This window comes from Dama dama, chromosome 6 (genome assembly GCF_033118175.1).
Source record: "Dama dama isolate Ldn47 chromosome 6, ASM3311817v1, whole genome shotgun sequence".
Classification (NCBI taxonomy): Eukaryota; Metazoa; Chordata; class Mammalia; order Artiodactyla; family Cervidae; genus Dama; species Dama dama.
Genome location: NC_083686.1, coordinates 379684 through 517914, shown reverse-complemented (window position 1 = coordinate 517914; position 138231 = coordinate 379684). Strand labels below are relative to the sequence as shown.

At 59.5% G+C, this 138231-nt stretch overlaps 6 protein-coding genes across 13 annotated transcripts in view; 3 read left to right on the top strand and 3 right to left on the bottom strand.

Moving 5' to 3' along the window:
- The window catches only part of FGFRL1 (fibroblast growth factor receptor like 1), a 12541-nt gene extending 8019 nt beyond the window's left edge, over nt 1-4522 (bottom strand). Inside the window, exons 1-2 of the mRNA XM_061145128.1 lie at nt 4507-4522; nt 3815-3906 (exon numbers count right to left, since the gene is read on the bottom strand). Of these exons, the coding sequence (XP_061001111.1) occupies nt 3815-3890 (76 nt within the window). The 5' untranslated portion in view covers nt 3891-3906; nt 4507-4522. The remainder of the gene's footprint in view (nt 1-3814; nt 3907-4506) is intronic.
- A 13165-nt stretch (nt 4523-17687) lies between these two features.
- Nucleotides 17688-32430, bottom strand: IDUA (alpha-L-iduronidase). Of its 2 annotated transcripts, XM_061145327.1 has the most exons (14): nt 32197-32430; nt 31359-31499; nt 21561-21646; nt 21299-21406; nt 20908-21003; nt 20618-20820; nt 20357-20536; nt 20061-20277; nt 19586-19798; nt 19374-19495; nt 19104-19229; nt 18858-18934; nt 18397-18497; nt 17688-18271 (listed from the first exon to the last, which is right to left on the bottom strand). In XM_061145327.1, exons 1-14 carry the CDS (start codon nt 32349-32351, stop codon nt 18165-18167), a joined length of 1932 nt encoding a protein of 643 aa, XP_061001310.1. In that variant the 5' UTR covers nt 32352-32430; the 3' UTR covers nt 17688-18164. The 2 variants fall into 2 exon arrangements, with proteins under 2 accessions (XP_061001310.1, XP_061001309.1); XM_061145326.1 differs by lacking the exon at nt 19104-19229 and having other exon boundaries at nt 32197-32418.
- On the top strand, nt 28087-31351 carry SLC26A1 (solute carrier family 26 member 1). Its single transcript, XM_061145325.1, has 2 exons — nt 28087-28677; nt 29121-31351. Exons 1-2 carry the CDS (start codon nt 28087-28089, stop codon nt 30648-30650), a joined length of 2121 nt encoding a protein of 706 aa, XP_061001308.1. The 3' UTR covers nt 30651-31351.
- An 11283-nt stretch (nt 32431-43713) lies between the features above and the next one.
- Nucleotides 43714-56923, top strand: DGKQ (diacylglycerol kinase theta). Its single transcript, XM_061145318.1, has 23 exons — nt 43714-44021; nt 45635-45714; nt 46352-46451; nt 46809-46894; nt 46966-47091; nt 47333-47486; nt 47562-47633; nt 47732-47832; nt 47916-48136; nt 48227-48317; nt 48417-48471; nt 48590-48651; nt 48910-49060; nt 49457-49495; nt 50320-50435; nt 51765-51916; nt 52037-52185; nt 52267-52445; nt 52644-52744; nt 52846-52992; nt 53290-53401; nt 55335-55487; nt 55716-56923. The coding sequence occupies exons 1-23, from the start codon at nt 43748-43750 to the stop codon at nt 55815-55817; spliced, it is 2823 nt and encodes a 940-aa protein (XP_061001301.1). The 5' UTR covers nt 43714-43747; the 3' UTR covers nt 55818-56923.
- On the bottom strand, nt 56304-75086 carry TMEM175 (transmembrane protein 175). Of its 5 annotated transcripts, XM_061145321.1 has the most exons (12): nt 74754-75081; nt 69852-70039; nt 64644-64804; nt 64477-64515; nt 62950-63047; nt 61932-61983; nt 61775-61810; nt 61219-61302; nt 60765-60941; nt 59184-59262; nt 58942-59077; nt 56304-57908 (listed from the first exon to the last, which is right to left on the bottom strand). In XM_061145321.1, the coding sequence occupies exons 3-12, from the start codon at nt 64794-64796 to the stop codon at nt 57236-57238; spliced, it is 1527 nt and encodes a 508-aa protein (XP_061001304.1). In that variant the 5' UTR covers nt 64797-64804; nt 69852-70039; nt 74754-75081; the 3' UTR covers nt 56304-57235. The 5 variants fall into 5 exon arrangements, with proteins under 5 accessions (XP_061001304.1, XP_061001305.1, XP_061001302.1 ...); XM_061145322.1 differs by lacking the exon at nt 69852-70039 and having other exon boundaries at nt 74958-75086; XM_061145319.1 differs by lacking the exon at nt 69852-70039 and having other exon boundaries at nt 74754-75083.
- Nucleotides 75087-75302: 216 nt separating this feature from the next.
- Nucleotides 75303-123624, top strand: GAK (cyclin G associated kinase). 3 transcript variants are annotated; one of them, XM_061145316.1, is made up of 28 exons: nt 75303-75467; nt 86211-86272; nt 86949-87008; nt 87909-88023; nt 89972-90114; nt 92647-92772; nt 93570-93659; nt 94777-94912; nt 95131-95243; nt 96719-96776; nt 98181-98304; nt 105220-105269; nt 105971-106119; nt 106423-106545; nt 107311-107444; nt 110191-110385; nt 110751-110868; nt 111188-111267; nt 114383-114576; nt 115001-115144; nt 115232-115624; nt 115812-115985; nt 116530-116640; nt 117671-117787; nt 121157-121381; nt 121830-121978; nt 122604-122780; nt 123125-123624. In XM_061145316.1, exons 1-28 carry the CDS (start codon nt 75323-75325, stop codon nt 123224-123226), a joined length of 3807 nt encoding a protein of 1268 aa, XP_061001299.1. In that variant the 5' UTR covers nt 75303-75322; the 3' UTR covers nt 123227-123624. The 3 variants fall into 3 exon arrangements, with proteins under 3 accessions (XP_061001299.1, XP_061001300.1, XP_061001298.1); XM_061145317.1 differs by lacking the exon at nt 75303-75467 and adding an exon at nt 83364-83517; XM_061145315.1 differs by lacking the exons at nt 75303-75467; nt 86211-86272; nt 86949-87008 and adding an exon at nt 87417-87667 and having other exon boundaries at nt 87875-88023.
- The last annotated feature ends 14607 nt before the right edge of the window (nt 123625-138231 follow it).

Below are 138231 nucleotides of genomic sequence, written 5' to 3'. Positions count from 1 at the left end.
GCCTGGAGCCCCCAGGCGTTCAGGGCGAATGTGGGGTCTCCAGGCAATGGCTGCAGACAACCAACCCCCAGCGGCCGGCTGGGTCCCACGTCCGCTCCACTGAGGCCCAAGTGGCTTCTCCAGGATGGGCCCAAGGCCCTGAGGCCAGAGTGACCCAGACTGGGCGCCCCCAGGCCCCCAGAGGCTGTGCAGTGGGCCACCGGACCCTCAGGGTGAGCTCCAGGACCAGCCCCACCTTCCTGCCAGGACCCAGACGGGCTGCCGCGCAGGCTGGGGGCGGGGGGTGGGGGGGGGGGCGGGCAGCCCTGGATCAAGGGCGCCCAGGGGCAGCGTCACAGGAGCCTCCTCCCTGCCGGCTCCCCAGGCCCCGTTATCCAGCACACAGCTTGTGAAAATCTCTCACAAAATAAACTCCCCAGCAGGAAGAAGAGGAGTTGTGTTTCCTGCCAAGATGGGAAACCCTGGGGTTCAGCAGTTCCGAGGCTGGGGCAGCTCCCTGCCCTGCCTCCGGCTTGGGGACGGCTCGGGGACGGCTCGGGGACAGCTCAGGGACAGCTGGGGACAGCTCCAGAAACCCCCCAGGCCAGTCGCCCTCCTCCCGGGCCAGTCTGGGCTCGGTGCGGGCACGCGCCCCCCACCCCAGCACACCACCTCCAGACCCTGCCCCAGCCACTCGGCGGGGCACAGGGTGGGAATGGGGGCCCCAGCTCACAAAACCCTGGTGGGCCACCCTCAACCGACCAGCCCGTCGGCCTGGCCCAGGCCCTTCCCCACCCGAAGGCTCTACCCAGCTAGGCCAAGGCGCCATGCCCACCTCGGCCGTGGTGAGCTGCCCACCTCTGCCCACGGCACTCCCATCACTGGAGGCCTTCCTCGCCCCATCTGACCAGGCCCACGCCGCCTGGCCCTGTGACACCCAAGCCTCTCCAGGGGACCCTGGGCTGCAAAAGCCACTGGAGGTAGCCCAGAATGGCGGCCCCTGCTCCCCCGGGCCCTGAGAGAAGGCAGGCTATGCTTATGGAGCACCCATGACCACCGCTAGGAAGAGTGGGGGGCCGCCCTGGACAGGGCGTCCATGGGGTGGGCACCCCTTCCTTCTGCGTGCTGACCTGCTCACTGAGGCTGTCCCCTGGACACACCAGGCTGCGGTCACCCATGGAAGCACAGAATGGGGCAAAGCAGGCTAAGATGGGCAGCCTCCGCCCGCCTCCCCTGCACGTCCATGGGGCCTGGGCTGCCCAGGCGTCCAGAGGCCAGGACTGCTGCTGGAGAAAACCATCAACTCCCTCATTAGGGCCGCCACGGAGCCAGGAGGACCCGGGGGCCGTTGATCCCGGTGCAATGGAGATGAAGCCTGGTAGGCAGCGCTTCCAGGCCAGCCAAGGGCGACTTTCTTCGCTCCCTCCTCCCCGCAGAGGGGGCAGTGGTTTATTTTCCCTTCCAGGAGTGGGGCCCAAGACAAGACATAAGTGGGCCACTGGCCCACGTCCACCTCGCAGAGCCTGGGCCGGGCTCCCATGAGTCCACCTCGGCCTGGGCCGCACACTGGCCAGTGCTGCCTGCAGGGGCCTGCAGGGCGAGGAGGAGGCCCCTTGTAGCCTGGTCAGAGGCTGAGGTCAACCAGCACACACATCACAGCCTTTCTGACAGCCGCACGCCTCCCCGTGGACTCACACGCCCTGGCAGAGCCTTCCACCATAGCCCCCAGGCAAGTCGGCCTGAAGTCTGCACCATGCCACAGGCGGAAGGCGGCCGGGCATGCTGGCCAGGTCCAGGGGAGGGAGAGGGGCCTCCAGGGCCAGCTGCTCAGAGACGGTCCACTGCACCATCCTCAGAAAAGTTCACACGTGGCACTTCTCAGAAAACCCTGAAATGACTTCTTTCAAAGTAAATTGTAAAAGGCACTTCATTCGGAACCTCTCGAATTCCCACTGTGAGAAGTAAAGTGGAAATGAAGAAAGCCAAATTCTTTTTTCAAATTTGAAAAAAAAAAAGTTTAAGACTAACCCACCAAGATTGTGAAACTTTGGGAAAAGGGGAACCTTAAAAATATTGAGTCTAGAAATGTACTGACTCCAGAAATTGTGACACCGCAGGGAAAGCGGCTTCAAGAAACCACCCAAACTCTCTCTGCGCTGGTTTGCCTGCCTGAAGAAGGTCCACACTCAGCCTGTTCACGCGCCAAGTGGGAAGGGCCTGAGACGACTCTGCCCTCCAGTCCAGGCCTGGAGGAGAAGCCAACACGATTCAGGAAGAGCACCCCCCCCCCCACCAGAAACCGCAGAGGCCCTTGCCCTTGGAAAGCGGCTCCCACCTCCCTACGGCCTCCAGGGCCCCCATCATGCAGCCCAAGGCCTCAGCCAAAGGGCACCGAGCGGGGTGTAGCCCCTGGGGGACCGCTCGGTGCCAAGGCAGGCCCTGCTGCCCACGGCCATCCGCGGCCCACTGCTGCCCGCCCCTCCACTCCAGGCTCCAGCCGGTGGCCAGGTCAGGCCAGTGGCCTCCCGAGCCTCCCTGGCCAAGTGGCCAGAGGACAGGCAGGTTAGGGGATGGGAGAGTCCAAGCAAATGAAAGAGCAATCGGAGGTCGAGCTGCCGGCCCTGGGGGTGGGAGCCTCGCTGGGCATGACCCGAGTGTCCGCACCACCCTGGACACTGCCATCCCGGCCACGCCTGGGCAGCCCCCACCCTCAAGCGAGCCAGCCAGTCCCCGGCAGGGCAGGCGGGGGGGTACTGTGGCATGAGGCCCACCTGGGCCGCCGCCCGCCACCCCACACCCGAATGTGGCCATATAAGGCCAGCTTGGGCTCGGTGCGCCTGCGGGGCAGCGGCGGGGGAGGGGTGCGACGCCTCAGAGGACTGGTGGACAGGGCAAGGACGATCCTGAGTGGTCAACACACCCACAGGGCTGGCCTGGCCGCAGGTCCCGCCTCGCTGAAGGAGGCCAGCACCGAACACGGCGGTGGGAGTCCACGGGCACGCATCACCCATCGCCTGTCAGCCAAGGACGCCCCTTGCTGGGGCAGGGGTCCCTCCAGGGGTATCTGAACCTGCCCTCTTGCCCAGGAGGTGTGTGAACCCGCGTCTAGGCCCCACTGTGGCACATGCCATACTGAGACATGCACTGTGTGGCCTGAAGTATGTGGTCTCAGCGTCTGCCTTAAGACAGGCCTCTACTCCCCACCATGCGGTGACCCCGTGTGCTGGGTCCTCAGTCCCCTGGCCCCAACCCTGCACCTTCTTAGAGACGGGCAGGTCTGGTTCTGGTCAGTGCACTGGTCTGGGTCATTAGTCCCACATGCCAAGAAGGTCCCCACTGTCCCCACACCTGACCTTGGCCACCAGGGGGTTTCTGTGGGTTTTCAGGGGCCTAACTGGGTCCACTGTGGCCAAACTGCCCAATGCCCAGGAATCCTCCACCAGTGGCTGCCCTCAGCTGCAGCGGTGGGTGGATGTGTGTATCCTGAAGGGAACTGGGGCCAGAGCCCACCCTGCCAGCTAGTGTGGGACCCCGTGCCAGAGCTGGAGGAGCCCACAGAGTGAGATCACCCTGTGGGTGATCTGGGGGACCTTATGGTGAGAGGGGAGGCCCCGCAGATAGCCAAGGAGCCCCTTGGGTGTGGGGCCCACGCGTGAGCTGCACTGGCCCGTGGGTGAGCTGGGGGCCCAGTGGGTGAGGGGCCGGGCTGCGCGCGGCCAGTAGGGGCGGGGCGCAGGCACGCACGCCAGGCGGGCACTATGGCAGAGTTCAGGGCCTGAGGGAAAGGGGCGGCGCTGGCGGAGGCCGGGGCGCCGGGCTGGGCGCCAGCACTCACCTCGGGCGGCGGCGGCCGGCGGGAGGGCCCCCAGCAGCAGCAGCAGTGGCAGCACCAGCGCGGGGCTCGGCGTCATCTCGGCCAGTGCGGACCTGGGGGGTATTCAGGGGCTGGTCACTGACGGGCGGGTGGGGGACGGGTGGGGGGGCGGGTTCCCCGCCCCCGCTCCCCCTCCCCCGGGCCGAGGGCCCCGGAGCCGCCAGCACCCCGGCCCTGGACCAAGGGGGACCGAGGTGCGGGCCGCCCCGCCTTCCCTGGCGCGCTCCGGGCGGAGGAAGCGGCGGCGGGGGAACCGTGGGTATCAAAGGCAGACAAAGGGTTTACACTAATTACCGACCTCCCCCGCCCCCCCTCCAAACACCGTCTGGATTCCTGGCGCTTGTAACTCGGGCCCTGCCCGCGGGACACACAACACCGGCGGCCCCGCAGATAATCGCCTGCGCCATTAGCGGACAAATTTGCGTTGGGGGGGGGGGGGGCCCACGTGGGGTGCAGGGGCGGGGGCGGGGCGCGGGCAGGACCTCGGGTCGGGCGGGAGCCGCGGCGGCGCGTGCCGGTGCCGGCGGCCCCTAGCCGCGGAGCGGGGACCCGGACGCTCGGCCCCCGCCCCCGCCCGCGGCCCCGGCCCCCGGCCCTCCGGAATCGGCCCTCCCAGTCCGCCCCGGGAATCGGAGGCGCGCGGAGGGGCTCACCTCGGCGGGGCTCGCGGGCGGCGGGGCTCAGGGCCGGGCCCGCGGGGTGCGCTGCGCGGTCATCGCCGCCCCGGGCGCCGCACCCCGCCGCCCCGCGCCCCCGGGCCCGGCCTCGGGACGGGGCGGCGCTACCTGCGCGCGGGCGGCTCGGGCTGGGGCCGGGGCGGGGGTCGGGGGCCGGGGCCGGGGCGCGGGGCGAGGAGGGCGGCGAGGGCGGGCCGCGGGCCGGGGCCGCGATCCCGGGGCGGCGGGGCGAGGGGCCCGGGGCGCCGCGCCGCGAGGCGTCCTTCCCTGCGGGGCTTTGTCAACTCTCCCTGAGCGAGCGCCGAGCCCGCCGCGCGCCCCGCCCCGGCACAACTTCCCGCCAATCGGCGCGCCGCGGCCCCCGCGCCCCGCCCCCTCGACCCGCCCTCGCGCCCCGCCCCGGCCCCGCCCCACGCCCCGCCCTACGCCCGAACTTCCCGCCAATCGGCGCGTCCTGGCCGCCGCGCCCCGCCCCGCGCCCCGCCCCCGCTCCCCGCCCCGCGCCCGAACTTTCCGCCAATCGGCGAGCGCGCCAGCCCCGCCACCGCCTGGCTCGCGGCCTTAACCCTAGCAGTACGGGACGCCCGCGGGCGGGGCGGCTCCCAGGGACGCGGCCACGCCTCCGCCACGCCCCCGCAGCCCCTGGCCCCGCCCCCAGCTTGTTCCCACCCGCTCGCGGCTGGGGCAGCACACGGCGACCCCACCCAGCCCCGTCCCAGCCCCGGCCCAGCCCCTCCTCGCGCACCTCCAGGTCCCGCGCCGTCCACCTCGCACCTGCACCCGTTGGCGCCTGCATCCGAGCCCCCAACCTCAGGCCAACAGCCCCCCCACGCGCCTCTAGAGTTGTCCCTGATCGAGCTCCAGCTGGGCAGTCAGAGTCCACGATATCTGAGCCCCCCGGTGGTCGTCGGGAACGGAGGGGAGATCCAAGACCCCGCTCTGACCCCAGGCGGCTCCAGGGAGGGCCAAGTCGGGCATGACGTGGGGTACAGAGGTCCCGCCCTGGCGCCTCGCCCCATAGATCCGCTTGACCGAGAGCAGATGTGTTCCCACCGCCCACTTGGCGGTTTGCGGCCTTCTATCCGCTAGCGATGGTGTGCGTGTGCGCTCAGTCCTGTCGGATTCTTTGCATCCGCATGGACTGTAGCCCTCCAGACTCCTCTGTCCATGGGATTTCCCAGGCAAGAGGACTGGAGTGGGTTGCCCTTCCTACTCCAGGGGATCTTCCCCACCCAGGGATCAAACCTGCCTCTCTTTGGGTCTCCTGCATTGGCAGGTGGATTCTTATACCACTAGCACCAGGTGGGAAACCCAGTGATGGTTACACAAGGATATTAATAGCTCAGCACCACCTTTAATCCTCACAATCAGTCAGGCGTCTTGCTGTCACCTGTGCAGATGAAGAAATGCAGGCACGGAGAAAGCAGGTAATTTACCCAAGATTTCCCAGGCACGTGAGATGCCCAGGCCTGGATCCATGCACTGCAGATTGCCCCTGTCCTGTGGCTCTTTCTCCCCCTTACCCCACTGCCCTTCCCTTTCCTATTCAGCAACCAACATACACTGGCCCCCATGACTGCCCTCCTTCTGTCCATCACCTGACCACACCCTGAGCTCACTGGCCTGAATCAGTGGGCCAGGCTCCCCTGGCTCCCCTTTCACTGTCCCTTCACTGGAATTGAGAATCATCATTTTTAAAAATATATTTTAAATTTATTAATTTCCTTTTTGGCTGTGCTGGGTCTTTGTTGCTGTGCGAGGGCTCTCTCTAGCTATGGCTAGGGGGGGGCTACTCTTCTGGTGGTGTGCAGACTTACTGTGGCGGCTTCTCTTGTTGGGAGCATAGGTTCTAGGTGTGCAGGCTTCAGTAATCAAGGCACATGGGCTCGGTACTTGGGGCACATGGGCTTAGTTGCGCCACAGCATGTGGGATCTTCCCAGGTCGGTGATCGAACCCATGCACCCTGCATTGGCAGGCAGATTCTCAACCACTGGACTCCAGGGAAGTCCCAGACTCATCACTTAAAAACACAACCCTGACGCTTCTCTGGCTCCCCAGTGCCCTCAACACAAACCCCACCGCCCCTGAGGCCCTGGATGCCTGGGTCCTGCCCAGTTCCCACCCCCGCTCCCCTGCAGCACCCCCTCCAGCCCCCCTGGACCTCTGCTCCTGCTATTCCTCTGAGAACCCTTTCTGGAACAAGCTCTCTCCTTGTAGGGTTTCCTCTTCCAGGAAGTCTTCCAGGGAAAGCTGGAACTGGAGAGGCCTTGCAGGTTAGTATCCCCAGGGCAGAGGAGAGCTGGATGAAGAGGTGTGAGCTATCAGGGTTTCAGCCCATGGAGACCCAGGCTGCCCACTCCTTCCAAGCCAGCGATAAGGTGCTTCCCCAATCCTGTTTCTGGGCTGGTAGGGCACCCACCTCAGGGGTGGGTGGTGGTGAGCTGGGTGCTCACCATCCTGCCTGCCCATTGAGTGGAGGCCCAGATGCAGACCCGAGTAGCCCTCCTGCAAAGGCCCACTAGTCAAACCCACTATGACTTTTCCAGTAGTCAGGTAAGGATGTGAGAGTTGGGCCATAAAGAAAGCTGGGCGCCGAAGAATTGATGCTTTTGAACTGTGGTGTTGGAGAAGACTCTTGAGAGTCCTTTGGACTGCAAGGAGATCCAATCAGTCCATTCTAAAGAAAATCAGTCCTGAGTATTCATTGGAAGGACTGATGCTCAAGTTGAAACTCCAATACTTTGGCCTGAGGTGAAGAACTGACTCTTTGGAAAAGACCCTGATGCTGGGAAAGATTGAAGGTGGGAGGAGACGGGGACGACAGAGGATGAGATGGTTAGATGGCATCACCAACTCAATGGACATGAGTTTGGGTAACTTCCGGGAGTTGGTGATGGACAGGGAGGCCTGGCGTGCTGCAGTCCATGGAGTCCATGGGGTCACAGAGCGTCGGACACGACTGAGCTGAACTTGGAGTCAGGCTTTGCAGCAGCGGGCAGAAAGCCAGGAGCGGGCCTTCAGACCTAACCGAGGGTGGTGTGGGCAGCGCGGTGGGTCGCAGGCAGGAGCCCTGGGACAAAGGGGGCAGGTGGGCTCTGGAGAGGAGGCGCGCAGGGCAGCGCGGGCAGTTTTGTGGGGAGACGTCACCGGGCGTGCAGAGCTGACACAGGTGGGAGGCTGCCTGCAGCAGGTGTGGGGAGGTGGGTGTCGGAAGCAGGAAGTGGCCGAGGGGGCCCTGCGCGGGAAGGGTGAGGTGGGCGGAGGGAGCGGCTGCAGGTGCGGGCGAGGGGCTCTGCCCGGCGGGCAGGGCTCTGCGCGGGGAGGCGCTGCCCCCTGGCGGAGGCTCGGGGCACGGCGGGCCGCGAGGTCGCCCGAGTCCCCTCCCTACCCTGGACCTGGGCCTCCCTCTCCGCCCGGGACGCGGCTCTCCCCGCGCCGCTGCCCGGGCTGCCGCCTCCACGGAGCCCTCCCCCCAGCGGCCCCCGTTCCCCCTCCATGAGACTGGCCCCAGAATATGAACACTTTAAAATGAGATCTGGGCAATTAGCTAAGCTCCTGGTCTCAGTCGTCTCATCTGCAATCTGACCTTGTCGAATGATCTTGGGGACTGCAAGTTTCCATCTCCCACTTGCTGGACACAGTGAGCCCCAGGAGGTATTGATCTGCTTCTCTTCTTACCATCCTCTTTCCACCAGGACAAGCTGAGCCCTGGCTCTGTGCCAGAGGCTGGGACAAGTGAGGGTGGCCAGGCAGGGCAGGTCCACAGCCTGGAGAAACGGCATCTCAGGAGCAGGTGTAGGGGCCGAGAATCACCTCTGACGATGGGAAGTGCTCACCAGGGAGCTGAGGGCCCCGACATATGAGCTTCTGCTCCCCATGAAGCAACAGGGACCAGAGTTACATGCTCTCTGCATGTTAAAAAATATTTAAATTAAAAAAATTCAGAATACTTCGCTGGTGGCGTGGTGGATGAGAACCCGCCTGCCAATGCAGGGGACACGGGTTCAATCCCTGGTCCCGGAAGCTTCCACGCGCCAGAGCAGCTAAGCCCGTGTGCGGCAACCTCTGAGCCCTCTAGAGCCTGCAGGCTGCAGCTAGTGACCCCCCCCACGCCGCAACTGCTGGAGCCCGGAGATGCGCACCACAGCAGGAGAGACCTCCACAGTGAGAAGCCCGCTTGCCACAGCTAGAGAAGGCCCGTGGGACTCAACAAAGACCCAGTGCAGTCAAAAATAAACTTTTTTAAAAATTCATATATATATATGTGTGTGTGTGAGAGAGAGCAAGCCTGGATCTCTCTCGGCTGGGGACGGCAGCCAAGATGGGATCAGACAACAGGAGACGGCCATCCTTGTGAGCTGGGTCACAGGTCACCGCTCCCTCCTTCCCTGAGGTTTCCAGTGCAGGCAGGGGGGCCCAGGCAGAGCCCAGAGGGAGGGCGGTCCCGGAGAACATGCTGGCTGGTGTTCACGGGGCAGAGTCCTGGGAGAGGAGAGATCTGTGCAGACAGTGCCCCAGGGGCCCACAGAGGGTCTCCTGGATGATGCAACCGAGGACCCATTAGCCCAGGAGTGGACAGGAAGCATCGGAGGCTGAGGCAGAGCCACCCTGAAGGCTGGGAGCCCACAGGCAGGAGCAGCGCCTGCGTCCAGCAGCCAGAGCGGAAACCCCGCTCACTCTAGGAGAAGTAGAAACTCTGAATGTGTTTATTAAATAATTTGAATTTCTAGTTGGAAACCTTCCCACAAGGAAAGCACCAGGCCCACATAGCTTCACCAAGAAATTCTACAAAACATTTAAGAAGGAAATAACACCCATTCTATGCAAATACTCCCAAAAAGGTAGAGGAGGGGCTACCTCCCAACTCATTCCATGACACTGAATCCAGAAATGCACAAACACTATCGGGCATGAAAACAGATGCAAGACATCTTAAATGCTGGTTAATCAAATCCAACAACATATGTAAAAAAAGGATACTACCTGATGATCAGGTGGGATATATCCAAGGATGCAAAGTTGGTTTAACATTTGAAAATCAGTCACTGTAACATACCATATCAACAGAAAGAAAAAAGATTATCTGTTATCAATAGATGCAGATAAAAGCTCTGGGCAGAATCCAGCACCTGGTCCTGATGTTATTAAAAATAGAAACCCAAAAACCTCTCAGAAAACTGTCAAAGACAAGGCCTTCCTCCACCTGACAAAAGGCATCTGCAGAAACATTCCAGCTAACATCACACTTGACTGTTAAAGAGTGATGCTCCCTGCTTACATCGGAGCCAGAACAGGGCTTTGCTCTCTCCCTGGTACTCAGTATCGCGCTAGAGGGTCAAGCCAGTTCAAACTGGAAAGAAAGAAGTAAAGTCTTGATCTGTAAATGACACAATCATCTATGTGAACAAGTCTATGGAATCGACAAGAAAAAGGTCACTGAAATGAACAGTATCGGCGAACTTAGGCAAGGTGGTGAGACACCCCAGTACTCAACGCCATCGGCCCTGAAACAGTGAGCCGCACACACACAGCTGGATCGGCAAGGTTTTAAAGAGCCAAGGACACATCTAGTAAGTCACATGGCCCGCTTCCCAGTTCAGTTCAGTACAGTTGCTCAGTCGTGTCCTACTCTCTGTGACCCCACGGACTGAAGCACGCCAGGCCTCCCTGCCCATTACCAACTCCCGGAGTTTACCCATAATCATGCCCATTGAGTTGGTGATGCCATCCAACCATTTCATCCTCTGCCATCCCCTTTTCCTCCTGCCCTCAATCTTTCCCAGCATCAGGATCTTTTCAAATGAGTCAGTTCTTCGCATCAGGTGGCCAAAGTATTGGAGTTTCAGCTTCAGCATCAGTCCTTCCAATGAACACCCAGGACTGATCTCCTTTAGAATGGACTGGTTGGATCTCCTTGCAGTCCAAGGGACCCTCAAGAGTCTTCTCCAACACGACAGTTCAAAACCACCAATTCTTTGGCTTTCTTTACAGTCCAATTCTCACATCCATTCATGACCACTGGAAAAACCATAGCCTTGACTAGACAGACCTTTGTCGGCAAAGTAATGCCTCTGCTTTTTAATATGCTGTCTAGGTTGGTTATAACTTTCCTTCCCAGGAGTAAGTGTCTTTAAATTTCATGGCTGCAGTCACCATCTGCAGTGATTTTGGAGCCCAAAAAAATAAAGTCAGCCACTGTTTCCACTGTTTCCCCATCTATTTGTCATGAAGTGATGGGACCAGATGCCATGATCTTAGTTTTCTGAATATTGAGCTTTAAGCCAACTTTTTCACTCTCCTCTTTCTCTTTCATCAAGAGGCCCTCTTTAGTTCTTCTTCACTTTCTGCCATAAGGGTGGTGTTATCTGCATATCTGAGGTTATTGATATTTCTCCCAGCCATCTTGATTCCAGCTTGTGCTTCATCCAGCCCAGCATTTTGCATGATGTACTCTGCATATAAGTTAAATAAGCAGGGTGACAATATACAGCCTTGACATACTCCATTTCCTATTTGGAACCAGTCTGTTGTTCCATGTCCAGTTCTAACTGTTGCTTCCTGACCTGCATACAGATTTCTCAAGAGGCAGGTCAGGTGGTCTGGTATTCCCACCTCTTTCAGAATTTTCCACAGTTTATTGTGATTCACACAGTCAAAGGCTTTGGCATAGTCAATAAAGCAGAAATAGATGTTCTTCTGGAACTCTCTTGCTTTTTCGATGATTCAGCGGATGTTGGCAATTTGATCTCTGGTTCCTCTGCCTTTTCTAAAACCAGCTTGAACATCTGGAAGTTCACTGTTCACATATTGCTGAAGCCTGGCTTGAAGAATTTTGAGCATTACTTTACTAGCGTGTGAGATGAGTGCAATTGTGCGGTAGTTTGAGCAATCTCTGGCATTGCCTGTCTTTGGGACTGGGATGAAAACTGACCTTTTCCAGTCCTGTGGCCACTGCTGAGTTTTCCAAATTTGCTAGCATATTGAGTGCAGCACTTTCACAGCATCATCTTTCAGGATTTGAAATAGCTCAATTGGAATTCCATCACCTCCACTAGCTTTGTTCATAGTGTTACTTGACTTCACATTCTAGGATGTCTAGCTCTAGATGAGTGATCACACAGTCGTGATTTTCTTGGTTGTGAAGATCTTTTTGGTACAGTTCTTCTGTGTATTTTTGCCACCTCTTCTTAATATCTTCTGCTTCTGTTAGGTCCATACCATTTCTGTCCTTTATTGAGCCCATCTTTGCATGAAATGTTCCCTTGGTGTATCTAATTTTCTTGAAGAGATCTCTAGTCTTTCCCACTCTATTATTTTCCTCTATTTCTTTGCATGGATCATTTAGGAAGGCTTTCTTATCTCTCCTTGCTATTCTTTGGAACTCTGCATTCAGATGGGTATATCTTTCCTTTTCTCCTTTGCTTTTCGCTTCTCTTCTTTTCACAGCTGTTTGTAGGGCCTCCTCAGACAGCCATTTTGCTTTTTTTTGCATTTCTTTTTCTTTTTTTAATTTCTTTTTACCCCATGTCCAAGGTAAGAGAAACCCCACTAAGATGGTAGGCATTGAGAGAGGGCATCAGAGGGCAGACAGACTGAAACCACAATCACAGAAAACTAACCCATCTAATCACATGGACCATAGCCCTGCCTAACTCAGTGAAACTAAGCCATGCTGTGTTGGGCCACCCAAGACAGACGGGTCATGGTGGAGAGTTCTGACAAAACATGGTCCACTGGAGAAGGGAATGGCAAACCACTTAAGTATTCTTGCCTTGAGAACCCCATGAACAGTAAGAAAAGTAAAAAAGATAGGATACTGAAAGAGGAACTCCCCAGGTCAGTAGGTGCCCAATATGCTACTGGAGATCAGTGGAGAAATAACTCCAGAAAGAATGAAGGAATGGAGCCAAACAAAAACAACACCCAGTTGTGGATGTTGACTGGTGATACAAGCAAGGTCCCATGCTGTAAAGAGCAATATTGCATAGGAACCTGGAATGTTAGGTCCATGAATCAAGGCAAATTGGAAGTGGTCAATCAGGAGATGGCAAGAGTGACTGTGGACATTCTAGGAATCAGTGAATTAAAATGGACTGGAATGGGTAAATTTAACTCAGATGACCATTATATCTACTACTGTGGGCCGGAATCCCTTAGAAGAAATGGATAGCCATCATGGTCAATAAAAGAGTCTGAAATGCAGTACTTGGATGCAATCTCAAAAATGACAGAATGATCTCTGTTCCGTTCCAAGGCAAACCATTCAATATCAGGGTAATCCAAGTCTATACCCCGACCAGTAACACTGAAGAAGCTGAAGTTGAATGGTTCTATGAAGACCTACAAGACCTTTTAAAACTAACACCCCAAAAAGATATCTTTTTCATTATAGGGGACTGGAGTGCAAAAGTAGGAAGTCAAGAAACACCTGGAGTAACAGGCAAATTTGGCCTTGGAGTACAGAATGAAGCAGGGCAAAGGCTAATAGAGTTTTGACAAGAGAATGCATTGGTCATAGCAAACACCCTCTTCCAACAACACAAGAGAAGACTCTACACATGGACATCACCAGATGGCCAACACCGAAATCAGACTGATTATATCCTTTGCAGCCAAAGATGGAGAAGCTCTATACAGTCAGCAAAAACAAGACTGGGAGCTGACTGAGGCTCAGATCATAAACTTCTTATTGCCAAATTCAGACTTAAATTGAAGAAAGTGGGGAAAACCACTAGACCATTCAGGTATGACCTAAATCAAATCCCTTATGATAATACAGTGGAAGTGAGAAATAGATTTAAAGGACTAGTTCTGCTAGACAGAATGCCTGATGAACTATGGATGGGCCCACTTCCCACTCATAGCTATTTACCCAACAGGAAAGGATGTGTTAATACGTGTCCACACAAAGACTTGCATGCAAGTGTTCACAGCAGCTTTATCGGTAATACCCCCAAACTGGGAACCACCCAAATGTCCATCAGTAGGCCACAGGGCCAACCATTCTAGGTCCATAGGAGGAGAGACTTTGTCAGCAATAAAAACATGAACCATCTGTCGACTCAACAATGCAGGTGAGTCTCAAGGAAGTCAGGCTGGTGGGAAAGGTGTGGGTACTGTGCAGTGGCGTCTGCATCACCTTCTAGAAAGAGGCAGGGGTCCACAGTGATCAAGGCAGATGTTGGGGCTGCCTATGTGGGTGCCAAGAGGGGGAGTGAGATGACCCCTGGGGGTGAGGGGAATGTCCAGTGTCCAGATTGTGGTCATGGTGTCAAGGACATAGGTCAAAAGTTATCAAATCATATGCTTTAGATAGTGTCAACTTTACCATAATAAAGGTATTATTTTTTAAAAAGAAAAAAAAACAGGCTGACCTGCTAGACAGACTAGAGGAGGGCCCTGGCGGGCGGCCAAGGCCACAGGGGTCAACACGCATGGCCCCTCTGACCGCAGCTGCGGAATGAGCGCCACGCCTGAACAGGGTAACATCACCTAGACTCCAAAGTGTAAGGCTCCAAAGACCTCTTTTTGGCTTCTCCCTCTCTCCTGAGACCCTCACTGGAGCCCCCATGCATGGGGCTAGCCGCTCCTGCCCCTGCACTGGGACCCCCGTGGAGGACCCTCTGCCCCGGGGAACGCTGGTGTGCTGCTGGTGACTCGGGCGGACACCGTAGGGGTGGGCGAGCTTGGAAGGGTGGCTCCTGGTGGAAGCTTTGACCCAAAGCACCCCCCAGAGGGTGAGCTGCCCCACAGGGGCTCACGGGGTGTGGACGTTACCCGGGGCCCGCTTCACGGCGGGCGGTTACAGGCTGGGACTGGAGCTGCTGGGTGTGGCCGCGGGGCGGGACTGCAGGCCAGGTGAGCCCTGGCAGCCAGGCTGACCAGTGCCCCTGTCAAGATGGGGCACCACTCCTGCAGATGGGCATCCCTGAACCCCCAAAGCCAGAGCAGGACACTGGTCATGCCAACCCCTCCTGCCAGCTCTGCTGGGTGGAGCAGCCTCCCTGGCGGGCAGGCCTGGCTGGTCGCCGTGACTGGCCTGCCACGTGGTGGTCTGGGGGCGAGGGCTGGGTCAGTGCTGGCATCCATGGCCCCTGCTTGCAGCAGGGGTGCCCACCATTCGCTTTGCCTTGGGGGGCAGGGGCTGCTTCCAGTGTCCTGTGCTGACCCAGGTGGGGTCCCTTGACCAGGAGGCTGCAGGGGGATTCTGCCCTGGTGCCCAGGAGACAGCTGGTCTCCCGCATGGTAATGTGTAGGCGGGGGTGGGCACGTGAACCCCAGCCGCTGCGCTCAGGACTCTCAGCCTGAGGAGGTCCCATCACAGCAAGGGGCTGGACCCCATCCATGTGCCCCACCACCCACGTGGCCCGGGGCCCCCTCAGGGTCATGGGCGAGGGCACCAGGCTGCCTTCCCTGCAGCCCCTCATCCCCCTGAGGCCCCAAGAAGGGCCCCCACCCCTGCTCCGAGGGGGCCCACTGCCCCCCTTCCTGGGCTGGGCCCAGGTCACCCCTGGGTGTCTGGTGGCATTTGGCTGCCTTTGCAAACCTGGAAGGCGCCCAAGGCTGAGGTCTGAGGCCACAGGTTCGTGGGCAGCCAGCCCATTTTTCCTCCTTCCTGTCTGGGGGTGGGGGATAGTGCCCACCTCAGCGGGGGACCCTCTTGGGACTCCTGCCCTCCAGGACCAACAGCACCCAGGGTGGTCGGAAACGTGGTCTCAGGCCCCGTCCCAGACAGACCAGAGTCAGACCACGTATACCAAGCCCCCCAGTGACTCACACACTTGAGCGTGTGAAGCTGTGGGCTCCTGGGGTCCTTGGCAAAGGTGAGAAGACAGATTACACGCAGAGCCCTGAGCAGAGACACATGGGCACCTTCTGGAATGCTGCTGGAGGCACAGGCAGGCAGCAGATTGTAGGTCTGTGGGCAGGGCTCTGAAACCGCCTGTCACATGAGGCTGGGCCCATGTCTGGGACCCAGAGCCTCGATGGAGGGAAGGCGGGGTGCCCGTGCAGTCAGGAGCCTGCACCCCAGCTGTGGGAAGGGCCCCTGAGGTACCCCCGTGACTGCCCAACGGAGGAGGACCCTCGGACACCCTGGGGGCTCCCGGATGATGGCTCTGGCCTGAGGCAAAGTCACATTCCTGAAAACCACCAGCGCAGGTCAGACGGGGCTCTGGCCTGAATCTCTGAGCCCATGGGGTGCAGCCCCTCCCTTGGGTGTCCCCGTCTCCCCAGAACGTAGGCTGGGCTGTCCACACTCAGCCAGCAGCAGTGCCCCCATGACCCCCTGGCTGGAGGAGGGGGTGTACTGTGGAAGTCCCCAGGCCTGCCCGCCACGTTGGGATACAGCGATTGGGTCCCACATTAGAAACTGGGGAAATGTGATTGAGGGACTCCTCTGGTCTCCATGTCACTTGCCAGACAGGTGTGGGTGACCGATGATCCCAGTGTGACCTGGGACAAGACGAGTCAGCTGACACCTGGACACAGCACCCTCACTCGACTAAATCACAGCCCGTGGCACCAAGATGCAGCCAACTGGCAAGTGCTGGCTTCTCTACCCTTGTGGACGAGAACAGCAAAGCCCTCAGGTGGCCAGCATGGCAGCTCACCTTCAGAGCTTATCGGCTGCACCACCTCTCCCACTGTCTTAGTTCATTCAGTCCAGGGATCTCAGTTTCCTTGATGACATTATGCCAATCAGGGCGGCGGAGCGATGATACGCACCCTGGAGGCCTGGGTAAGGACTGTCCTCCAGCGGGGGGTAGGTAGGCCCTATGAAAGTCCAGGCGATTCCAGGGGAGTTTGCAGTCTGAGGGCGGGCAGTGTCAGGGTGTCCTCGAAGGTGAGGTACTGTGTTGGGGTATCCTGTGAAGTGGGGTACTGGCAGTGTCAGGGTGTCCTGTTAAGTGGGGGTGTTCTCTTGCTCTAGGACCACTTCTGGGAGCCCAGCATTTGGTGGGGCTCGGGGTGGGGTGCAGCAGATGCCGCACCTACACACGCCATTCTGACCCGTCTCCTGGGCCACAGGCACGCTGGCCAGGCACGACCCAGGCCACTGCCCCGTGGGTGGATGGCCCACAAGGGCCCCGCTGGCGGGAGCATCTGAGGCTGACCCCCGACAAGTGCTCTGGTCCAGGACCCAGCATCCTGGACCACGTCCGCCTCCTCCTCAGTCAGGGCCGACTCTGCTCTCGAGAAGCCGCTCCGGGGTGGATCCAGCCCCATTGACCGAGGGACACGACCCTGGGGCCAGTGAGAAGCCAATGCCCGCAGCATGTGTCCCAGAGCCTGGGCCCCATGCGTCTGGAAGCAGGACGTGTGACCTGGAGGCTCCCCCCCACCCCCCGCATGTGGGCCCGCTCTGGGAGCCTTCAGTGACCCTGGAGGGTGGTCCAAGGGCACACGCCCACCAGCGCCTCCGCACATGCAGGACCGAGGCACACATCCAACAGGGCAGCCAGCGGGCCAGACTCAGGATGACGAAGACAGGATACGTGGGGACAAACACCTGGGGAGAGGGGCAGAGAGGGTGCTGCGTCCTGCAGGAAGGCTGTACGGGTCCAGGAAGGGACCCCTACCGCCAGACAGGGCAGCCTCTTGTTGCCGTCCCAGGGCCGTTCCACGGCACATACGCGCAGTGGCCGCGGCAGCAGGGACAATGCAGGCTGTGCAGGGGCCAAGGACGTGGCCTTCCAGAACTCTCAGCCCGGCTCCCAGCCCAACCCCGAACCAGCAAGGACCAAAACATGGTCGGAGGGTGAGGACATGCCAGCAGCTTGGGGGCGGTCTGACAGCACGCTAGCCACGATCTCAGTGGAGATGGTGACTTGCCCCTGGAGACAGCCGGGGCTTGATCGTGCTGGTGAGACCCAGGGATCAGGGCCGAATCCCCGCTGACGGCCGAGAAGCCACAACTGTCTCCGAAGGAGGGGCCCTCTTCCCAGCAGCGAGGCGGCAGCGGGCTCCTGCTGGGAGACTGAGGAGCCTGGGCCACTGCTCTGTGCCCGGAAGGAGGGGCGGGGGGTGATCTCTGCTCCCTGGAGGGTAGGTGGGGTGCATGGTGTCTGAGGAAGGAACCCGGGAGCCCGGTACCCCTCCCAGGATGCTGAGAGGGACCCTGACCATTGGGGTCCTAGGCCACCGAGCCAGCAAGTGGAGAAGAGGCTGCTTTAATGCTGGGGTGTGGTGTTCCCACCACAGAGAACAGGCTCAGGGCTTGCTGCAGGCAAACTACCTCCCCAAGTTCAAACACTGACGTCCTTACCCCCAGGACCTCAGAATGTGAGTGCTGTCTGGAGTAGGGGCCTTTAAAGAGGCGACTGGTAACAGTGGGGCCCTGGGGTCCGCATCCCACCCAAGCGGAATCCCGGCTCCCACGGGTGGGCAGAGGCCTCTGGTGGGCCGGCGGGGATGGCCGTGCCTCAGCTAGGCCGCGTGTCCCAGTGCCCACCATGAAGGCTGTCCCCAAGACCGTGAGCGGTAAGGCCCTTTAAGGGGGCGAGTGAGGGGTGGGAGGGGACCAGCAGAGGGGAGGACTGGCTGGCAGGCTGCTGGCAGTTGGGCTCAGCCTGGCTCCTGGCCGCCCAGGCTCACGGTCAGCACAGGCCCAGTCGCTGGGCAGCAGAGGCCCTCAAGAGGCAGGGGCCTCCAGGTACCGCACGGGGCTGGAGAAGGGGCCTGGTCGGGCCCAGTAGTCCACAGCACAAACCCGATAGGAGCCGGAGACCACAGCTGTGTCTGCGGACACAGAGGTACATGCTCGTCTGCAGCCTGAACCCCTCTCATCCCCCCAGACTCCAGGTGTTGAAAGGCCATGGACCACCCCACTCCCCCTAGGAACTGTGCCGAGGTGGCAGGCACACCTGGGCTGAACACGAACAGGTTAAATGTTGAAGGCTTCCTGCTGATGGGAGCGAACACCCCACCCTCTGGGCAGAACTGGATCTCATAGGTCCACAGGCACCTGGGGAGGTCAGACCAGGGCTGGGGTCCAGGGGGGCTGCAGAAAGGTCAGGCGCAGAGCCCGAACACTCTCCCTGCAGTGGCGATGTCCACTCTGGCTGGGAGGAGAGGGCTGGACCACAAGCGTCATGGGCAGAGGTCCCCTGAAGGTGCCCCCACCCTACATCAGACAGGTGCAGAGTCATGGGCATTGGTGCCAATGTGTGGAGGCAGGTGAGTGTGGGGGACGCGGACATCTCCTGCGGGGGGGGGGGGGGGGGGGGGGCGGTCCGAGGGGCGCTGGGGCCCTGCAGCGGGGAGGACTTGGGGGCTGAGGCGGGGTCTGGGGGCAGGAGTAGGGGCGGTGACCGCACTCACGCACTTGGAGCCCATACGCTCATCCGACCAGACCAAAAGCAACTGCCCGCGGGTCAGGGGCAGAGCACGCAGCCGAGTCACCTGGGGGAGCGAAGCTGAGGGTTGGCGGGGCGGGGCGGGGCGCCCCGGGCGGGCGGCGAGGTCGGGCAGGGGAGCGGCCACCCGCCTGGCCCGGTGGCTCCTCGGGGCGCCCCGGGCGGGCGGCGGGGTCGGGGCCGGGGGTGGGGGGGGCGGGGGAGTGGCCACTCGCCTGGCCCGGCGGCTCCTCGGGGCGCGCGCACACGTGCACCAGCAGCAGCGAGGGGAGAGCCAGCGGAGGGCTCAGCGTCAGGCGGCCGCTGCTGGGGAAGGGGCGCGGCTTCACGGCCACAGGGTCCTGGGGACAGAGTCGGGCCCTCGGGACCCTCGGACCTCGGGAGGCGCCCCTCCCCCTCCCCTCCCCTCCCTCTCCTCTCCCCTCCCCTCCCCTCCCCTCCCTCTCCCCTCCCCTCCCTCTCCCCTCCCCTCCCCTCCCGCGGACCTCGGCCGCGCGCATGCTCCGGAACTGCTCCGCCGAGGGGAAGACCGGCCTGCCCAGGCGCCGCCATTCGCTGTAGGGGCTGCAGAGCCAGTTGTCCACGTACAGCTGGACAAAGACGACCTCTGCGGAGCCAGATGCTGGGGCCGCGCCTCGTCTCCTCCAGGCCCCGCCCGCCCCAGGGCCGGGGTTCCCTCCCCGCGACCCCTACTCACCGGGGCCTGGGGGCACCCCGTGCAGGCTCAGAATCAAGGGGACCGTGCGGTTGGCGTGGGCGCGGGTGTCATCGCTCCCGTAGACCAGCACCGTGGCGCGCCAGGCGTCGGCCGGGCCAGTGGAGCGGTGGGCGCTGGCCAGGACGCCCACCGTGTGGTTGCTGTCCAGCACCGTGCCGCCCCGCGACACCTCGGCCCAGAGCTGCTCGCCGTCTGCAGGCACGCAGGGGCGGTCAACACGGGGGTCGTGGCCGCTCTGCCCTCCCGGGCCGGGCTTCCCACCATTCGCCCTCCGGGGTAGGTCACGCACAACCTCCGCGGCCCGTGAGCTAGGAATGGGGCGGGGAGGGGCTAGAGAAGAGCTCCCCGCTCCGCGGCAGGGTCCGCTGGCCCGCGGGCCTTTGCACAGGCTACTCCTAGCCTAGAGAGACATCCCCCTCTCGCAGCAGGTGTTGCGGGGCGGCCCGCCGCTCACCCAGCAGGGCCAGCAGCGCCATGGCGGTGAGCACCGGCTTGCGCAGCAGCTGCACGTGCGGCGGGCGCGTGTTGTTGACCTGGAAGCGCGCGGTGAGCGTGCGCTGGGAGAACGGGTGCGGGTGGTAGCTCAGGAAGGCGTTGTCGTTGCTCAGGAGCGCGTAGCGGACGGCCGAGCTGGCGTTCGCCAGCAGCAGGTTCTGGTGCTGCGCGATGACCTGCGGATGTCTGGGCGGCTGGGACCGTGTCGGTGCGGCGTCTGCCCCTCCCACCCGGGACTCCGGGGGGCGGGCCCACCTTCACGACCATGGCCGCGTAGGTCACGTCGGCCCTCCAGGGCTGCGGCAGGGACCAGCCCACCAGCGGGTCGGCCTCGTCGTTGTAAATGGGGGTGTCCGTGAACTTGGGGAAGAGCCGCTGTATCTGCTGCACGACCGCCGCCTCTTGCTCTAGGATGGAGATGGAGCTGCCCGCGCCCTGCGAGCGGCTGCCTGAGCACCTCGGGAGGGCCGCTGAGGGGCCGCGGGCGGGGCCGGAAGGGCGGGGTCCCCGGCCTACCTTCTTGTGCAGGGCGATGTAGTCCAGCCGCACACCCACCTCCCCGGTGAAGAAGTTGCTGCCGTTGTTACAGTGCCCCAGGAGGGCCCAGCAGAGCGGCGAGCGCGGCGGCGTGTGAAAGGCGTCTCCAGGGCCGCCCAGGCGCAGAGCCGGGCTGGCTGCTCGCAGACCCTCGGAACAGGCGTCGTAGTAGTTCAAGAAGCCTGGGCGGGAAGGACACAGAGTCCACACCTCCTGGCCAGAGGGGCCCGCTGCCAAGCCCTCGCGGATCCACAGGACCCGCCACCCACCTTGCAAGGTCATGGACACGTTGTCAAAGTCGTGGTGGTCTGGTTCGTTCCATGTCTCAAAATTCCACTTGGAAACATGCTCCAGGCCATACCTACCTGCAGAGGGTCCTCGCTGTGGCAAGAGGGCCCCTCCTCTGGGGCGGTGTCACCAGCTCATGGAGCCCTCCAGGGCAAGGAGGGGCAACCACGGCTGGGAGGTTCAGATGTGATGGGAGGGTCTGGGTCCCTGGAGCTCGAGGGCCTCGCCCCCCTCCCACCGCCCGGACCCTCCCCCATCAGGAGGCCCTGGCTTGGTGACTTCATGAGAAAACCAGGTGGGGTGGGGGTGGGATGGAGGGCAACCTGCCCGGGAGTGCCCGCCCGGTCCCCACAGGGCATGTGCCCCGCCCACCGATGTATCTCCTGGCGAGGAGAGAGACCAGATTCCTCCACTCGAACACCTGCTGCTTGTCCTCGAAGTCAGTGAAGCGTCCAGAGGGGCTGCCCATCAGCTCAAAGCCTGCAGCAACGAGGGTGGCGTCCCACCGCTCACCTGCCTGGCGTGGCCAGGTGGGCACAGAGGCAGCCCTGAGTGGGCAGCCAGGAGGACCCAGAAGAACCAGGCCAAGGAGAGACAGGGAGGCCAGCGGCACCAGGGCGACGTGGCAGCTTACCTGGGACAAGCTGGTTCTCCCTGAGAAGGTCCAGGTACCGATCCAGGTGGGTGAAGTTGTAGCGCAGGCCCTGCCCGGCCAGCCCCCTGTGGAACAACACTCAGTGTCAGGCGGGGGAGCTGGTCCAGGGGCTGAAACGGCAGCCACACTCAAGCAGCTCGGGAACCGGCAGGGCGCCTTGCAGGACTAGGCTCCAGGCGCAACTGGCCTTTCTCCTTTGAGAAAATAAGTATGTGAGCCTAGTAGTCACTCAGTCTAGTATGCATGAGTGCATCTGTACTGGAAGCCCACCCTCAAGCCTTCAGGGGCTCAGAACAGCAGGGGGCTCAGAGTGGGAGGGGGCAGGCAGGTCTTTGGGAAAAGGTACCACAAGTGGAGGCAGGGAGAGCAAGACAGCTCACAGGAATGGGGAGGCTGTGCGGTGGGCCTGGCAGGATGCTGCACTGCCAGATCCTGCACCTCCTGGGGCCGGGGGCCTGGGTCTGGCCACACAGGACCCCTGTGCCCTCCCACTGTGAGAGGTACTGTGGACACAGCACCACTGCCCTTCCCACTTGGAGAGGTACTGTGGACACAGCACCCCACCTCCTCCCACAGTGAGAAGTACTGTGGACACAGTACCCCTGCCCATCCCACTGTGAGAGGTACTATGGACACAGTACCCCCATCCCCTCCCACTCTGAGAGGTACCATGGACAGGTCCCCTGCCCCTTCCCACTGTGAGAGGTAACCTGGACACAGTACCCCCATCCCCTCCCACTGTGAGAGGTACCATGGACAGTACCACTGCCCCCTCCCACTCAGAGGTACTGTGGACCCAGCACCCCTGTCCCTTCCCACTCAGAGAGGTACCATGAACACAGTACCCCAGCCCTTCCCACTCTGAGAGGTACCATGAATACAGTACCATGACCCTTCCCACTCAGAGAGGTACTGGGGACACAGCACTCCTGCCCCTTCCCACTCAGAGAGGTACCATGAACACAGTACCCCTGCAATCCCCACTCTTCCAGGCACCGTGGACAGAGCCCCTGCCCCCTCCCCCTCCAAAAGTCACCGTGGACAGCGCCCCTGCCCCCTCCCCCTTTGAGCGGCACCATGGACAGCTCCCCTGCCCCCTCCCCCTCTGCGGGGTACAGTGGACAGTACCCCTGCCCCCTCCCCCTCTGAGAGGCACCACGGACAGCGCCCCTGCCTCTTCCCACTCTGAGAAGCAATGTGAGCCCCTTTTTTTCCCTTCATATGTTTTTGAGATTTAATTTTTTTTAGCATACTTTGGATTCAAAATGAGAGGGAAGTAGAGACTTTCCCATTTACCCCTGCCGCCCTACAGACACAGCCCCCGCCCCCAATAATCAACTCCCAGAGTGGGACATTTGTTACCATTTTTGAGCCCACACTGACATAATGACCCCAAGACCACAGTTCTGGGTGGTGGTGTGGAGGTAACACGAGGGAGCTGGAGCGGATGGATTTAGGAGGTGGAGGGCGCGCGCTGACTAGGGTGAGCTAGGAGGGCAGTCCAGCCAAGGGGTTTCGCTTGAGGCCCTGGGTGGGGGTGGCTGCAGCGGGCAGGGGCAGGCAGCGGGAAACTGAGTAAGATGGGCCTTGGCGTGCTGGTGTGGCGCAGAGGTGAGCATCGGAGGGGAACCCGGCTCAGGGGCTGGCCGAGGGAGCCTGTGCCCGGTGGTCACGCCGAGGCGTGCGGGGCGGGCAGACCAGAGAGGGTCTGAGGCCCGCCGGGTCCAGATCGCAGCGGGAGGTGCAGCTGCGCCCCCAGCGGCGGCGGCAGCGGAGGGGCGAGGGGGAAGTCCGGGGGAATCCGGCCCTGACCTGCTCTGGTCTGTTTCACACCGGTCTGGACTGACCAGCGCTGAGCCCCGGACGGAGAGCGAGCGCTTGGGCAAGTCAGCACCTCCCTCCGGGGCCTCCAGCCTCCCAGTCTTCTCTACACAAAGTCAAGGCCGAGCCACCACGCACCCAGGTGCCTCCGGCTCCCGTCCGGCCCAGTCTTCCCGCCTCTGGGGGGCCAGCCCCACGGCACGTGCGCAGCGGTGATCCGCCCCTTCCCCCCTCCAAAGGTCACAATCAGCGGCAAACGGAAAAAGCCTTAAGCGATAGGGTAAAAATTAAATGCGCGGCAAGGTACAGGTTCCAAAGTCCCGCAGGTGGGGGTGGGTGACGCTGAGGCGCGGGTGCCAGGCTCTCTCTCTGGATCCCGCGAGCGAGGCAGGCTTCGGGTAAATGCTGTTCCCGCGTTCTGGTCCCGGGCAAGCAGGGTGCCGCTAGGGAAGCCCCAGCCGCAGGGCCGATGCCAGCCCGTTACTCCGAGAGGACCTGAGAGTCCGCTGACCCGTCCGGTGTCGGCTCCCGGAAATGCCCTGGGGGTTGGGACACTTGCTCCTCAAGGACCAAAAGACCCAACACTGGGGGGATCCCGGGCCCAGAATCCCGGAGGGGCGGCCCTCGGGCTCTACTGGTGGTGCCCAGGTCTCCATCCGTCTCAGCCGCCCCAGGGAAGGAATGGGAGCGATCACAGCCAGCGAGAGGGCTGAGCCAGCGCTGCAGCGCGCAGCCCAGCCCAGCGCCCCCCTGCAGGGGCCGGGGTCACCGACGCAGTCGCCCCAGCGCCTCTGCACCCTGCCGCCCCACAGGGGCCAGTCCTGGGTGGGAGGCACAGGCGGGGTCGCCTTCCGCTCCTGCAAGGGGGCAGGGCCGCGGCTGGCGCACAGCGGCGGCTGCAGAACGGCTTCATTCACCGCGCAGGAGGCCAGCCGGGCGGCGCCGAGCCCACCCCCGGCCCCTCTGCCCGAGCGCATGCGCCGCGAGGACCCGGCGGGCGGTGCCCATGCCCGGTGAGTGCTCGCGTCCGCGGGGCGGGGCCCAGGCCTCGCTCGTGGAAGAGTGGGGACGCCGGGTGGGGGTGCTCCTCTGCTGGTGCGGGAAGGGATGCGCGGGCAGGCGGGGGCGCAGGGTGGGGCCGGGGCTGCTCGGCTTGGGGGGCGGTGCGGGGTGCGGTCGCACTCGTGGCGGGGGCAAGGGGCAGAGCATGTGTGGAAATGCACGCGGCGGGAGCGCAGGCCGCCCCTGCTCGGTGCGGGTGGGACGCGCAGGGCCGGCGTGGGCGAGTGCGCGGGGCGGGGCAGAGAGCGCCCAGCGCTGAGGCCGGGAAGTGCGGTCCGGGTTGGGGTTGCGAGGGGGCCGCCAGGCCGACTGGGCGGGCGGGAGAGGAACCGCGAGCTGCGCCCTGGAGGTGAGGATGGGCTGGCTCTTCTCACGTGCCGTGGGATACAAAGCTCCTTTCCAAATACGTGAACTCAGCTATGGAGACGGTAATTTAAGGACCACCAATAAAGAAACAACTGTGTGCACAGGATTGGAGGAGGCAAACGGAGAGCGGTTCCCGCAGGCCGAGGCGCGGGAGATCCCGTGCCCTCTGCGGGCCAGCCACGCGCGAGGGCCCTGCTGTCTCCTGCCCGCTCAGAAAAGTCTGCAGTGGGGTTCAGCCAGCAAGGCCCCGGGCCCCAAGGCGGTGCCTGTGTTCCCTCTCTGACGACAGCAAAGAACATAGGCCTCAAAGCACAGGGGGCAGATGGGGGCACGGCTCAGGCCCCCCCGGGTCCTGCCGGTCTCTCCAAGAACAGGAATGAAGCCTCAGCTGTATCTCCTCACTTGCTTAGACGCAGGGGCTGGGGGAGTAGAAGGCCCGACCCCACCACCAAGACAGCCAGGCCAGCCCGAAGGACAGCCCTCCCAGAGCGTCTCCACCTGCCCAGCCCCCAGCACGGTGCTCCACATGTGGTCGGTCCCCAGAACGCCCTCCTGCCTCCAGGCTCCCCTCCCTTCCCCTCCCTGCACCAGCTCCCTGGCCCATCACATCCCACCACCGCCCCTCCCCGCACTCAGGAACTCCCCTTGTGCACAGCCTGGGCCTTACCCCCACCCAAGGAGACTCCCAGGGTGGGCGGAGCTCCTCTTCCCCAGGCTGAGGCCCCCAGCTCCACCTCTGCCCACGTGGCAGTTCCCACACTACTGGTAGCCAGTTGGAAGATAAGATAAGCACTGTGACCCGGTGGCTACACTCTCTCCAGCCCAGAGAGGACTCTTATCTGCCCCTGGGCAGCTGTGAATCATCCTGCCTGCTCACTGGCCAGTGGCTCCTGTAAATAAACCACATCCTTGGGCAAACAGCTCCCCGCTAGGGCCGAGTGGGCCCTGGTTAGGACTCTGGGGGGTGGGGGGCACGCTGGGGTTGGGGGGGCGCGCTGAGGGGTGGGTGGGGGGCACTGGGGTGGTCCAGGCTCTGGCAGAGTCCTCAAGGACAAGGATTGTGTCTGGAGCTGAGCAGTGGGGCCTGGGCACTGACCACACTGCCCGCTTCTGCGGGGGTGGGGAGACCTCTCACTCTCAGGCGCTCCCCCGCCCATCCTGGGGTTCCGCCCCCATCTTTGCCCCCAAATGGGGCCCCAGTCTTCCCCAGCCAGGCTGTGGATATGAGAACAGGATACACCTTTCAGGGGGCTCTGGAGGAAGGTCCCAGAGTAAGGCCGAGTGTGTTAGGAACCTTCAGAGATCTCTGCCCGCCCCCCACCTGGGGCCTCGGGGGACAGCGGGCCCAGGCCAGCTCTGCCTTGCAGCCCCATCACAGCGACCCCGGCCCGCGCCCCGGGGTGGAGGACACTCACGGCCCAGGAGACGGTCTCCTCTCCCCACGTTGCCCCTCAGACACCCACATGTTCCTTTTCAAGGTGGGAGAACTGAGGTTGAGTAACCTTTAAAGCAGCAGCACACTCAGTTTACTGTGCGTGGGACATGAGGGTAGTTCTCTAAGCCGACCATTTACCTTCCCACTGGCCCCGAGATGCAGGTACCACCACCCTGGAGGAGCGGACTGAGGTGTGGTGAGGCCAGGCACCCGCCCTCAACACAGGGTCAGCACCTGGCTGAGAGCCAGCGGGTTGGGCTCCAGAGGGCAGACCCAAGGCCCCCCCTCCCCCCACTAACCCCGGGCAGGAAGGACACGCTCGGCTGGTTATTGGATCCCCATACAGGCAACCCTGGAGTCTGCGACCCAGAGCAGAAGCTGGGCCGCATCTGCCTGGGGCCCAGCCAGCTCCGGCACAGACCAGACCCAACTCCTGGAAAACAGGACATCCAGGGACGATGCTGGGGGACACATCCTTCCCGCAGACCCCCACCCTTGCCCACGTTCCAGGTCCTGGAAGCCGTGGACTTGGCCCCGAGCCAAGAGCTCACCCGCTGGCTACCCCCGCCCCCACCCTAGCCGCTCTGTCCGCACCTGCAGCCCCACTCCCGGGGAAGACTGGAAGCTTATGAAAGGCCCACACAATTGTCATTCTCTGAGCCTCTGATTATAGAACAACTCCCGGGATTAGCCACTCAGGTAACACTCATCTTGGGGAAACCTGTGACTCAGCAGTCTCTGGAGTAAATGATTTAACTGCAAGCCCAGCAAGCTGGGCAGTCAGATGCTGAGCACAGACCACTGACCGCTGGTCAGCGTGGGCCAGCTCAGCCTGAGCCCACCGCCGCACGCCCCACCCGCGGACTGAGCCAGAGGGTCCCGGGACAGACGCGCCAGGCCTGAACTACCCGCGGAGCCTGGGAGGGGGTCCCTCAGGTAAGAGTCCCCTGGGGCCCACTGCAGGACAGCAGGGCTCTGGCCCACCTGGCCACAGCAGAGGTCAGCACCCCATCTGGAGAGTGGCAAGGCCCGACCCCGAGGTCTCTTTTGTGCGCTCCCAGGCATTCAAACAGTTCTCAACCGACGCCCCTGGACCCGAGAATTCTGGCTGAGCTCAGGGTGTCCAGGGATCCCCGTGTGGTGCCCCGAAGGGCAGGCCTGGGCCTGCACCTGTCCTCCTCACGCAAGGCCGCCCCCAGGCCCCGGGTCCCAGGCCCGTGTGCACTGTGCTCGGGTGACCAGGCTCTGAGTGGGCAGAGACCGTCATGAGGGGGACGTCAAGAGCGGAAGGCCGGAGGGCCCTCAGTGCAGCTGTGAACAGTGCCCTGGTGCTCACTGAGCAGGTGGCAGGTCGGGCTGGGCCCAGGCGGCAGGCTGCCCTCTGGACTGCGAGGATGGTTGGCACGCGCTTCCCACGGTGCCCGTGGGGCCTGAGCCAGAACTCAGCAGCATTAACTCACGCTGGGAAAGGGGGCTGCCGCCCAGGACTCACTGGTGGGCGCAACGCCCCACTTGCCCCCCAGATGCACTGCACGTTCAGGTCTGCCTGAGGACCGGGCCGCAGCAGGAGCTGCTGCAGCGCGGACTTGGGGCTCTGGCCTCTGTGGGGCTGCAGCTGCTGGCGCAGGCCAGGTGTCTAGACAGCGGGCGGAGTGGCCTCTGGTGTGGGCGCAGGCCACTGGCGCTGCGTGGGCACAGGGGGTCCGGTCCGGCTGCGCGTCTGGCTCCGAGGCCCCCTGACCCTGACAGCCTGGCCTCCCCGACGGTGACACCCAACTCCACCCACTTTGCAGGTTCTCCCAGGGGGCCCGGGGCCCCACGATGGAAGCATCCTCCGAGAACACGGAGCAGGGTGGGCAGCTGGTGCTGGTCCGTCGGCGCCTCCCGCCGCCCTCGGGCCTGCGCGAGGCCCTGAAGGCTGGGCTGCGGCGGAGCTGCGCCTGCAGCCTGCAGGGCGCCTGGGCGCAGCTGCAGGCCCTGTTCCCTGCCATCTGCTGGCTTCGCGGGTACCGGCCCCGGGAAGCACTGGCGGGCGATGTCATGTCCGGGCTGGTCATCGGCATCATCCTGGTGCCGCAAGCCATCGCCTACTCGCTGCTGGCCGGGCTGCAGCCCATCTACAGCCTCTACACGTCCTTCTTTGCAAACCTCATCTACTTCCTCATGGGCACCTCGCGCCACGTCTCCGTGGGCATCTTCAGCCTGCTCTGCCTCATGGTGGGCCAGGTGGTGGACCGTGAGCTCCTGCTGGCTGGCTTCGACCCCTCCCAGGACGGCCCGGGGCCCGGGGCCAACCGCAGCAGTCTCAACGACTCAGCCACCGTGCCAGTGCTTGAGCTGCAGGACTGCGGGCGGGACTGCTATGCCATCCGCGTGGCCACGGCCCTCACGCTGGTGGCTGGGGTTTACCAGGTGAGGTGCTGCACCCGCGCCCACACAGGGAGCCTGTCCGGACGGCCACGGGCTGTGGCTCTGGGCCCAGGCATGCCCCACTGCCCCACCTGGCCCCAAGGCCCCCTGGCTTCCTGTCCCAATTGGGACCCTGGGGCCTGCCTGCCTTCCCAAGGCCTCCTCGGACCAGGACACCTACTCCACATCACCTCTTCCCAAAGGCCACCCCAGTCCCTGCCCTCAGCTCTCCTGGGAGGTGGGTGGCGCTGCCTTCTGACGCCCAGAGTCCACGTGTGTGAGACCATGCTGAGCCCTGCAGCCACGCAGGCGCTCCAGTGTCTGCTGGGCCTGTGTGCGCACATGCGTGTGCAGGCCGCCTCACGTGGGGGCCCCAAGGGAGACACGCGGTGCGAGGGCGGGAGTGGGGCTATCCACCTGCAGCCCCGGCCATGCTCCATCCACAGGTTCTCATGGGCATCCTCGGGCTGGGCTTCGTGTCCACCTTCCTCTCACAGCCGCTGCTGGACGGCTTCGCCATGGGGGCCTCGGTGACCATCCTGACCTCCCAGCTCCGGCACCTGCTGGGTGTGCAGGTCCCGCGGCACCGGGGGCCGGGCCTGGTGGTCAGCACATGGCTGAGTCTGCTGCGTGGCGCTGGGCAGGCCAACCTGTGCGATGTGCTCACCAGTGCCGTGTGCCTGGCCGTGCTGCTGGCCGCCAAGGAGCTCTCGGACCGCTTCCAGCACCGCCTGAGGGTGCCGCTGCCTGCCGAGCTGCTGGTCATCGTGGTGGCCACGCTTGTGTCCCACCTCGGGCAGTTCCACGAGCGCTTCGGCTCTAGCGTGGCGGGTGACATCCCCACTGGCTTCGTGGCGCCTCGGGTGCCAGACCTGGGGCTGATGTGGCGGGTGGCACTGGACGCTGCCTCCCTGGCCCTCGTGGGCTCCGCTTTCTCCATCTCGCTGGCGGAGATGTTTGCCCGCAGCCATGGCTATGCTGTGCGCGCCAACCAGGAGCTGCTGGCCGTGGGCTGCTGCAACGTGCTGCCTGCCTTCTTCCACTGCTTCGCCACGAGCGCCGCCCTGGCCAAGAGCCTGGTGAAGACGGCCACGGGCTGCCGCACGCAGCTGTCCAGCGTGGTTAGCGCCGCCGTGGTGCTGCTGGTGCTCCTGGTGCTGGCGCCGCTGTTCCGGGACTTGCAGCGGAGCGTGCTGGCCTGCGTCATCGTGGTCAGCCTGCGTGGGGCCCTGCGCAAGGTGCGGGACATCCCGCGCCTGTGGCGGCTCAGCCCCGCCGACGCGCTGGTCTGGGTGGCCACGGCGGCCACCTGCGTGCTGGTCAGCACCGAGGCTGGGCTCCTGGCCGGCGTCCTGCTCTCGCTGCTCAGCCTGGCCGGCCGCACCCGCCGCCCGCGCACCGCCCTGCTCGCCCGCGCTGGGGGCTCCAGCTTCTACGGAGACCCGGCAGAGTTCGAGGGCTTGGCCCCTGAGCCCGGCGTGCAGGTGTTCCGCTTCATGGGGCCGCTCTACTACGCCAACAAGGACTTCTTCCTGCAGTCACTGTACAGCCTCACGGGGCTGGACGTGGGCTACGTGGTCGCCAGGAGGAAGGAGAGGGGCCCCGGGGTGGGGGCCAGCGAGGGAGACCCCGTGGGGGGCAGGGACCCGAGCTCTGGGAGTGGCACGGCCTCGCTGGTGCCCGCAGTGACCCGCTTCCATGCGGTGGTCATCGACTGTGCCCCGCTGCTGTTCCTGGACGTGGCTGGCCTGGCCACGCTGCAGGAGCTGCATCGAGACTACGGGGCCTTGGGCATCAGCCTGCTCCTGGCCTGCTGCAACCCCTCGGTAACAGACATGCTGAGAAGAGGCGGCTTCCTCGGGGAGGACCCGGGGGACGCGGCCGAGGACGGGCAGCTGTTCCCCAGCGTGCACTGTGCCGTGCAGGCGGCCCGCGCTCGCCACCAGGAGCTGGCGGCCGCCAACTCCATCCTCTAGCGGAGCCAGCGCCTGCGGCCAGCCCCCACACCCACTGCCCACCACGGCCACCCTCCGTTGCCTGGTTCCTCTAACCTAGAGAAGCCGGGGATCCCAAACGGGACTGAGGGCCACACTGGACACACACGAGGACCCACACTGCACCCCGAGCCAGACGCGGCCCCAGTGTCACGCTGGGCACAGTGCTGCGTGCCCACAGTACATGGAGCCAGTCTGACACTTGGCGTCCTGTCTTACTCGGAGGACCCTGAGGCAGTCACCTGGCATCCAAGGTGCCAAAAGGACATAGGTCCTTTGACCTGCCAGCCCCCACCCCCCTGGTGAGAGCTGGCAGCTCTGGCCAGGGACGTGAGAGTCTCTGTCTAGGAAACCCCAGACTGCACACACCCAAGTGTCTCTCACACCGTGTACCTCAGCCCCTCTGGGCCTGGCAGGGCCAAAGGCAGATGGGACCAACATGACTGCAGCCTGGGCCTGACGGGGCGACCCCGCACAGCCCGAGCAGAGCAAGAGTGCCCACTTGCCGCTGCGGGGTCCAGCTGTGCCTCCAGGCTGGCTTCCAGCAAGGCAGGGGGTCTTTGCCGAGAAGCAGAAGGGCATTGGCTCCCTGTGCCCCCGTCAGGGCCCGTGCTGCGCTGTCCTCCTCTCAGTCTTGTCCGCACCTCCCCCACGGGCTCTGCCCAGCGGCCCAGCCCCTTTGTCACCCACCTGGCCGTGATGAGGTCCAGCAGCCAGTGGGTCCGAACCTGCTCGATGCCGCTGTGAGGAACGGCACCCACGTAGGCCAGGTTGAGCTGCTGATCCCAGCTGAGGTCATACCGGTCGGCCTGGCCATGCGGCAGTGGGGGACTGGACACAAAACGGGGGGAGTGGAGCCATCAGTCCCCAGGAGAGGGGCTCATGGAACAGCCTTCACATACGCCGCACCTACAAACCCAGGGAAGGGATGGGGTGTACCTTTCTGCCCGTGAATTTTACTGCCCCTGACATAATAAACCGGTCCCTACTGCCAGGACTGGGTTAAGCCTCAGGTTTATGGGGGTCAAGAGTTCCCAGGGAGACCACATACCCACGCTAAGCCCTGCTCCACCGGCAGGGAGATGTCAGCTCCAAGCCTGGCAGAGGCCACTAGGGACACCCCGCATGGGTACAGGTGACACGCTGGGGTTGCCCCCTTGAGACGGTCTTAGGCCACAGACCCTCCTGCAGCCTGGGGTGTCCTGGGCAGCCCCCAGGCTCTTCAGACTCCTGGGGGAGACCAGGCACACTGGGGACCACCCCGGGGCCCTGACTGCAGGGGCAGCTACTCAGCTGGCAAAGCTCTGCGGGGCCAGCGGACAGAGAGGAGAGCCCCACCTTGAGGGTGGGCCTGAAAGGAAGGAGGGAGCCGCGGCCCCCCTCACTCCGGGGCACCTGCTCCAGCTGCGACAAGGGGCCCCGCAGGTCCGGGGCGGGGCGCGAGGCTGCGGGCCATTTGGAAGGAGCGCGCGGGCGGGCAGGCGCTAGCTGGGCCGCCGCGACCTCGGTGTCCCCGCGCGGAGCTCACCAGAAGCCGGTGCTCCTCCAGAAGGGCCGCAGGGGCCGCAGCGCGCGGGCCGCGTCCACGCGCACCAGGTGTGGGGCCTCGGCGGCCGCGAGCGCCGCCGCCCAAAGCGTGCCCAGGATGGCGAGCAGCGCGCCGGAGGGGCGCGGGGGACGCATGGCGGGGGCGCGGGGCTGGCGCACCCCAATCCCTGCAGACGCCCCGGGCGCTCTGCGCTCCGCGCTCTGCGAGCCGAGGTCCACGCCCCGCCGTCCGGTTCCGCCTCCGGGTCGCGCGCCACGTGACCGCCGGCGCGGGGAGGGACCTCGGCTGGACCCGGGCAGGCGGGGTCAGCTGGGGGGCGGCCGTGGTGGCCGGGGCGGGGCCGGAGCGCGGCCAGGAGGGGCGGGTGGGGACGGTCCCGGGCGGTGGGCTTGGGACTGCGGGCCGGGCCTGGAAGCTGGAGCGCGCCTCCAGATCGAGGGCAGTGCCTTGCTCCCCCGTCTGGAGCCCCTCCCGGCCGTGTGCGCCCCTCCGTCCCCTCCGGCAGCGGGCACCGGACCCCTCCATCCCCTCCCGCTCAGCGGGCACCGGGCCGCTCTTGGAAAGCTCTTGGCGGTCGTGTCAGGGCTTCGGAAGGGCGCCCCGCGGGCCGGGAAGTAGCCTAACGCTCTGGCGGGGTGGTTGCTCCATGGCTGAAACAGCGAAGACTGGACAGTGCGGGGAGGTGACCAGATGTGGACCCATTTGGAAGGTGGGTTGGTGGCCCTTAGAAATTTGGCCGGAGCAGCGTGGGGACTTGTGGTTTTCTGAAAGAGGAGCTGTTGTAAAGCAACTGGGGTGGTCCGGGGTCTACGCTGCTTTTGAGAAGTGCAGTGGACATCTCTGTGGACAGCTGGGCAGCCTGGTCCATGTGTGGGGGGAGGTGGGGTCAGTGGTGAAGCATTTAAGCTTTGAACACACATACACTGCGTGTTTCTGTGCCACTTCACTTCCTCCGCCAGACGTCCCGGGGCTCAGGGAGGGGCCTCTGGCCCCCACATTGACCTCCCTCAACAGCAAAACCCGCCCGGAGTCCACCCTTTTCCACTGTCCCCTGGGGTGAAGACAGAGAGGAGCTGATCGCTTTCCAAGAGTTGACCAACACCATCCAGCCACTGCACGGAGCTGAGCTGCATAGCCGGAGGAGAAGGGCAAAGGTAGCAGAACCCAGGAGCGTCCAGGTGAAGCGCGGACGGCACAGCCAGAGGGGGGCCTCCAATGCGGCCAGAGGGGGAAGGACCCATTACCTCAAAGAGCCAAACAGCAAGAAGGAGCACTGGCCTTCCAGCAGAAGCTACCAGAGCCAACAGAAAGGAAAGGAAAACAAAGTCAGTCACTGTCAGCCAGGTCGTTTAAATCCAGCAAAAAGTATGCTTTGAGATGAGGTCAAAAGAGACGATTCTGAGGGTCCAGCTCTGAGGACGGTCGTCACCACTGACCCTCGTTGGTGATAACTGGTGTCCTTCCAGGAGGTCAGGCATCCTCATAGAAGGAAGGCAGAAAGGTCTGTTGTCCACAAACCCGATGGAGAGCGATGCCCACACACAAGAGTGCTTGTGAGACTTGAGACAGATCCTGAGACGGAAGCCCCTGACCACAGTTGCCAGGAGTTGCGAGGGGCATGGCAGTGCGCGAGCGGCTGGCCACCCCGTTCCCTGAGTGGGGCTGCTGCCCTGAAGGGACTTTGCAGCTGCGATTGAGTTAAGGGTCTTACAGTGAGGAGATGATCCTGGATTATCTGACTGGGCCCTAATGTCCTTGTCGGGGGGAGACGGGGTTGTGGGGGGGAGATTTGACACAACAGAGGCCCTGTGGGGACTTCAGAAGAGAAAGCCTCTTGAAGACTGTCCTAAACTCCGTCCTGGGGACTTGTTTTAATCAGGCGCGGTTAGACCAAAGGACACAGATCCTGGAAAAAAGAGGCAGGCCCACGTGGGGAGGCCACAAGGGGAGGAGCATTATTAAAGGATCCCACGCTCAGGGCGTCGCGAGTGCCCAGCAGCAGGATGTGTCCCCTTTAACAGAGGAAAGGGCAGTGGAAAGCTTTAGAAGCTGGCGTGGGGTGAGTTGGCCAAGGCACTTGAATGACGGGAGATTAAGGCCTGGAACGAGACAGAGACCCGTCTGGAGGCCCACTTGCTGGACTGGAGTTTGGAGGAGGCTGCCCGAGGAGGCCCGTCTGCGTCTCAGTTCAGCCCTCTGGGCGCCCTTGGGGCCAGGCTGTGAGAGTGACCCGGGTGTGTGTGTGTGTCAGCCTGAAAGAACCAGCTCTCCCTGACCCCATGCGTGGCCTTTGTGCACCTGGAGACAGGTGGGATTTCAGTGTATTCATGTGAGACCAGAGATTCCTAAAGTCCCTTACTCCTATCACGTGGGAATGGGCCACTTGGAGGCCCTGCCGCTGGTGGGCTGAGCTCGGGGTCTTTCCATCACCAGGGCTGAGGGCCAGGGGCAGCGGGGTCACAGGGCGGGAGGCGGGGTGTGGCCGCTAGCACCCTTTGCACAGTCCAGGGACGCCCTCACTGAGACTCCGGTCGTGGGCTCGGGGCCAGGCCTGCCCTGGGCAGCCTGGGGGTGGCGCCAGGCCTGCCCTGGGCAGCCCTGGGGGTGGCGCCAGCAGTGGGAGAGGAAATCGTTCTAGTTGCTGGCAGCTGAGGCCTTGCTGCAGAGGCTGTAGAGTTCTGGGTGGGCCCAGCAGCGGGACCACTGCGGCATGGCGTGGTTTTCGTCCACCTGAAATTTTCCTGGGAAAAGAACAGGCTGAATTAGGCTTCATTCTTCCCTTGATGCCCTTAGGTTGGTTTTTGCCTTTCGGTCTTTTCTCCTTCTTCGTTTGTTCATTCATTCACTTTTCTGTTAGGGTTCTCGTCACAGTCTCTGGCTGATCAGTGGGCCAGGGTTTCTGCCAGTAGCACCAGCAGTCTTTCCCCCTCTTCTTTCTCTTAAACAAAAGTCTGTTTTCTCTCTTAAATGAGTCCTGGCCTGTATCTCTAAGCAACTAAGAACGGTTTGCTTTTATCTGCCCCCATCCATCTCTGACTGCATTGACGATTTTTGCTTATTTCCTGTGTTCTTCTTTCCTGGAGGAGGGAACGGCGCCCCACTCCAGTATTCTGGCCTGGGGAGTCCCCATGGGTCGCAAAGAGTCCTGCACAATGGAGCAACTTTCACTTTCACTGTGTTCTCGGTGCTCCAGCCTTTGGGGCCTTGGTCCTGGAGCCGCCGCCCCCCCCCCCCCCCCCCAGGACTGCGCCCCTCCCCAGACGGGTGGGTCCAGAGCCCTCACCCCAGTCGGCCCCTTCACCTGTGCGCACGCGGTGCCTCAATATGCCCCCCCCATCACCCCCAGGCTGGCACTGGACAACCAGGGGCTGCCCCGGTGCTCAGGCCTGCCCGGATCACTCAAGCCACCCAGTCCTGAATTTCCTCCATGGTCCTGTGCTGCACACCACTCCTTCCTGCCAACCCCCGCGAAGGTTCTGGGCCACGCTTTCTTCACTTCTGCCTCCTGACCCAAACCTCTACTCTGGACGTGCCGCCCCTTCTCTCAAGCAACGTGAATAATAAATTCTTCATCCACAGGCAGTGTCCCCATCACTTTACCACATGTGATTAAAACAAACCCTGGGCACAAAGCTTTGAACAGAGATGTCGTGCTGAGGCTCTTGACGACGAAGGAAGGGGCCACGGGCTCCAGAGTGCCGAGAACAGGGCTCAGTCACTGGGCGGGAACGCAGACCTGCCCACAGCCTTAACACACACAGGGGCTCCTGCTGGCCGGGACTGGACCGTGACACCGGCGCAGTGGGACTGCGTGGCAGTGGGCAAAGAGGGACAGAGACACCCAGGGAGGGTCCACGCGGCGGCCTGGTTCACCCAGGGCCTTGGCCACATGCCCACGAGGCTTTGCAAAACGTGCTAAACGCCATATGTAAAGTAGACAGCCAACGGGACTTTGCTGTGTGGCTCAGGAAACTCAAACAGCGGCTCTGTATCAACCCGAGGGGTGGGATGGGAGGGAGACGGGAGGGAGGCTCAAAAGGGAGGGACAGATGTATCCCTACGGCTCATTCACGTTGGGCTTGACAGAAAGCAACAAAATTCTGTAGAGCAATTATCCTTCAATAAAAAAATATTTTTTTAAAAACTTGCTAAATGAAGGCAACGTGACCACAGTAGTTCCCACACTCTCTCGGGTGCCCCGTCACGCTTCCCTCTGGCTGGAGTGATCCTGGGGGGCACTCTGGGGGTCTGGCCAAGGGGAAGTTGGTTGTGGGAACATCAGTTGGGGGTCAGTGGGGAAGCCACTTGCTTGGGAAGTCACGGCCAGACATCCTGGAGCAGAAAACAGCTTCCAGGAACTCCTATCACAGCTGCCCAGCAGGAAGGCGTGAATCACACCAGCTTTGGGAGAGGATTAAACATCCCCTGACTTAACAGGAAATACTGACATCCACAAGATACTGTGGTCCCTGATGGCCAGTGACAAGGACATAACGTAAGGAGCTCTGTCAGATCGGCCGGGTCATTTAGATTAGTCACGACCCAAGGAAAGGACGCAGCCCTGAGGCTTCCCAGCTTACAGATGAGAGAAGCTAACCAAGTTCTCTCCAGGTGTTTCAGCAGTCCTAACTGTTCATATGATACAACCAGCAATGACTCGTCAAGCAGAAACTCTTGTGAAATAGCAGCCACAGGACTCCCCTGGTGGTACAGTGGATAAGGATCCACCTGCCAACGCAGGGATCTGGGTTTGAGCCCTTGTCTGGAAGATAATGCATGCCTCGGAGTGACTGAAGCCTGTGGGCCGCGACTCCTGACCCAGAGCTCCGGAGCTGCTAGAGCCCTACTCCACAACTGATCCCCCACCATGAGAAGCCACGAGCTGCAGCTAGAGAGTGTCCCCTGCTCCTCAAAACCAGGAAAGGCAGAGCACAGGGCAAACACCAGCACAACCAAAAATAAATATGCAAATAAACCCAAAAAGCCACCATCACTGTTTTCTGATCAGTTATGCCACAGGAACTAAATTATCTCTCTCTTTTCTCCCTGGACTATGATACTGTTATAAAGAAAGACAATAAGAAAATGCAGCTGACATAATTCCCTGGTGGTCCAGTGGTTAAGACCCGTAGCTTTCACTGTCCAGGGCCAGGGCTCAATCCCTGGTTGGACAACCAAGATCCTGTAAGCTGCCCAGTGCAGCCAAAAACACTTTTAAACTGTAGATGAGAGAAGAATCACAGTGGGGTAGCAGGCAGTTATGAGTAAAAGTTGTCTTTTTCTAGATTTTGTGATGTTGTGTGCCATTTCTTGGTTTTTTACGTGTTGATTTGTTATGATTTTTTCCCTCTCATTCTGAATAAGTATGTTCCTAATTTTATCAAAACGATTTTGCCTTTTTTGAGTTAGGGTCCCATTGACTTCAGGCTACCCGGAACCTGGGCAGGCCCAGCCCCACACTGACCCGGTCACGTGTTGGCCGTGTGGTGACGCGCCTCGCACCGCACTGCCCTCTTCCTGGGACTTGGGCACGTGGCAGCCTCGGTGTGGGCAGTGCTCAAGCAGGACGCAGAGGCCCTCCCCAGAAGGCAAAGGCTGACCGACTGGCTGAGAGGGAAACACAGGCCGCTCACCACTGAGCGGGTAGAAGGCCAGCCAGGTGAGGGGAGGGTGCAGACGTGGCCCCTCCCCATATTCCCAGGTCCTGTCTCTGCGAGCCCACCTGCTTGCGAGGCCACGCTTGTCCACGCCATTGGCACTGGGGGGCCTGCGAGGGCACCGCTGATGCACGTGCCCCCCCGCCCCCTCCCCGGAAGAGCCAGCTTCCTGCCCCCGCGGTGCACGTTTCTACTCTCGTGCTTCTAGGGGTGACTCTGTGGCTTTCCTGGCCCTGCCGAGAGCTTGTCACACCCAGTGACCTGCTCACAGGAGGCCAGACGGGCCCCACGGGGGAGCCCATGTACCGGGTGGGCTCCATCCAGGCCGCGCGATGGTGCTGCCCGCGGGGTCCGTGCAGCCGAGCCACCGACAGCACGCTCGCATCGGGGAGAACGCTATGACCCAGGAAAGGTGAGTCAGAGTTCCTGGAGACCACATAGAGAACAGCTTTGAGAATGTTGAGAACTGACTGTAACCAATAGAAGAGCTATCTCCAGAATATATAAAGAACTCCTACACATCAATAAGAAAAGGACTGAATAGAAGGTGAGTGAGGCATCTAAGCGCGCCCCACAGGAGGTGCTGCAGATGGGACGGAGGTCCTGCGAGGTGCAGGCCTCCCTTGCCATGCCACACGGCGAGAGCCAGAGCCACGTGGACGCTCTGCACCTTACCAGAAAGGCTGCCGGTGCCCGGACTTGGCAAGGCTCCTGCACCGCAGCTAGAAGCATGAACCTTTATTTTTGTGTGAATTTTTGGAAGGCTGTTTGGGACTATCTTCTAGAAGTGAATACAGCATGTTCTACTTCAGCAGACACATGGGCATGTGTACGTGTGTGTCCAAACACGTGGATGAGAATGTTCGCAGAAGTATTTTCTCTAACAGCCAAAGTCTGGGGCCAACACTCAAGCTTGCTGGCGTGGGACTGAGTGGTAAGCACGACAGCAGACGACCCCCCACACGCCCCCGAGCCTGAGCAGCAACAGAAGGACCTGCAGTGGGACTTAAGACAAGGCGTTGGGAGAGGACTTCCTGGCGGAGCAGTGGATGGGAATCTGCCTGCCAATGCAGGGGACATGGGCTCCATCCCTGGTCTGGGAACCACATGCCCTGGGGCGACTAAGCCGGTGTGCTGCAACAACTACTGCAGCCCACGCACCTGGAGACCGTGCTCCGCAGCCAGAGAAGCCACCGCAATGAGGGGCCTGTGCACTGCAACTAGAGAAAGCCTGTACAGAGCAGTCAAAAATAAAACAACATAAATAAAATTATAAAAAGAATTGTTGAGACACCTGGCAGCTCTCTGTATTCCGCCGCTCGCCTAGGTTCCCACACAAAGTGCAGAAGCCAGGTAGCTTCAACAACACTGATTTTCCCACTGATTAAGCTCTAGCCTCCATAGAATGGTATTTGGGGCTGGGCCCTTGGGGATAGTCAGGTTTGGGGGTAATTAGGGTGGGGCCCCACAACAGGTTGTCTGAGGAGGCCCTACAAATACCTGAGAAAAGAAAAGATGCGAAAGGCAAAGGAGAAAAGGAAAGATATACCCATTTGAATGCAGAGTTCCAAAGAATATGAAAGAGAGATAAGAATGCCTTCCTCAGTGATCATTGCACAGAAATAGAGGAAAACAATAGAATGGGAAAGACTAGAGATCTCTTCAAGAAAGTTAGAGATACCAACGGAACATTTCATACAAAGATAGGCTTAATAAAGGACAGAAATGGTATGGATCTAACAGAAGCAGAAGATATTAAGCAGAGGTAGCAAGAATACACAGAACTGTACAAAAAAAATCTTCATGACCCAGATAACCACGAAGGTGTGATCACTCACCTAGAGCCAGACATCTTGGAATGTGAAGTCAAGTGGGCCTTAGGAAGTATCACTACGAACAAAGCTAGTGGAGGTGATGGAATTCTAGTTAAGCTATTTCAAATCCTGAAAGATGATGCTGTGAGAGTGCTGCACTCAATATGCCAGCAAATTTGGAAAACTCAGCTGTGGCCACAGGACTGGAAAAGGTCAGTTTTCATTCCAATCCCAAAGAAAGGCAATGCCAAAGAATGCTCAAACTACCACACAATTGCACTCATCTCACACGCTAGCAAAGTAATGCTCAAAATTCTCCAAGCCAGGTTTCAACAGTACATGAACCGTGAACTTCCACATGTTCAAGCTGGATTCTGAAAAGGCAGAGGAATCAGAGATCAAATTGCCAACATCCCTTGGATCATCAAAAAAGCACAAGAGTTCCAGAAAAACATCTGCTTTATTGACTATGCTAAAGCCTTTGACTGTGTGGATCACAACAAACTGTGGAAAATTCTTGAAGACAGAAGGGAATACCAGACTTCCCTCCTGAGAAATGTGCATGCAGGTCAAGAAGCAACAGTTAGAACTGGACATGGGACAACAGACTGGTTCCAAATTGGGAAAGGAGTACATCAAGGTTGTATAGTGTCACCCAGCTTATTTAACTTAAATGCAGAGTACATCATGTGAAGTGCCAGGCTGGATGAAGCACAAACTGGAATCAAGATTGTCAGGAGAAATATCAATAGCCTCAGACATGCAGATGACACCGCCCTTATGGCAGAAAGTAAAGAAGAACAAGAGAGCCTCTGGATGAAGGTGAAAGAGGAGAGTGAAAAAGTTGGCTTAAAACTCAACATTCAGAAAACTAAGATCATGGCATCCAGTCCCATCACTTCTTGGCAAATAGATGGGGAAACAATGGAAACAGTGGCAGACTTTATTTTTGGGGGCTCCAAAATCACTGCAGATGGTGACTGCAGCGATGAAATTAAAAGACACTTACTCCTTGGAAGAAAAACTATGACCAACCTAGACAGCATATTGAAAAGCAGAGACATTACTTTGCTGACAAAGGTCCATCTAGCCAAAGCTATGGCTTTTCCAGTAGTTATGTATGGATGTGAGAGTTGGACTATAAAGAAAGCTGAGAGCAGAAGAATTGATGCTTTTGAACTGTGGCGTTGGAAAAGACTCTTGAGAGTCCCTTGGACTGCAAGGAGATCCAACCAGTCCATCCTAAAGGAAATCAGTCCTGAGTGATCATTGGAAGGACTGATGCTAAAGCTGAAACTCCAACACTTTGGCCACCTGATGTGAAGAACCACCTCATTGGAAAAGACCCTGATGCTGGGAAAGATTGAAGGCAGGAGGAGAAGGGAATGACAGAGGATGAGATGGTTGGATCGCATCACTGACTCGATGGACATGCATTTGAGCAAACTCTGGGAGCTGGTGATGGACAGGGAAGCCTGGCATGCTGCAGTCCATGGGGTTGCAAAGAGTTGGACACGACTGAGCGACTGAACTGACTGAACCACAACAGGATTAGTGTCCCCTCTGCATCCCAACTCAGCCAGAAGATGATGTCTGCAGGCCAGACACCCACTCGCAAGAACCCACCACACCAGCTCCCTGACCTCCAGAGTTCTAGCCTCCAGAACCAAGATAATAAGTGTCAGGTGCTGAAGCTGCCTGTCCAGAATTTTAGAAGTACCAAGCAAAGGTTTAGATTTAAGTTTTGTCTAAGTAGTAAATTATTTGTTGCTCAGTTGTGTCTGACTCTTTGCGGCCCCATGGACTGTAGCTCTCCAGGCTCCTCTGTTCATGGGATTCTCCAGGCAAGAATACTGGAGTGGGTTGCCATTCCCTTCTCCAGAGGAAGCTTTAACTGCTGCTGCTAAGTTACTTGAGTCGTGTCCGACTCTGTGCGACCCCATAGACGGCAGCCCACCAGGCTCCTCTGTTCATGGGATTCTCCAGGCAAGAACACTGGAGTGGGTTGCCATTCCCTTCTCCAGGGGAAGCTTCAACTAGAAGCTGCTAATTATTTTGGAAGGTATTCTAAGAAGGTCGTGGGATGGTGTGACAGAAGTGTGTTTGCCATTTTATTTAATATGCTGCATCAGAAAGCAGTTAAAATCTGCGGAAATGGTTGGATGTGAATTTTTCAAGGTGTTTTCCCTGCTTTCTCCATTTTCTCACAAATAGAAAAGCTACGTACTGAAATTCTGTGTCCTTGGGAGTCAGCTGGTTTGGATTATGGGGAGTGGGCTTCAATAGAAACCTCTGCTTCTCACAGGTTGGGGGGTGCTGACGACAGGAAAAGGGGGCAGGCAAGGCTTCAGGTTGTGGGGAGGAGGGGGAGGCCTGCGTGAGCTACATGCTTCAGGATGTCCGGGGAGCCCCGGGGAGGGGTGTCCTTGCCTTTGCAACGTCACCACGCAGGGGGTCACCACCCAGGGCTTTGCCCCTGTTTGCCCTGTTTGGATGTTTGTCCAGGTAGCTCAGTCCTGGTTTCTTCCATTCACGGCCAGGCACCAAAAGTGGCATTTCCCGGCCTGTTTTTCAGTTTGTTGTCTGTCTGCCCCAGAACTCAGCCCCGGGAAGGCAGGGATGCCAGCCTGGCGCCCAGTGCTCTAACAGGTTAGGAGTGCCCCAGCAACCCAGGGGTTTGCTCCTCTTTGGGCGGGTCCCCGCCCCGCCCCTGCCCCGCCCCTCCCCCCTCTCCTGCCCCGCCCCCTCTCCTGCCCCTGTATCCCCTCCCAGCTGGCCCAGGCATTTCCTCCCCACTGCGCCCTCTCCCGGGACATTCCTCCCCTGGCTGCTTCCGTGCCCCGTTTTCCTCCTCCTCTGGGGCCTGCAACCCTTGCTCACCCTGCCAGGCAGGGGTCTGGCTTGAGGGAGGGCAGCCAGGCGGGTCCCAGGGAAGCCCCTCGGCCCATGACGCCCATCTTGGCAACTTGGATGACAATCCCCCGTCAGGCCCACAGGGGTAGGAACTCTGGAGCGCGGGCGGCCTCTGTGGACACCACCCCCACTCTTCCCAGAGACAACGCTGGGGGCAGGGTGAGGGCTGGGATTCACTGCCCTAATTGGGAGTGCGGTGGGGGGCTGGTCTCCAGGAGGCCTGGGGTAGGGTCACCTGTTGGGTCGGCCGGAAGGAAGGAGGCAAAACCCTTGGGCTCCCCAAGGGGAAGATGAGGGGAGGGCTCCTCCTGCAAGGAGAACACGCGAACGGGCGGGGCAGCAGAGTCCCAGTGGGTTGAAGGCCCTGGCCAGCGCTGGCTGGGAGACCTGTGGTGATAAGGACGGGGGCCGGCGTCCGCGTCTCCGAAGATCCTGCAGACAGAGCCGCCCAAGCACAGCTTGTGGGAGCACGCGGGAGGCCGGCTCTCCCAGACCCACGGCCATCTCCTCCGTCATGCACGCCCAGACTGGGGCCCAGTACCTCACCCTGGGAACATCCCCCATCCCGAGACACCAACACCTTCCCCGCCCGTTGGACTCCACACGGGGTCCCCTCCAGGCCGTACTCTGGGTACTTGGGGCTGTGCCGCACGCTTGCCGGGTCGCACGGAACAACGCGCAGGATCCCTGGGCCGGGTGGGAGGCGCCCGTCTGCACAGAAGCGCGCCTGAGCGCCGCAGGTGCAGACACCTTGCATCGGTGTGTGGAGGTCTTGTGCTTCCTTCGTCGGACCACCCGACCCATCCACCCGCCGGCTGGACCCAGGACGTGGACCGGTTCCCTGGCTCCGCAGGTCGGCCCCGCCCATGCCCTGCCCACCCACAGGCCCCACCCCCGTCCGGCCCCTTCACAAGGCCGGCCCTTTCTCGGGCCCCGCCCGCTCCTCAGGCCCCACCCCGCCCGGCCCCTTCCCCGGGCCGGCCCCGCCCCAGGCCCCGCCCCACGGGCGCGCGCCTGCGCAGTGAGCACGGGCGCAGTCGGAAGCCCGGCGCGGACCGCGGGGACAGCGAGGACGGCAGCCCCGCTTGCCCGCAGCGCGCAGCCCACAGTCGTCCGCCGCCGGGGCTCGGGCCGCCCTGGCCGGGGATGGCGGCGGCGGCCGAGCCCGGGGCCCGAGGCTGGCTTGGCGGCGTCTCCCCGCGCTCGGGCAGCCCGACCTCCAGCCCCGAGCTGGGCGCCGGAAGCCGCTCGCGATCGGGGCCAGGGTCCGGGCCGGGGTCGGGGCCGGAGCGGTCGGGCTCCAGGCCCCCAGGGCCCGCCGCGCCGAGTCACAGCTTCAGGAAGGTGACGCTTACCAAGCCCACCTTCTGCCACCTCTGCTCCGATTTCATCTGGGGGCTGGCCGGCATCCTGTGTGACGGTGAGCGCCCGCGACCCCACCGCGGACCCCAGCCCCTGCTCTCTGCACTTCCAGCAGGGGCCTCCCCGGGACAGAGCCTCCTGCCCTCGGGACAGGAGCGTGCCAGGCCCAGACCTCCCGGCGGAGGCGATGAGGACCTTGCGGGGTCTGGGGGCGTCAGGCGGCCGCGGCTCCTCCCCCGGGAGTCCTCACCTGGGTTGGAACCCTGTGAGGGAAGAGCGCGGCGGCCGCGCAGGGCCGGTGCAGTGCCTGGGGACGAGGCCAGCCAACCCTGGGCAGGTGCAAGGGCCAGCAGCGTGGCCAGGCAGGGCTGGCCGGGGCCACTAGCTCCCCAGGGCTGGTGCTGTCTGTTCTCTCCTGGGCGTGTGTGCTGCCCACAGGGCTGCCGGGCTCAGACTCCAAGGAGCTGGGCCGGGCCTGCCACCCCGAGTGTGACGTGCCCCGGCAGGGCCCCGGCCCAGCTGCCAAACGGGCCTGGTTGGGCGGGGAGGCCCTCCACCGTGCGTCTCCACGGGGGACGGGACGGGGCGGGGCGCCTCTGCCCTGCCCAGGGAGACAGGCCCGTGGCTCTGGGGACTGAGGAGCCTGGGGCCTGGTGTGCTGAGGAGGCTGGGCCAGGTATGGGTGGAGGAGCTGCCAGGAAGTGGCTGGTCCCCCTCACAGGTAGGACCTCCTGCCGGTGGGTGCTAGGTCTGAGGGGCAAAGGAGCTCACAGAAGGGAAATGGGGGTGATGTGCAGATGCTGTCCTCAGCTCTGGAGGGTGAGCTGGTGACCTCGGCACACAGAGAGGCTTGGCAAGGGTGTAGGAGGAAGAGCGCCTTCCCCTGCCAGGGAGCACCCAGGATGTGTGGGGAGCAGGGGTTCTTTCTGTGGGCCAGAGGAGGAAGCTGAGCGCCACCTGTCAAGAGCTGCCGCCTTCCGAGGCTGTGCAAGGCGGGCGCCTCACCCTGCTGCATGCCTCCCCAGGATGGAGGGTACCCTCCCTAGGATGGAGGGTGCCCCCTTGCTGCCTCCGTGGGCCTTGTGAGCACAGCTCATGCCTTGGAGCCTCTGGGACACCTACCTCTCCGGGCAGGGCCAGCTGCCCTCAGAGGCAGGGCATCCTGGTCTGTCAGACTGGCTCTGGTCCAGGCAAGCACCTCATGTGTGGGAGGGGTAATTAGGGGTGTATGCACGTGTGGGGAGCAAGGGAAGGGTGTCCCTGGAGAAGTTGGTCTAGGGGCAGGCAGAGATGTAGGAGGTGGCCAAGTGCCCGCCTACCTACCCACCGTCAGTAGAGACTGGAAGGAGCTGGGCCTGTGTATGTGTGTGTGTGGGGGGGAGCGGGTGGACAGGGCCGGCTCAGGACACCAGAGTACATGGTCATCCCGGATGGCCAGAGCCACCAAGCTGCTCTTCACTCAGCTCTCAGGGGTGGGGCTGAGGACGAGGCTCTCTCCACGCTCTCTCTCTACCCTGACGGCCAGGGTTAGGCTCAGGAAGGTCTGGGAGGGTGGGCCCACTGTGATAAGCTGTCTGCCCTGGCGCGGCCTCCCTCCCGCATGCCAAGCCCTGGGGTCTGTTGATCCCTGGGCAGGACAGGGGCCAACTCACAGGGCTCTTGTCCCCACAGTTTGCAACTTCATGTCCCACGAGAAGTGCCTGAAGCACGTGAAGACCCCCTGTACCAGCGTGGCTCCCAGTCTGGTCCGCGTGCGTATGGAGCTTGGCCGCTGCATCTGCACCTTTGGGGGGAGGGCACAGAGGGTCTGGGGGCCCGGCTCCTGTTGGGGGGGCTGGGCTGGGAGTCGGGCCGGCAGGTCAGATGGTGTGGGCTGGGAGTGCCCCCTTGCAGTGCATCCCTATCCGCGAGCCCCTCCCAGGGCAGCAGGGGGCCTCCCTTCCCCAGGGCTCTGACCCTGTCTTCTCTGGGGTCCTTGGTACCTAGCAGCCTGTGGCTGGGCTTCCCTCCACCTGTACTCGATCCGGCTGGCCCCAAATGTATCAGCAAGAGGAACAGGCCTGGGGGTGGCCAGCCCCTGTGCAGCTGGGTCAGGCCTGGGCCAGGCCAGCTGGGCCTGAGCTGCAGAAGGGGCTGTTTGAGGTCACGCCCTGGGGCTGCCCCGAGTCAGTCCCGAACAAGGAACAGAGGAGTCGGCATGCCGGGCGGTCCCCAGCAGGATCCCCTGGGAGCATGGAGGGGCCCAGAGGCACACACAGCACTCCGTCAGCAGGGCTCGGGAGGACTGAGGGGTCAGGCAGGAGACCAGGGCTGGTCATGGCAGCTCCTTGGGCAGAGAGGAATGGGGGCCTGGGGACCCAGGCTGAGGCCAAGCTCTGCCCCTCCCAGGTCCCGGTGGCCCACTGCTTCGGCCCCCGGGGGCTCTACAAGCGCAGGTTCTGCTCCGTGTGCCGGAAGGGTCTGGAGGCGCTCGGCCTCCGCTGCGAAGGTACAGCCAGCATCCCGCGTGACCCCGCCCCAGGAGCCTGGTCTCTGCAGCCCGGGCGGCCCCGCCCCTCCTTGCGGTCAGGCCGCAGGTCTGGGGTGGGAGGCGGGGAGGTGGGTGCGGGGCATCGCAGGGCCGCTCCCTGCGTGCAGAGGTGGGCTGGGCGCAGAGACGCAGAGAAGCTGGTTCCCATCGTGCGGGGGGCGGGGGTGGGGGTCGGGGGCGTTCCTGTCTCTCACCACGGGCCCCCAAACGTTCAGGAAAGTGAGGTCCGGGGAGGGGCAGACCCAGGCCCGATCAGGGGGCGGGCAGGGTCGGTGGGCAGCGACTAGAGGCCCCCTAACCCTGCCCGCCCCCCAGTGTGTGAGCTGCACGTTCACCCCGACTGTGTGCCCTTCGCCTGCAGCGACTGCCGCCAGTGCCACCAGGACGGGCACCGCGAACACGTGAGTGCGCGGGGCCTGGGGGAGGCCGGGGAGCGGGCGGCCGGACGAGCCGCTGATGGCGCTCTCCGCAGGACGCACACCTCCACCACTGGCGGGAGGGGACCTTGCCGTCGGGTGCTCGCTGCGAGCTCTGTCGGAAGACCTGCGGCTCCTCGGACGTGCCGGCCGGCGTGCGCTGCGAGTGGTGTGGCGTCCAGGTGGGCGCACCGGGCGGGGCCTCTGCGCACGGGGCGGGGCCTCGGCGGCTGGCGCGGGGGGCCTCAGCGGTGCAGCCGGACAGAGTCCTGGGTCTTGGGCACAGCTCGTCTGGATCGCGCCGCCTTCCGGCCTTTGGCGGTAGAGGGGAGACTCGGGTCTCTGGTTGGGGGCGCTCGGTGTGGGTCCTCCTGGCCTTCTGCGCCGGAGCCCCGCGCTCGAGCCGCACCCGCTCCCCTGCAGGCCCACTCAGTCTGCTCCGCGGCGCTCGCCCCCGAGTGCACTTTCGGGCGCCTGCGCACCCTGGTCCTGCCCCCCGCGTGCGTGCGCCTCCTGTCCCGAAACTTCAGCAAGATGCACTGCTTTCGAATCCCCGAGATCGCGGTGCCGGAGCCGGGTGAGCCGGGTGACGGGGAGGGGCGGCCGGCGCGGGGCCGGGCCCTGACTAAGGCCGGCTGTGACCCTCCCACAGGGGACGGGGAGGACAGCGCCGATGGCAGCGTCCCCGCCGGCCCGGGCCGAGAGGTGGGGGCGCCTGAGTCCGGTAAGTGCCCCTTCGCTGTGCCCGCTCCCACACCCCGGACCCTGCTCCCCCGACCGTCCCTCACTCCACGGACTTGCACGCGCTCCCCTGCGGCCCAGGCAAGCAGACTCTGAAGATCTTTGATGGCAGCGATGCGATGCAGCGAAACCACTTTCGTACAGTCACGGTCCCGCACCTGGCCCGGAGCCAGGAGGTGCTGGTAAGAGGGGGCCCGGCCATGGGGGACCGCGGGGACCCACGGACCTGGCCCTGGCAGGCCCCACCTTTGCCCCCCTCTCACAGGAGGCGGCTCTGCGGGCTTACTACATCCCCGAGGACCCTCAGGGCTTCCAGCTGCAGGCGCTCCCCACTCCTGCGCAGCTTGGAGACACCGTGGCAGCGGGAAAGGTCTGGAGCGCTGGGCCCGCCGAGGAGGAGGGCGGCAGAGCGGCTCCCCAGGCCTGGGTCCTCCGCGCTCTGCCCCGCACCCAGGAGATCCTGAAGATCTACCCGGCCTGGCTCAAGTGAGACCAGGTCCCAGCAGGGCCGTGGGGGGTTGGGGGGGGAAGGAGCTCAGACTGTGCCTCCCCAGCTCCTGAGCGTGTCCCCTGCAGGGTGGGTGTGGCCTATGTCTCCATCCGTGTGACCCCGCAGAGCACTGCCCGCAGCGTGGTGCTGGAGGTCCTCCCGCTGCTCGGACGCCAGGTGTGTGCCCACCTCGCCCTGCCCGTGTGCCCGCCCCGCCAAAGTCTTGGGGTAGTGGGGTCCCGTCCAGACTTGATACCCTGAACTGTACCCCCACAGGCCGAGGGGGTCGAGGGTTTCCAGCTTGTGGAGGTGCTCATGGGCAGCAGACAAGGTGAGGGGGCAGCCTGTAGCCCGTGCTCTGACCGCGTCTGCCCAGGGGCTCCGGGACACCTGGTCGTGGAGGTGGTCGTGGTGTCTGGGGCTCACGGCGGTGTCTCTCAACCCCGCAGTCCAGCGCACGGTGCTGGCAGACGAGGAACCCTTGCTTGACCGGCTTCGTGAGATCCGGCAGGTCAGTGGGTGTGGCCACTGGCCTCCGGGGAGCCGCTGGCCTTTGGGCACAGCCTGTCCCTTGTAGACAGGGAGTCTGCCCTGAGGACACCTAGGCCACCCTGGCCCGCAGTGCCTCCCCCCGAGGTCCCCGTGGGTCCCTCCTCTCCTGTCCTTTCCTGTTCTGGGGGCGCTTGGCCTGGGATGTCTCCCCTCTGGCCCCTTGCGGGCAGAGCAGGTTGGGGGTCCCTGGGCTCTGCTCAGTGTCGCCTCCTTGCAGATGTCCTTGCGGCAGATGAGCCAGACACGGTTCTACGTGGCTGAGAGCAGGGCACTGGCCCCGCGCGTCTCTCTGTTTGTGGGCGGTCTGCCGCCGGGCCTTTCCCCCCAGGAGTACCGCAGTTTGCTGGATGAGGCTGTCGCCAGCAAAGGTGCACCTGCCTGGACTGTCACTCCCTGGGCTGGCGGGTCGCCTGGCCCGGTGGGGGGCGCAGACCAGGAGTCCTGAGGGGGGGCCTGGGGGCTGCAGTGCCAAGGTGGGGGCCCTCCTGCTCCCCCCTCCCCCCAGTCACATGCCAGACTGGCTCCTGACAAGAGGATCTCTGTCCTCACGTCTGAGGCCCAGGGCCTGTTACCTCCTCTGGAGAGTTTCTGAGCCTCCTGATCTGGGCCCTGGGGCTGCCCAGTGCCTGCAGTAGGGCGCACCTCTGGGAGAGTGAGCTTCCCTTTGCGGGGGTGTGAGCTGCTTTCTGGTCTGGGAGGCTGGGTGGCCACAGGCCCTGGGGGCGGGTCTCTGGCATCCGATCACAGTCCCCCCATCTTTGCAGCTGCCCTGGTGACTGTGAGCCACGTCTACTCCACCCAAGGTGAGCCACCCGCAGACCCTGGTCAGGTTTGGTCAAAGGTCATCTCCAGAGCAGGTGGGGCAGCCCCACCCTCTGGCTTCACCTCCTTGGGGGCCTGGGGGTAGGGGAAACCTTGGTGTTTGTTTCCCGGCTCCCAGCTGTGATGCTTTTGCTAAAATGTGACTGAGGTGCAGAGAACATTCTCCACAGCCTGTCCTGCTCGCGGGTTCCAGAGTTTATCCCGGGCAGCTTTAGATCTCCCCAGCAGGAGGACCGGAGAAGGCAGTGGCACCCCACTCCAGTACTCTTGCCTGGAAAATCCCATGGATGGAGGAGCCTGGTAGGCTGCAGTCCATGGGGTCGCGAAGAGTCAGACATGACTGAGTGACTTCACTTTCACTTTTCAGTTTTATGCATTGGAGAAGGAAATGGCAACCCACTCCAGTGTTCTTGCCTGGAGAATCCCAGGGATGGGGTTGCACAGAATCAGACACGACTGAAGTGACTTAGCAGCAGCAGGAAGACAGTGTCATGGGGCCCATGTTCCCCTCTGGGGGCCGACAGCAGCTCCCAGCACCCCCTGTGGCTCTCGTGGGCCCTGGGGCATGTCTGTCCCACCACCTCCAGTAGCCTTGCTCTGCCCACCTGGCATCTCCCATCTCTGGGCCTCACTGTCCTTGAAGGCCTCCCCCAGGCAAGGAGTCATGCACACCTTGGGACAGGCTGGCCCAAAGCGGGCGTGGCCAGAACTGGGGTCATTCCCCCGCAGCTGGGGCCCTGGTCCAAGACACTGTGGGGGTCGGGACCTTCGCACAGGCACCTGAGCTACCGCCCACCTGCCTCAGGTGCCGTGGTGCTGGACGTGGCCTGCTTCGCGGAGGCCGAGCGGCTGTACATGCTGGTCAGGGACACGGCTGTGCGCGGCCGGCCGCTGACTGCCCTGGTGCTCCCGGAGGTGCTGGTGAGTGGCGCTAAGGCGGGCCTGGGGCTGTGGCTCCCACCGGTTTGTCTTTATCTTGGGCCGTTGGAGCAAAGTCCAAATGTCTGCTGCAAGGCCAGCTCACTCCTCGGGATGGGCCGAGGTCTGACCCCAACAGGCCCTGCAGGGCACACATCCTCAGCCTGTCACGTGTGTGTGACTGTGCGGGCAGCCCTCGTGGGGTCCTGGGCCCTGGCCCCACTCGCCCTGCTTGGGAGGCCCTGGACCCTGCTTGCACCGTGGGCCTCCTCAATCCATGATGCTCCCCGACTCCCCAAGCTGTCTCGAAGTCCCCGTAGGGCCCCAGACCCTGCCCTGTGCTCTGTGCCCTGGTCCACCTCTGGTCCTCAGCCCTGCTGGCTGCCAGGGACGCCCCCCCCCATCACCAAGGGTGTCTGTGGCCCCTGACCTAGCTCAGGTCAGGCAGAATTACAGCAGAAAGTTCAGGCTGTGGCTGGGGGGCCACACCTTGCGGTCTCTGCTGCTCTGGCCAACCATCCAGACAAGGGTGCGGTGATCGTGGGCCCGGGCCCTCCGCCCGCCCTCTGGCCAGAGACAGGTGGGTCTTGCCAGCCCTCTCCCCTGGCAGCTGCCAGCCCCAGCAAGCAGGTGAGTGCTGCCCGCAGGCCGCCCTGCCTGAGGGCCCACATGTGCCCTCTGCGTGCCCACAGCCTCGAGCCACAGCCGAGCCATGTGCCACCACTGCCCATGGTGTCTGCCTGTCTGTCCCTCGTCACCCAGCGGCCCCCGTGGCGGGGACTCCAGCCCCCCACCCCCACCGTGTAGAGACCCCAGCCCCCCACCCCCACTAGGGGGGCTGCAGCCCCCCAACCCCACCGTGTAAGACCCCAGTCCCCCACCCCCACCAGCCTGGGACCCCTGCTCTCTCAAGTGCCGTTTCTGCTATGTGTGGGGAGGGCCTTCACCCATTGCTGGGGTGAGGCGTGGGGCAGCCCTTTGCGCCTGGGTGCCCCTCCTGACTGCTGGGCGGGTCCCAGTGGGCTTCTGGCCTGGACTCATGGGCCCATGCGCCAGGCGGGGGTGGGGCCTAAAAACACGTCGTGGCAGGGGTGCCGTGGCCATCGGTTCAGGGCTCCGGGGAGGGGGTTCCCTTTGGCCCGTGGTCTGTGGATGCCCTCTCTACCACAGGGGGTGGCCCAAGAGGCCAGTGGTGAGGTGGGGTGGCCGCGTGGCCTCCCTCCCAAGGAAGGCCAGCCCCAGATCGGCGTAGGGGGCAGGCTGTGGGTCGGGAGAGGCCCGGCTTCCCCTGGGGGCCGTCCCGCACCCCCTGACGCAGCCTGCATCTGTCAGCACACGAAGCTGGCCCCAGACTGCCGCCCCCTGCTCGTGTTTGTGAACCCCAGGAGTGGAGGGCTCAAGGGCCGCGACCTGCTCTGCAGTTTCCGGAAGCTGCTCAACCCCCACCAGGTCTTCGAGCTGACCAACGGGGGGCCACTGCCCGGGTGAGTGCGCCTGGAGGGGTGGGGCAGGGTGGGACCTGCGTGGGCGCCCTCCTGCCCCTGGGCGGCCTGGTCTGGCTCTTCTGGCCGCAGTGGCGGGACACGCCCTGTCTCCCTGCCCAGGTTCCACGTGTTCTCCCAGGTACCCTGCTTCCGAGTGCTGGTGTGCGGCGGGGACGGCACGGTGGGCTGGGTGCTTGCCGCCCTGGAGGACATGCGGCACCGCCTGGCCTGCCCAGAGCCTGCTGTAGCCATCCTGCCCCTGGGCACAGGTGGGGTAGGCTGGCCCGGCAGGGGTGGGGGCCCAGCATGGCGGGCCGGGTGTGGAGGCAGTCTGTCTTGCTGGTTCCCAGGGAACGACCTGGGCCGGGTCCTCCGCTGGGGGGCGGGCTACAGCGGGGAGGACCTGTTCTCCGTGCTGCTGTCAGTGGACGAGGCAGACGCCGTGCTTGTGGACCGCTGGACCATCCTGCTGGACGCTCATGAGGCTGCTGGCGGGGAGGACAGCGAGGCAGAGGCAGAGCCCCCCAAGGTACCGGCGTGCCCGGGCAAGGGCATGGTGCTCAGTGGGCGGCTGTGTGTCTTCATCCGGGCCACGCCCCGGCATCGCCGCGAGTACTGTTCCCAGGCGGATGGGCAGCTAAGAGCAGGGCCATGTGTGCTGGCCTTACGGGAGGCGGGGAGCCTCTGGAGGTTGACAGGGGCCAAGGGAGACACGTCTTGTCCTCAGATCGTACAGATGAGTAACTACTGTGGGATTGGCATCGACGCAGAGCTGAGCCTGGACTTCCACCAGGCGCGGGAGGAGGAGCCCGGCAAGTTCACGAGCAGGTCAGGGCGCATGGGCGGGGCGGGGCTGCCTGGAACTTCCTGGGGGCTCACCAGCCGTGAGCGGGGGCTGGGGCCCCTCATGACGCGGAGTCCCCCACCAGGTTCCACAACAAGGGCGTGTACGTGCGGGTCGGGCTGCAGAAGATCAGCCACTCCCGCGGCCTGCACAGGGCCCTCCGGCTGCAGGTGGAGCAGCAGGAGGTGGAGCTGCCCAGCATCGAGGGGCTCATCTTCATCAACATCCCCAGGTGCCCATGCCACCCCTGCCCTCCTGCCCAGCCTCCTTCTGACCTGCGTGACCCCACGCACGGGGCTGCAGCCCCTGCCCTCCTGTCCAGCCCTGTGGGGCCTCACGCAGGGTGAGGGGCTCCTACCCCTGCCCGATGCTAATCTCCCTGACCTTGCTTCCCCGGGAAATGCCCACTGAGGACAGGGCCGGGGATGCGTCTGACCTGCATGCCCCCACACACGGGGCTCTGGGGCTCTGGCCCCTGCCCTCCTGTCCAAACCTCCCTCTGACCTCTGTGACCCTCCCTCCTGTGCAGCTGGGGCTCAGGGGCCGACCTGTGGGGCTCTGACAGTGACTCGAGGTTCGAGAAGCCGCGCATGGACGACGGGCTGCTGGAGGTGGTGGGGGTGACGGGCGTCGTGCACATGGTGAGCGTGGGGACTGGGAGACTGGGGTCCAGGCTGTGCACACAGTGAGCATGGGGGTGGGTAGACGGGGGCCCAGGTGTGCACACAGGGAGACCAGGGCCCAGGGTGTGCACACGGGGATCATGGGGACTGGGAGACTGGGGCCTGGAGTGTGCACACAGGGAGCGTGGGGACCAGGAGACTGGGGCCCGGGGTGTGCACACGGGGAGCGTGGGGGCAGGGAGACAGGGGCCCGGGGTGTGCACACGGGGAATGTGGGGATGGGGAAAACGGGGCCCAGGGTGTGCACACGGGGATCATGGGGACTGGGAGACTGGGGCCTGGAGTGTGCACACAGGGAGCGTGGGGACCAGGAGACTGGGGCCCGGGGTGTGCACACGGGGAGCGTGGGGGCAGGGAGACAGGGGCCCGAGGTGTGCACACGGGGAATGTGGGGATGGGGAAAACGGGGCCCAGGGTGTGCACATGGGGATCATGGGGACCAGGAGACCGGGGCCCAGGGTGTGCACACGATGAGTGTGGGGACTGGAAACAGGGGCCCGGGGTGTGCACATGGGGAGCGTGGGGACTGGAGACAGGGGCCCAGGGTGTGCACACGGGGGGCGTGGGGACTGGAGACAGGGGCCCGGGGTGTGCACACGGGGAGTGTGGGGATGAGACGGGGGCCCGGGGTGTGCACACTGGGGGCGTGGGGACTGGAGACAGGGGCCCGGGGTGTGCACACGGGGGGCGTGGGGACTGGAGACAGGGGCCCAGGGTGTGCACATGGGGGGCGTGGGGATGAGTCGGGGGCCCGGGGTGTGCACACGGGGGGCGTGGGGACTGGAGACGGGGGCCTAGGGTGTGTGCACATGGAGGGCGTGTGGACTGGAGACGGGGGCCCGGGGTGTGCACACGGGGGGCATGGGGACTGGAGATGGGGGCCTAGGGTGTGTGCACACAGGGGGCGTGGGGACTGGAGATGGGGGCCCGGGGTGTGCACACGGGGGGCATGGGGACTGGAGACGGGGGCCTAGGGTGTGTGCACACGGGGCGTTGGGGCTGGAGACGGGGGGCCTAGGGTGTGTGCACACGGGGGGCGTGGGGACTAGAGACGGGGGCCTAGGGTGTGTGCACACGGGGAGCGTGGGGACTGGAGATGGGGGCCCGGGGTGTGCACATGAGTGTGGGGACTGGAGACGGGGGCCCGGGGTGTGCACACGGGGGGCGTGGGGACTGGAGACGGGGCCCCGGGTTTGTGCACACAGGGGGTGTGGGGATGAGACAGGGGCCCGGGGTGTGCACATGGGGAGTGTGGGGATGAGACAGGGGCCCGGGGTGTGCACACGGGGAGCGTGGGGATGAGACAGGGGCCCAGGGTGTGCACATGAGTGTGGGGACTGGAGACGGGGGCCCGAGGTGTGCACACGGGGAGTGTGGGGATGAGACAGGGGCCTGGGGTGTGCACACGGTGGGGCGTGGGGATGAGACAGGGGCCCGGGGTGTGCACACAGGGGGCGTGGGGACTGGAGACGGGGGCCCGGGGTGTGCACACGGGGAGTGTGGGGATGAGACAGGGGCCCGGGGTGTGCACACGGGGGTCGTGGGGACTGGAGATGGGGGCCCGGGGTGTGCACACGGGGGGCGTGGGGGAGATAGGGGCCCGGGGTGTGCACATGGGGAGCATGGGGACTGGAGACGGGCCCGGCGTGTGCACACGGGGGGCGTGGGGACTGGAGACGGGGCCCTGGGGTGTGCACATGGGGAGCATGGGGACTGGAGACAGGGGCCCGGGGTGTGCACACGGGGGGCGTGGGGAAGGGGAGATGGGGGCCCGGGATGTGCACACGGGGAGCATGGGGACTGGAGACAGGGGCCCGAGATGTGCACACCCCTGGAGACCAGGCCCTCAGTGCTGCCTGTGGCCTGCTGAGCCTGGCCCCCCTCCCACCAGGGCCAGGTCCAGAGTGGGCTGCGCTCAGGCATCCGCATCGCCCAGGGGTCCTACTTCCGCGTCACCCTCCTCAAGGCCACGCCCGTGCAGGTGGATGGTGAACCCTGGGTCCAGGCTCCCGGGCACCTGATCATCTCGGCTGTGGGCCCTAAGGTACGTCAGGATGGGGTGAGAAGGGGGCTTGTGGCTGGTGGGCAGTCCAGCCATGGCTGGTTCTTCTCTGACTCTGAGAGGCCATGGGCTGGATGAGGCAGCCAGTCTTTAGTTAGCCGCCACTCTGTCCCCTTCCGTGAAATGGGCTGAGCTGAGATGGTGGTGGCTGCTCTGGGACCTGGGGCCAGGTGGCCTGAGTTGTGACAGCTCCTGCGTGTCCTGGGACAGGTCCACATGCTCAGGAAGGCCAAGCAGAAGCCTAGGAAGGCGGGGCCCCCTAAGGATGCACGAGCCGATGGGGCCCCGGCCCCCAAGGGGGACCCCAAGTAGAGGCACGTCCTGGAGCAGCACTCAGCAGCGGACAGATGTGCTCACAGCCCTGGCCTCTGGCCTTCCTGTCTCTTCCCCGTGCCACGCGGAGACTGCTGGGTGGGTGGTGCGGGGCTCCCTGGGGCCCAGGCCGCTGTCCTGGAGGACACACACTTCCCCTGGGGCCCCTCTGCCACCTCTGGGCCCCTGAGCCGGGCAGCACCAGACCTCAGCAGTACCCCGAGGCACCCCTACAGGGCAGCTGGCTCTCTGGACCTTAAGGGTGCCCGGCGCAGTCATGGGACACCCCAGCCACTAGCTTCCCGGGCTGGACAGTGTCTGGCTGGCCCAGTCTGAGCTCTGCGGGGACCCTGGTGTGACTGGGCTGGGAGAGGCAGGCCCCGAGGAAGCCGGGTGGGCCTGGCCCCCCGGGAGGTGTGTGGTGCCCGTGCCCGGGAGGCAGCAGGAGCTGGCCCGGCCAGGACTTCCAAGGAAGTGAGGCGAGTGTGCAGCAGGAGAGGTTTAATTGGCTGGGGAAAGCGCTTCGCCCCTCCGTGTGTCAGCAGTTAGCACGCGGGCTCTGTGTCCACTGAGCAGATGTGTCTCTGTGCTTCTCCACGTGGAGACGGGGGACGCAGATGGGCTGCCAGGCGGGTCACTCAGAGCCCCGGAGTCCAGCTGGCCCAGAGCCCTGTCCCGGCGTGGAGGGTCCGGAGGCCCCTCTCCTGTTTGGTCCCTATGCCTTGGCGCTGGCTGGCTGCCAGGCCCTCACCCTGGGTGGCGGCCTCGCCTTGACACTGGCTTCGACCTCAGACACGGCCCTGCCCAGCCCTATACCCGCCCAGCTCGTGCCAAAGCTACCCAGACGTGGGCAGCACGAGGGCAGCGGGCCTCCAGGGCCCGGTGTGCGTCCCTCGGACCTGCATTCCTGGGGGTGGAATCAGCTTTTGCTCTGCACCTGCACCGGTTGGTGGGAGCTGTCTGTCACTGTGGTTCGGGTGGACGAGTCCTCTGCGTGTAAGCGAGTCTGAGAGTGTGTGTGAGCACTGCACCCCTTCCTCGTGTGTAACCTACCCCCGAAGGTGACCGTAATTTATATCTTGGACAAATAGAGTCTGGTCTTCCGGCCCTGCTGCTGTCCGTCTCCTGCGTCGCTGTGCCCGGGGCGAGTCGCGGTGGGTGGGTGGGTGTTCTGGCAGCCTGCTGGGGCCTCTGCACTGGGGTGTGGACTCAGTCCAGGGAGGGGCTGGGCCCACTGCCCCAGGGCCCCCACCTCCTGCCAGCCCTCTGGGGCTCGTCTCTGCTGGCTTGAGCAGACAACGGGCACAAGCAACACAGTGAAGCTGCCATGAGACTCTTCTCTGCAAAGTGGAAGTAATCCGAGGGTCTGAGGCAGAACATGAATCTTCACGAGGCCCCGGAGATGGGGCGGGGCGGCACTAGCAGGGGGCAGGGAGCAGTGGGGACCGGGCCTCGTCCGCAGCCCCGGGCGCCGGCCGGGCAAGCACGGGCCCCACCAGCCCCCGCAGGGCCCGCAGGCTGGCCAGCGCCAGGCGCACCAGCAGCCGCAGCAGCAGGAAGGCGAAGGGCACCGCGATCTGCATGGCGTGGAAGATGGCCGTGCTGAAGCTGCTCAGCACGCAGGTGCAGGCAAAGGCCAGCAGGCTGGCGCAGGGGTACAAGGCGAGCTTGGCAAACATGAACGCGTGCTCCCGGCCCCCGAAGCGCGCAGAGGGTTGCAGCGTCTCCCCCTCCCGCAGCAGCGCTGTGGTCCAGATGGCGAACTGGAAGATGCTGGCCAGAAAGATGATGGCGCAGCTGACACGCACGCTCTCCAGCTCGTCGCGGGGCTGCTGTGCGAAGGCTGACGTCTGCTGGTAGGCCAGGGGCAGGCCACCCACGAAGGCCAGCGAGAGCGTGTTGAGCAGCCCCATGGGCCGCGTGGCCCTGCGGATGTGCAGGAACAGTGAGTGGTGGGCGAACCAGAGCAGGCCCACTGTGGCGAAGGAGCCGAAGTAGGCCAGGAAGTGCGGCCCTGACTCGCCCAGCGCGGCCACCAGGCTGCCCTGGAACTTCTCCTTCACATCCTTGGCGTCCGGGACGTTGTCCTCACTGAGGGGAGAAATACACCAATTTGCGGGGGCCCCGCCTCTGGCATCCGGTCAGCACAGCCGCCCCCGCACACACAAACTTTAGATGAATGAACAGCACGTGCGGACTTTTGCGGATCTGTGTTGACACAGGTAGGGCTGTTCACCTGAAGTTCAAGTTCAGCTGCAGCCTTTGTTTAGGCTGACCGCAGCCCTGCCTGCCAGGCCCCAGGCTTGCAGCCCCTCTGGCACCCACGGGTGGTGCTGTGAGATCTTCACCCCCCTGCAGTGACCCTTCCATGGGGGGCGGCCCCGCAGGCCTGAGGGGCTTTGCCCAGGCTGAACTTGACTGTAAGGAGAGTCTCAGGCACACAAGGGAGGTCGTGGACGACAGCCACAGCCTGGACTAACCCGGCGGCCGCATGCACGCTGGTGCAGGTGGGAGCAGGAGACAGAGCCTGGGGTCTCCCGGGGACCCCCACCTGGGTCCTCGGGCTGTGCCTCTGGTGGGAGGAAGGAGCCCTGACCCATGGGGTGCCCAGCCGCAGCCACCCCTCACTGCCACCCAGCAGGGACGAGGAGGCAGGGCTCTGGCTCAGGGCAGAACCTCTGTCTGGGCCTCAGAGATTTGTGGCCATGGGCATTTGCTCCTAATTTTTAAAAATTCTCAAGTTACAGTAAGAAAAAGCTACTCAGAGAAGCTTAGGGGCATCAAGACTTTACATGATCAGATACAGAACATAAAATCAGAGTGTTTAAATGTTAACAAAACATGAATGTACTGAAATATGGCCAAGGAACAAAAAAAGGCTTTAAAAAGGATGGAAGATTTGAAAAAGGAGTAGATAAAACACTTAGAAATGAAGATACGATAGCTGAGGCTGGAACTCTGACAGATGCAGAGGCTGCCTGGCCAAGCAGCAGAGCGGGGGCATGGGGAGCTGGGGGCCACCCGCCCACCGCCCACCGCCCTCCGCCCTCCGCCCTGGGGGGAGCGGGCCCTGCCCGGGGCCCTCGGGTGGGAGCCCCTTGGGAGGGCGGCCCCCAGCTCTCACCAGATGTCCAGGATGAGCAGAGTGGCCACGATGGCGTAGACCCCGTCACTGAAGGCCTCCACCCGCTCCTTGCTGAGCGGCTCGTGCAGGTCGAAGGTGAAGACCTCCATGCTGTGAGCCGGGGGCTCTCTGGGGCCTGTGGCGAGCCAGGGAGGGGCAGCCGAGCCCTCAGTGCTCTGGGCCAGTGGGGGGCCCTGGTGGCAGCCCCGGAGCCCCCCAGGACAGCCCCCCTGGGCACCTACCCATAAGGCGGGCCCTGCACCAGCCAGCGGCCTTGCTCACGTAGGGCAGGAAGATGACCGTGGCCATCAGCAGGTATGACTGTGTGAAGAGCGTGCTTCAGGGGAGTGCTGAGGCCCGGGGGAGCGCGGCCGTGGCAGGACCAGGGCGTGTGTGCGCGTGTGTATGCATGTCAAACAACAGCCCGAGGGGAACCTGAGCTGGGTGCGGGGCGGGGGCTGCCCAGGGCTGAGGGGCATGAGCCCATGGGAAGGGCAGGCCCCAGGAAGGGCAGGCCCCTGGCAGAGCAGGCCCCGGGCTTGACCGTCAGCACTGGGGTAGACGGTCCAGATGGAGGTGGGGAAGGTGGGCCAGGGCGTGACCATGGCGGGGACTGGAAGGTGGGCCCAGGATGGCACCCTGGATTGGGGTGGGGGGGGGCGGTGAGCACGCCTGGGAGGATGGCCAAGGGCTCTTGGGGAGCTTTGGGGGGGCTGGGCAGGGGGCTGTTGCAGGTGGTGATGGGAGGGCGCCCCAGGCAAGCGGGTGAGGGGTTGAGGGGCCAGACCCCCCCCTGCAGGAAGGCAGGACATGGGGGAGGGGCTACCTGGGCCCCAGCCCCACAAAGACCCTCCCCGCTTTGTGGCAGCCCAGCGCCCTCCTCCCTGCCGCCATCACTCAAGGGTCCAGTCACCTCCCTGCCCAGGCGCCTCATGGCACCCACAGCACCCGCCAAGGGGCCTCCACTCTGCCTGCTCCTCACCCAAGCTGCTCGCTCCACACCCAGCCAGGCCCTCTGTCCTCCACACAATGACCCCCACTGCCTGAGCCCGGCCAGAGCCGGGGGGCTGACCCACCTGCAGCGTGGATGCTGCAAACCCGTCCTGCCCTCCATCTCTGGGCTTCACCCTTGCTGGCCTGCCCTGTCCACGGGGAGCGCCTACTAAAGGCCACGGTCAGGGTTACCTCGCCTGGTCCCAAAGGTCCCCAAGGCCCCTGACCAGGAGTGGGGTCCACCGGCAGGTGCAGCCCCCACATGGTGAGGGGACACATCATCTCCCCCGCCCCCACCTGTAGCCTGAGCTGGGGTGCCCTGGACACGACCCCAGCCCCCAGCTCCATCATCCAGGGTGTGGCCCTGTAGCCCTTGCCAGTCTGTTTATTTTAAATTTGGAATTCTCTTGAAACATTTACTAGACGTTTAAAATGCATTCTTTCACACTTCTTGTGATATTTTGGGTTTAAGGGTTCACTCTGCTTCACCCAGAGCGCAGGTAAAGGCAGAAGCTGCCCTGAGTCGCCGCTGGTGGGGCTCATCTTCCCACCCAGGTGAGCGAAGTATCTCTGGCTGCAGCTCAGCCAGGACAGAGTCAGGCGCAGCCCCGCCTGCAGCCGCGCCTCCCTCACTCTGTCTTCCGCGCTCTGTGGTGGCCAGCCCACCGTAGCTGCACCTCCCTTTCCTCCACTTCCGTCCTTCCCGACTCGGGAAGGTCTTTCCCTGCTTCCTCTCTCAGCTGGCCACAGCCCCACGCACGTGTAGAGAGCCATGCATCCCAGGCCTGCTGGTTTCCGCCATGGCGGCTCCGGGCAGGCCCTGGACTCACCGCGGGGTAGAAGAAGAGGGAGAAGCCGGCGGCGGCCAGGCAGAGCGCGGGGCCCCGCATGATGATGCCCAGGATGTGCTGCCGGTAGAGGCCACGGTGGGCAGAGCGCTCGATCTGGGGGCTCAGGAGGTGCGGGAAGTGGAAGGCATAGAGCACGATCAGGGCCTGCGGGAGACGCTGCAGGCTATGGGTGGGCCTCGCACGGGCACCAAAGGAAGTCTGGGGTGCGGGCGGCAGGGCCCTCGTGCTGCTCGGGCGGGCCTGGGGTCTCAGCCCAGCCTGAGGGCGCAGGGCCCCATCTCATTCTCCATCCACATCAGGAAGGGGGCTCGGGCCCTAAGCAGGTGCCCGGGGCAAGTACGCCCTGGCTGGCACGGTTTGCATGGCCCCTCAGCGGGGGCCCGAGCACATGCCGCAGCTGTGCCCCGAAACACAGGAGGGCATGGCGTCCTACCTGCACGACCCCGATGGCAATCACACACATGCAGAACAGGAAGATGCCCAGAGGCACCTCGGGGAAGGTCACCATCAAGGAAAACTGCAGCAAGAAAGACCCACAGCATCAGGGCCCCTGCGAGTCCACTGGGCCGCACCTGGGCCACTGCGGAGCTGTCAGGGGAGGGGGTGTCTCTGCCACAGGAGCCCTTGGGCTGAAGCTTAAAGCCTTTAAAGCTTAAGGTTATCAAGCTCCTAAAGGCTCCCCACACCCCAACCCTCTGTGATGCACTGCGCTCAGAGCACGGCCCTCCCTCCGAATCCAGGAGCTGCTGGGTGAAAAGAGGGTGGGTTACCTGCAGGGATGAACCCAGGTTGGCCAGGAGGCTGGGGGCTCCCCCCCACCCCCACCTGCGCCCCGTGACGGAACCGGCCGGCTCTTGGAAACCTCTGCAACCACGTGGTCCAGGGCACCTGCCCATGGGTCTGAGAGCTTTGAGGAGGGCATGTTCTGGGGTCAGTGGAGGGCGGCTGGGCCCGGGGTGGAAGGGGGGCCAGAAGCCCCCGTGACTCACTGTGAACGGCAGGAAGGTGATGGTCATCATGCAGGCCTGGGAGGGAGGGGGCGCAGCTGAGGGCGGCTGGGGGCCAGCCCTGCACACCCGGGGCTGAGCACCGGCCCTGGCTCCTGGCGGGTGGAGCTCCAGCCCAGGAACCGAAGGAGAGACTCACCAGGTTGAGCAGGGCAAGCGTGTCGTCTATTTTCCCAACAACTTGGAACAACCTGAACAATTCAAGGAAAAGGGCAGAAGTCACTGTGAATGAATGTGGCTCTGACGGCATCAGATACAGACACTCACACGACGGCTTCACGCCGAGATGGGGACAGGTGGGCAGAAGACTGGCACAGGCAGGAAGCAGGCAGAGCGCCCAGGCCGCGGCCTGTCTCAGCCCCCACGCGCTCTCCCCACTTGGAGCCCCAAGGATGTGGCCTGCTCCCCCCCAGGGTGGTCTCTGCCTGGCCAGGGCCCAGGGCACCTGAGGGGCCGGGCGCTTCTCTCAGTCAGAAGCCCAGCCTGCAGCCCCTGCGGCAGAGGGTGGGGGCGCTGCTGAACCCCAGACAGGCCGTGCGGGCTGACGGACACTGGCCATGCCCGTGACCTGCACAGGCAGGACTGGGCCGGGCAGCCCTGGACTGGGCCGGCAGGACTGGGCCGGGCAGCCCTTGGGCCTCCTCGCTTTCTGTGAGCAAGGAGGCGGGAGAGATCCCTCGAAGCCTTAGAAGGGGGTCACTTGTCCTCACCAGAAATGACCACTTTGCTGAAAACACGTGTGTGCGGGACGACGCTGAGAGACACTTTCCACCTGGGTGCCGTTGCCTCGCAAGTTCCTTGCCTTCCTGCGCCCCCAGCACCCTGGCGGGGGGTGTCTCCACCCCGGGGGCCTCCTGGACACCCCCTCCCATGGGGCTCGTCAGCAGAGCTCCGGGGCCTGGTTCCCCTGGGGTCCTGAGGATGCTTTTCCTCAGTGCTGTACCCAGCACCCCGTCATCGTCCAGGCCTGGGACATGCTGCCATGGCAACGTGCCCATGAAAGCAGTGGTGTGGGCGAGGCCTCCGTGGGGAGCGGGGAGGGGCAGCTGCTCCCCAAGCACACCGCCACCAGCCTGACCCTGGGCCAAGCGAGCCCACGCCTGCTGGGCGCACACCCCGCCAGCTGCCCCCCGAGCACAGGCCCCAGCCCACTGCACCTCGTGTGGGCCGCCCAGGCCACGGTCACGATGAGGAAGGTCATCAGGTAGACAGCAATCCTGGTGGCAAGGAGCCTCTGGACACTCTTGTCAAACTCCTGCAACAGAAGTGCCTCCCATCAACCCCATTCACCTGGGATGGCGCCCCGCCCGGGGACACACCTCTGGAGGACCCACCCCCACCCAGGCTTAGCCTCGTCTGGGCTGGCCCTGGGGCCCCTCCTGACATGCAGGCCCCTGGAATGCCTGCTCTGGAGGCAGAAAGGCCTCAGGCCTCTCCCAGGACCTCGGCAGGTGGCCAGGGGCCTGGCAGCCAGAGAGAGTCACGGCACTGACAGGTGAGTGGTTCCAAGGCCGTGTGAGGCCTGGCGAGAGGCTGTGTGACCGCACGCTGGGCGGCACAGGAGAGGGCTCACGCATCACCGTCATCAGAAACTCCAGACGCAAAACCAATGCCTCGCCCTGTCTGCGGGTCCTCTGAGCCCACGTAAGCAGCCCCGGTTTCCAGACCCCCAGGTCCTGTGGTCTCAACGAGCCTTCTCCTTGGCGCCGGCTGCCAGCCACGGGGTGCCCACCCCAGCCTGTGGCACCCGCCCTGAAGGAGTGTCCCAGCCACAGTCTGGCTCAGAGCGCTTCCGGGTCGGTCAGCATGCAGACTGGGGGCTTCTCCATGGTGGTCAGCGGTGAGGCGCTCCAGGCCCACAGGTCCCCATCACCTTCGGCATCTCCAGCAAACACCTGCCTCCCTGTTCTGAAAGCGGTGGCACTGAAGCCCCCAGAAGGTTCCGGAGCAGCAGGAGTGCCCAGGCCCTGCGGGACCCCATGGGGAGGCAGCTCCCTGGGGCAGAGAAGGCCGCATGGCCCTTTGCCAAGTTCATCAGGCTCGACCTGCATCTCGGTCTCGTTCAAACCCCATGAGAAGCAACGATACAACCTCTCTGAGAAGATTCCCGGCAGCATCCAGGCTGGACCCAGACATGCTGGTCCTGCAGAGACCAGCGCTGGAGGCGACACCACGGCCACGAGGGGCTGAGCGCAGCACTCGGCACACACACACCCAGGGACTCGTCCCCTCCTGGGTCAGGGCCACCTCGCAGGGGCTGGACGTGTCGCTGTCTCACCTACCCGGTGGAGACGCTCCAAGCTGACTAGCAATGGAAACTCGGCCTTACCTCCTTTCCCAATCTTCTCTCTGCTCACACGTGGGCCTGTGTGCCAGGCTGGCCCCTCTGCTCCCCAGCACCTGCTTGGTGGGCTGCTCCAGGGGCCACGGCACAGAACTAGGGGGTGTCCATGCCAGCTACCAGGTGCCCCTGCCCTTCTCAGGTCTCCTCAGGGCTCAGCCTGAGGGCACCACCTTCATTCACAAGCCAGGATGGGGCTGGCAGGCTCTGGGGGAGACGCAGCGGACAGCCTGGCCCCAGCCCCCCAGCCAGGTGCGCCCAAGCAGAGCCCAGCCTTGAGCCCATGGCCTGAGCCTCCCGGGCCCCCGCCTGAACGCCAACACTGCAGACCATTCCCAAGTACCTGCTCCGGGGAGATCTCTGTGTGGGTCACGGGCAGGATCTACAACAGACACAGCGCAGGTCCAGGGACGCTCCCTGGGCACTGACCGCTCCCTGGGTGCCTGCATCGGCACTCGGGCCGGCCCGGGCCCCCCCTTCGCCCCTCAGCAGCCCGGCGCCCCCACGGACCATCACGGTGGCGATGATGGATAGCAGCGCGTCGCTGAAGCTGAGCATGCGATGCGAGTGCTGGATCCCGTCGGCCACGTCCTCGTCTGGCGAGCCCACGGAGGCATCTCCCTGCCCATCGAGGGTCGGCTCCGGGGTCTGGGGCCTGGACATGTTGGAGCCTGGAAAGAAGCGCGGGTCTGAGCTGGCGTGGTGTTCCTGGGGCAGGTGCCTCAGAGGGGTCTGCTGGGTCCTCCACTAAGTCAACTTCACAGGAAACTGCCAAACCATTTACGGGGTAGCTGCAGGTTTGCATGCCCACCAGCAGCGAGCGAGCTGCAACTGCTCCCCTCTGGGTTTGGAGGCTCTTTATAAATTTGATGACTTTTCAATCTTAGCTGTGCTGACAGACATCTATCTCACTGCGATTCAACCTGCACTTCTTATTGACCAGCTGAGTGTTCTCACGTGCCTACTTTTCACCTGTACACCTTTTGTGGTAAAGTGCCTGCTAGAATCTTCAGTTCACTTTTTTTGGGGGTTATTTGTATTCGTGTTGAATTTTGACAATTCTTTCCACATTGTGGTTAGAAGTCCTTTGTTAGATGTGTAATTTGCAGGCATTTTCTCCAAATCTGTGACATGCCTTTCCTTCTTTTACCAATCTTCAGGAGTATGTAAGTTTCTTTTTTTAAAATATTTACTTATTTGACTGCCTCGAGTCTTCATTGCATCATCCAAAACCAGTGATTGAACCTGCGTCCCCTGCATTGCAAGGATTCCTATCCATCAGGGAAGTCCCTAGAAGAATATAAGTTTTAAATTTTGATGAACTCTTACCACTTTTTTTTTTTATGGATTATTCTTCTGGTGTCATATCTAACAATGCTTTGCTGAACCCAAGATCACAAAGATTTTCTGTTTTCTTCTAGAAGTTTTAAAGTTTGAGGTTTGACTTTTGACCTATCATCAATTTTGAGTTTTTATATAATATGCAAAGTACAGTCAAGTTTCCTTTTCCTGCAGATGGATGCCTGGTTATTCCAACACTTCTTGTTTAAAAGACTGTCTCTTCTCCACTGAGCTGCCTTTGCAGGCACCTTGATCACAGACTGACAGACACATTCGTGGGGTGTCTCTGGGATACACATCCTGTCCGGGAATGAGGCATCTGTCCTTTGTGGCATCACACTGCCTTCATGCCAGCCTCACATCAGTCCTGATGTCTGCTCGAGTCCTCCAGCTTTGTTCTTTTCCAGACCGTTTGGATGATTCTCGCTCTTTGCCTCTCCCTCATGGCCTCCTGCTTGTTGAGGCCCCATTCAGAGTTCCTACAGGCAGAAAAATGGGCTATAGTGGCCCTCACTGCCTGGCCCACAACTGGAGCTGGCCTGGGGTCATGGCCAGAAGAGAAGGAGGACTGAAAATCATCGAAGACTCAGACGTGTCCAGAGTTTTCACCTGTAATCAACGGGAGGGGCAGGCACTAAATGGAATCCTTTTACTTCACAAAAGGGAGGGAGACGGGAGCAGGGGAAGGTGGGAGGAAAGGCTGTCTGAGCAACGGGGCAGAAGGCGGTGCATTTCTTTAGGGTTGACTCTGGGAAACAGACGTCCGTTACATGGTTCTCCACACTTTTTGTATGTGTAAGTTGTTTTCAATTAAATTTTATTCAAAAAATCAGTAAAGATCAAATATAGACACAAAAATTCTCAACAAAATGTTAACAAATGAAATTCTGTAACATATAGAAAGAATTCTGTATCATGCCAAGTGGGATTCATTCCAGGCACACAAGGCTGGTTTATAATTAAAAAATCAATTACTGTAACACACCATATCAATAGAAAAAAGACAAAAACCATCATCTTAATAAATGCAGAAAAAGAATTTGACAAAATCTAACACTTCTTCATGATAAAAACTATTTGACAAAATAGGAATGGAAGAAAACTTCATCAACCTGATAAAGGGCAAACATCACACTCAGTGGGGAAAACCCTGAGAACCGTTCCCATCTCAGACCAGTAGCAAGACAAAGGCCTCTGCTCCCCATGTTGTGCTGGGACTTCCAGTCATGGCAACGGTGCAAGGAGAACAAGCTAGAAGGCACACAGAAACAGGCAGAACCAGCTCTCTCTGCAGACGATGTAATTCTGTAAAAAGAAAACCCTAAGGAACCCACACAAGGAAGCTATTAGAATAAATGAGTTCAGCAAGGTTGCAGGAAACAAGATCAATGTATAAAACAACTGCATTTCTATTCACTAGCAATAACCAACCCTACAATACATTTAAGAAAGCAATTACATTTATAGTAGTGTCAAAAATACTCAGGAATAAATTTTAAAAATGAATATAACACGTGGTTGAGATTAAAGAGGGCCCCAATAAATGGAAAGACATCCTCTGCCCATGGATTAGAGAACTTAATATTATTAAGATGACAATACTTCCCAAATTTACCTACAGATTCAATGCAATCCCTCTCAAAATTCCATCTGCCTTCCACATAGAAATTTACAAGCTGGACCCTAAAATTCATATGGAAATGTAAGGAACCTTTGGCTATTTAAGGAGCAGCCAAGACAATCTTGAGAAAGAACACAGCTGAGGACTCATACTTCTCAATTTCAGAACTCAGTGCAAAGCTATGGTGATCAAGTCAGTGCAGTATCAGCATAAAGACAGACATACAGATCAATGCACGAGAGCTGAGACTTCAGAGGTAAATCATTGTGTTCACACTCCACTGACTTGCAATAAGTGTGTCAAGATCATTCAATGGGGAAAGAACAGTCTTCTAAACAAATATTGCTGAGACAACTGGATATCCACACACAAAAGAATGAATTTGGTATTACCTCATGCCACATACAAAAATTAACTAAAAGTGAATGCCTAACTCTAAGAGCTAAGACATTGGAGAAATTCTGCATGGCCTCACATTCTGCAAAGAATTCTTAAATATAACACCAAAAGCACAAGTAACAACAAAAATAAATTGGAGTTCATCAGAATTGTGACTTTGGTGTTTAAAGGACACTATTAAGAAAAAGACAAGAGTACTGGAGTGGGTTGCCATTTCCTTCTCCAGAGGATCTTCCTGACCCAGGGATTGAACCTGGGTCTCCTGCATTGTAGGCAGATGCTTTACTGTCTGAGCCACCAGCTATGACAAATCTAGACAGCATATTAAAATTTAGCAGACAACTCACTCCAGTGTTCTTGTCTGGGAAATCCCATGGACAGAGGAGCCTGGCATGATACATAAATATACATTATAAGTATTAAAAAAAAAAAAGCAGAGACATCACTTTACCAACAAAGGTCCATATAGTCAAAACTATGGTTTTTCTAGTAGTCATGTATGGATGTGAGAGTAGACATAAAGAAGGCTGAGTGCTGAAAAATTGATGCTTTTGAACTGTGGTGCTGGTGAAGACTCTTGAGAGTTCTTGGACAGCAAGGAGATCAAACCAGTCCATCCTAAAGGAAATCAGCCCTCCATGTTCATTGGAAGGACTGAAGCTGAAGCTCCAATACTCTGGCCACCTGATGCAAAGAACCATTTCACTGGAAAAGATCCTGATGTTGGGAAAGATTGAGGGTGAGAAGAGAAAGGGGTGACAGAGGATGAGATGGTTGGATGGCATCATTGACTCAGTGGACCTGAGTTTGAACAAACTCAGGGACTTAGTGAAGGATGAGAGCCTGGCGTGCTACAGCTGATGAGGCTGCAGAGTCAGACACGACTTGGCAACTGAACAACAATGTTAATTCTTTGTTTAAAATTTTGAGGAACCTCTATACTATTTTCCACAGCAGCTATCCTGTTTATATTCCCGCCAACAGTGCACTGGGGTTCTGTTTTCTCCATGTTCTCACTAAAAGTTGCTGCTGTTCTTCATTTATTTGTGTGATAGCCATCCTGGGGGGTGAATGTCTTGTGGTTTTGATTTGCTTTTCCCAATACAACCAAATGATGTTGAACATCTTTTGTTGTGTTTATTGGCCAATGGAATATCTTCTTTGGAGAAATGTCTTTTCACGTCCTTTGCCTGTTTTTTGAATTGGGCAGTCTTTTTACTGCTAAGTTTTAAGAGTTCTATTTATATTTTGGATGCTAGACTCTTACCAGATACATAATATGCAAATATTTTCTCCCATTCTGTGGAGAGAGGAGCGTGGTAGGCTACAGTCCATAGGGTTCCGAAGAGTCGGACATGACTGAGCAACTTCAATTTCCTTTCCTTTCTTTCAAGGAGCGAACATCTTTTAATCTCATGGCTGCAGTCACCGTCTGCAATGATTTTGGAGCCCAAGAAAATAAAATCTGTCATTGTTTCCACTTTTTCCCCATCTATCTGCCATGAAACAATGGGACCAGATGCCATGAGAATTAATATAGGATCCAGTAATTCCACTTCTGGGATTGCCACTTCCTTAGACTGGGAGGTGCACCTGAAGTAAGCCAGGACTAAGTCACAAGGAGCACTTCAGCTCCTTCAGAAGTGTGGTAATTACTGTGAAGATTGTGCAGGATATGTACTTTTCTATATATATATTATATTCCATATACAAGTGTATTATCAGATATTTTCTCCCAGTGGGGGCTGTCTTTTCATTCTCTCTCATATATATGTGTGTATGTGTGTATGTACATATATGTATATATTTAGAGCTTCCCAGGTGGCTCAATGGTAAAGAATCCAGCTGCCAATGCAGGAAACGTAAGAGATTCAGGTTCTATCCCTGGGTCAGGAAGATCCCCTGGAGAAGGAAATGGCAACCCACTCCAGTATTCCTGCCTGGGAAATCCCGTGGACAGAGGAGCCCGGCGGGCTGCAGCCCAAAGGGTCAGAAAGAGTCAGACACAATTGAGCACGGATGCACATATATATTCAGATCAACAGACTGCTTTTCACAGCAGTTTTGAGTCTGCAGAATAACTGAAGGGAAAGTGCAGAGAACTCAGTCACCAGTTCCCCTGCCCCACTCTCCCCGTCATTAACGTCTGATATTAGCGTGGCTCAGGTGATGAGGCAACATGGACACATGGTTGCATTGTAGCTCTAAGGGTGTTGACAAGTGCACACCTGTGTTCTCTGTCACAGTGTCACACGAAAGGGCTTCACAGTCCTGAGGTCCCCCTGGGCTGCCTCTACTCACCCCTCCCCACCCCAGGCCCCTGGCAACCACCCATGTTTCCACTTGTCTCGTCTTGCCTTTTCCAGAACGTCATGGAGCTGGAATCCAGCAGTATGCGGCGCTTTCAGAGTGGCTCCTTTCACCTGGTGACGTGCTTCTGAGGTCCTCTGTGTCATTTTTGTGGCTTCTGGCTCATTTCCTTTTATCCCTGCATAATACTGTTTTATCTATGTACCAGTTCATCCATTCACCTGCTGAAGCACATCTGCAACATATATTGTCAAGTCCCTAAGTTTGGTGAAGTCCTGTTTATCTACTTTTATTCTTCATTTAAAAAAAAAATTTATTATTATTTTTTTTTTTTTATTCTTCATTTTTGTTGTTTATCTACCTTTTTATGGATTGTTCTTTGGTGTCATATTAGAAACTCTCACGAGTGGCTTTCTACAAGTTTTATCGTTTTTTTTTTTCTTTCCATATATGATGCAAGGTATGGATTAAGTCTTTTTTTAAACATATGGATATCTGATTTTTCCAGCATCATTTGTTGAAAAGACTATCCTTTCTCCAATTAATTACCTTTATTCAAAATCAACTGACCATATTTATACTTTTGGGTCCACTGATCTACTTATGTATCTTTATACCAACACCACACTATTTAGATTACTGTACTGTTATAAGAACTGAAGTTACATAGTGTAAGTCATAAAAATTTGTCCTTCTTCAAACTTGCTTTGGCTATTCTAGCTCCTATGCTGTTCCAAATGAATTTTAAAATCATGTGTCAGTTAAAAACATATGATAGGATTTTAACTGGGTTGACATTGAATGTATAGATTGATTTGATGTACTAACAATACTGAAATTTCTAAATTAATGAATACTGTGTAACTTTCCACTTATTAAGGGTTCTCTGAGCAAAGTTGCCTAGTTTTCAGTTATAAATCTTACATATCTATTACAGATTATCTTCAAAATTTACTATCTGTTGATACCATTGTAAATAGTGTTTTTCCTAGTTTCAACTTCCAGTATTTGTTGCTAGCTATTTGGAAATAGAACTTTTTTTTTTTTTTTTTTTTTGTTTATTAACATTGTATTCTATAACTCTGCTAAAACCATTAGTTCTAGTAGCTCTTTTTGTAGTTTCCATGGATTTTTTCACCTAGAGTAGTGATTCTCAACTGAGGGCAATTTCCCCCTTAAGGGACAATTGCAATGCCTGGAGATGCTTTTGGTTGTGACAAGTGGTATGTTACTGGTATCCAGGGGCTGAGATAGAGGTGCTGCCAAAGGCCCTATGGTGCACTGGAAACATCACTCCTCAACCCTGATAAGGAACTATCTGGTCCACAATGTCCGTGGCCAAGGCGAGGAAAGTCTGACATGGACTATCATGTTATCTTCAAATAAACAATCTTACTTATTCTTTCCAACCTGGAAGCTTTTAATTTCTTGCCTCATTACACTGGCTAGAATTTCTAGTATAATGTTGAATACTTGTTCCTGATCTTGGAGGGAAAAAAATTCAGTTTTTCATCATTCCATTATGTCAGCTATAGGTATTTCATAGATGTCCTTATCACGCTGAGAAATCTTCACTTTATTCCTAGCTTGCCAACAGTATTTTTTTTTTTTTAAATCAGGAATGGATGCTGAATTTTTTCAAATGCTTTTTCTTTAAAAAAAAATTTGTTTTTGGCCACACGGCATGTGGGATTGAACCTGCACCCCCTGCAGTGATAGTGTGGAGTCTTAACAACTGGATCACCAGGGAAGTCCCCATCAAATGCTTTTTCTATGTCTTGTGTGCGTTATTTGCTTAGTTGTGTCCGACTCTTTGAACGCCATGAACTGGAGCTTGCCAGGCTCTTCTGTCCATGGAATTATCCAGGCAAGAATACTGGAGTGGGTTGCCATTTCCTTCTCCAGCAGAATCTTCCTGACCCAGGGATCAAACCAGGGTCTCCTGCACTGCAGAGATTCCTTACCATCATAGTCAGAAGGAAGTCCCTAAATCTTGAGATGACCCATTTGGTTTCCTTTTTCACTGTAATACTGTAAATTACATTGACCCATTTTTGAACACTAAGCCAACTTCGCATTCCTAAGATGAACTTCACTTGATCAACGTTGTATTATCCTTTTTATATAGTATTGGATTGAGTTTGCTAAAAAATGTTTTATAAGAATTTTTATTTCTGTTATGAGAATACTAGTCTGCAACTTTCTTTTGTTGTCTGTGTCAAATTTTGGCATTAAAATAATGCTATCCTTATAGAATGAGCTGGCAAACATTTCCTTCAGTTTAAAGAACCCCTATGGAATTGATAATATTTCTTCTTTAGTTTGGTGGAATTCCCAGGAAAGCCATCTAGGTATGGAGTTTTCTTTGAGGAAAAGTTTTTAACTATAAATTCAATGCTTTAATAGTTATAGGGCTATATTGGTTTTTCTATTTCTTCTGGAGTGAGTTTTAGCACTGTCTTCCAAGGAATTTGTTCCCTTAGTGCAAGTGATTGAATTTATTGGCAGAAAGTTGTTCATGTTCTCTGATTACCCTTTTAGCAATGACATCATCACCTTCATTCATGATATTGTTAATCTTTTTTTTCCCTTGTTCAACCTGGCCAGCAATTACTCATTTTATTTATCATCTCAAAGAATCAGCTTTTGGTTTCATTGATTTTTCTCTATTGTCTTTTATTTATTTCTGCTCTGATACTTATCATTTCCCTTTTTGTACTCAAGAGTTTCATTCGTTCTTATTTTTCTAGTTTAAGATGAATGATTTGAGACAACTTTTGAAATGCTGCATTTTCATTTTTTTCATTCAGCGTAAAATTTTAATTTCCCTTTTGATTTCTCCTTTAATCTATGGGTAATGTACAAGTGAGTCAATAGGTTTTTAAATATTTGGATGATTTTCCAGATATATGCTATCGATTTCCAGCTTATTCCATAGTGGTCAGGGAACATATTTGCCCAGAACATGATACATCTTGGTAAATGTTGTTTATATATTTGATAATGTGTATCCTACAAATGGCCATTAAGTCCAGTTGGTTGATGGTATCGCTCAACTCTGCAACATCCTTGGTCATTTTCTGGGTATTTGTTCTGTCATTATCTGAGAAAGTAGTATTGAAATTTGCAACTACAGCTGTGGGTTTGTCTTTCTCTCCTTGCAGAACTATTAGCTTTTGCTTCATGTATTTTGAAGTTTTATTATCAGAGACAGAACTGTTTAGGATTGTTACATCTTCTCATGAATTTACCCATTCATCATTATTAAATCTTTCTAACTTCTGATTGTAGTCTTTGTTATGAAATCTACCAGAGGGACAGGTTTGGTGACAAAGACTGTGCACACAGTCTTAGACTGCATATGTGAGGTGAGCCACCTCAGAACACAGGGCTATGAGTCCAGGAGGGAGTGTGGTCCAGAGACACAGAACTGGATTAAGATGGTGCTACTGCAGCTCCTCAAGCAGCATCAGTATAAAAAGTGCTCCATCAACATGAAATACAAAGTCTGAATAAACTCTCGTCCCCAAGGGAGTCACACTATCTGGAAATCTGCACCTGGTTGTAGGTCACACCAGCACAACCCACATCCTCTGAACTCAAACACACCCTGGGCAACATCATGCTTTCCTGTGTTATTCACTAGGTTTCCCACAAAAGCTACTTTAGATCTTTTTCGCACTGTTTCAATCTTAGCTGTCTTACCTCCCTTCTCAATTTCAGTTGATGTTTCCTTCTCCTTATTCACAGGGAAAAGAGAAGTCATTAGAGAATTCCTTCACTTTAATTCCAAAAAACATATAAAGTTACTACACCTTCCTCTATTTCCTTTTATGAGGAGAAGCAATTCTCCAAAGCAAATGCTTCCCTATGCTCTGGATGTCATCCCCGCCCACCTTCTACAGGACCACTGTGCACCTGCCCCGTCCCTTCGCTCTCCACACCAAGGCACTGAGTTACCTCCACTTACCCTCTCTTTCTTTCTATACTCCTCCCCTTAGGTTAAAGGGAGCTTGCCAATGAAACGTTCTTCTTGGCAAGGTCACCAAAGATCTCATTGTTGCTAAGTCCAACATACAACTTTCACTCTCTTCCCTACTTTAACACAGTATGTGTCACTTCTAATTACCCTCCCTCCCTCCCCCCCATCTTCCTGCGGCCCTTGGACACAATGCTCTTCATTTTATTCCTGCTTCCTTGGCTGTTCCTCCTCTCTGAGGACTGCATCTTTCTAACTACCGTGTCCCCTCAGGGCTCTCTTCAACTGCCACCTATATGCTGCTGCTGCTAAGTCACTTCAATCGTGTCCGACTCCATAGACGGCAGCCGACCAGGCTCCGCCGTCCCTGAGAATCTCCAGGCAAGAACACTGGAGTGGGTTGCCATTTCCTTCTCCGATGCAGGAAAGTGAAAAGGGAAAGTGAAGTCGCTCAGTCGTGTCCGACTCGTAGCGACCCCACCGACTGCAGCCTACCAGGCTCCTCCGTCCCTGGAATTTTCCAGGCAAGGGACACCCAAACACAACCTGACTCCTTCTTGAGCCCCCAATCCTTGTATTCCATTTAGCAGACGAACACTGGCTGGAGAAGCCGTGTGACGTGTGTGGACACTTCAAGCTGTATCACTAACTGTATCCAGACCCCGGCCATCTGGCCATGTAATGCCACTGCGGAGCACGTTTTGTCACCCCAAAGGCGGTGGGGTGGGGTGGGAGTTCGCCGAGATGCTCCAGGGTCACTAAGGCGAACACTTATAAAAGGATGTGGCAAGCAGTAAAGCCCTGTACGAACTAACCTGATTTATTACAAGGATAACACACGCTAATCTGTCTGGAGAGACATCTCTGTTAAGCTCCGGGCGGGTGACAATGCTGTCTGGCGATCCGGCTCCAAGGCCCCGCGCCGGGACCAGGAAGCGGCCCAGGGGCCAGGCGAGCGGTGCTGTCTTACCTGAGGGGGCAGCTCTAGGTGGTGGGCGACACCCGGGAGTCTGGGTCCAGTGCCGCCAGATCTGACTTTTTTCTACAGAAGCTACCAATCTCGGTTTCTAAAATTGAGCTTTTCAGTTCTTTAGTGGGAACCAAAGCAAAAAGACGGACATTGCCAGCACCCCGGCGCTCCGCGCACACAGCCCGCTGCTCCCGCCGCGCAGACCTGCCCCGGGAGCTCCCAAGCGCCAGCTTCCGCGAAAACGGCCACGCAGGAACGGTTGGGCGCCAGGCCTGGGGCGAGACCTCCGAGGGGCGACCGCAGCGACCAGCAGGCGCGCGACCCGGAAGTCCGCCCGAGGCCCGCAGGCGCGCGACCCGGAAGTCCGCCGAGGCCGCGGCGCCGCGCACGCGCGGCCCCGCGCGCGGCGGAAGTGCGGCGCCGGTGCTCTTCCGGGCGGGTCGCGACCCCGCGCCTGCGTCGCGGCGTCGGGCGGAAGCTGGTGCGGCTCGCGAGCGGCGGTTGCCGAGCGCACCCGGACGCGCGCGGACCCCGAGCCCTCGGGCCGGCGCCCGCCGCGGGCCGCCGCCATGTCGCTGCTGCAGTCCGCGCTCGACTTCCTGGCGGGCCCGGGCTCTCTGGGGGGCGCGGCCGGCCGCGACCAGACGGACTTCGTTGGTCAGACGGTGGAGATGGGCGAGCTGCGGCTGCGGGTGCGCCGGGTCCTGGCCGAAGGTGAGGGCGGCCGCGGCCGGTAGGGCGGCGACTGCGGGGGAGGAGGCCGGCCGCGGGTCGGGCACTTCCTTGTCGGAGGCTCGGGGTCAGGCCGGGCCGTGGCAGTCCTGCCGGCGGGTGTGGGCCGACCCCCGGCCAGGGCGGAGGCTAGACCGGCGGCGGGACCCCACACCACTGGAGGCTGGAGTCTGGAGGCGGGCGGTGCGGCGGGAGCAGGCGAAGCCGTGGCCCCTCTTGCTCCGAGGGCCACGGTGGGTCGGCGGACGCAGGGCCGGCCCCCTGGCAGACAGGCGCTCGGGCGTGGGTGGCCGTAGTCCTGGCCTCCTCAGGTGCGGGGACACACTGTGCGGTGTCAGCTAGCCGCGCTGCCTCTTCGCCCCTGATCGTCCCTCTCCCCGACCTCTGTCTGAGACCCCAGGCGAGTTTCCTCAGGACGAGCCAACAGGTGTGACCGTTGCGGACCTTGCTTGGCAGGCCGGTCAGGGCCGTCTTCGGTACTTCCGCATGCCCTCTCTGGCTTTCTGAATGTCCTCTTTACTTTACGCAGAGTTTCTCACCCCTGTTGGTGCAGCCCGGCTTCCTCGGCCAGATTTTGCTCCTTTGTCTGGCCCGGCAGATTCCTCTAGCCGTTGCACTTACCAGCTGAAGGCGTGGCTTTGGGGCCGGTGCTGAAGCGGGACTAACCACCTGATGTCGCACCCTTGCTGCCACCTGTGCTCAGTTTGAGCTTAGGAGTGCTGGCTGTTCTAGTGCCCTCCTTCCTAAAGGCCTCAGGTGGTGCTAAGGCCAGAGCACCACCACACACTTTTTCTCCACTGTCAGAAACAGATTTTGGGTGTGACAGGGTGAGAAAACCTCAGGTTCTTTCCGATGTGGAGGCTAGTGTATCTAGTAATGAGAAGTGTGCCCCCCTGCCCCCATCAGTTCATTTATTCTGAAAATACCAGGCAAGTATTTTGATTCTTTAAGAAAGTCACAGTGCTCAGCACATGGTCTCTACCTTGTGGAAGTTCAGGTGAGACACAGGCTCTGATGACCAGAGGTCAACAAAGTGCGGGGTGGGGGGGGAGTGTCCCCTGGTGGGTAGACAGTGGGCTCAGCTGCAGGGCCGTGGAGGAGGCCGGGGCGGGGGGTGGGGTTGGGGGGTTGGGGAGGTGGTTCAGGGAGAGAGGAAGCTCCTTTCAGTGGCTTGACCCCCAGGATGAAGAACAGGGAGAGCGGGCACCCTAGCTGTGTAGCACTTGTTCCCTTCGTTCTCCCAGCAGGTCAGGAGCCGTGGATTTCCTGCACTTAAACTGAAGTGGTAGTCCAGGGCTTCTGAAGCTCGTGAAACTGTTTTTGAACTGGGACAGTAGGAAACCTGTATGAAGTCCTTCACATAAAATAGCAACCTTAGGACGTGGGCTGTGGGCTTCCGGTTGTCTTCTATAAATATGGGGAAGGTTCAGTTCAAAACTTTTGGGTAACTATATGGACAACTGCAGAATTTTTCAGGTTTTCGAAAGGTAGAGTATAGCCTGTAGGTCCTGGGATATAAGCGCTGAGACTTGGGAAACAATCGCGTCATGAAATGTATTAATATTCAATACTCCTGTAATGAAGTAAGTATTCTCATTGTGGGGTAATTAGGTCTTCAAATAGTCTCACATCATCAGTTTATGTCGGGGTTGTTCCAGCTGAGTTTCTCATCAGATTTTGCTCTCAAATGATTTAGGGAGAAAGCATTGGTTTTCATAGCTTTTTGCAATTTATAGCCTGAAATGGCTTGTTGAGTAGAACTGTGGAGCTAGATAGCTTTTCAGAGTTTGTTCTAAATTTTCACTTTTTAAGAACAAACGGGCTTCCCTGGTGGCTCAGACGGTAAAGAATCTGCCTGCAGTGCAGGAGACCCAGGTTCGATCCTTGGGTCGGGAAGATCCCCTGGAGAAGGGAATGGCAGTCCACTCCAGTATTCTTGCCTGGAGAATTCCGTGGACAGAGGAGCCTTGTGAGCTGTAGTCCATGAGGTCGCAGAGTCCATGAGTCGGACACGACTGAGCGACTGACGCACATGAAAGCAAAATGCTGGGAACCCCCGACGTCAGAGCTGCCCAGCTGAGTGACCCGGGGGCACCGGCGTGTCCTCCTGCTTGGATGCTGTGTGCTCACGCCTTCTTCCACCAGAACGGCCGAGAGTGAGGGATCGCTGCTGCTGAGGAGCTCTATCTCAGGGCTGCCAGCTCTGCGGGGCCAGTCCGCTGTGTGGGGCCTCGCTCCTGGGGGTGCATGTGGGCGCTCGGGAGGCGAGCACGGCTGCGCAGCTGTGGTGTGGTCTCTGGTCAGATGTCCCGTGAGCTCCGTCAGCCAGCATGTGTCTGCTTGGACACGTGTGTGCTGGGCGTGGTGTTAGTGGTCTTGGATGAACTTAATGTGGTTCCTGCGCAGAGTCCGTGTTCCCTGTGGGTGATGCTGGCCCAAGGAGGTGTGAAGGCGCATGCCCGCCAGCTCCCAGGCTGGGTCCACTCCTGAGGCCCTGCTGCTGCTCCACAGCTCCTGCGGGTTTCTCCTCTGCCCGCAGGGCCTGTCCTGACTGCAGGAGGGCACGGGGGTGGTGTGTGATGTGGACTGAGGTGGGCGTGATGGGGGAGAGGACTGGGCCCTCCTTTGCAGGGCCCTGCTGCATGGTGCCTTGGGGGGCTTGTCAGGGGCCGCTGGGCTGTGGTGGCCCCTGTGGACCCCCCTTTCCACTTGGGAAGCGTGGCTGAGCCCTGAGCCCCATGGCTCGCTGGTCTTGTAGTTCTGGTGTCTTCTCTCTTGAGCGTTGGGGTGTTGTCATCCCTGTGTCTTTGCCCTTGACCCTGGGCCTGGAGGCCTGAGTGTGGGGACCCTTCTCTGCCAGGGATGGTTCCAAGTGGCTGTCTCCTCCCAGATACCGCGGAGCACACAGCCAGCTCTCACCTCAGGGCTGTGGGCTCGGGCGGCTGCCTGTGGCCCTCAGGGCGTGGTGGCCCCGCCTCGTGTCCCCCTCAGCTGGCCCTGCCCCTGTATGTGGGCGGCTTCAAGGTTGGCCTTTAATCGTGGTGATGGTGCCCAGTGTAAAACGGTAGTAGCCCCCACAGCAGCACTTGTGGGGGTCCTGGCTACATGGGGGCAGTCATAGTGCTGGTGCTGAGCTCAGGGCTGTTGGGAGCTTGCCAGGCCACCAGGGGTGATGGAGTCAGGCGGGAGCCCACAAGAGGCTTTGGTCCGAGGGAAGGCATGGGTCCATCTCAGGTGTGTCCTGCAGGGAGCGGTGTCCAGAGGGAATCCCGGTAAAAGCAGCTGTTGGCGCGGGGTTGCTGGGGGCCAGCTGGGAGCCCAGTGCAGAGGCTGCTGCACTTAGAGGCCTGTGGTCCTTCCCTAGCACACGTCTGCGGGCACGTGAAGCGGGCCAGGGGAGGTCACCCTGGGCGGGACTCTGCGGGGAGGCGCGCTCCTCCTCCTGCTGTCTGGGCCTGCTCCCCTTCAGGGCCCGCCGTCTGTGTGAGCGTGCCTGTCCCTGCAGGAGGGTGATGAGCGTGTGTGTAGTGGGGCTCCTGGAATTCTGCTCCATGAAGTATCTGCTTCTCAGCAGCAGTGCTGAGAAAGCGTGTCAAGGTCACCTGACCTGCTTCCCACGCTGCGGCGTCACCCGGCCTGTGGCTTGCTGTCCCGTCAGCGGGCCCCATCTCCCCTGGCCCCTGTCTGTGACCCTGCGCTGTGGGAGGGATGGTCACCCGCCACCTCGGAGGCCCTGCTGGACTCCAGCTGCCCCCACCCTCCTCATTTTAGCGGTTGTAGGGAAAGAGCAACTTAGCCAGGATGGTGGGGTCAGCGTCTCGCCCCACGTTTTGTAAACACGTGGTATACGGCAGCCCCGCTCACTTACGGCAGCGCCCGCGTCACGATGCCCCGCCCCCTCCGCCCCCTGTTTGGCCATGGGCCACTTTTGGTCTATAAGCACGTATAAGCCCCACCTGAAAGGCCCTTGCGTCTGCACTGGGGCCAGCCCGGAGAGAATAAACGTGTCTCCTGTTCCTGCCGCTCCTGGAGTTTTCTTCCAGCTTCCCTGCTCGCACCTCGCCTGTTCTGGGTTCAGCAAACAGTGAGATACAGCAAGACAGTTGGTGTAGACGGCAGGATACCCAGTGGCAGGGGAGCCTGAGGCTCCAGTGGATGGAGGAAGCTGGCGGCTACCGCAGAGCAAGTGGTATGGGTGGCTGTGGCCTCTCCGTGTGGGCTGTGGCGGCCGGGTGTGCTTGGGGTGGCTTCGTGGGTTTGAAGCTCGGTTCCCTTTCCTGCTGCAGTTTGTTGGCCCTCTCCTGCTGTGGACCTTGGTGTGTTTTCCTGTTTGGGATTGTTAAAAATAAAGCTCCCAAGGACATTTTTTACTGTGTGTGCGCATGTGCATGTGTTTTCCTTTCTTTTGGGTAAAATGCCCAGGAGTGGATTGTGGGCTTCTAGTCGGATGGAGGGTTGACTTTACATGAAACAGCCAAACCCTCTCCACTGGGGATTTGCCACCTCCTGCCCCACAGCCTCCCCAGTGTGTGAGTGTCCTGATTATACCCATTCTCCAGGGCGTGCAGTGGCTGAATCTGCATCTTCTCCATGGTACTGTGTTGAACATTTTTTCACCCATTGGTCACTTGTGTATCTTTTTGTGTGTGTGTGAAATGTTTGTTAAAATCTTTTTTTCATTTTTTTTGGGGGGGGGCAGGAGTTGTGGGAGTATTTTTTTTTTTTTTTTAACTATGGTATAATGAGAATTTCCTGACTACTTATGGATGAACCTGGGAGTATCTATTTTAGATCCAAGTCCGGTTTTTATATAACATACATACACAGAGACACACGTGTGTGGGGAAGTGAAGGTAAGCCATTTCTTAATTCCAGAACATCAGTTCAGTTCAGTTGCTCAGTCGTGTCTGACTGTTTGCGATCCCATGGACTGCAGCACGCCAGGCCTCCCTGTCCATCACCAACTCCCAGAGTTTACTCAGACTCATGTCCATTGAGTCGGTGATGCCATCCAACCATCTCATCCTCTGTTGTCCCCTCCTCCTCCTACCTTCCATCTTTCCCAGCATCAGGGTCTTTTCCAATGAGGCAGTTCTTCACATAACGTGGCCAAAGTATTGGTACTTCAGCTTCAGCTTCAGTCCTTCCAGTGAATATTCAGGACTGATTTCCTTCAGGATTGACTTGTTGAAACTCTTTGTAGTCCAAGGGACTCTAAAGAGTCTTCTCCAACATCACAGTTCAAAAGCATCAATTCTTTGGCGCTGACCTTTCTTTATAGTCCAATTCTCACATCCATACATGACTACTGGAAGAACCATAGCTTTGACTAGATGGACCTTTGTCAGCAAAGTAATGTCTCTGCTTTTTAATATGCTGTCTAGGTTGGTCATAGCTTTTTTTCCAAGGAGGAAGCATCTTTTAATTTCATGGCTGCAGTCACCCTCAGTGATTTTGGAGCCCCCCAAAATAAAGTCTTTCACTGTTTCCCCATCTATTTGCCATGAAGTGATGGGACCCGGTGCCATGATCTTAGTTTTCTGAATGTTAAGCTTTAAGCCAGATTTTTCACTCTCCTCTTTCACCTTCATCAAGAGGCTCTTTAGTTCTTCTCACTTTCTGCCATAAGGGTGCTGTCATCTGCATATCTGAGGTTATTGATATTACTCCCAGCAATCTTGATTCCAGCTTGTGCTCCATCCAGAACATACCCAGTCACAACTGTCTTAGCACCCAGCCAGGGTATCCCTTTATGTGTTTTATATGCTGGTGTTTCTGTTTTTTTTAAACTTTTCCTTTTGAGGTCATTGTAGACTTACGTGGAGTTGGAAGAAAAGATGCAGACAGGTCTGCGTACACTGCCTAGTGGCAATGTCTAGAAAAACTGTGGTCACAGCCAGGATTCTAAGTGTCTGTCCCCATGGGGATCCCTGTGGACCCCTGAAGAGCATTGGCCTGCCCCCCTCTGTCCTTTGTCCTCTGAAGAAGTCTGTGTAAATGGGATCACGTGCAACCTCTCAGAATTGGCTTCTTTCACCCCGCGTGATTCTCTGGGGACCATCCACGTTGCTGTGTCCTAACTTTTTTTGTCTCTGCAGAGCAGTCCATGGTGTGGATACACCATAGTTTGCTCAACTTTTCACCCACTGGACATCTGGGTTGTTTCCAGGTTTTTGATCATTTGAAATAAAGCTGCTATAAACATTCACGTACAGGTTATTTTATGGCTGTGTTTTCATTTTTCTGGAATGAGTGCTCAGGTGCTGGGTCACGTGGCAGTTGGTGTCTTGTTTTTAGAAAGCTGCCAACCTGTCTCTAGAGCTGTGCTGTTTGCGCTTGGCCATGGGCGGAGGGGCGCCTGCCTGTGCTCGGGCGCTGCACCTGCCGTAGGCTGGGTGTGTAAATGCGGCTTCGCCTTCCTGCCTCTGGGGCTGGAGCCTGAGGCCAGGGAGCTGGCAGGCTCCTAGGGAGGTCTCTCCCCTTGGCTGTTCTCGCTCCCCCTTACTCTGAGGACCCTAGTCCTGTTACATCGGGACCCCAACTTCTGACCTCATTGAACTTCAGTCAACTCCCTGCACACCCTGTCTCCAGATGCGGCCGTGTTGGGGTTAGGGCTTCAGCTCGTGACTTCTCGGGGGACGCAGTTGAGTCTCTGCGTCTCTGCCAGCGTTTTGTGTTGTCTTTGGTGGTCATTCTGGCAGGTGTGTGATGATGTCTCATTGAGGCTTTAGTTTGCGTTTCCCTAAAAGCTCATGCTTTGCTTATTTTCATCTGCTCATCCTCACAGGTGAAATGTCTCTTCGTGTCCTCTGCCTCTTTTCCAGTCATCCTTCATGTTGAATTTTGAGAGCTTCTTGAGTCCTCTGTCCAGTGTGGTTGCCAGGTGTTTTCTCTTAGGCTACTTGTCTTCTGGCCTCCTAACAGGGTCTCTTGTGGATCCAAGGCTCTAACTTTGATGAAGTCTATTCTGTTGCTTTTCGTTCCGTAATCCTGCTATTGCTGTCTAGTCTGAAAACTTTGAGCCCTGCATCTCCAGGATTCTCTCCTGTGCTGTCTCGTGGTTTGACACTTGTATGCTCTGAGTTAACGTGTGAAGTTTAGACTGAAGTTCTTCTTTCTTTTGCCTGGAGCTGTCCAGTTTAAAATACCATCCTTCTGAAACTACTTTTGCAATTTGGGCATATTTGTGTGGTTCTGTTTCTAGGGCTTTTCTTTTTTGTTCCATTGATCTACAATCTGTCTGTCCACCAGTACCACACAGTCTTCATTACTGTAGCTATACAAAAAAATTTGAAATTTTTTTTTCTGAGTTAGGAAAAATTTTTTAAATGCAGAAAAGTAGAAAGAGTAACAACAGAACAGACACCTTTGTCCCCGCTATCCAGAATTAATAAATACTAACTTTGAAAATGGATTCCCTCGTATCTCAGTTGATAAAGAATCTGCCTGCAATGTGGGAGACCCAGGTTTGATTCCTGGGTGGGAAAGATCCCCTGGAGAAGGAAATAGCAACCCACTCCAGTATTCTTGCCTGGAGATTCCCATGGACCGAGGAGCCTGGCGGGCTACGGCCTATGGGGTTGAAAGAGTCGGACACAACTTAACCACCACCAACTTTTAAAAAGTCATCGTTGGTTCCAGACCTTTTCCAAACAGTGAAGCACCACAGATGTTGTAAAGGTTCCGTTGACCCCCTGCCCCCGCTGCATTTCTGTATCTCTCTTTAGAGGCAGCCACCACCGTGAACTAGTGCACGGACTTCCTGCTCATCTTTGTACTTCCTCTGCAGGCGCTGTGTTCAGACTGTGTAATCTTGCTGTGGGGGTGTTAAATCTAAGTGACTGTGTTTGGACCTCTGAAGAGTTTGTTGTGGTGGTCTGCTGGTTTGCTCAGCACACCATTCTGCTTGCCCACTGTGTCCGACACTGTCCTGGGTGCCTGTGACAGCAATGCAGACAACTCGGATGACATTTCTGCTTCGAGCTCGCGGCCTAGTTGGAGAGACAGTAAACAAGTATCCAGATAGAGTCAGGTATCAGAGAGCTCTGGGGAGAAGAAACGGGGTGGGGGGCATGGGGGGTGGTTCAGGGGAGTGAGGTGAGGGGAGTCGGGCCAGGCCCTGCGGGTCTGTGGCCAGGGGGGTGGCCCCGGGCAGCAGTGGGCTTGATGTCTGAGCAGGTGCGGTGGTATCGGTCTGGCTGCAGCGGAGGCCTGAGGATGGTCCCACGGATCTGGTAGCCCTGCTGAGGTTGCCCTTCTGTCCTGGACGTTTTTGGTGGAGTCCTTAGGAGTGTTTGCTTCATTGTCTTATCATCTGCAAGTAAAAGCAGTCTTAGGTCCTCCATTCTTTATTTTTCTAGCTTTCTTGCCCTGTTAGGCTCACCGATAAAATGTTGTATTGTGGCTCTGAGAGCAGCAGAAATCCTTGCTTTGTTCTTGATCTTAGAGAGGACCTTTAAGTCTTGTGTTAGCGGTTAGTTTTTCGTGGTTGCCATTCTTAGATTGAAGAAGTTTCTGCTTCAATTCCTAGTTTGCTGAACATTTTTAAAAGTTTTACTGTTTTGAAGGGTCACGACTGGGTTCTGCGCGTGGGCAGAAACCTTCTTGGCGTCTGTCAGGTGACCTGCCCCCCCTTTTACAGTGTGCACTCCTGGGTGGTCGTAATGCACTGTCCTTCCCGCGTATTGCCAGAATCACTCCTAGTGTTTTCTGATGGTTTTTGATTTCTGTGTTAATGAGTGCTTTTGATCTGTAATTGTATGCTTATTGTTTTCTCTGCCTCAAAAAAGACTCTGGGAACTATTCTCTCTTGGCACAGATTTCGTGTGAGGTTGTTGTACTTTCTTCACTTAAATGTTTGATAGAATTCGCCAGTGAAGCTATCTGTTTTTCCTTTTCTGTTTTCTGGATTTTCATTTATTTCCTTTAATCTATTTTTTATATGGACCTATTTGATTTTTTAACAGCTATGTTGAGATAAAAGTGACAGAGTAGCTCTGCATGTATGTCAAAACACTGTAAGTATGTTGTATGTGTGTGTTAATGTGTGCGTGCGTGTGTGCATGTATATCTACACAGCTGTCACTGTGAAGGTGGTGAACAAACCCATCGCCTCCACGGTGTTCCTCCACACCCCCCAAGCCATGGCTCATCTGCTTTTTGTTATTGTGATTACTCTGTTTTCTCGGGTGTCCTGTGAATGAGGTCACGTGTGCACACTCTTTTCCTGACTACCGCTCCTCAGCATGGCTGCTCGCAGTCCTGCTGCTGCATATCAGCAGCAGTGCATCTGGTCACTCGAGGGTGGCCGCTCCATCCACTCACCATTGATGGACACGGGTTGTTCCTGCTGGGGCTGCTATGAACATGCGTGTACGAGTCTTTGTGAGGACGTGTGCATTTCTTTTTCCTGGGTAAATACTCATAATGTGATGGCAGAGCTGTAGAGTTGATGTGTGTTTAGCTTTTGAAGAACTCTCCAAACTGTCTTCCAAAATGATGACACCATTCTGAATTCCTGTGGGCATTGTAAACAAGTGTGCAGTTGCTCCACACCTCAATCAATAATTGGTAGGTCGGCTTTAAAATGTTTAGACGCTCTAACAGGCATACAGTAGTGTCCTTGTGGTTTAAATGTGCATGTCCCTGGTGGGTAATGACATTTTTTCATGTGGTTACTTGCCAGCTATTTGTCTTGGTTGAGTGTCTTTTCGTATATTTTGCCCCTTAAAATGTTGTTGAACTGAACTTTGGATTTTATGTATATTTTCTGGATAGAGGTCCTTTGCCAGATGTGTGATTTGCAAAGTCCAGTTAGGGACTTGTCTTTTCAAGCTCTCAACAGTGTTTCCAAAAACCAGCAAAAACGGTCTTTAATGAAGTCCATTTATCATATTTTTCATTTATGGATCATACTGTTTGCCTAATGTAGGGTTAGTCAAAATGGTTGATTTTTGTATGTTGCTGTTACATCACACAACCTTCCTAAACTCATTCATTATTGACAGTAACTTGAAGGAGTAGGTGTCACCTTGTCTACATAGACAGTCATGTTGTTTGTTGTCTTTTTTCAGTCTGGATGCCTTTTATTTCCTTTCTTGCCTGATTGCACTGGCTGCGCCTCTAGCGTGATACTGAATGGCAGTGGTGAGAACAGGCCTGAGGCCTGCCCGGCCCTGGTCGTAGAGGGAAGCGTCAGGCCCCCACCCCGAGTGTGGTGTTGGCGGAGGGCCTTCCAGAGACGCCGTCATCAGGCTGAGCAACTGTCCTTCTGTTCCCATTTGCTGAGAGTTTTAAATTTCATGGTGAAATTTTCCACTGTAGGAAGCTAGGGAAGACTAAGAAGTCAAACTAAAAATAATCTAATTACATTGATTAAACCAACTTTACTTAGTTGTGATGTATTATCCTTTTTTATAGTTGTTGGGTTTAATTTGCTAACATTTTGTTTTACGTAGAATTAACGATCTGTGAGGAATTCTGTCCTCCATATTTGTGTGTGATACGAGTCACTCGTTTCCAGAGAACTGGCGTCAATTGTGTTGATTTTCCTACCCTGGTCTCTGTCTGTGAACAGGGTGTGTAGAAGGCAGTCACACAGACCAGGGCCACCATCACGGCGGAACACAGACTCCTGGCCACAGTCCAGTTTGTACCTTTTGTCAGTCAAGGTATTTTTACAGCTAAATGTTAAATAAAACTGCTGTGTATTTTTCTAATTTTCAGGAGGGTTTGCATTTGTGTATGAAGCTCAAGATCTGGGAAGTGGCAGAGAGTATGCATTGAAGGTAATAAAGGGGATGAGCTTTTGTGGGTTTTCCTGTGTTTTAAAGGAAATAAATTTCTAAGTGACAGTTTCCAGAAGTTTATCCCCGCCCCTTTAGTTTATGTTTCTTTCTTACAGTCTGTGTCTATTTGTTACACTTGTTTCTTCTGCAGTCTTAGAGGACTTGAAAGCTGTGGGTTTCAGCTTTGGGGCGGCCAGGGGAGGGGAGTCAGAGCTGCCAAAGTAAGGGTTCCAGGAACACCAGGCATTTGAAAGCCACTCGTGTAAAGTGACGCGTGCACAGTGTGTCTGTGAGCCGGGCTCTCGGGTGGGGTGCTGGGTGCACTTTGTGGTCTGTCCTGAGACTCTCAGGGGGCCTGCTTAGCCTCAGGGGCAGTGACCGTCATGGGGTTTGGCTGGGCTGGGGGCGTGCACTTGGACTCTCGGGTCCAGAAGTAGACCTGCATCTCTCATTTTCCTCCAGCCAGTTGGGTGAGAAACCTCCTGTTTTTAGTTTGTCTTATGTTCTTGGATCACAGAGGACCATTTCTGAGGTCCTTTAACCTGTCAGGTTTCTCTGTGGGTCAGATGTTAACACACAGTCAGGCGGGGACAACCCTCAGATGCACTGTGTGTGCTCGGTGAGAGCAGACAGATAAGGCCCTTAATCTTTCCTCATCCGTTATTTCCCGCTACAGAGATTGCTGTCCAATGAAGAGGAGAAGAACAGAGCCATCATTCAGGAAGTGTGTTTCATGGTATCCTTTTCCAGGGCTGAGCACGAGCATGGCCCCGTGGGGAGGCCTGCGGCCGGCTGTGGCTGCCCTCGGCTGCCGGCTGCTCGGGGACACCCTCTCTGTTTGCTTCATTGGACTTGCCCGTAGCCCGTGTCTAGTAGGAAGGAGTTTTCTTCCTTGTTCTTTACTCTCAGAGTAATGGTAAGAGATTTATAGCCTTGGGAGCAACAGTGTCATTCCTGCCAAGAGGTCTCAAACTGGGGGTGGGCAGCTCCCTGCCTCCGCCCTGCTGCTTGCCCAGTGACCTGATGTGGTGCCTGGCTCCTGGCCAGTAGTTCTGCCCTCAGCTCTTCGCCATCCCTGGCTCCCGTGGGCTCCAAGCCCTCTGAGCAGCCCCCGGTGCCTTCACCCTTCCCAGAGGGCAGGGGCCCTGGGCGTCCGTGCATGGAGCCTGATCTGCAGGCTTGTTTGGCTTGGCTCTCCACTCCCACGCGCGTTTCCCTGGAACTGGGGTCTCGCCCTTTGCTGTCAGGATCTGTCCTCCATCTCGAAGCTCTGTCCACTGTGAGCCTGCCAGCCTCCGGGCCCTCGGGTCCTCGCCGTGTTGGGCTTCCTGTGGCCTCTTTCAGCCTCACCTGCACCACACCCTCTACCTGCTACCCCACCCAGCCCCTGGCCAGGTGCGTGGCCGGTGGCGGGGGCGGGGGTGGGGGTTCTTCAGCACCTTCCCTTTCCCTTGTGTCCAATGTCTTCCTGTCCTCCTGGCTGCCTTCCACCTGCTCCCCATGCTGTTTTTGTGGTTATGCACTCAGATTGTCCTTAGTTGGAGTCAGTGTTCTGACTTCAGTGTCTTAATATTATGTATATATTTGTTTTTAAACATGCAGACTTACGCATTCTCCTTTAACGAGACACCTGCAGAAAAAACTTTCAGGCCACCCAAATATTGTCCAGTTTTGTTCTGCAGCATCGATAGGAAAAGAGGAGTCGGACACTGGGCAGGCGGAGTTCCTGCTGCTCATGGAGCTCTGCAGAGGTGAGGTGCCTGCGGCTCGGGACCACCCAGCAGGCGGGACGGCTCCTGGGGTCTCCTCTCTAGAGACGCGTGGTCGTCAGGGAGAGTGGCTTCCTGTCTGGTGGGAGCTCTCTGAGTGGCTGCTCCACCCCCTCACCCCCCCTGCCGGGCTGAGAGCAGAACTGGGGCTGCGGAGGGGCGGCTGCGCTGTCGGGGCCATCAGGCAGCAGGAAGCAGCCGTGGTTGGGAAGTGGCTGGAAGTGGCCCGGTGGGGCCGGGGTGGGCAGGGCCGCGGAGGTGGGCCTGCAACCTCACCAGCTCAAGGTGGTCGCACTTGCTATGTTCTGAGAGGAAGACTTGTGTCTCCTGACAGCAGTGGGGAGCCGGTGCTTTCTCAGAACTTCTTGGGGCAGAGCGGGCGAGTGGGCGGGCAGTGGTGCCAGGCTCCCCAGGAGAGGTGAGGCTTCTGTCAGCGGCAGAAGCAGGGTCCCCGCCTGGAGGGTTGGGCTCCTCATCCCACAACTGAACCTCTGCCCTGTGCTGGACCCGTGTGGGCAAGACAGCTCTTGGAGTTGGGCAGGACTTCTGAGGCCCGGCAGGCGTGGAGGACTGGCCAGAGGGCCTGGAGCTAGGGCAGGAGCCCCCAGACGCCCTGCTTGTCCATCCGTCACTGGCTGTGCGTGGGGCTGCCGTGAAGCCAGGGGAGAGCGCGGGAGACTGAGGCAGGGGGCTCCCCCGAAGGAGGGAGGAAAGCTCCCCGAAGGGTCACAGCCCCCAGAGGAGTGTCCCAGGAAGAGGACGGGGGCCGTGAGTGTGGGAGTCTTTCTGTGAAGAAGAGCAGAAATGGGGTGCGGTGGTTGCTGGTTGGGGGAGTCTTGGGGACCACAGCCAGGAGTACAGGATCCCCACCCTGAGTGGAGGGGACCGGGACCCCATCCCAGGTGAAGACAGGACCCGGGGTGTGTGGTGCTCTTGTCCCAGCAGCGTGGGCACCTGGGCTCCCGTGGGGACTGGCGTTTGGGGTCCTGTGCGGCGCTGGCCGTGCTCGCGGGCGCCTCTCCTGGGCGCGCACCGTGGGTACTCAGCTCAGGTTGGGGCTCTCCACGTGGCTGGTGGTTGGCATCACTGTCCTTCACCTGCAAGAAAGCAGTGCCTACTCACTGAAGCCAGCATCGTGTGTGAGCTTATGAGGCAGGCTCCTGCCTGCAAGCCTGCTGCACCCACGCCCTGCACGTTCATGTGCACCCCCGGGAGGCTTCCTGGGGTGGGGCTGGGCTCATGGGGGCCTTGCGGCTGTGTGGTGCTGCTCTTTGTTCCACGTCGAGTGGGGCCAGGGGTCCCATAACGTGCGGAGCTCACCTCTGGGAGTGGTGGCACCCCGGGGCCCTGGACAGGAGTGTGTAGGCAGGACTCTTGGAAGAGGCTTTGGGATGTCTAGGGCAAGAACAGGGTCGGGGGCCCAAGGCAGGTGAGTCGTGGGTCCTGGGAAGCTGGCCCAGCAAAGACAGCACACGGTTGCGGAGGGAGCCCCTGTGCAGAGGGCCAGTGGCCCCGGGCTCCAGCCAGTTCAGCAGGACGGAGGTCCCTGCGCCACAGAGACGGGAAGGAGCACCTTGAGGCGGGGACCCCTCGGGGTGCAGCCTGGGGTGGGGCCCAGAGGGGGAGGGCGTGTCCACTGAGATCTCAGGCGAGCAGGCGAGGACCGCTGTTGACTGAGGAAGCTCAGCGGTCATTTCCCCAGAGGTGTCTGCCAGGACGTGCACGTTCTGGGTCGTGGTCCTTGTGGCTGCTGCGTCACGAAGGCTCTGTGGTCAGAGGCCTCTGCCACTGCGGGCAGGCTTCTCTGTAACCCTGACTGGGTGCTGGCCGGAGGGCAGGGAGGGCAGCACCACGGCGGGTGCAGGAGGGCAGCAGGCCTGGGCACCAGCTTCGACAGTTCCCTGGTGATGTGAGTTTGATTCTCTTTTAGGGCAGCTGGTGGAATTTTTAAAAAAAGTCGAATCTAAAGGTCCGCTCTCGTGTGACACTGTCCTGAAGATTTTCTACCAGACGTGCAGGGCGGTGCAGCACATGCACAGACAGAAGCCGCCCATCATCCACAGGGACCTCAAGGTACGGCCCCCGCCCGCTCTGTCTGCCGTGCTCGCCACGTGTGGGGGCCGGTGCCCCGCTGCCCGGCAGCCCCCCTGCGCTCAGGCTGCCTCTGTCCCTGTCCCCAGCTGGGGGCTCTCACCCACGGGTGAGGGTGTGGACGGTCGTGGGCACGGACCCCTGCGTGGAGCCGAGAGGAGGTAACGTCCCCTGGTCTGCTCTGGGCAGGAGGCCTGCCCGCCTGCTGCTGGGCGCTGGGCAGGAGCGCTTCCCCACGGGGCTGCGTGTTCCCCTGGCGCACACGGGAGGCTGCCCTTCCTCCTGGGGCCACCAGTGGTGGGGGAGGGGGCTTCGTGGTCACGACTTTGTGTTTTCTTGTTTAATGATGTGTGTTTCTGCTGTGTTTTTAGTCATCAGAGTTCTTACTGTTCAGTTAACTGGGTGTCTTTTGCCTTTTTTCTGTTGTCTGTTGGTTGGTTTTTGTACATTCTTACAACAGTGTTTTTTAAGTGGAACATGCTACAGATGTCTGTGCTCTGTGGCTTCATCTTAACAATAATCTGGCATCCACGAAGCCAGGGCCCCAACTCTCACAGCGGCTCAGGATGGCGGCAGGCCCCCTCTACCCTCCCCAGTCTGACTTGCTAAAAGCAGACCCCAGATATGCCCCTTCCTGCCAGGAACCTCCCTTTGCTTCTGGAATGTCCATCTGTGGCCAGCTTTCCCGTTTCCCCGTGGGTCATCTTGAACCTTGGGAACAGCACCGTCCTCGGGAGGTGGTGGGCTCCTCTCTGGCTCAGGAAGGTGAAAAGCCTGAAGGGTGACGGCGCGGCCTGGGGGCACCGCCCAGCACCCGCGTGCTGAGTCCTGGCTGCTGGCGCTGGGCGGGAGCCTCTCACCCGCTCCCTGCGGTCTGTCCCCAGGGGTCTTGGCGTGGCGCTCTGCGGAGGGGCAGGAAGGGCCCGGGGTCCCCAGATGCGAGTGTCGGGCCCGGATGCACGTCCTCCTCAGTGTGGGTTTCCTGTTGCCCCTGGCCTTTCCTCCTGGTGCGGGGTTTGCCTGCCTCACCCTGTCCGTGGGGACCCGGTGTCCTGTGGGGCAGCCCTGTGTCAGCGCTGGCAGGGCAGACCGCGCTCCTGGGGCTGCTTTCTCACTCCCTTGGGCATCTCTTGTGTTTGGCGTGAGTTGTCTTGGCTCCTTGTGAGGGGTCTTCGGCGCCCGGCCTTGCTGCTCCCTGGCCTGCGGATCAGAGCAGGCCCCCGGGCTGTGCGGCTCTTGTCAGCTCTCGGTGTCTCTGCCCGAGCCGGGATCCAGCAAAGCGAGCCGCGTGGGCGCCCTGGCTCCCAGCACCTCCTAGTCACGTTCACACTGCTCTGGGGTCTGTTAACGTGCAGCACGTTATGCCCAAAAGACAATGTCCATCCCTTCAGTTAAAAATACTTGATTGCTAAAAAACACAACCATCATCGGAGCCCTTCAGTGGGTCTCACGGTAACATTGAAGGCCACTGATCACAGATTCAACAACACATACGATAATGACGGAATGTCTGAAGTGTTTCAAGAATTATCGAATGGGACACGGAGTCAGACACAAAGTGAGCAGATGCTGTTGGGAAAAGGCGCCTACAGACTTGTGGGCGTGGGGCTGGCACAGACCTGCCTCTGTGAGAAGCTCAGGGAAGTGAGGGTGGCCTGTGATTGCTTGGCTCAGAGTGTCGGCTTCTGGTTAGAGTGGCCGTGACCCCCTCCAAGAGAGGGGCTGACAGGCTGGAGACGTCCTGGCTGCTGGGTTGGTAAAGGTGCTCCCAACCTAGGTCATGGAGTCCTGGTCTCCTGACTCTTTGCAGCCACTGGAGGAGTAGAGCTCCCTGGGGCGAGTGGGCTGGCCACGGGGCCCGGCTCCCGGGCAGTAGGGCGAGTGGGCTGGCCGTGGGGCCCGGCTCCCTGGGGCGAGTGGGCTGGCCGTGGGGCCCGGCTCCTGGGCGGTGGGGCGAGTGGGCTGGCTGTGGGGCCCAGCTCCCGGGCGGTGGGGCGAGTGGGCTGGTCGTGGGGCCCAGCTCCCGGGCGGCGGGGCCCGGCTCCCGAGCTGCGGGCGGGTCTGTGCCCCGCTGTTCAGAGGAGAGTCCAGGTCCCTGTTTGATGCAGATTTAAGGTCTCATTTATTCACAGTTTCTGAATAAGAGGTCTTCCGTGTATCTTTTGTTAGGTTTCTTCTTCAGTTATTAATGTGTTTGGTGACTTTTAAATGGTATGTTAATTTTTTCTCACCTTTTAAGTTTTCTAAAGGTTTTTATTGTATATATTCTATGTATATTGTATATATCTTATGTTATTAGCTTATCTTTGATTTGTGGTGGATTTTACCTTCCGTTTGTTTATGTGACTGTCCCATTTTAAGGTACACACACCGATTTTGGTCTGAAAGGAGTGTCCCCTTTGCCCAGAAGACTCCCTGGCCGGTCTGCCCTTTGGGCCCCTGCCTGCCCGGCCCCCTGCTGTCCACAGTGCAGCCTGTAGCCCGGCCTCACAGACTGTTGCCTGGAACTTGCAGGTTGAAAACTTGCTGCTTAGTAACCAGGGGACCATCAAGCTGTGCGACTTCGGTAGTGCCACAACCATCTCGCACTACCCAGACTATAGCTGGAGCGCCCAGCGCCGGGCCCTAGTGGAGGAGGAGGTAAGTGTGGCCACCAGGACACCACTGCCGACCGTGCCTGCTCTGGCTGGCTCTTCCCTTGCTTTTTTCTTGATGTGGCAAAGTATGCAATGTAAAATTTCCCGCCGTAACCGTTTTTGAGCGTGCGGTCCCGTTTTAAACGTGGCACTTTAAAGCATCATGTAGAAACCTGCCTTCAGGGTGGTTCGGCAGGTAACCACAGGAGCCCCCCGGGGAGACGGGTGGGCGAGTTCAGGCCCCTGTAGCAGCAGGTGGCGCTGAGTGGGCACAGACAGCCCCTGCTGGGGCAGCCGTCTGCACACTCACACTGTGCCCTTGCATGCGGAGCGCGTGCTCGCAGATGCGGCCCTGGAACCCGCACCAGCAGAGCACAGCGTGAGACCAGCAGCCAGGGCCGCCGCGGGCAGCGTCCATCTCCGCCGCTGCGCCACACTCTCCCTGGAGACCGTGCTCACTGGGGGGCACCCGCGCCTCGGGGCTGCAGATGGGTCCTGCCTGGGGCCTGGTCACAGCACCTGGAGCGGGTCCCGCAGCCTCGTGACCCCCGCCCGCCACGCACCCTCCTCCGCTGTTGGTGGTTCACGAGGACTCCTGGGTGCCGCTGTGGTGGCTGCCGATTCTTTGCATCCATGGTGCTGGCCCCATGTGCCCAGCCCGCTTCAGGGGCCCCCGTGCAGGGCCTTGTGTGACCACCCTGGCCAGGCCTCCTGACCAGTGCCAGGCCCCGCCGCCCGGGATTGCCACAGCAGCTGTAACGGGCTTGTGCCTTTTCCTCTGACACATTCTCCTCTCTTCAGATCACGAGGAACACGACGCCCATGTACAGGACGCCAGAAATCGTGGACTTGTACTCGAACTTCCCGATCGGCGAGAAGCAGGACATCTGGGTAAGGCGGCTGGCCCCTGGTCCTGGGCAGCCGGACTGGCCCCTCGGGGCCCTGGGTGAGGCTGCGGCCACCTGGCCCTCATCTCCCCATTCTCTTCCTTGGTTCTTCCTCTCCTCCGGTGGTTCTTTATCCTTTTCTGCAGCCCTGGTGACGCTGTTAGTGGACAGGCGCTGACGGTGGGGCGCTGAGGGGTGGAGGCCAGTGTTGCCCAGCCCCAGCCCGAGACGGGCTGTTCCTGCATGCCTGGACCTGAGCTTGTCTGGTCTGAGCCCCTTCGAAGGCTAGGGTTCACAGAGCCACAGTCTGCGTGGCCAGCGTTGGGCCTTCCGGATGGCCTTGCAGTTGTGCGCTGACCTGGTGATGCTGGAGCTGTGACTGGGCCCGAGGCCTTACGGGGTCTCAGAGTGAGGTCAGGCCCATCCTCTAGGACACGTCCCGTTGGTGGAAGGCGGCCCCTGTGTACGCTGAACGTGGGGCCTGACTGAGTGGGTGTCTGCTGACCCCTTGGTTCAGCATTAGGGCTTGGAGCTCAGGGAGCCCTGCTCCTGCCCATCCGAGGTGCCCTGTGGCCTCCCTGGTGCCTTGAGAGCAGGACTCGGGGGCCCTGAACCCCCACCTCAGGGCTCCCATCCAGGTCCAGTAGGCCCGTGACCCACGGTCCCAGTGCTTGGGGAGCCTTGTGCTGGTGAGTGGAGACTGGTGGACACGCGTGAGCTGGTCAACTCCAAGTGGACGCCTTCAGCCCGTCCCAGCCCAAGGACCACATGCATGAGCTGGAAGGCGGGGCTTGGCCTGCTCTGGGCCCCGCATGAGCCTCAGTCCCCTCAACGTGCTGGACAGTCTTGGTTTCCTGTCCTCCTGTGGCAGGTGCTGTGGTGGAGGCAGGGAAGGGGTGCGGGGCCGGCAGCCCCCGACTTGTCCCTGGCGCTCAGCACGGCCCCTTGGCGGGTAGAGCCCACCCTGGGGTAGGAGCTTGGTGTTTGGAAAGGACTTTCTCATCAGAGAACGGAGGGTTGGGCTTTATTGGCCACTCTGACCTGGCTGCTGTCTGCGCGCCGCGAGTGTAGACCGTGGCCAGCGGGCGGGGCAGAGCCGGCAGGCCTTCCTGTCTCTGCAGGCCCTGGGCTGCATCCTGTACCTGCTCTGCTTCGGGCAGCACCCGTTTGAGGACGGGGCGAAGCTTCGTATCGTCAATGGGAAGTACGCGATCCCCGCCGACGACATGCGCTACTCCGTGTTCCATGGCCTCATCCGTAAGTCCCAGCGCAGCCCACCCCACCCTGAGCACGTGTCTTGAGTGGCAGCTTCTGCTGATCTTGTTCTTCACATTGTCCTTCCCCGCTTGCTTTTAAAAGCAGTAGTGTAAGCAAGACACGGGCCTCCAGGGCCCACCGCCCTGCAGAGTGAGGGGTGCTGCCCGCCCGGGGCACCAGCCCTGCCGCCCTCAGGATGAGTTCTGCCTCTGCCGTAGGTGCCATGCTCAAGGTCAACCCGGAGGAGCGGTTGTCCGTCACCGAGCTGGTCAACCAGCTCCAGGAGATCGCGGCCGCCCGCAACGTGAACCCCAAGTCACCCATCACCGAGGTGGGCTTCCACGTGCTGCTTGCGATGATGCTGTGTCGTTTTAGAGCCAGGTGGTCAGGTGGTCTGGCTTCACTTGGCTCTTGCGGAGGGAGGAGCCCCTGGGGTCGTCTGAGGGGCAGTGTGCCGCCCTGTGGGGTTCCTGGAGCCAGGAGACAGAGCCCGGGGTGGGGCTCAGAGGTTCAGAGTGGGTGAGATTCAGAGAGCCAGTGGCGAGGAGGAGAAGGCCGCTGAGGCAGGTCAGCCTGTGGTCTTTTCAGAGAACCTGGGCCTCCGGGTGGGCCAAGTCTCGGGTGGCGTTTGGGCCCAAGATCCAGGGGCAGCCAGCCCATGTGTGCCCCTGAGGACGGCTCCACAGGAAAGGCAGAAGTGCCTGAGGGAAGGACACAGGCTGCTTCCGCTGGGGCTCGTGAGCACGTGCTGCTCTAAGTGCTTCTAGAACCTGGGACCTGTGGGTCAGACATCAACCCAGCCCTACACCCAGCTTTTGGGTTTTTCTGCCCGGGGCCTCGAGGGAGAGAAGTCAGCTGGTCCTCGGGGCAGCGTGGGCACACTGGCCCGCCCCGATGGACTCTTGAGACCAGGAAAGCACCGGGTAGGAGACTGGGCTGGAGTCGGGAGAGCCGGAGGCTCTGTACGCTGTGGCCTGGGGCCTCCGAACATGTTCCCTGCGTCCTGGGCCTGTAGCCTCAGAGCACGTTCCCTGCAGCTTCCGAGCTGGTGTGGAGCCTGCAGTCCCACCAAGAGGTGCTCCGTGTTTTCGGGAAGCTGATGAAACAACAAAACAAAGTGTTTGATTTCTGAGTGAATGACACAGTTGAGCTAAGACACATGTGCCTGACATTTCGCGGGTGTTATTTTTAAGACTCCTTGGAGTAGTCCATTTATCATTGACCACTTCCGGTGCATCACGTACCATAGAGGCCATAATAGAGTGTTTCTTGAGTTTAATGTGTCATGTTAACCTGAAGGTAAGAATGCTCAGAAGCTCTGGAAGAGACTTCAAAGAACTTTTACGTAGCTTGTAGAGAGTGGACGCGGAGCTGCAGTTGCTCCGGCTGGGAGAGCACGAGGGAGTGGGTTCGTCTGGACCCGTCGCGGGGAGCCTCAGGTCTCCAGGGCGGTTGTGTCACAACGGCAGCTGACGCGGCCTCGGGCTCAGCCCCCGGGACACGTGCTGTGCTCCGTGGCCGCGCTTCGTGGCGGTCATCCCGCCTGAGCCTCCACGGGTCCCGCGCTGTGTCCTGTCAACGACAGGGCCTGCGGCCTTGGTGGGTGGGGTGGGTTCACGGCTGCTGCCTGTGTTGTGAATGGAGCTGTGTGCCTGGGTGGCCCCACGGATCAGCCCTGGGGTCCAGGACTCGTCGGGACCCTGGGGGGGTCCTTTGTGGTTCTGTAACGAGCCAGGTGGAGGAGGGTGGACTTGGTGGGCGACGTGTCCCGATTGCCTGGCCTGACGCGAGTTTGCACCTTTCCAGCTCCTGGAGCAGAATGGAGGCTATGGGCATGCGGCCCCTCCCGGCTCCACGGGCAGCGGTGAGTATCCCCGGGACCCCAGTTCACGATTCCTGAGCCGCCCCTAGACTCAGCAGGGCTGTTCCTTGGTGAGGCTCAGGACCAGCGAGGGGGCCAGAGGCTGGGTACCTGCCTTCTGCCCTGCTTGCCATCGGGGCAGCCTGGGTCCTCTGAGCCCCAGCCTCGCCCGAGGGGCTCTGGGGGGACTGCCTGTAGGCTGCCTCAGTCTTGGGCCCCCGGGGGACTGGGTGGCCGCAAGGGTCTCCAGCGAGTGTGGCCCCTGCCCGGTCAGATGCGGGGGCTCCTTGAGGCCAGCCCACGGTGACCCCGGGGGTGGCCCCGGAGGAGGTGCGTGAGGGAGCAGAGCTGCTGTGTGGGGACCACAGGGGCCGTGTCTGCTCCCTGTGAGGAGGGCTTGGGTGGGGAGGTGGATCTGGCGGGGGGCGGGGGGCCGGTGGACTTTGTTCACAGCTCGGCTGTGTTTGCTGAGAGGGTTGCTCTTGATCTGCTAGTTAGCCTGGGGGTTCTGGGGGCCGGGGCAGCCAGCCCTCAGTGTGGCTGCCCCGGAAGGTTCCAGACACACGTCTGCCCTGTGTCTCCAGGGCCATCCCTACCTCACTGTCAGGATCATGCTGCAACTTGTCGCCTCCAGGGCTGATGCTGGCAGCTGGCCGGCCCGTGTCCTGGCTCCTTGTCCACCAGAGTGGCTCTGGCTCAGCTGCCTCCTTGGGGCACAGTGTGGGGGGCCACTTCGAGGTGCCTGGACAGACACGCCACGTGCGTACGGGGTGCCTGGCAGAGGGCTGGCGTAGGTGTCACACACGCATTGCCCCTGGATCCAGAGGCCACCGGCTGCCCCTCACGGGTGCGTGTGGAGCCTCCTTTCCGTCCTCACCTGGACTTGTGCACTCACAACCGCAGTGTAGTCGTGCCCTGGACCCTGGTCTCGGGGCCTTTGTGGGCCGCTGCTCCGACCTCGTCAGGGCGGCCGCTGGGGGCCTGTTGCCCTGCAGACCAGCAGAGCGGGGGGCCGCTGTGGCCTTCCTGTGCCGCACGCGGCCCTGCTCCTGCCCCCTCCTCTCCCCTCTCCTCCCCACGCATCTGCAGCCTGCGTCTGTGGGCGTGTTCGTACCTTGCGTACCAGCCTGGTCACCCCCGCTGGGCTCCAACATGTGTTTGTCAGAGGCAGGGTCCCTGCTGGTGTCCAGCAGGCGCTGGGAGTGAGTTGGGTGAATGTCTGGGACATGGGAAGAGCCTCACGCGCCCAAAGGCTCTGGCCTGCGGGTGTAGCCAGGCCCTGGGTTATTTCTACCCAGTTCATTCTCGCGCCGGGGCATGGAACACAGGTGGAGGATGCCGGCCCAGGCTGAGGGACGTGCCTGCTGCGGCGCCCGGGCTTCTGGACACGTCTGTCTCTGCCTGCAGGTCTGGTGGTCGCTGAGTACGAGCAGCCTTATGGCGGGTTCCTGGACATTCTGCGTGGGGGCACCGAGCGCCTCTTCACCAACATCAAGGACACCTCCTCCAAGGTCATCCAGTCCGTTGCTAAGTGAGTTAAGGATGCACGGGCACATGGTTTCTCTGCTGTGTGATTTTTAAAGCCTTGGGTGCGGACCTGCATCCAGACGTGCAGAACCCGCACTTACGGCCGAGTGAGCGTGCATGCTCAGCATCAGCCTGGCCCCCCCATGCGAGCTCAGGCGTCACCACATTCCTGCCCTCGCGCTGGAGGGCATGTGCTGGAGACCATACACACTGGGTCTGGGCCGTGTCTCTCCTGAGGGTGGCCCTGTCCACGGAGACGGCAGCCACGCACACAGCCTGCTTGTGCTGTCCTCCGAGAGGTCTTGGCTTTGACCAGGGAGCACCAGGAGTCAGGTTCTGTCTGACATGTGCTTGCCTCATTGGGGCAGGGGCGGCCTGTGTGTCTGTGCTGTGAGCCGCTGGGTAATGCAGCCCCCACACAGTCATGCAGGCCTCACTTGTCTTCTCTGTGCCGTGGTTATTATTGTACGTCCACGGCTGTTGGGGACACAGGCAGGGGCTCACTGCTCGTGCATGAGTGTGAGTTGGCGTGTGCGTGCACGCATGTGTGTTGTGTAGGTGGACTTGGTGGCGCCCCAGTGCTTTGCCTCTGACGTGATCGTGTGGGATGAGAGGAGCTTGGTGTCCACCCAGCACGGGCTTTGGCCGGGCAGGGTGCCTGCTCGCCCCTGCGCGGTGAGGCCCTTTGTGCTGCCCGGGCTGCACCTCATTGCCAGCAGGAAGGTCAGAGGCACATCTGTTGGTCTGGTACCTGGCTGCCCAGAGTCCTGTCCACAAGAGGCGGCGTGGCCGTCGCAGGCCAGAGGGCCCTGCTGTGGGTGGGCAGAGGGCCCTGCTCGGGGCCTCCCCGTCAGCTGTCTGTGCTGCTGCGTCCCGGGGGCAGAGGGTGACCTCGCATGTGGTGGCTGCCCCCAGCCTGCAGCTCCCCCTGCACTTCCGCTGACGAGGTGCCCACGGCCGCACTCAAATCCTCCTGTCTTCCTCCCAGTGGGGTTCGTCGTGGGGTCTTGGGTGGACCCGGCGGGAACAGCAGGCTGACGGCAGTCAGCAGACTTGAGAGAAGCTGCTCGGCCTTGCTGGGAGCCAAGTCCCCACGAGGCTGAGGTGCACGCCTGTGGGGCCAGCCTTGCTGGAAGCCCCTCTGAGCGCCAGGGCCAGGTGGGTAACTGCTTCCGGCCCGGGATGCCCCGGTGCTTGTGAAGCTGGTTTAAGGTACGGGCCTGAGCGCACTTGTCTAGGGGCTCCATGCTGAGGTCTGGCACAATGATGGCCCTGGAGGGTGACCTGTTACTGCACTCCCCACAGCAGGGCCAGGACGGGGTGGATGGGACCTCAGACCCTCCCTGAAAGCAAGGAGGCCGCTCCCCACACAGGGCAAGACCAGATGTGGGGACCCAGCTCTGGACGCTGGCTGGGGGAGGGGCATCCCTGCGGCCACCGGCTCGCAAGTCTGCAGGGAGCACACCCTGGGCCTGTGGGCCTCAACCCCCAGGTGGGCAGATGGTCTGCAGGGAACAGCCTTCGCCCTGTGGGTCAGACAGGCGCAGCAGCCACGATGCTTGAGCTTGCCAGGGGCTTTCTCCAGGTCTGGCACAGGGTCCAGTCAGGGCCTGGTGACAGGGCCCCTCCAGGGCCACTCCACTCCGGGTCTGCAGGCGGGACCCTTTCTTGGGGTGTGTGAACCCGCCCTGTGGCCTCTGGCTCGCAGTCCTGATCCTGAGCTCCTGCCCGTCTGTGGTCTCTTGTTGGTTTTAGACCCAGGCCCCACATGTGCACATGTCTGTGTTCTCTTGTTGGTTTCTCAGTGGCTTTAGGTGCAGGCCCCACAGGTCAACACGTCCCAGGCCCCACACGCCAGGTTCTGACGGCCAGCTCCGCCAGGCGCCCTCAGTTCCCAGTGTGGTGTGTCTGACCTGCCCACCCCTGTGCTGGTGCCCTGGTCCCTCACAGGGGCAACGGGGCGCGTGGCCGGGCTATGCCAGCCGCCCCAGCACTCAGTGTCCTGTGTGCAGCCTCATGGCCTCGGCCTGGGACGCAGACCTCTGGCCGCGTGTCCATGTGAACTGCTGCTCTGGCCTTTGCTCTGTTTCCTGACGGTGTTTGTTTCTCCCGCTGACTTTGTGTCGTACGCTATAGACTGTGAACGTAGTGAACGTAGCCGGCACTCTCCACGCCTGCTGCCGGCGTCGCTCAGGCACAGGTTTGTCCACACTCCCTCTGTGCCCTCCGTCTTCTGCCGTGGAGGCCTATCCTGCCTGGCTTGTCAATAGAGCGGGCCTGCCCTGGCCTTCCTGTGGTCAGGACTCTGTGCTTTCACTGCCATGGGCTTGGGTTCTGTCCTTGATCAGGGAACCCCACGGTGCAGCCAGGGGGAAAAAGAAAGACACATTGTAAATGTTTCAGTATACTGGAGGTGTAGCTTTGATGGCTCTGTGGTTTCAGGTTTGGCTTTCTGATGCACCTGGACCTTCCTTTGGGGACTTTGCTCAAGCCCTGCTCAGCCCCCGCACAGGAGGCGGGCACCCCCTCTGCCCACCCGAGGGCTTCAGCTGCCCTCACTCAGCTCTGCTTGATGTGCGGTTGGGAGTAAACCTGTCACGTTGCTCTGTGGTCTCTGAGGGTGTGGCGTGTTCCCCACCTCATGGTTTGTTTCAGGACAGCCAGTCTTCAGGGGCTGCCTCTCCTGGTGGCCACACGGTGCAGGCAGGGGTCGGGGGTGGGCGGTAGCGAGAGTGACCGACCCGCCCAGGCTGGACCTGTAGAGGGAGCCCCCCCGCCCTCCGCCAGTGAGGAAGACCGAATGAAGCAGTAGACTGCAGTGGGGAAGTCGGCTGTCGTTAAGTTTGGGGGAATTCACATTTTAGAGGTCATGTTGCTCCTCAGTTCATCTACAAATTCTTTGCTTTAAAAATGAAAATCCTGATGTTGCCACAGATTCTGATCCCAAAATTCACATGTAAGTTACCCAAAATTGCCAGCAGTGTTTTTAAAAAGAAGAACAGAGACAAACCTTATTTTATATCAATTTTTTTCAAGCATCTGTTGTTAGATGTGTTTAGACTCATCCATGACACGTACTTAGGGAGGGGTGGTATGAAACATGAGCTGTGAGTCTGAAGAAAATAACAGATTAACGAGTGTATGTTGCTGAGATCATGGGTATGTGTCAAAAAAGAAAAAATTGGATCTCGTATAATAACAGCAAGATATAGTAGATCTGATCTGTTAACAGATCTGATCATGAAAAGCCATTTCTTAGGAAAAGCTGATAAAATATGAAGAGATGTTTTTATAACACCAGAGTAAGAAAGATTTCTTAAATGTGACGAAAAGCATATAAGCCTTGGAGAAGTGGTTAATAAATTTAAATGACTTAAAAATTCTCTGTTCCTTGAAAAAGCACATTTCTTTAACAAGAGAACGTGGCAGTGGATTGGGAGTAAATACGTTCAAACTGTGTGAATCATGACTAGTATCCGTAGGATTATAATAAGTTTCCCGCGAGGCTCAGTCGGTAAAGAACCCACCTGCAATTGCGGGAGACCTGGGTTCGATCACTGGGTTGGGAAGATCCCCTGGAGAAGGGAAATGGCTACCCACTCCAGTATTCTTGCCTGGAGAATCCCATGGACAGAGGAGCCTGGCGGGCTGCAGTCCATGGTCACAGAGTCGGTCATGACTGAGGGACTTAGCGCATGGAGGTTCATGGCTTCCCAGGTGGCACTAGAGGTAAAGAACCCGCCTGCCAATGCAGGAGACAAAAGAGACGGGGCTTCGGTTCCTGGGTCAGGAAGATCCCCTGGAGGAGCACATGGTAACTCACTCTAGTACTCTTGCCTGGAGAATTCCCTGGACAGGGGAGCCTGGCTGGCTATATCATCCATGGGGTCGCAGAGAGGTGGACGTGACTTGGTGACTAAGCAGCAAAACGAAGTGTGAATAAACACAGAAGAGGCTCAGCTCCGTGCTACTGGTAGACCGCGTCGCTGGGTTGTGTTTTGACCCACTCTGACAGTCTGTCACCGGTGCGTGCACTGTGTGCACGTTGCCACACAGGCCAGCCTCACTTGCCTGCATTTCTCACACAGGCAGGTCTGTGCCAGCCCCACGTCCGCGAGTCTGTAGGCACCTTTTCCCAACAGCATCTGTTCACTTTGTGTCTCCACGTCCCATTTGGTAGTTCTTGGAACACTTCAGATGTTTCGTCATTATTGTATGTGTTGTTGTATCTGTGATCAGTGAGTGGCCTTCCGTGTTGCTATGAGACCCGCTGAAGGGCTTGGACGACAGTTAGCGGTTTTTAGCAATGAAATATTTTTAATTGAAGGGATGGCACTGTCTTTTGGGCATAACAGACCCCAGAATAATGTGAACATAACTAATACGCGCTACAGTCTGCATGGCTCGCTTTGCTGGGTCCCAGCTCACTGCGGGGGACTGGAGCCGAGCCTGTCGTGTCTCCACAGCGCCTGGGGTTGGGTTAGTAGGGATGAAGCACAAGCTGGAATCAAGATTGCCAGAAGAAATATCAATAACTTGAGATACGCAGGTGACACCACCCTAATGGCGTAAAGCAGAGAGGAGCTAAAGAGCCTGTTGATGAGAGTAAAAGAGGAAAGTGAAGATGCTGGTTTCAAACAGCACATTAAAAAGCAGAGACGTTACTTTGCTAACGAAGGTCCATCTAGTCAAAGCTGCGATTTTTCCAGTAGTCATGTATGGATGTGAGAGCTGGACCATAAAGAAGACTGAGTGCCAAAGAATTGATGGTTTTGAACTGTGGTGTTGGAGAAGACTCTTAAGAGTCCCTTGGACAGCAAGGAGATCAAACCAGTCAATCCTAAAGGAAATCAACCTTGAATATTCATTGGAAGGACTGATGCTGAAGCTCCAATACTTTGGCCACTTGATGCGAAGAGCTGACTCCTTGGAAAAGACCCTGATGTTGGGAAAGAGTGAAGGCAGGAGGAGAAGGGGATGACAGAAGATGAGATGGTTGGATGGCATCACCGATGCAATGGACATGAGTTTGAGCAAGCTTCAGGAGCTGGTGATGGACAAGGAAGCCTGGAGTGCTGCAGTCGATGGGGTCGCAAAGAGTCGGACGCGACTGAACAACAGCCGTCTGTTTTCTAGTCCTTGTTGCTTTCTTGTTCTTTGTTTGTTTTTCATTCTTTTTCTGTTTTTTGTGGTTTTAATTGAACCTTTTCTGTGACCCCATTTTCTCTCCTTGCTCACCTCACCACTTAAACACCCTTTCTTTGCTGTTTTCAGTGGTTGTCCCGGCGTGTGCAGTTCCAGGTGACCCAGGTCTGCTTTCAGACAGCATGCTATTCCTGACTTCACAGTGTGACAGTGTGCTTCCTGACTTCACAGAAACCCTACGACTACCTTCCTATCCCCATGTCACTGCTGTTCACATCTCCTCAGTTCCCGAGGACGGGGTGTCGGGGTACAGAGCCCGGCTGCTGGTTTTTCTCCCAGCACTGCAGACACCTGGCTTCACTCCTGGCCTGCACAGTCTCTGGGGTGAAGCCACAGGCGTAATTCTCACCACAGGCCCCTATAGGTGGTGTCCCCTGCCCCAAGCTTCTTTCAGGATTTTGTTTTTATCTTTGATTTTTCTGGAAGTTGAAACTGACATGCCCTAGGGTAGTTTTTCTGGCATTTGTCCTGCTGGGTGTTCTCTGGGCTTCCCGGTTCTGTGGTTTGGTGTCTGACACTGATTTAGGGAAATTCTTAGTTAAAATATATGGCGTGTCTTCTGTTCTTCCCTCTCTTCTCCTTTTGGGGTCCCCGTTATGTCACAAGCTCACTCCACAGACCTTGGATTTTCTGTGCTGTCTTCCAGCCTGTTCTCTTGGCTTTTGGGGATTCTGTCAAGATCTAGCTCAGAGGTTCCTCCTCAGCCATGTCCAGTCTACTCAGCATCAAAGGCAGCCTTCTTTTCTGCTCAGGGCCTCCACCTCGCGTTTCCTTCTGGCTCTCCCTTAGAATTTCCACCTCTGTGCTCACTGTCTGACCTGCACACTGCCTGCTTTATCTGTCAGCGCCCTCAGCACACCAGCCCCGGCCGTTCCTGGTTTTTACGGCTGCTGGGTCTTCCTTACTGCATGGGCTTTACTCTTTTGCGCCGGGGAGGGCTGCCCTCCCGCTGCGGTGCGCAGGCTTCTCCTGGCGGGGGCTTCTCCTCGCGGGAGCTTCTGCTGTTCTGAGCACGGGCTGCAGGTTGTGTGGACCCAGCAGTCACAGCCCCCGGTTTCCAGAGCAGAGGCTCAGCAGTTGTGGCACTTGTGATGCACGGTCTCAGTTGCTCCACGTCATGTGGGATCTTCTCAGATCAGGAATTGAATCCTTGTCCCCTGCATTGGCAGGCATGTTCTTTACCACTGAGCCACCAGAGAAGCCCCCACCCCAGCTGTTTTAAGTTCCCAGTCTGATAACTCCAGCGTCCCTGCCATGTCTGGTTCTGATGCTTGTTTTGTCTCTTTAGACTGTTTCTTGCCACTCGGCGCCTTGACTTGTTTAGCCAGACATGATGTACTGAGTCAGAAGCTCTGTCTTCATTTTTGTTGTCATCTCTCTCCCAAACCCTCTCTCAGTGCCCACCTTTAGTACTGAGAGGATAAAAGTCCTTCCTGTCGGGTCCTGCCTCCCCCTCGCAGTTTATAATTTCTCCTTCACCTCGTAGGTAGATGTCACTCCACACGTGCACACGCACGTGTCTATTTTGTAGGCAGATGGCACTCCATACGTGCACATATACACGTGTGTGCAATCACCCAGGCACATGGCTGCACGCTGACAGGCTGCAGCCTGAACCCTGCAACCTCTCAAGGACTTGCTTCAGTTTCGGCTCTCACGAGTTAATGGTAGAAATTTCCTGTAATAACTAAGTTCCCTTTGTTCTTAATTCCAGCTATGCGAAGGGAGATCTGGATATTTCTTACATCACGTCCAGAATCGCAGGTACGTTTGCCAGCTTTAGTCGTGAGGACGTCTTCTGGTTCTTTCCTGCCTGGTGATGTGTGCCAGGTGCCAGCCTCGGGTGTCCATCCCTGCGTCCAGTGTGCCCCCAGGCCCTGCAGCCGGTAGTCTTGTGTCAACCCAGGACCCCGGTCAACCCCCCCACCTCTGGTCTGGAACATTCTGGAATGCTGAGGTCTTCAGAGAAGTGATGTGAGGCCACACATATTAAGTCCAGACGCTTGGAGACCCTGTGGTGCTTTGGGCTGTGTAGAGGCTGAGTCTCAGGAGAGTCTCGGGGGCACTGTCCAGGGATCCCCTGGACAGATCCTGGGGATCTGATGAGCAGCAAGGCAGGGCCTAGGGGCCTCTGATCTCCCCTTCTCAGGACCACCGTACTGATGGGTCAGCAGCTATGAGCAGTGGGGCCTCACACGGCTGACTGTCTGGCCCACGGCTGGAGAGGCTGCAGAGGCCTCCGATCCCCCCTTCTCAGGACTGCCGTACTGATGGGCCAGCAGCTATGAGCAGTGGGGCCTCACACGGCTGACCGTCTGGCCCACGGCTGGAGAGGCTGCAGGGGCCTCTGATCCCCTCTCTCAGGACAGCCACACTGATGGGCCAGCAGCCGCGAGCAGCGGGGCCTCACACGGCTGACCGTCCGGCCCATGGTTGGAGAGGCTGCAGGGGCTCCTGTCTTTCAGTCATGTCTTTCCCGGCGGAGGGTGTGGAGTCGGCCATCAAGAACAACATTGAGGATGTGCGGCTGTTCCTGGACTCGAAGCACCCAGGCCGCTACGCCGTCTACAACCTGTCCCCGCGGACCTACCGGCCCTCTAAGTTCCACAACCGGGTGAGCAGCGGACTCATGCTGATGCTTAGGGTCCACCCTGGACACCGCCTGGGTGGCGGGGGGCGGTTTCTCGAGGATCTCAGTCACTGAGCCCACAGTGCCTCCAGAGGGGACACAGGCCCACGCCGTGTCCCCTGCTGTCACTCAGCTCGCGGAAACAGCGCGGACGCAACAGTCTCTGCAGCTTTGGCTGTGTCCGCCGGAGCCTGGCTCCCCAGTCCTCTGCACGCCCGGGGCGGGGGGTGTCGGGTTGTGTGGGGAGGCCCATGTCTGCACCCCGCTGGAGAGCCACCCTCCCTGCAGGTCTCCGACTGTGGCTGGGTGGCCCGGCGGGCCCCGAGCCTCCGCAGCCTGTATAGCCTCTGCAGGAACATGCACGGCTGGCTCCGCCGGGACCCTGGCAACGTCTGCGTGGTGCACTGCGTGGTGAGCAGGCCAGGCTCCCTGGGCACGCGGGGCAGAGGGGGCCTCCAGGCTCCCGGGTGTTGGCACTGGGGGCCACAGGAGTGACCGTCTGAGTGGGCTCTCCCGGGGCTCCTCGCTGAGCCACGCACCGCTCCTAGCAGTGGCTCTGCTCCGGCCTGCGGCCGTGGCCCAGACCTGGTGCCCCAGGGTGGGTCCAGTCATCCCAGGGCAGCAGACCTTGGAGGGAATAGAGGCTGTCGGGGAGGGTGGGGGTGCAGGCCCTGCACCTGCTGTGTCCACACCTGGGTCCCCTGGCAGCAGGGCTTCTGGCAGAAGACTGTCCTCACGGGGGTCTTCCTGCCTCTTTGGTGGAAGACGGTGGGTCCCCTCGTGCAGCACCCGTGTGCAGAGGCCAGTCTGCCTCCTGGGACCCTATGTCTAACCCTCTTCTGGGGCTGAGGGTTTGTGGACATCCTGTCCAGCGGAGTACCTGCTGGAACCTGCCCTTGGAGGTCAGCACTGCCATCCTGGTGTTGGTGACGTCAGGCAGGAGTGACGATGGGGGTTCATGAGAGTGCCCATGGGTGGCCGGGCGCAGAGGTCGGGTGGGGACTGTGAGGGTGAGCAGTGTGTGGTCTGCCACCTCAGGCCTTCTGCTGTGGAGCCCTGCGTCCATGCCTCAGGTGGGGTTTCCTTAGCCCCCCAAGGAGCCCCGACCCCAGGCAGAGGCCCTGACTGTTCCCGGGGAGTGAGCACCGCCCGCACACGCCCCGTGCTCTGTCCTAGGATGGGAGGGCGGCGTCGGCCGTGGCCGTGTGCTCCTTCTTGTGCTTCTGCCGGCTCTTCAGCACCGCGGAGGCTGCTGTGTACATGTTCAGCATGAAGCGCTGCCCGCCGGGCATCTGGCCATCCCACAAGAGGTACGGTGTCTGCCGTGGGGTGTGGGTGTGGCATCGGGGGGCGCAGTTGGGTGACTTCACTTCCTGCCCCACCGGGGCCCTTGAGCAGTGCCTCTGTCCTTCGCAGTGCCGTGGCCTCTTGCTTGGTGGGCGGCGGGCATGTGGCCTGGTGGCTCCATTTCACAGGTGGAGCGGCATCTGGGGGCTCTCTGGCCGCACATGAGGGCAGCACCCACTCTGTGCTGTGTCCCCCGCATCAGGGTCTGTGAGACACGTGGGTTTCCAGGTTGTCTTTGCTGACTGCTTACATGAGATGGTTTCCTGGGGCTGCAGCTGGCCCCTGCCCACCCGCCCCCTTTCTGGGGCCACTGCTTGCGCCCAGACCAGCTTGCCTCGCTTCCGTCCACCTCACAGCAAGAGGCCGCCTGGTGCTCTGCCTGAGGAGTCATTAGGCCCCTGGAGTCCCTGGGGAGGCTTCCCTCTTCTGTGGGGAGGGCCTTGGAGCATGGAGAGCTGGGGCCCTGACCCTGGGGGGAGACTGGGGAGCGTCCAGGCTGGTGAGGTGCCACTGTGGGTATCGCTCTCATTCGGGGTGGCCGCGTGGCCTGGACGGTGGGCTGGGGAGCTTGCCCTCTCCTGGTTTTTGGCCCAGCCTGTTTGCTCACTGTCGGGGGCAGCACCTTGTCCCTCAACTCTGAGAGGGCTGGCCGCACCCTCGTGTCTTCTGTGTGGCTCCAGGTGGTGGGGGCTGGGGGTCCCATCCACTGTGCAGAAGGTGTAGGAGAGCAAGGGCTGGGCTGCCAGGCAGGTGTCTGACCCTTTCGGCACGTCAGCCTCCTGTAATGCAGGCAGAGCCAGGGCTCCGGAGCTGTGCCTGCAGCAAGGGCCCCGCTCAGGGCTGTGGTCAGAGCCAGCAGAGCGTTGCTGGTGTGTGCCTGGCCCCGGGCCCCCACTAGACTCCAGGCTGCTGCCCTGGAGACGCGCAAGTGTGGAGTGTCTGCCCCCTCCCGCCCCCAGCAACCAAAGAGCAGCTCCAGCTCTGAGCACACCTGCTCCACGCCTCGGAGAAGCTGTCTCGGAGCCGTCGGCTGGCCGCCAGCCCCAGGAGGGACGGGGCCCACAGGAGACACAGGCGGGGGTCTGCGCCCCAAGGACAGGTTGGCGAGGGAGGCTGCCACTCAAGAGAGCATGAGGTCACCCTGGGGACAGTCAGATGAGGTGGCCTTCACACGAGACTTGTAACCGTGCCGGAAAGTGTGGGGTTACTGGGCCGTGTTTGAGACTTTGACAAAGTAAGTGGGGGCTGGAGGCCGTGCATGAGCAGGGAGGGAGCCTGTCAGAAGCTCTATGCCCTGGAGGGGCGTAAATGCCATGGGGCCATGTCAGACAATCCGACAGACGCACCCCCAGGAGAGACGGAGTCCGGAGGAGGTCCTGAGGATTCCCCCAAGTTAACGGAAGAGCTTGAGCCTCAGACACCCGGAGGGCACAGCAGGGTTCAGGACAAACCAGAAGGCGCGCCTGGGCCGCCGGGAGCCACCACGGGCGCTCTCCCTGCGGCCAGTGTGGGTGCCAAGAGTGGGCTGAGGGCACGAGGGGAGGCCTGGGACGTGCTCGGGTGACCCAGGAGCTTGTGACAGGAAGTTAGGGCCGGGGAGCAGGTGGTTGTTGGGAGCCGCTTCGTGGCACCTGTGGGCCTGCGCCTGGCCCTCATAGAGGTGGGAGGGGGTGTGCGGGCCGTGCCCAGAGGCCGGAACTCCGGGCCGTGTCGCCCGGCCGCTCTCACTGCCCAGGCTGCCTGCTTCTCTCAGCCTCGCCACTCCTTGGGTCTTCAGTCTGCTTCCCAGCTCACTCAGGCTGTGGACGTGGCTCACGGGTCCTGCCTTCTTGCTGTTGGTGAAAGGTGCCCAGGTCTCCTGGCACACGGCGGGCCTACCACAGCTGTCGGGAGTGGTGAGAGTGCTCTGGTAACGTGGAATGTGACAGTTGTGGGTTCAAATTCAGTCGTGGCCCCTGGGAGGCAGGGCCAGAGATGGCGGCGCCACAGAGAGGGGCGGTGCCTCAGGGAGGGGGCGGTGCCGCAGCGGGGGCGGAGCCTCAGGGACGGGCGGCGCCATAGCGGGGGCGGAGCCTCAGGGACGGGCGGTGCCGCAGCGGGGGCGGAGCCTCAGGGACGGGCGGCGCCACAGCGGGGGCGGAGCCGTGGAGCCGTTGAAACACAAAAGGAGCTGCAGGAGCAGATTGCAGATCCAGAGCAGGACGCGGATGGTCTCGGTGGCCAGTCGAGCAAGCCGGCGGGTCAGATCAGAGCCACAGCATGTCCCACGACAGAAACGCGCCTCGGAGCTCTCGGAAAGGCCCAGTCTGGGCCCTTAAATTGCAGCAGGTTGAGAACAATAGAAGTCATGTGAAACGCATTCCCAGGCCATTGAGTTAATCCAGAAACCAGGACAGCAGATGTTTCCAAGGGAAAAGACCTACTTCTGAGTAGCCATGAGTCAGAGAGAAAGTCTCAAGGGAAATGTAAAGACATTTTGAACTGAGTGAAAATCACATCTGATTCACTAGATGATAGTAGAACATTGCTTTGAGGGGAATTTCACGTGAAATGCTTACATGTGATTGAAATAAGGTTGATGTCCTGATGGGCTCCAGAGACAAGGAACATGCATGTGACGTAGCGAGTGGGCTGCACGTGGAGCACGTGGATGATTGCCGTGGGCCGATTATGGAGCACACGTGAACCAGCTTGCCTCCTGCCCTCCAGGTACATCGAGTACATGTGCGACATGGTGGCCGAGGAGCCCGTCACGCCCCACAGCAAGCCCATCCTGGTTAAGGCCGTGGTCATGACGCCTGTGCCACTCTTCAGCAAGCAGAGGAGTGGCTGTAGGCCCTTCTGTGAGGTCTACGTGGGGGACGAGCGTGTGACCACCACGTCCCAGGAATACGACAAGATGAGGTGGGCTCGGGCACAGGCCCTTCTGTCTTCGCAGCCTCGTGTTCCAGGAGCTGTGGGAGGCGCCAGTGCCCTGGGCATGTGGCCGGGTGGTGGATCTCGGGGCGGCAGGGCTGGGAGAGGTGGGCCTGAGTGGGGTGGGCTGGAGGCAGGGCTGGCGGGGCCCTTGGGGTTTCTCCAGGTCTTTGTGCTGAGTGGCTCCTTGGAAGTCACTTCCTAGAGCATCCTCCTGCCCAACCCCTGACATAATTTGGTGGAAAAATCACCAGGCAGGAGGAAACATGGATACCATTTGCTGGATGGTCTTCGTTAGCATGTGCGTCTCTCACTTACTTAAAGGAACTGTTTCTCTTGGTTCTGTTCTCCAGAGACTTTAAAATTGAGGATGGCAAAGCAGTCATTCCCCTGGGCATAACCGTCCAGGGGGATGTGCTCATCATCATCTATCATGCGCGGTCCACGCTGGGAGGAAGGCTGCAGGCCAAGGTAAGGGGGGTGCCAGAGGCCCCGGGCTCACGGGCGAGCTTGGCCCTTGGTGTGGTGAGAGCCCCAGCCCCGCCTGTGTGGCGGAGCCAGTCGGCAGCCTGAACCTGCCCTCAATGGGGCCCTGAGGGCCTGCAGGGCTGTGGCCTGGGGCTCCCCCGTGGGCCCAAGGTGCTGCTTGTCAGCAGAGGCGTCACCCTGACGTCTGTGTGTCCCGCCACCTGGAGCCCTGCCTGGGGCTCTCATTCCCTGGGAGCCGTGAGAATCCTGGCGGAGCCCCCACCCAACCTGAGGACGGCTGCTCCTGTGCTTCCTCCCGCAGATGGCGTCCATGAAGATGTTCCAGATCCAGTTTCACACAGGGTTCGTGCCTCGGAATGCAGCTACTGTGAGGTTTGCCAAGTATGTTGGTGCTGCACCATGGGGGGATGAGAGGGATTGGGGCACAGACACCTTCGCTCCGGGTGGGGTACAGACGAACGCCGCACGGTGGAGACTGGCAGGGGCCCCAGAGGGCTCCTGCAGGAAGTGCCACTGCTCGTGGTGATGGCTCGGGGAGGCCCCCAGCATCAGTGGTGTGGGCTGGAGGTGCCTCTCGTGTTTCCACGTGTTGTTGCTCCTTTAAGAGCCTCAAGGCACATTCTTGTCTGTTAGTGTGTTTTCACATTGATTCCTTGCATTCTGTATTGTGTGACAATGAGACAGATGAGGAATGTCACATCTTTAGGTCTCAGGTTTTTTCTCCTTCAGGAAGGGTGGCTCAAGGCTTCCATAGGCCTTGCTTCCTGAGACGTGTCTCTTCAGAAGCCAGATGATGAAGAAGACTGAGCAGAAGACCTGCGTCTGAGCTGGGGGTGGTGTTTACTGGCTGGCTTGTGTGTGCAGGGAAACACAGGGCTTTCACTGCAGGACTGGGGTGGGTAAACAGGAGGCAGGTGTGACTTGGGGGGCTGTGGAGCGTCACAGCCGGAACTGAGAGTTCAGCTGCATGTGTGGTAGTGGAGTAGACACGGGAACGTGGTGGAGGTGGGGAGTCTAGTGTTGGGGAAGGTCGGGCGGCCTTTGGAGCCCGAGGAGAAGAGGATGCGGTGGAAACAGTGCTGGAAAGACCGTTGGCCAGAAATTCTCACACTGATATGGAAGACATCAAACCATAGAATCGAAACTGGAAAAACTGGAAACAGGGACTTCTCTAATGGTCCGGCGGCTAAGACTCAAAGCTAATGGAGAGGGCCTGTGTTCGATCCCTGGTCAGGGAACTAAAGCCCGTGTGCTGCAACTGAAGTTCCAGTACAGCCAAATAAAAAACAAACTGGAAACAGCAAGCAGCTCTTAGAAGGAAGGGATGTGGTTAAATTGCCGAAAACTGAAGATGACCTTTCCAGTGCCCCCAGGGTGGCCTTCAAAGTAAGGAGACCGGCAGCTGATGTGCAGCCACGCGGTGGAGCCGACTCGCGGGCACTTACGGGAGGAGAGCATCACCAACTTGTAATTCCAAGTCTGGGGGAATCGTCCTTCAAAAGTCACAGCCAGTCAGAGATGTTTTCAGGCAACGGAATGTTTGCGGCACGTGTGTAATGCGTGGACCTGCGGGGCTGTGTCCAGGACATGTAAGGAAATGTGGGTTGAAAAGAGAAAGCCCCCATTAAAGGTGAGCAGGAGGCTTCTGGTGCTTCAGAGGAATGGTGTCCACACGGCCTGTGAGCTCCTGGGTGGACCGCCGCATCCCTTGTTGCCCGGGAAGCAGTTTAGGGCTGTGAAGGCGCCAAGGAATGTTCCGGGAGCCACACAGAGTTAGAGTCTTCTCATGATGAGAACTCCTTATGCTGAGAACCACTGAGATCTCCATCTCAGTGACTTTCACGCGTACAGTGAGGCACTGTTAGCCCTGCTCCCAGAGCCTTAGTCATAGTGGCTCCAGATTGGGAAGAAGCCCCAGTGCTGTTGGTGGTCGGATGGTGAGTGAGATGCGGTGTCATGTCTGTGACCCTTTGTATCTGCTCGGGCCTCCCGTAGGGTCCCCATGGCCCGAAAAGTGGCCACCCTTGGGGGTGTGGTCCTGCTTGTGTCTGGAGAGAGACTGGTTTACTCTGTGTGGACAGGGGAGCTGTGCTTCATTGCAGGTTAGGCCTCTGGAAGTGGACTCATTGGTTAATGAGGAAAAAGACAAGTGGGTGCCTGACGGGCTGTTGAAAGAGAACACTTTTCAGAAGGACTCAGATTCCTTGGGGGGCCTGACGGGGGTGGGGAGCAGGTGTGAGTGGGCAGGGCAGTCTGGGGTGAAAGCCAGTGCATTTATTCCCTGCCCAGTGGGTGGGGCCTGGGCCCTCTAAGACCGCAGCCCTTGGGGGCGCTGGGGGCTGCACCTCTGGTCACAGACCTCATTGTGTCCTCACTGGCTGCGGAGACCCTGGCCTGGGGGCCACTTCTGGGCTGGACCGGGCGGGGAGGCGGGGTGGGTGGCCACCAGCATGGTGCTGGCAGTGGGCCCCAGGGCCCTCCCGCCCTGGAGCTGAGCTTTAGCAGCCTCATGCCCTCTGTGGGCTGGTCCCCACCTCGTGGACGGGCCCCTCCCCGGCCCTTCACTGCGGTCGCTGTCAGGCTCCCTCTGTGGGCCCCACGCCTTCTCCTCCCAACGGCCGAGTGTCCCTGCGTCGTCTTCTGGGTGTGCCCTGCCGGAACCCGAAGCAGAGCCCTGTGGCTGGGCGGCCGCTCTGCCTGCACCCACGTGGGCCTGGCCTCACCCCACACAGGCCCCCGGTGCACCCAGCGTGCAGAGGGGGCCGTGGCCGTGAGGAATGGCAAGGACTGACCAGTGGTCGTCACACTGGGGTCACGTGTGCTTGCTCACCCTGCGTTGTTGAGGCGTGATGCCTCAGGCCTTCTGGGACCCGTCATTCCTGTTAGTTCCTCCTCTTGTCGCCTTACTGTTTTTAGACGCACACGCAGTGAGTAGCACAGAGGCCAGCAGAGAATCAGCCGTGGGCCCCTGCCGCCTGGCTGAAGAACAGGTGGGGATCAGTGCCATCCTCTGGTGACCTCTGGGAGGAGCAGCGGACGGGAATTCCCTACAGGTGGGGGGCTGCTCAGTGAGCTGGCCGCTGCGGCCAGGCTGCTCCCGCCCTGCAGGGGTAGGTCATTGCCTCTGTAGCAGCTCCCAGAGGTCTTGGTTTGTGGGCGTCTGTTCACAAGGGTTTTGCCAGGATGGATGGCATTGTTTTTGTTTGAACCTGCATTTTATGATCTGAGGACCTGATCTGATTTGAACCCCAGGACCTGAGGGGTGATGGGAGCTGGGCTCCTGCTCTGAGAGTGTGGTCGGGTCTTGCTGCTCTCAGACCCCACAGGCGCCTCTGATCCTTTGCTCGGTGGGGGCTTGCACGTCCAGAGCTTGAGGCGTGGGCAGGCTGCCCGCCGAGAACACAGCCCTGCCCCACGCTTGCATCCTAGTGGACGTTGGAGTGACCCCTGAAGTGCCCGTGGTCCTTCCTAACCTGCATCTGGTTTCCAACTGCAGGTATGACCTGGATGCTTGCGACATCCAGGAGAAGTACCCTGACCTGTTCCAAGTGAACCTGGAGGTGGAGGTGGAGCCCAGAGACAGGCCGGGCCGTGAGGCTCCGCCCTGGGAGGGTGCGGGCATGCGAGGGCTGAATCCCAAGATCCTCTTCTCCAGCCGGGAGGAGCAGCAGGACGTCCTGTCCAAGTTTGGTGAGATCCTGCATTGTGGGCACACCTACGGGGCCCCCTGCAGAGGTCATCCTGGTGACCCCCTGTCCGCGGGGCAAGGTGCTTCCTTCCAGAGCGCTTCTGAGCGAGTGCCGGAAGCCCGCTGGTGGTGACCCTGCGGCTCCCTTGGCCACGGCACAAGTTGCCTGTGTTCTTGGCTGGCTTTTTCTCCATTTTTCATGTGAGGTATAGCTAAGTATCCCTGAAAAGCACGTGCACCTCTTGTGTGCACGCCTGTGTGTGCATGGATATACATGTGTGCACACGTATGACCTGGGGCAGCCTCAGGCAGCAATTATGGGCCCAAGTCGGTTGTCCTGTGGGTTCTGGTCGTGCAAGCTCTTCCCAGCCCTGGGCCTGGTCCCGGAGCCCTGAGTGGGGGGCCTGACACCCCCTCTTCCTGCAGGGAAGCCAGAGCTCCCCAGGCAGCCTGGGTCCACCGCACAGTACGATGCCGAGGCCGGGCCCACGGACGCCGAGCCCCCGGAGGTGGACTCGCCTCACAGCAGCGTGGACGCCGACCACTTCCTACACACGCTGGACTGGCGGGGTGGGTCGGCGGGCCTGGCTGCCCCTCGGGGCTCCTCTCAGCGCCCCCTCGTGCTGAGCCACAGCCGTCCTGCCGTCTTCTTTGCAGAGGACCGGGACTCCACGACGGGCCTGGAGGCTCCCCTGGCCGAGGAGGGTCCCTCTGCTGTGGCTGAGGATGGCCGTGTGAGCGAGCCGTCCGACGAGGAAGCCCCAACGCCCTCTGCGGAGAGTGGGGACACGGGCGACGAGGATGCGCCCGGCCCCGCCGCACCGCAGGAGGACAGCGTGGACCTCCTGGGGCTGCACGTGGAGGCGGGGCCCGCGCCCGCCCCCCATGCCCCTGGTGGCCCCCCCAGCAATGCAGACCTGCTCAGCTGCCTGCTCGGGGCCCCAGATCCTGCTCCAGAGGGAGCTGCGGGGGGCCTGCTCGACGGGGACACAGCCCTGCTCTTTAGCAGCCCGGCCCCTGCCCCTTGCACACAGACCGCCGCCCCGGATGGTAGGTTCTGCTGCTGGGAGTGGTCTGCCGTTCAGGCACCTTGCACCATCGCGAGGCGGGCGCTGGTCTGCGCTGCCTCCCACTAGGGGCCCAGGTGCCCAGGGAGGGTTGTCCCGGGGTGAGTGCCATGGGCTGAGTGTGCCTGGCAGTGCCCGCGCTCACGCCTGCCCGCTCGGTGTCACCTCAGCTGACCCATTCGGCCTGCTCCTGCTGCCACCCGACGCGGATGCCCCCCCTAGCTCGCAGCCCGACCTCTTCGGCGAATTCCTCAACTCAGACGCCTCGGCTGCCCAGCCCGCGCCCTTCCCCTCCACCCACAGTGCTCCACCCCCAGCCTGCGGCACTGACTTCCTGCATCTAGGTGAGGGCGGCCTCCGCTTCTGGGGGCGGACGGGCGGGCACAGCCACGGGTCCTGCCTTCCCCAGGACGGGGGTGCAGCCAATGTCTGTGCCATGCACCCTGCTGGGTTCAGGGGGGCAGGAGGCAGGTTTGGGGGCGTAGGTGTGTGGCTGGCTGCAGCAGGAGGAGGCCCCTGGAGAAACTCTCAGGTGAGGAACCTCTTAGATACTGGTCTCAGCACCACCCTCAGCATGTCCACTTGCTGACTCCGCACACCGCATTCTCAGCCCGAGGGAACCAGTCGGAGGGCAGCCCAGAGGATGTGAGCACAGCCTGCGGGAGCTTGGGTGCCAGGAGCTCCTGGGGGCCCCCTGCCCGGCTGCCTGGTCTCCACCTCCTGAGGGCAGCTGTTGGGGTGCCAGTTCCCTCCCACCCGCCCAAGCAGGAGATGGGGGCGCCCCGCAGACGGCGCCCGCGGCCAGCCTGTCCCCAGGGCCTGAGAGCCCATGTGAGGCTGTGTGTCCGCCCTGCCGAGGACACTCAGAGAGTGCTGCTGTTCTCCCAGGGGACCTGCCCTCTGAGCCCAGCAAGATGACTGCCTCTGCCAGCCACCCTGACCTGCTGGGAGCCTGGGACACCTGGGCCGAGGCACCAGCCCCCACGCTGGCTGCAGACGGTTAGTGGGGAGACTGCCCACCCCAAGAGGGGTGTCAGGAGCAGGGCCCCAGCCCCTCCCTGCCACACCTGCGGCTGGTTCTGAAGTTAGTTTTTACCCCAGCTGTTCCTTGATGCCTCCTGCAGGGCCCCAGGGAGGCCACAGGCTGTCCTGGTCTGCCCTCCTGGGGCTGGGAGGGCGTCTGGCCTCTCGTCATCTGTGTCCTCTAGGAGACCCTGTACTGAGTTGCTCTGGAGGCAGCGATGTGTGTGAGGCCCGTGACACATGCCCTGTCAGTTCTGTTCGTCGGCAGGCTGTGACTTTACAGATGTGTGTGTGCACGCTAAGTCGCTTCAGTCTTGCCTGTCTGTGACCCCGTGGACTGCAGCCGCCAAGGCTCTTGTGTCCATGGGGCTCACCAGGCGAGAACCCTGGAGTGGCCCCCACACCCCCAGGGGCTGTCCCCGCCCAGGCTCAGCCCGGGTCTGCCCGGGCCCCTGCCCTGGGAGGTGTGCTCTCCATCGCCGCGCCGCCGGGGACGCCCTTCACAGACGGGCCTCTGGCGGTCTGACGGGCTGTCAGTCCTTCCAGTTTGCTTTTCTTCATTGTGAGTGAGGTGGTTTATTGTTTTGTATGGGTCTGGTTATTTATATTTCATTTGAGAACTGTTCCACGTTCTTTAGTTTAATGCGTCAGAGTCACCTTTTTCTGATTGGTTGATGAGAGCTCTTTCTGAGCTGCTGTCGCTTGTAATGACCTCACAGTGACTCCTCAGTGACCCAGGAGTTGGGGCAGGACAGTACTGAGAGTTGACGGAGAGTGTGGGAATGCGCACTCACACTTTGGGTGGGTTCCGAGGGGCGGCGGGGCAGGCCCAGATGGTCTGTACGGGCTGTTGGGTGAGCACCCCCACAGAGCCTCAGGAGCAGCCCCGCTGTGTGTGGCCTCGTCCCACGTGAGGTGACTGCCAGGTGAGGCCTTCAGCATGTGAGCTGGGGCAGAGGCTGTGCCACTCCAGTGCGTGGGTCCTGATGCCCCTGCCCTTCTCCAGGCCCCTTCTTCTCTCCTGGAGACCAGCCGGCCCCTCCTGGCCTTTCGGCCAGCCAGACCAAGTCTCAGAGCCAGGACCCATTTGCAGACCTCGGTGACCTCAGTTCCGGCCTCCAAGGTAACCTGATGGCCACCTGAGGCACATGGGGAGCACTAGGCCTCTCTGGGGGGTCTGCACCCCCCTGAGGTATGTGGGGAGCACCAGGTCTCCCTGGCGGGGGGCGGGGGGGGGGGCTCTGCGTCCCCCTGAGGTCAGCCTTGCCCGGTCCCCCAGGGCCCAGCAATACCAGGAGAGGCCCCTCTGCCTCCTTTCAGGAGCTTGTTGCCAAGACAACGCCGGGAGTTGCCAGAGCAGGCACAGGGACTAGCCCTTCTGCCGGCTCCATGGGGTGTGGGGGCCAGCTGGGGGCTGCCTCAGCCCAGGATGGTGGAACCTGCCTGCCCTGCTCAGGGGGTGGGACTGGGGTGCAGAATTCACCACCGGTCACTGTCCTTTTTGAGAAGACCTCTAAGGACGTTGATTCTTTGGAGGCCGTGTGCCTGTCTCATCCCTTGGCAGTTGGGAGGCATGTGGAATTTTAGGTGAAAATAACATCCCCAGGCGCTTTCCAGAGTTTCACAAGGTTTCATTGTCTCCCTGAATGCATTCCTGGAACTGTGGGTGTGTCCTGGGCTTTCTGCCTCTATCCTGGGCTCTTTGAGGCAGGGCCATCCCGAGCCTCTCCGGCGCTGCCTGTGGTGGAAAGGACTTCTCAGGATCCGGGGTGCCCATTCTCAGGGTAGAGCCCCGCCTTCAGCCTGGCACTGTGACCCCAGACGTCCATCACACCCCACTCAGAAAACAGAGTCCTGCTTGAAGCTCATGGAGCTGAAAGGAGAAACAGACCTACATTCTGGCTGGAGAGCCCGGCACCCCTGTGTCAGCACAGATGGAGCCGTCAGACAGAAGGCCAGTGAAGCTGTGGGGCTTCCAAAGGACACTGCCCAGCAGCCGGACACAGGTCCTCAGGCAGCCAAGCAGCCGCAGGAAAGGCCATGTGCTGGGCCATAAACAGCCCTCAGCATCTTAGAACTGAAACCAGCAGAGCATATGGTTCCTTGACTGACAAAACCGAAGGAGAAATCGATGATGGTGAGATAACTGAGAAATCAAGCTCTTCGAAATTGAATGACACACTTCTGAATAACACAGGTTATGTGGGAAGTCTCAAGGGAAATAAAACTCTTGTCAAACAGAATGAAAGCACAACATAGCTAAACATGAGGTGTGCAGCTAAAGCAGTGCTGGGAGGGAGATGTATAACATTGAGTGTGCAGTTTGGGAAAGAGGAGACGGCTTACTGGTATTACAAGCTCTCAGCTAAAGGTGTTTGTAAAGAAAAGCAAAGTAAACTTAGAGCAAATAGAAGGAAGGAAATGATGAAAAGCCCAAATCTGTGAAAAAGAAAACTAGAGAAAATGGGTTGATCAAAAAGGTAGTTCTCTGAGAAGATTAGTAAAGCTGACAAATCTATCCTAAGTTGGATTAAAAAGAGAGGTTAGCATGAGTTCTCCACAGAGCCTGGAGGTGCCAAAGGAAAGCAGACTCACAGCCTCAGCCCCACCCCTAGGCCTGCTGTGAGGGGGCCATGCCGGGGAGGCAGGTTGTTGGAGAGGGTCTGTAACCGTGACGAAAGTGAGCTCAGTTAGAAACCATCCATGGAGATCTCTAGGCCCAGCTGGATTCACTGGAGAATTTTACGAAATGTTTAAAGAACTTACACCAGTTCTACATGATCTTTCTAGGAAGTAGGAAGAGGAGGGAATATTTTGCAGTTCATTTTATGAGGCTGATGCCAAAACCAGACAGAGACAATGCAGAAGAAAACCAGAGACCCCAGGGAAGCATCACTCACAGAGACCAGCGCGAGAGCTCGCCACAGCCAGGCAGGGCTTGTCCCAGAAGACACGGCCAGCTCAACGTCCTCAAACCCACAGGCACGATCCACGTTAACTGGCTCTGGAGGGGAACTGTGTGATCATACCATAGTGCAGAAAAGGTGTCCCCGGAGTCCAACCCACTGTGGGGAGCACTCTTGACAGACCGGTGGCTCATAGTCTGTAGACTTGAGCTGGCGCATCTTCAGAGTCCTGCTGCCTGCCTCACGCTGGGTTTCGGAAGACCGCACGCTCTCCGGGGCTGACCCCGGCAGTGCACGCAGGTAGGAGAGGGGCAGGAGGGACAGGCAGTGTGGCCGTGTGCAGACAGCGTGCTGTTTCCCTGGGAAAGCGTTTCAGGCCCCAGGGTGCGTTGAAGAGGGTCCCAGGATGCAGGAGATCGGGGAAGGCCTCAGTGAGCAGGGAGACTAGCTCACCTCCCAGAGACCAGTGAGGGGAAGGCTCTCCAGCAGTGGTCAAGGGGTCAGCTCAGTCCCCACCAGAATTCAGATGGACTCACTGTAGAATTTATCGGAGAGTTAGGGCCAGTGGTCGGTTCAGCCCACCAGGCCCTGGCGGACTCTAGCTGCTGAAATTAGCCCTGTGTGGTGTGGTCAGGACAGACACACAGGTCCCGGGGCAGGATGGAGGAGCTGGAAGACAGCGGTGCGAAGCCTTTAGTAGAGTCGCTGGGCAAGGAAAGTGGCCTTGCCATGAACTTCACACCTGAAACAGCAAGTAAGGGACCACTGCTCAGCAGCGGCCATAGATTTCTAAAGCCTTTAGAGGAAAGCAGAAAGGCGTGTCACCTGGACCATGATCCATCAGAGAAAAATGGGTAAATTGGACTTAATCAACAGTTTTTGCTGTGCTGAAGGCAGTCAGCAGGATGAGAAGCTAGAGTGGGGAAAACAGCTCTGAACCACACGTGTGACAGCTCCTGCATGTGTGGGAGCAGCAACAGCGAAAACAAAGGCAGACCCGTCCGACTTGGAGATGAGTGAGCTGCAAAGAGGACGGTAGCCACACCTCGTGTCAGGGGCAGCGCCAGGCGCAGAGCTGGCGGGCGTCCTTCTCGGGGGGACCCCAGAGGCATGTGCGGGCTTCTCAGGGGTCCGATCCCAGCGCACACGGCCGCCACTGGCAGTGGCCTCAGATGGAACCAGCCGGAGTCCACGGTGCGTCCACCCGCCGGCCTGCAGCTGGGCGTGTCCTGAGGGAGAAGAGCCCATCGCAAAGGCTGCCTGTCCTGTGATTACACTTCTAGAATGTTCTTGAGATGATGGTCAGAGGATGAAAAACAGGGCCGTCTTGACCCCGCTGCTTGCTGCTTGTACACGCATGAAGTGGCCAAGGACCATACACGTGACACATGATACCCATGTATGCTGGTCAGGGGCTGAGGGCTCGGCACTGGTTTTGAGCTTCCTGGACTGGTCCTGTGTGTGAGCGCGTGGGGAGGGGAGCCCGTCGCGGCCACTGACCTGGGGCATGGTTCCTGAGGCCTGAGCGCCTGCAGGGCAGCCCGTCCGGGCTGTCGCTGACGCTCCTGGGGGAACTGTCTCCCCAGGCTCGCCTGCCACATCTACTCCTGGGGGCTTTGGTCCCAAAGCAGCGCCCCCTCCTAAGGCCAGCGGCTCCTGGCAGACAAGTCGGCCCCCAGCCCAGGGCACCCCGTGGCCCCCCCACGCCAAGCCGCCCCCCAAAGCCAGTGTACAGCCAAGGCCTAACTACACCTCCAGCTTTAGTGTGATCGGCAGCCGGGAGGAGCGGGGAGTCCGCGCCCCCAGCTTCGGTGAGTTCCCCTGCCGCCCCGTGAAGGGGGTACAGCGAAGCCACATCTTGTCTTGTCCGGCTCATTTTAGTCCTGGGGAAGGGTGTTTAAAGAGACTCACTGGTGGGAGCCCCTTGGGACGGAAGTTCATGGTTTCAGATGAGTGTCTGGGTGACCTCCGCCCCTGGCAGGCACTTCAGGCGGCCAGGCCACCCTGTCCAGGAACCTTCTCTGTCTCGCTGGCCAGGCAGCGGTGGCTGGGCCAGACCCGACTGCAACACTCACCTCGGGGGGGTGGTCCCGACACCTGCCACAACGCCGCCCGCAGTGGTGAACCCGCAGCTCAGGCAGCTCCGTCAGCTGTTGCCCATCTCAGCCGTGCCTCTGTCCGAGGAGTCCTTGAGCCCCTGCACAGCGCGAAGGGGCGGGCAGGCTGTCTGGGTGCCCCTGACCCTCTGCTCACCTGCAGGTCCGAAGCCGAGGGTGTCAGAGAACGATTTTGAAGACCTGTTGTCCAACCAGGGCTTCTCCTCGCGGGCTGACAGGAAGGGGCCGCGGACCATCGCTGAGATGAGGAGGCAGGACCAGGCCCGGGACTCAGATCCGCTGAAGCTGAAGGTACTAGGGGAGGGATGCAACCAGCTGGCTGCTGGCTCAGACGTGAGGACCTTCGTGCAGCACATTGCGGGGAGGGGGCTTCCGTCCACATTCACTGCTCTTCTGAAAGCTCTGGGGTGAAAGATCAGCTGTCCCCACGTGGCTGGGACAAGAGGCTTCGTGCTCGTTAAGCTTCTCACACCTCAGACCAGCCAGGTGTGACCCTGGTCAGGGTCTGACCCGCAGAGACCGCAGGGTGACAGATGTCTGTGTGCTTACGCCCTGACCTCTGGAGGACAGCTGGGAGACGGGGCCGTGGGGTCCTCTGAGGGCCCCCTGGAGTCCAGCATTGTTCCTGCCGGGCGCTGGGGCCCCAGGCCAGGGACAGGCGGAGGCCGTGATGGCAGGTCGTCTGTGGATGACACCGTCAAGGACGGGTCCCTGGTTCCACACGCCAGTCTCCTCCATGTCCTGTCCGTCCAGACCCAGGGACGTGTTGGCTGTGCTGGGGGGGAGGCGGGGGGTCAGTGCAGAAACGGGGCTATGCGTCTCACGGTCAGAGCCTGGCTCCGTGGGGCTCACCCCAGCTGCAGGGCTGGTGCAGGCCGGGCCCAGTGCCCCCTCAGCGGTACCTTGTCTCCCGCAGCTCCTGGAGTGGACGGAGGGCAAGGAAAGGAACATCCGCGCACTGCTGTCCACGCTGCACACGGCACTGTGGGACGGCGAGAGCCGCTGGACGCCGGTGGGCATGGCCGACCTGGTGACGCCCGCACAAGTGAAGAAGCACTACCGCCGTGCTGTGCTGGTGGTCCACCCCGACAAGGTGGGCGCGGACGCGGGCGCTGGGGTGGGGGTCCCCCGGACAAGGTGGGTATGGGGTTGGGGTGGGCGCCGGTTTGGGGGTCTCCCAGACAAGGTGGGCACCGGGTTGGGGGTCCCCTGGACAGGGTGGGTACTGGGTTGGGGTGGGTGCCAGGTTGGGGGTCCCCCAGACAAGGTGGGCGTGGGCGCCTGAATGGGGGTCCCCCGGACAAGGTGGGCACTGGGTTGGGGTGGGCGCTGGGTTGGGGGTCCCCTGGACAAGGTGGGCACCAGGTTGGGGTGGGCGTGGGGATGGGGTGGGCAGGTGAGGGGAAGGCCGCCCTTACTGTGCCGTCCACCCTGCAGGCCCGGGGGCAGCCCCACGAGCAGTACGCGCGGATGATCTTCATGGAGCTCAATGACGCCTGGGCTGAGTTTGAGAGCCAGGGCTCCCGGCCGCTCTTCTGAACCGCGGGTGCGGCTGCGCATGTGGCTCTGGAGCCGCAGCTGTGAGCGGCCCTCGAGGGTGGCCGGGGCTCCGGCGGCGTGGGCGGGCGTGGCTGCACCCAGTCGTCGCATCGTGCCCATGTGCTCAGCGGGTCGGAGCCGATGCCGCTCCCGGCAGGAGAAGAGAAAGCATTCCAAAGCCTCCCAGTTCTCTCCTTTTCTCTCTTGGCCCCAAAGGAAACGTGACACTCCGTGCTCCTCCCACGCGTGTCACGGCTGTGATTTGTTCTGTCTGGTGGCGTGTCCACGAGGTGGATGGCGCTGCGCTGCTGTCCTGCGGAGTTTTTCCGTGAGCGTTTGTGTCTTCCCCTGTAATCAGCCTGGTGACCACTGTACAGAATTAAACTATTTTCTGATGACCCTCGTCTCCGGCTGCCTCTCCACCTCCCGGCCTGTCTGCTGTTGTCCGTGGAGGTGCAGTGCAGGGACCCTGCCCCGCAGCACCAGGCTCCTCGTCCGCGCTGAGCCAGGCCCCTACGGGCCCTGGGCTGGGCAGTCAGTCGCGGCAGGAAGGCCGGGCAGTGTGGGCCTGGGGCCAGCAGATCAGGACAGCCAGCAGCGGCTGCATGCCTTGCAGTTTTGGTCGGAGGTGACGGTCCGGCCTCTTCTGAGTGTCCGCACCCCAGGGCTCGTCCCCTCCTGGCCGCCCGGCACCCGTGGCCCGGCCCTGCTAGAGCTGCCGCCTGGAGGGCTGCGGGCTGGCCCTGCGGGCTCTGTACCGACATGTGAGTCACTGAGGCAGCTGTGATACCAGGAAGACTCAGGAGGGCGCCACCTCTCAGGACTCATCCTGTACTGCACTCGTGGGCACGTCCTCAGATCAGGCTTTACCTGGGAGTATGGGCAGCTGGACTCTGACCCGAAGCCTCTGGGACCTCCTCAGTCCAGCTTCCCCTCCCTGAGGCCCCAGACCTTCCAACCTCTGCCCCTGGGTCCCCCCCCGACCCCATCCTGGGCCACGGGTCTGAGCAGAGGGCAGGGGAGGAGGCTGAGGGCCTGGCCGCTGCTCCGTCCCCTCTGAGGTGGGCGCCTTACCACCTGGGAGGCGTAAACCTGGCCCTCCGCAGGCTGAGGCCTCCTGAAGAACAGCAAACGACCCAAGTAGGCCCGAGGGTGCACACGCGCGTTCCAGGCTCCAGCTCAGGCCCTGCAGGGCCTGCCTCCCCTGGGTCTGGTGGGCACTTCCTCATGTCCCCGGCTCTGAGTTAGCGCCAGGGTGGGTGACAGCCCCAGTGTCTCCATCCTCCAGGGGCCAGGCGTGGCCCTCGCAGTGGGCCCCCGGGGGCTCAGGGAGTGACCCTGGCCCTAAGCTGGCACCACCAGCCGTTCCCCCGCTTGCAGGGGCGGCTCTGCAGAGGTTGGGTCTGGACCCCGGACCCCCTAGTCTGGCCACCCCTGCCCTGTAGAGGCCCCACCCAGCATGTGCCAGAGCATCTGGGTGACGGGCATCGCGAGGGACACTACCCTCGTCCCTCCCAGCCTGTCCCCTGTGGCCTCTGCTACTCCCTGAGTCCCGGCAGGCACTGAGCCCTGAGTCTGGAGGAGCTGGGCTTGTGACTCCTCTGCAGGAAGCCCCCTGACGGCGGACCCTCGTCATGTTCCTGCTATGTGGCTCTCCTCACCTCAGGGAGGCTGCCTGCCCCCGGGGTTTGTGGGCTGGGGACCCTCGGGTGCCGGGGGAGGCCCACGTGCTTGGCTCCAGCACAGAAAGCAGGCTGGAATCCCGCCCTTGTTGGATTACCGGCAAATGCCCATTTGTGGAAAGGAAAGGACTTGTTTGCTTGTGAACCAGGAAGACGGGTTGGGCCAGCTCAGCTGCTGACCCCTGCTGGCTTCCTTGCCTGCCCCGGTCACTACTTCTGAGGCCTCAGAGAGGAACTGCTGCCCCGGGCCCGAGTCCAGGCTCTGCCTTGGGGAACCCAGGGATAGACCCCTTCGGGCCCCACGGGGCCCCGGGAGAAGTGGGCCCTTGCTCGTGGCGGTTCCCTTCCCGCAGGACCAAGCCCCAGACTGCCTGGTGGGTCCCTCACTGACCTCGGGAATCGCCCTGTCCCAGCACGCGCGGGTGACTGTCCCCAGCTCTGTGAACGGGCCTGGGAGAAGCACCCCTGCCCAGGTGGAGTTCGGAGGTGGGAATCCTGGCCAAAGGAGACCCTCTGTCCAGCATGAAGCCGGCTCAGACCCCCTCACTCTGCAGCCACTGAGCCCCCGTCCCCCGGTGCCCTCGGGCGCACTGGGCCCTGCCAGGAGCCGCAGCCCCAGGCCTCGGTGATGACTCTGCCCCTCCCAGTGCCCGGCCATGGGAGGGGGGCTCGCTGCCTGGAGGGCGCAGCAACACACACACACACACCCCACACAGACACACACACACACACACAACCACATACACACCCCCACACACACACCACACGCACTGCACCACATACACACCACAGACACAACATACACACACCCCCCCACACACACACCACACACACCACACACACACACACACACACACCACCCACCGCACCACATACACACCACAGACACACACACCACACACACCACATATACACCCCCCCACACACACACCCCACACAGACACACATACCACACACACACCACACACACAACCACACACACACACCACATACCGCACCACAGACACACCACAGACACACACACATACACACCTCACACACACACCACACATACCACATACACACCCCCCCACACACACACACCACACACACATACCACACACACACACACACACCATGCACCGCACCACATACACACCACAGACACACACAGACACACCCCACACACAGACACACACACACCACACACACACACACACCACACACACACCACACACACCACATACACCACATACACACCCCCAACACACACACACCACACACACACACACCATGTACCGCACCACATACACACACCACACACACACACGCCACACACACCACACACAGACACACACACCCCACACACACACCACATACACACCCCACACACAGACACAAACACCACACACACACAACCACATATAGACACACCCCACACACAGACACATACACCACACACACACACACACACACACACACCACACCACATACACACCACACACAGACACACACACACCACACACAGACACACAGACACACACCACACACATACCACACACACCACATACACACCACACACACACAACATGCACCGCACCACATACACCACACACAGACACACACACAACACACACACACCCCACAGACACACACACCACACACACCACATACACACCCCACACACAGACACACACACACCACACACACACACCACATACACACACCACACACACACATACACTACACACACACACACACCACGCACCACACCACATACACACCACACACACACACACACACACACACACAGACACACACACCACACACAGCACCACATACACACCACAGACACACCACAGACACACACACATACACACACCACACACACACACACACCACATACACACCCCACACACAGACACACACACACCACACACACACACACACACACACACCACACCACATACACACCACACACACACAGACACACCCCACACACAGACACACAGACACACACACCACACACATACCACACACACCACATACACACCACACACACACACCACGCACACCACATACACACCACAGACACACACACACACACACACACACAGACACACCACATACACACCCCCACACACACAACCACACACAGCACCACATACACACCACAGACACACCACAGACACACACACCACACACACACACCACACACCACATACACACCCCACACACAGACACACACCACACACACACACACCACACCACATACACACCACACACACACAGACACACCCCACACACAGACACACACACACCACACACAGACACACACACCACACACATACCACACACACCACATACACACCACACACACACACCATGCACCGCACCACATACACCACACACAGACACACACACAACACACACACACCCCACAGACACACACACCACACACAACACACACACACCCCACAGACACACACACCACACACACCACATACACACCCCACACACAGACACACACACACCACACACACACACCACATACACACACCACACACACACATACACTACACACACACACACACACACCATGCACCACACCACATACACACCACAGACACACACACACACCCCCACACAGACACACACCACATAGACACACACACACACCACACACACCACATACACACCCCACACACACACACACACACCACATACACACACCACACACACACCACACACACCACACACCACATACACACCCCACACACAGACACACACACACCACACACACACACACACACACACACACACACCATGTACCGCACCACATATACACACCACACACACACACACGCCACACACACCACACATGGACACACACACACCACACATACACCACATACACACCCCACACACAGACACACACCACATAGACACACACACACACCACACACACCACATACACACCCCGCACACACACATCCCACACAGACACACATACCACACACACACCACACACACAACCACACACACACACACCACATACCGCACCACAGACACACCACAGACACACACACATACACACCCCACACACACACCACACATACCACATACACACCCCCCCCACACACACACCACACACACATACCACACACACACACACACACCATGCACCGCACCACATACACACCACAGACACACACAGACACACCCCACACACAGACACAAACACCACACACACACAACCACATATAGACACACCCCACACACAGACACATACACCACACACACACACACACACACCACACCACATACACACCACACACACACAGACACACCCCACACACAGACACACACACACCACACACACACACCACACACAGACACACACACAGACACACACACCACACACATACCACACACACACCACACACACAACCACACACACACACCACATACCGCACCACAGACACACCACAGACACACACACATACACACCTCACACACACACCACACATACCACATACACACCCCCCCACACACACACACCACACACACATACCACACACACACACACACACCATGCACCGCACCACATACACACCACAGACACACACAGACACACCCCACACACAGACACACACACACCACACACACACACACACCACACACACACCACACACACCACATACACCACATACACACCCCCAACACACACACACCACACACACACACACCATGTACCGCACCACATACACACACCACACACACACACGCCACACACACCACACACAGACACACACACCCCACACACACACCACATACACACCCCACACACAGACACAAACACCACACACACACAACCACATATAGACACACCCCACACACAGACACATACACCACACACACACACACACACACACACCACACCACATACACACCACACACAGACACACACACACCACACACAGACACACAGACACACACCACACACATACCACACACACCACATACACACCACACACACACAACATGCACCGCACCACATACACCACACACAGACACACACACAACACACACACACCCCACAGACACACACACCACACACACCACATACACACCCCACACACAGACACACACACACCACACACACACACCACATACACACACCACACACACACATACACTACACACACACACACACCACGCACCACACCACATACACACCACACACACACACACACACACAGACACACACACCACACACAGCACCACATACACACCACAGACACACCACAGACACACACACATACACACACCACACACACACACACACCACATACACACCCCACACACAGACACACACACACCACACACACACACACACACACACACCACACCACATACACACCACACACACACAGACACACCCCACACACAGACACACAGACACACACACCACACACATACCACACACACCACATACACACCACACACACACACCACGCACACCACATACACACCACAGACACACACACACACACACACACAGACACACCACATACACACCCCCACACACACAACCACACACAGCACCACATACACACCACAGACACACCACAGACACACACACCACACACACACACCACACACCACATACACACCCCACACACAGACACACACCACACACACACACACCACACCACATACACACCACACACACACAGACACACCCCACACACAGACACACACACACCACACACAGACACACACACCACACACATACCACACACACCACATACACACCACACACACACACCATGCACCGCACCACATACACCACACACAGACACACACACAACACACACACACCCCACAGACACACACACCACACACAACACACACACACCCCACAGACACACACACCACACACACCACATACACACCCCACACACAGACACACACACACCACACACACACACACCACATACACACACCACACACACACATACACTACACACACACACACACACACCATGCACCACACCACATACACACCACAGACACACACACACACCCCCACACAGACACACACCACATAGACACACACACACACCACACACACCACATACACACCCCACACACACACACACACCACATACACACACCACACACACACCACACACACCACACACCACATACACACCCCACACACAGACACACACACACCACACACACACACACACACACACACACACCATGTACCGCACCACATATACACACCACACACACACACACGCCACACACACCACACATGGACACACACACACCACACATACACCACATACACACCCCACACACAGACACACACCACATAGACACACACACACACCACACACACCACATACACACCCCGCACACACACATCCCACACAGACACACATACCACACACACACCACACACACAACCACACACACACACACCACATACCGCACCACAGACACACCACAGACACACACACATACACACCCCACACACACACCACACATACCACATACACACCCCCCCCACACACACACCACACACACATACCACACACACACACACACACCATGCACCGCACCACATACACACCACAGACACACACAGACACACCCCACACACAGACACAAACACCACACACACACAACCACATATAGACACACCCCACACACAGACACATACACCACACACACACACACACACACCACACCACATACACACCACACACACACAGACACACCCCACACACAGACACACACACACCACACACACACACCACACACAGACACACACACAGACACACACACCACACACATACCACACACACCACATACACACCACACACACACACCATGCACCGCACCACATACCCCACACACAGACACACACACAACACACACACACCCCACAGACACACACACCACACACACCACATACACACCCCACACACAGACACACACACACCACACACACACACCACATACACACACCACACACACACATACACCACACACACACACACACACCACGCACCACACCACATACACACCACAGACACACACACACACCCCCACACAGACACACCACATACACACCCCCCCACACACACACACCACACACACACACACCACACACAGCACCACATACACACCACAGACACACCACAGACACACACACATACACACACACCACACACACACACACACCACACACCACATACACACCCCACACACAGACACACACACACCACACACACACACACACACACCATGTACCGCACCACATATACACACCACACACACACACACGCCACACACACCACACATGGACACACACACACCACACATACACCACATACACACCCCACACACAGACACACACCACATAGACACACACACACACCACACACACCACATACACACCCCGCACACACACATCCCACACAGACACACATACCACACACACACCACACACACACAAACCACACATACAAACCACACAGACACACCACGCACTGCACCACATACACACCACAGACACACACACACACACCCCCCCACACACACACCACACACCACACCACACACACCGCACACAGACATACACACCACACACAGACACACACACAGACACACACCACACAGACACACACACACCACACACACACACACACACACACCCCACACACATACACACACCACACACACACCACAGACACACACACACCACACACTGCACCACATACACACCACAAACACACACACACCACACAGCAGACACACACCACACACACAGACACACACCACACACACACCACACACACCACGCACCACACCACACACACACTACACACACAGACATACACCACACACACACACACATACACACCACACACAGACACACACACACACCACATACACACCCCCCCACACACACACCACATACACACCACACACACAACACACACACACACACACACCACATACACACCCCAGACACAGGCACACACACACCATGCACCACACCACATACACACACCACACACACCACATACACACACCACACATAGAAACACACACACACACCACACACACCATGCACCACAGCACACACACACACATACACACACACCACACACACACCACACACATTCACATACACACACACCACACAGACACACACACTCCATGCACCACACCACATACACCACACACACACATACACACACCACACAGACACACACACACATACACACACCACACATAGACACACACACACACACCACAGACACACACACACACACCATGCACCACACCACACACACACACACATACACACATACCACACACACACCATATACAGACACACACCACACACAGATACACACACCACACAGATACACACCACATATAGACACACACACATACCTACCACACACACACACACCATGCACCACACCACATACACACACAACACACAGACACACACATGCCACACACAGACACACACAAATGCCCCACACACACACCACATACACACCCCACACACAAACACCACACACACACACATACCACATATAGACACACATCACACACAGACACACACACACCACACACAGACTCACACACATAACGCACACACACACCACACACACACACACACACCACACAGATACACACCACACACACACACCACACAGATACACACCACACACAGACACACACCACATACACACCCCACACACAGACACAAACACCACACACACACACATACCACATATAGACATACATCACTCACAGACACACACACACCACACAGATACACACCCCACACAGACACAGACACACACCACACACACACACACCCCACACCACACACTGCACCACATATACCACACAGATACACACCACACACAGACACACACCACATACACACACCACACACAGACACAAACACCACACACACACACATACCACATATAGACACACATCACACACAGACACACACACTCCACACATATACACACCACACACAAACATAATACACACAGACACACGCCACACACACACACCATGCACCACACCACATACACACACCACACACACACAAACACCACACACACACACATACCACATATAGACACACATCACACACAGACACACACACACCACACACAGACATACACACACACACCACACCACACACCACACCACATATACCACACAGATACACACCACACACAGACACACACCACATACACACCCCACACACAGACACAAACACCACACACACACACATACCACATATAGACATACATCACACACAGACACACACACACCACACAGATACACACCCCACACAGACACAGACACACACCACACACACACACACCCCACACCACACACCGCACCACATATACCACACAGATACACACCACACACAGACATACACCACATACACACACCACACACAGACACAAACACCACACACTCACCTACCAGACAGACACACACACACCCCACGGACCCCCACTCCACCCCCACCTTCACTTGCCTGCCCTCGTGTCCCTGGCACACACACTCCTCCCTGAGAGCAATGTTTCAGGACCAGGATCCCCAGACCCAATTGTGGGGTCAGAACCTCGTCCTTTAGGGACTGCTCCTGGGGGCATTTGGGCTTCCCTGGTGGCTCAGCTGGTAAAGAATCCGCCTGCAATGCAGGAGACCTGGGTTCGATCCCTGGGTTGGGAAGATCCCCTGGAGAAGGGAAGGCTCCCCACTCGGGTATTCTGGCCTGGAGAGTCCCACGGACTGTCACGGCTAACAGGTAGGGGCGGGCCCAGGCCAGCCAGGCTGGGGAGAAGCTGGCCTGAGGGCCAGGACACAGCTTATGGGCCTCCAATCTGCAGGGTCCTGGGCCACCCCGGGGGGTGTCAGAAGGAGGGGAGGCGGGAAGGGGGCAGGAGGGGCCCCCCCTCAGGCAGTGTTGAGCCCAGCAGGCATGTTGCTTTTGGGTGAGTGTCGCGGCACAGGTAGATTTAGGGGGACTTGGGCCTGGGCTCTCCAGGAATCGGATGGGGGAGGGTACATAGGTGTGGGGGGCAGAGCCTGAATACAGGGCGGGGTACTGGGCAGCTACTGGCACTGGTGGGGTGCTGCTCCTCACTGCACACCTGGCCCTGGGCTGGGACTGGTCCACAGGTCCCCTGGACTGGGCAGGGCCTAGCCCCCAGGCCAGGAAGGAGGGGTTAACTTGATTCAGTCACTTCCTAGGCTTCTCATGGGGGCGGAGGGGGAGTCTCCTCTCTCTGGTTTGGGATGCCTTCTGTTTCTGTCTTTTTCCTTTTCTGCATGTGATGCTGTAATTCCCATATGAATCCTGAAAGTACCTCCGCTGAAGAATTGATGCCTTTCTTTGAACTGTGGCATTTGAGAAAACTCTTGAGAATCCCTTGAACTGTAAGGGGATCAATCAATCCTAAAGGAAATCAACCCTCAATAATCATTAGAAGGACTGATGCTGAAGTTACAATATTTTGGCCACCTGATGTGAAGAGCTGACTCATTGGAAAAGACCCTCATGCTGGGAAAGATTGAGGGCAGGAGGGGACGAGGACAACAGAGGATGAGGTGGTTGGATGGTATCATCAACTCAATGGATATGAATTTGAGCAAACTCTGGGAAATAGTGAAGGACAGAGAAGCCTAGAGTGCTGCAGGCCATGGGGTTGCAAAGAGTCAGACACAACTGAGCCTGAACAGCCAGGGATGTAGTCTGGGGAAGGGGGTGTCCCAGGGCCTCGAGGGCTCCCGCCTTGAAGGTGGATAGACGTCGTACCCATCTGGGCTGGGCCAGGCCTGCCCACAGTGTGCTGCCTGGAAGGCCACCCTCCCCAGCTCTCTCCGGCTCCACTGCTCCAACTCTTCACGGTGCTTGCCCCATCTCATGGCCTCGCCTGCCTTCCTCCGCCACCCCCACCGGGACAGCTCCTGGGGCGGCAGTGGACCACGCGGTGACGGGGACCACAGGTGGCTTGAGCTCTGGATGGATGAAGGCTCGTTGTCCTGCATCCCCTCGTCGGCCCTGCTGAGGGTCCTGCAGGAGGGGGACATGATCCAGGGGTGGGCCTGGCCCCCAGGCCCCCCTCTTCCCTCCAGGGTGCCTCTGACTGACCCTGGTGGTGTCAGAGCTCCAGTCACTGGACTCTGCCCTGTTCAGCTGGATGGTCCCCTGGACTGCACTGCAAGGGCCTGGCTGCTGCAGCCTCCTTGTCCTCTGAGGCATGCCTCAGGCCACCCCCTACCCTGGGCCTACAGGAACGGGCCTGAATTCAGCTGCCCACCCCTCCCTGCAAGCCCGAGCTGCTTGACCAGGGCTGCCAGGCCCCCTGGACATAAGCACAGGAGGAGGGGCCCCGACCCAGGACCAAAGGAAGACCCCTGAGTGAGCAGACAGGGTCCCCCGAGGCCCAGACAGCGCCTCCTGGGCCTCCTGGCATGCAGGCCCACCAGCGGGACCCGCACAGGCCGAGCCTTACTCAGGTCTGAGTGAGGGGAACTGGAGGGGGCAGGGTGGGGAGGACATGCCGCGTGGTGGCCTCTCATTAGCCTGCCTTTCTGGGAAGGATTTCTTGAGCCTGAAGCCCACCCCAGGGGGCCCGCTCTGTTGTCGGCCAAATTGGTCCTTGCTGGACGCAGATCACCAGCTGAGGGAGTCCAGGCCTGACCCGCGCAGAGCGCGGGCAGCTCGGACCCTCGAGGGACACAGGAAGCACTGGGTCTGGCCTCTGATGGCGTGTCCCGTGGAGGGTCCCCGGCCTGGTCCCGGCGGCCCTTGGAGGGCGGAGGAGGCCTCTGGGGTTGGGGATGGCAAAGTGATGGGTGGGGTCACTCACAGAGCAGGGACTGCTGGTGCATCTCGGGGAACTCACCCTGTGAGGGTCACGCAGCAAGGGAGTGACCACTGGACAGAGTGGGGTGTGGGCCCGTCAGCTGGACGTCACTTTCCTTTTGGCCACAGAGACCCCGATGGGAGGCTCGGGCGAGCTGACCCCAGGGTGGGGGCGACGGGGGCTCCCACCGGGCAGAGGCCTGAGGACTCACGGCCTCCCTGTCACCCCCATGTCCCGCTCGTGACTGAGGCCCCTGCGCTCACCCAGGGCTGCCTGGTGCTGCTCTGCGGCCCGCACCCCTGTGGTTACCACCTGCAGCAGAGCTGGGGAGAAGTGGGATTCCATTTTGAGGCTGTGTGAACTCTATTTTCACCTGGGAGCACGGGGGACAGGGGGGCTCCAGGCAGCAGCCGGAGGAGAAGGGGGGGCATGGCCCTCACAGCCCCGCGTGGCCGCCCAGCCCCTCCCCAGGCCCTGCTCTGGGCATCTCGGGGAGTCACGACCCCTCTTTCTAACACTCCCCACCCTCCAGGTGGGCTCGGGTTCCCCCCAGCCCCACAGACAGACCCCTGTGCTGAGAGCCCTGAGAAGAGACCAGGAAGAGGAGAGGGCTGGCCCCCCAGTGGGCATGGGTGGGCAGGAGGCCAGGGAGTGGATAGCCGGCAGGAGGTGACCGCGGGCCGGGGCAGGGAGCAGGCTGGGGGCGTCTGCAGGACAGCACGTCCCGCCGGGTGCACTGAGTGCGGGGGAGTGCCCTGCGGGGTCCGGGGCAGGCAGAGTGTGGGCGCAGAAGATGTGCTCTAAGCCCAGATCCTGGGCTGGCCCCTCAGGGAGTCGGGCCCTCGGGGTTCCCGGGGTGACCGAAGGCCCGCCCGTCCCTGGAGCGTGAGGAGCAGCCCCTGCAGGTGGGAAAGGGTGCATCTCAGCATGGACTGGACCTGGCACCGCCTGTCCCAGCGCCCCAGGCGGGGGCGGGGCCCAAGGAGCGAGCTGGCCGCCTGAGCCAGGCCAGCACCTCCAGCTCTTTCCCAGAGCCCACGTGGCCTGATGGGACCCTGGGGTGGGAGCGCGCGGGGTCTGCCATGCCGAGCGAGGTGCTCTGGTCCAGCTCCAAGCAGCAGCAGCGATGATCCCGTTCGGTGGCTTCTGCTCTTCACATGTTATTACCTTTCAAAGTAATGACGAAATCCAGCAGGAAAATGGCCACGCAGCTGGTGCCGGTGCCAGAGACTGAATTATTCATCGTGTTGAATTATTCAGTTTGCATTTGAAGTTTCTGGTGAGCCAGTGTGTCCTTCCCATGGGGCCTGCAGCCCCCTGGCCAGACCCCTCGCCAGGACTGAAGAAGGACTTCAAGTGATCCTGGCCCCTCTTGGAACAGAGGGGACCAGCAGGGGCCAGGCCTCCCCGGGGGCGTGACGGGCGCCAGAAAAGGGCTTCCAGGAGGCGGGCTGGGGGCGCTGGAGCCAGGGAGCCACCTTTGTCCCTGCCATCTGGAATGACCCCGTGAGGGCTGCAGGGGGCCTCTCAAACCAGCACTGTGTGGTCTTGGCCTTCAGCGTAGCCCTACTGTGGGTCAGGGGTTCCAAGCCTTCAGGGTTTCAGGAGCCCACGTAGTCCTGAGCTCAGGGCTTTGCCCCGTCCTGCTGGCAGGCCCTGAAGCTGAAACCTTGGGGGAACCCTCCCCACTCCCTGCACCCGGCCTGGTCTACCCATCACCCACCTCCCCACTCTGACTGTGGTCGTCAGCCCCTGACGCACACCGGCGCCCTGGGATCAGCCCTTCTTGCTGTTGTGGATGTTTCCACTCCACTCCTGACTCTCGGGCCAGCTGCAGGCTTGGGGACTGGTCACCGGCGCCCAGGTCCTCTCCCAGGCACTCATGGGGCCACGGGTGCCCACCTCGGGTGTTGCCCCACGGCCAGGCAGAGGTCACGAGCTGCATCACCTCCTGGTCACGGGGCATTGTCCCCTGCCTGCCAGGAGCTGACCCCCGCCATCCAGGGCTCCTCGGGCGCCAAGGCGCCTTGAGCTGGGACTGTCACTAACCTTGTCTATTCCCCATGGAAGGGTCTGAGTCCCCCTCACCCAGCCTAGGGCCTGGACAGATATGAGAACTGAGTAGGCAGCTGTGAGTGTGTGGTGGGTCTAAGAGGGGTAACAACAGAGAGGTAGGTGATGACCTCACATGTGACCTCTGAATGGTGACCCCAAGAGGAGGGGGAGAAAGAGGCTGAGGGCCGGAGGGTCAGGTGGCAAGGTCAGCAGAGGGCCTGTGTCCTCGGTCACCGACATGGGCCAGGCCTGGGTCACGGGGTCTGTGGGGTCATGGGTCTGTGGGGTCACGGGGTCTGTGGGGCCATGGGTCTGTGGGCTCGGCATGGGTCCCGACACCCTC

Excerpts from the sequence above, each read along its gene's own strand:
- TMEM175 (XM_061145322.1), bottom strand. The coding sequence starts at position 64,796 with ATGTCCAGGCCCCAGACCCCGGAGCCGACCCTCGATGGGCAGGGAGAT. Across the intron at positions 61,811-61,931 it reads CGCTTGCCCTGCTCAACCTG|GCCTGCATGATGACCATCAC; the intron begins GTGAGTCTCTCC and ends CCTCCCTCCCAG. Across the intron at positions 59,263-60,764 it reads CCCTCTTCTTCTACCCCGCG|TCATACCTGCTGATGGCCAC; the intron begins GTGAGTCCAGGG and ends CTCTTCACACAG.
- DGKQ (XM_061145318.1), top strand. The coding sequence starts at position 43,748 with ATGGCGGCGGCGGCCGAGCCCGGGGCCCGAGGCTGGCTTGGCGGCGTC. Across the intron at positions 49,496-50,319 it reads CCACGTCTACTCCACCCAAG|GTGCCGTGGTGCTGGACGTG; the intron begins GTGAGCCACCCG and ends CACCTGCCTCAG. Across the intron at positions 52,745-52,845 it reads CCCGGCAAGTTCACGAGCAG|GTTCCACAACAAGGGCGTGT; the intron begins GTCAGGGCGCAT and ends GTCCCCCACCAG.
- SLC26A1 (XM_061145325.1), top strand. The coding sequence starts at position 28,087 with ATGGAAGCATCCTCCGAGAACACGGAGCAGGGTGGGCAGCTGGTGCTG. Across the intron at positions 28,678-29,120 it reads TGGTGGCTGGGGTTTACCAG|GTTCTCATGGGCATCCTCGG; the intron begins GTGAGGTGCTGC and ends CTCCATCCACAG.
- GAK (XM_061145315.1), top strand. The coding sequence starts at position 87,432 with ATGGAGCCTGATCTGCAGGCTTGTTTGGCTTGGCTCTCCACTCCCACG. Across the intron at positions 96,777-98,180 it reads TCCCGGCTCCACGGGCAGCG|GTCTGGTGGTCGCTGAGTAC; the intron begins GTGAGTATCCCC and ends CTCTGCCTGCAG. Across the intron at positions 110,869-111,187 it reads GAGGAAGGCTGCAGGCCAAG|ATGGCGTCCATGAAGATGTT; the intron begins GTAAGGGGGGTG and ends TTCCTCCCGCAG.
- IDUA (XM_061145327.1), bottom strand. The coding sequence starts at position 32,351 with ATGCGTCCCCCGCGCCCCTCCGGCGCGCTGCTCGCCATCCTGGGCACG. Across the intron at positions 20,278-20,356 it reads ACGCGGCCATGGTCGTGAAG|GTCATCGCGCAGCACCAGAA; the intron begins GTGGGCCCGCCC and ends AGACATCCGCAG. Across the intron at positions 18,498-18,857 it reads GATGAGCGTATGGGCTCCAA|GTGCCTGTGGACCTATGAGA; the intron begins GTGCGTGAGTGC and ends TGACCTCCCCAG.